Genomic DNA, 137,680 nt, shown 5'->3' on the forward strand with positions numbered 1-137,680 from the left:
TTTGTTTTTCTCATCTGAGGACTTTGGGGCATCTTGGCTTTTCTGGAGACTCGAATCATAACCAGATTCTTTTTTTTCTCTCTCTCTCTCTTCAACCCCCTCCTCCCCTTTTCTTTCATTTTGTTATTGGGAGTTTGTTTAATCTTGTGAAGAAAATTGGCTTAGCGTGGGAAAGGCAGAATTCTTTGGGGGATACATTTTGTTGTTTTAGAGTTGTGCACATTGTTTTGTTGGTTTTTTTTTTCTCTCAGTGCAGGAAGAAAAAGTGCCAGTTTGTGCCAAAACCTCATGAAGTACAGATAAAAAGGAGTTGAGTGAGAGGGAGGCCACAACACCACGACAAAGATATGGGCTGTCTAAGCAAAGAACTTTACAAATGACAATCTCCAGGGGGAAAAGGGGGAGTCAACATGAGGGAGGAAGGGAGTGGAAGAGGAGGAGGGAGGAAAAGAGGAGAAACAAATGTGGATGGATTGGTGGGACGAGGAGGAGGAGGAGGAGGAGGAGGAGGAGGAGGAGGAAGCAGGGTATTGGGGGGGAGGCGGGGGACTGGGGGAGATAATGCAGAGCAGTGAAGGGGGAGGGTGGAGATGAGAGGGGAAACATTCCCCCATGCCCACATTAAAGACATAAAAAAGAAAACAAACAGAAAAACATGTCTGACATAAAGAGGCTGGTTTCCGCGGCGACAGCACAATGGCTGCCTGTGGCTCTCGGGGCCCTCGCCGTCCCGTCTGGGGCCAGGCACCAGCGAAAGTCACCGCAGTCACAGGGCCCATCAGCATGCGTGTGTGTGTGTGTGAAACATGGTGAATGTCATCACAGGCCTGGTGCTGTGGGAACCTTCATGAAAGGGACCCCACTCAGCAACCACAAAAGCTCCTTTCTGCTTCTTCTTCTCGGCTCTTAGTCTCTTTATTTATCTTTGCGCAGGGGGGCCGTGCGAGGAGGGAGGACTCTCTCTCTCTCTCTCTCTCTCTTTCCATTCTCTCTCCATGTCTCTCGCCCCCTCTGTCAGGCAGGGTGACCCATCCCTGCAGCCCTCCTGCCCTCTCGACACCTCAAAGCAGCCAATATCTCAAACATATATACTGACTGTGTCTAAACCTGTTTCTCTGTGGGTTTGTTCACACCTCATATCAGCTCAGTCAGATCATAAAAACACAATGCAGCTCTTTAGGAACAGCCCTGGCCCTCCCAGGAATGCCTCATGGACACAGGTTTCTCTGCATATACCGTGGCGACGGCCAGACGGACAGGGCCACTGGTCCCAGGCATTCCTTATGTGTCTGCATGGGGACACATTTCCCTCATGGATCCAGCCCGGACAGTGCCAAGCTACTCCAGTGCCAGTTCCCATGCCAATCCAATCTTGACCCCAGTGGCTGAGCACTTTCTAACGGCACACTGTTAGAAAGGCCTCATACCAATAAGAAATCAGTGGAGGTTTTGGGTATATGTCAGTAGCACTTGCATACAGCAGGGCACCATGCAGAGTGCCTTTGACTGCATTTGGCCTTTCACAAATTCTGAGCAGGGGTTCGCAACAGTGAACAAAAGCTTCATCTGCTTATTTGATCACATTTGATTATTTTGTGGGACACTACATCTATAATTAGATGTTTTCATATTTTCCTGGAATTCAGCCATCCAGGATTTTGGTTTGTTGGACTTTCAATTATTATACATCATGATTTTAACTTGATGCTTTGTTAACACATTACATAACAGTTATTCATGTATTTTTTATATCAGTTCTCAAAATAGGAACAGGTGGTACTCTTTCACAGGCTCCATACGGCGCATCAGTGTCTCTTTTTTTGCTCACACATTGATGTATTTCAGTCATAGATTTCAGTCAGGGGGCTCCCTCGGAGCTACCATTAGTAGGCTAGTAGAAGTAAACATAGATTTGAGATTGAACAACTCTTTTAATCTCTAACATCTTTATTTCTGTATCAAGATGCAAGACCTTTATTATTTAATGACTTCACCTATGATACTGGCACCCCTGTCACTATGCACTTTTATGAGAAATAAAACTCTCCAATGTGTTTACAGTAATAGCTTACAACAAGTTCACTTATCTTTATTTATCTGATTAAATTCTTTGGGTGTCTTTTTAAACTTCAGCACTCACATTTAAAAAAAAAAAAAAAAAGTAGCTGAAAATTGATTTTCTGAGAAAAAAAAAGGACAACTAATTGAAGTCAACCATGCAGCGATACATATCTGACCAGTTATTCAGTCTGACGTGAATGCAGTGTAAAAGTCACAAATAAAATATCCTGTTGAGCCGGTTCCATCTCACAGACTTTCAAACAATAGCAATAGTCATGCATCAGAAACAATAATTGCCGCTGAGTGTTTGTGCCTTATAAATTGTGGGTATGCACTGTCCACATTCGTGTGAGGAGTTGTGTGAGTGTGTGTGTGTGTGCCTGTATGAATCAGCTCATGGCCATGTGTGTGTGCATGTGCCTGAGCATTCACACGTTCATATTTGAGCTGCATATGTGTGCGTGTGTGTGCAAATTGTAAAAGTATGAGCTTGTTAATTTCAATAAGGGACGTGGCCTTGTTGTGGTTTTGGAGGGATGGGAGGGAGAGGACTTGAAGTGGCCAACCAAGATCGCCAGAAATCTCCCAGAATTCCATCCCATCATGCAGTGCCAGCTTTCGCTCTCTTATGTTTCTCTCCATCAACCTCCCCTCACACACCCCCACCATGAAACCATTTTCATAATTAACTTATTTATTCATTTATTTATTTATTCATTCATCTTCTCAATTACTTTCCACTTCGTGTGTGTTTTTCACGCAACTTGCCTCGTCCTGGAACAGCTGCGAGGTGGCGCCAAAAACAATGAGTGAAACCAGAGTGATTTCATTTCACAAAAAGGAAGAAAAAAAACATTGGTGATACAGAGAACAAAGCTAATCTTTGAAGACAAGGGTGGGTGAGTTGGTGACAAAAAATACAACAGAGAAGAGACTGAAGTCTGTATACTTCATAGATGCCTCTTTCCTCTAAGACTCTTTCTTCTCTGTTTTTTTATGCTGAAATGAAATCCAGATCTGAATCAAGGAGCGACTGGTAATGAAAGGACTTATGCATGTGTTATAAGTTACTTTACTTACTTACTTGACATGTACGATATGATAAAATGCAGGCAAAAAAGACGCAGTTATAGCCTAATTAATGTATGTGAGGTTCATAGAAAAAAAAGGTATATAATGAAATAAATAGAACTTAAAGTAAACCAATTTATTCATAATAAAAAAAACCATACAAAGATCTTTCACTCATGTGCTGCAGCATGTTAAAACCTAAACTAACACACCCTTCCAGTCTGCCAGGCAGGAAGGGACACACTCAGCTGGGCATTGTGTAGAAGGGGGCATGCCACTTGGCCTCACTCCCTCTTTAACACACACATATGCACACACTAGTGGGTCAGGCAGGCATCGCTCTTGACAACCGGCATGTTTCCATGGCAATCTGTACCAGCAATCTTCCCACAGTGGCAGCGGAACCGAGCGCTAAGTGTTGCAAGCGAGCGCGTGTTTGTGTGTGTGAGTGAGTGAGTGAGTGAGTGAGTAAGAGAGAGAGAGAGAGCACAGAGAGTGCTATCTTGTCCAGTGAAGAGCCCAGATGTTCAGACACTCGCTGGGCTGAGTTCTCTCTTGACCTCTCAGAACCATCCCTCATCTCTGGATGCAGTGACCATGGGACTGATCCATACAAAACCAATTTAAAAGGTTTGAAGTTGGATCAAACAGTTTGGATCAAACAGTCCTGTCTGAGTTGATGCCAAGTCTGTGTAAAAAAAACAAAAAACTATATATGAACATGAACATTATATGAATAAATGATAATAAATGCAGGTGCACAGTTTATAAATCCTTATGATATAAATCTGTAAATAGTAGCCTAACTACCATAATCTCTCTTCCCTCAGGATCCCCTGGTACAGCCTTCTCTTCCACCACGCAGCCCTCTCTTCCTCCTTCTCTTCCTCCTATACCCCCGTAACATATAGGGCTGGATGTCCTTTATCATTTATTTTTTCTCTCTTTTCTCTTTCATGTCTGTCCCTTCTTCTTTGCGTGTATATCTTGTTTGCTGCTTTCTTGGCCAGGCCTTGCTTGGAAAAGATTTTTTTTTTTTTATCTCAAGCAATCTGCGTGCTAAAATAAAGGTAAAATAATAAATAAATAATAAACTATACATTTAGGCTACTGTCCAGTTAATTAGCTAGAAATTACGACTAAACAAAGCTAGTAAGAACAAACTGTGAATACACATTGCAGTAAACACACACACACATACAGTACACTTCCCGAGTGTTTTCATGGTCCATCATTCCTACACCTCACCCACTCTCCCTGCTGCCATTGTTTCATTGTTTTACAACAGAGTATAATTAAAGGAACAGAAAGAGAAAAAGAGAGAGAAAGTAAGGCCAGAAAGAAGAACGGATGGAGAGCAGGATGAGATTGGAGACTAATTGACTGAAGATGACTGAGCAAAGGGGTAAAAAGATGGGGCCGGGGGTGGTGAGGGAGGGAGGGAGGGAGGGAGGGAGGGTGACAAGACAGGGAGGGGCAGATTAAAGGGAGGGAGGAGGGACAGGCAGAGGAGGCGGGGGAGCCAAAACTGGCAACCCTGCACCAACTGCCAAAGTCCTATTTTGTCATTGGGTGGCTGTGACAGAGAGAGGGAGCTAAGGGAGAAATAACAGTGAGCGAGAAAGCGAGAGACTGCCAATGATAGAGTGAAAGATTAAAGCAGCTTTTGAATTTTCTTACTTGTCATGGGCCCTTTGGGGTCAATCAAGTGGTGCCGCTAACTCATAGAGGGAAGGCCAGAGGACACATGAATGAACAACAACAACAACAGCAAAAAACGAACTCAAGTGATAAGAACTACCTAAGGACGACAAAGCTTTTATGAGAAACTGCAAATGCAAGAGAGTAAGGGGCACACAGGGTGAGCAGAGGGAGACACAGTCTTTGGTGTGGTGCCTCCACACAGCACAGAGAGCGGCTGACAAGATCACCCAGATCCTTTGGTCCATCATCCATTCATCCGTCAGTTCATCCATCCAGGCAGGAAGGTGCAGAGACATGAAGAGACCTCACGACTACAGCTCCCCAGACTCGGACACAGACGAGTTTATCGACGTGGGACAAGAGGACAGCTACTGGTGAGCATCCACCAACCACACCTGAGTTTATAAGACATGCGCGGCAATCAGCGTTTAAACTGAAATTAGACGTTATCCAGTTGTAATTAGTAGCTCAATCTGCTCAGTGGCTTCACAGAGGCTCTGACATCTGTCAAACTGCAGACCAGCTGAGAGGCTGGAGGAAAACCTTCAAAGTCTCACAAGCTGATGTGGTTTATCAAGTAGTAATGACAAATGAGTGATCCTTGCTCTTAAAAAGTTTACTGCATTCAGATCAAATAGTTATCGGTAAATGTAGTTAAGTAATTGAACCCAACAAACCTGAGCTGCCAGTTTTAACCGAAGCTCAAACTTAAGGCCTGTGGCTGCGAATTTTCTGCAGCCACTCATTCGGAGAAATACAGTATATTCCTCATTTATCCCTCTTTTTGAAAGTGTGTCGTGTGTGCTCCGTCATTGCATGCATGGCATTTATTTATTAGTTTATTTGAAATGGGACTCCACATATTCATGAACATACAAAAACAATTATTTGATGTATGCCAGATTAGTTTACAACATTTTACAAGGCATATTTATGTCTGAAGCATGGCTGCACTCAAGCTGACTTTTATAACACTATTTGATAAATGTGTTTGGTATAGAAAATATCCTCTGATCAACCACATTAAAAAAGTCTTGCAAGTTATACTTTTTTTCCATCACATTCAGAAACTCTGATGCTGCAAAAAAGCAACAGAGAGCGACAACCCTGCATCAGAGATATTAAGAATTTATAACATATTTATTTGTAGCATGTATTTGTGCAACTGAATACTGAAATTAAATTTATTGGAGTATACAAACATTTTTTTCCTATTATTTAAGATTTAATTCACCGTCAAAAATATTTTGAAAGACTAAACTTTACCAAACCTCACTAACCTGTGGTCTTAAAGTATTAGTCATTCTTCTCTCTGATGTATGAAGTTTGTCAATTATTCATACACGTGTAGTTAAATATATGTGAATCCGCAAATCCGAAAAATGTAAAATTACAAATACAAAATATTTTTTACCTGAAAAAATTCAATAGTTGGAAATTGTTGGTTTGCAAACATGAGTAGGCTAACTTTGCCATGCAAGTCAAATGCATGAAAATGTGTTGGAGAAAATGTCTTATGAGCAATAAAATGACTGCACACACTCATTATGCAATTTAGTATTTTAGGTGCATTTGTCAAACTCTTTGTCAGGCAGCATGGGAACGTGAACTAAAAGGAATATTCATAAGAGTGTATTTCTAAGAGTGGATCTACAGCACATAAAAACTGACAGGAATACTGGTTACATCACAAGCTCTCAGCACGCCAGTAACGCTGAGTACGGTTTGGATAAATCAGATTGCCATGTGACATGCAAACAGAAGACAGTGCAGCTTTTTCAAGTCAGACCCATCAAACATAAACCTAAACAAAAACACACAGCTAAATTGGCAGCCTTCACATAAAACTATAATAGAAACACAAAAAAAATTCTCTGGTTGGCCAGGAAACTCCAAGCTGACAGGCCTCTATAAGATGAGAGCTCACAAACAAACACAATCCATATTGAGTGACTGTTCTAAGAGGAGCTCACATCCCATGCTGCTTGTTGGAGCCGCATGTGAGCAAAAGCATCGCCCCGAGGCTATGTAATCATCTTTCTAAAAGTGCGTTCTCTCAGATGGAAAGGAGAACAGCATGTCATTTCACTGAGACTAATGTCCAGAAATGCATTTAACCAAAAACAATCTCGTCTTCCCTCCTCTCCCGGGCACTCCTTTGCCTCTCTGTGCCCAAAAAACAAATTAGATTGAAGGGAGCTGATGTGCCATACCGACTCTGTGTCATATTAAGGAGGGTAATAATAACAATATGCAGGGGAATTAAAGTTACCATATTTTTCTCTGTGCCAATGCACCCTCCCTCTTTCAACCCTCCCCTCTCCCTCCCCTCTGTTTCTATGGTACAGCCCAGTCACTGGGTCCATGTCTCCTGGCAGCGCCTCGCAGATTCTGGCCCGAAAGAAGAGAAGAGGGGTGAGTGAATTATAATCTTGTTGTTTTATTTTGTTTTTTTGGTCAACCCTAAATGTCCCTAAATGCTCATATTTGTTTTGTAGATCATAGAGAAGAGGCGCAGAGACCGCATCAACCACAGCCTGTCAGAGCTCCGAAGACTTGTGCCCAGTGCTTTTGAGAAACAGGTGAGCGGCTACAAATCACACCTCTGTATTTATTCTAACTCAGTGATGGGAGTATTACTGTAATCCAGTTTAATGAAATCTTATGCAACTGGCTCATTTTCTCCCACAGGGTTCATCGAAGCTGGAGAAAGCAGAGATTCTGCAGATGACAGTCGACCACCTCAAACTGCTGCATGCCATGGGAGGAAAAGGTGAGTGATTTTTGCTCTCTTTTCTCATCTTGCCTTTTCACTCATTAACCAGACGATGCTGGAATCCATCAAATCGATCACCAATCCATCAAAAGGTTGCTCAGCATGTGACTAAACTCTTTTTCTCTCTCAGGATACTTTGATGCGAGGGCTCTGGCAGTCGACTACAGGACCCTGGGTTTTAGGGAGTGTGTTGGGGAGGTGGTGCGATACCTCAGCTCCCTCGAGGGTGAGTCCCCAGACCCAATAGGAGCCCGCCTGGTGTCCCACCTCTCCCACTGTGCAAGCGAGCTAGACCCTCTCCTCTTACAGTCCCCCCCGGCCTCCGCCTTGCCTTTTCCTCCTTGGCCCTGGGCATCCTTCTCTCAGATCTCCCCCAACTCACCAGCCTCCTCCTCACCTTCTTTCCCAAATGGGCGAAGAGATCTCGCCCTTCTGAGGAGCTACCCATCGCCCACTTCCCTCCGCCTTGCCCCTCTGGCTGGCTGCCAGCAGGGTGCACCGCCGCTCCTTGCGCCTACAGCCCTGGCCACAGTCCACAGGATGCCTGCCCTGGCAGCGTCCCCTGCCCTAGCCCCCTCCAGATCGACCCAGCCGTCCCCTCACTGCGCTACCAGGGCTTCGCCTCTTCCTCTCCCCACCTCTTCCTCTTCCTCTCCTTCCACCTCCTCTCCCTCCTCCTCTACTTCATCATCTTCTGCTCCAACACAAGTCTCTTTCAGGCCCTTTGCACCTCTGGGGTCTCCAACAGCCCAGCGCAGGGGCCTGAGTGGAACAGCTAAGTCAACCCAAGGATGGGGGACTGAGATCGGAGCTTTCTGAGGCTTAAGTCTGGTTTTGTTTCCCAAATTAACTCTGTATAGTGGACACGGAGTGCCCAGTGTTTACCAAGTAGCAAACACGATACCTTTGAAGAAAGAAGTATCGGACCTTTGATGACTGTGTCCACTATACTCTAAAGCCATATGAGACTGTGGGTGAAGTTTTAAGTAATCACAAACAATCATATGATGAAAGGATGGAGGAATGTGAAGAATAGATTCGAATGAATTCCTGCTCATGATCTGGCTTGACAAATACACACATAGAAGAGTTTCAGAGCCATATATATATATATATATATAAATATATAATGCACAACAGGGTGATATTGAGTTTTAACTGATCTTTGAACTGTGATATTTCATTTTTTTCCCATAACAATTATACATTTGAGTACCTTTTCCAAATCTGAAGAATGTTTGACAAAATCTCTATAAAGTGCTTTTACCTCTGTTCATGTTTTCCTCTGCTCTGTGTTTTCTCATTTCAATGCAAACACGCAATAGTAGTGACATAATCTGCCATACATACAAAGAACATGGTTGAAAACAATGTTTTACCCAGTTATGCATATTAGCTGTGTCTGCAGTCACAGCTTGCGTGTTCCCCAGCCTAAAGCCCCGACTGGAGCTGGCTCCAGTGAAGGCTGATGGGAGCCGCGGTCTTGTGGCTGCAAAGGATAAACATGGTGGGAGCTGGTGATGTTTTTGGGATGCTGTGGTGAGGCGAGCAGACCCATCACTTTGCCCTCTAATTGGCAGTCCCCTGTAATTAACTTTGCCCTCGTATCAGTCTATGTATCCTCCTCTCCCCTGCAAGTCTCTCTGCCATTCTTCCTCTCCAATCTTGTGGTACACCAGCGGATATCTTCTCCCCCTGTTTGTCTGCGCCTCTGTCTGCTCAACAATGGACATAGAGTAAAGACAAGGGCAAATGAGGGATGAAGAGAGATGGGGAGAGGGGAAAACAATGAAAAAGATCTGAAGGGCTGTGGTTAGGTGACTGATTCATCGTACAAGTTCAATAACAGGGTGGGAGGGAAGCAGGAGACAGGGTTACATAGGAGATGAGAGGAACTCTGAAGGTTTATGAGGGCAGGAAGGGAGATGGTGTGAATCATAGAGAGTCGGCCAGCAACAAGCCAATGATGAATGACAGTGGCAACAAGCTGTTTCTCAAGAGGCTGAGAATAATTGTGCCATGCATCACCAAAACAGCTCTGCAGGGATGAGACAGCAGAGAAGAAGCTTGTGTGTGTGTTTACTGCTGGAGAGCTCTTTGATCTACTTCAGGATGCAATGTCTGTGGTCTGTGGTCCGAAATGTGTGTGTTCCGCAAAGTGTATATTGTTTATTTGAGTGTGTGTGTGTGCTAGTGTGTGCTCCAGCCAGTCTCATGTGCTTGCTGCCCTCTTTGTGTGTCTGTGTGCCTCACTGAGACTTTTGTGTATGTGCTGTTGTGTGCGCACACACGTCTTGTGTGTCTGTATGTGTGTAATGTGAGTCTTCAGGGCTGGCGTCAGGACTGAGCTGCGGTGGCGGCGTGGCTCTCGTGCAAGGCTGGCCGGCGGTCGGACAGACGGTATGGTGGTGGAATGTTTGTGGAGGGTGCATATGCGCGCACGCACACACACACACACACACACACACACACACACACAGATTCACTGTCAACACACAAACATAGACACACACACACACACGGGCTGGTACTATTCTAGCCTCTGAGCAGAGGAGCCAGAGTCACCACCACAGCTTCCAGGAAGGACAACCACAGTCACACTACACTGGGTTTCCCACGGGGGAGGGGAGACGGATGGGAGCAGGGAGGAAGGAGGGAAGGGAATGGCAGAGAAAAAAGGAGGGAAGTGCAGTGTGTGTTTGTGCCTGTGTGTGAGGCAAGAGTGTATGGAGCAGAGCAGACTATGGTTCAGGCAGAGGAAAGGAGGAGGCTTCAAGAAGCAGGGAGGAAGGCAGAAGTGAGAGAAAAACAGGAAGTGAGAGAACCTTTCCTCCCAATGTGTAAATAAACTCATCTAAACTGTCTTTTATTGGATTACTGAATGTGCAACAGTTGGAGAAGGAACGCCTAGGCTACTATATTAAGAAATTGTGTATTATTGAACCGGGCCCAGTAGGCTACCACAACGTAGCTTGTTATTGTGCATTCAATACTCAGCTATTCAATTAATACAGGTTCACATATTCATATTTTTTCTAAACGTGTACAAGGTAGCCTACTGTAGGCTACAATGAGTAGGTTGGCTGTCCCTCTGCCATTTATAAACATACCTTATTCACTGATAGTACCAATGCCAATATCAGCAATGTCTGTCAACTGCATGATAATCATATAGACAAGCTTTCACACCTATCTCGTTTGGTCCGGACTTTCTGACTTTTCAGTTTGATCCAAACCTAAATTCCAAGTGTGAAAGGTGCTGCGGACAACGGTCCGCACCAAAGGACCAAAATTTGGTCCGACCAAAAGAGGTGGTCTCGATCGGGACCAAACAAACCAAGGTTCGGACCTTTTGCAGTGTGAAAACAATTTTTTGTATAGTTCAGACCTTCGTATCAATGACCAGAAGTTTTTTTCTTCTTCTGCTCTCGTATGCCTTCTGAGCAGTGCTACATCATCAGCGCAGATTTGAGCCTGTCAGAATGTGGGCTATATTAGCATGCTAAATAAAAGGTGTGATAGAAAAACTGATGTTTTTTTTTTGGAGACAGCTGTTGGTGAGTAAAATAATGGCTTTTGATGCTGAATGTGCAACATTTCCCCAGGACTAAATGCTGGCCATGTAGCAACAGCAAAACTTGTCACAGAAAACAGCTTACAGCCCGAGACAATCAATTCTCCTCCAGCAACATGTCTTTTTGTTTGTTGGTCAGTGCCATGTTAAGTTTCATTTGATTCAATTCGATTAGATTCAAGCAACTTTATTGATCCCAAAAGGCAATTCTGTTTTAGCAACCCACCAAGATACATAAAATTCCACCAGTGGACAACAGACAGGAGTAGGCTACTAGTCAGAAATCAGCTGAACAAAAACAAACAAACCTGAGGTCCTACAAGTTTTGTTTAAAGCTCCAGTGTGTAAAATGGGGGGAAAACCGTGACATTCAGCGTTCAGATTCCACGGCCGCTGTGCCATGCATTGCGATCTACGATCAGTGAGATCGTAGACGGGTGAGATTCCTGCTGGCTGCAGTTATGTGGGTTCTGACTTTTGAGTCGGTGTTCGTTTCTTGGGCGGTCATAGGCCTAATGTTCAACTGGGCTCTCTTTTCATCTGTAGAGGCATCTGATCTGCGTAAGGTTGACGCTTGCATCGTACGATTAGGTAGCCTACTAGGTCTGGTCTAAAAGTTGTTTGTCTAACACTTTGGCTTGGACTTTCAAGACTTTGGAGTGAATGATCGTGACAGTGGCATTAGGCTAGATAACAATTTAAAGTTAAAGTATTGTTTAGTGACACTAAACTCTTGTGTGGATGGTAGGCTATTTCAATGATGTCACATTTATTTCAATGACGTCACAGATTTGGTATTTCAATGGCGTCCACCCAGTAAAAAAAACAGGTTTGTCCCCCTTTCGGCTACCCTATTCAAAGATGGTGATGCAACATGGCAGCCTTGGTTGGGTGCACCGCCAGTCCGCCACCTATATTTGTAAACAACTCTAAGCTACGAGAAAGCTTTCATGATGATTAGACTTATGTAAATATGTATTTATAGGCGCGTTTCCACTGCAGGAAAAACAACAAGAGCAGAAAACAAAAACAAACCGCTGCACAACGGCCACGCGATGATCGAAACTGTTGCACGTCGCCATGTAAGAGCCCGGTGGGTCCTGTCTGCAGTGGAGAGCATGGTTCCTGTAAAGGTTCCTACCCCTCCCTTTACCAGGAACTCCTGCAGTGGAAACGCGCCTTATGAAAGCAATATTTGATTTTTGCTAATAATAAGCTAAATAGGTTACACAATAAGTTTAGCTTAAGTGTCACAACTCTCCCACAAGATACCATAAACACTGCGTGCACACCAGTCCGTTATCAGAAAACGTTTCGTTTAACCCGTTAGTCCATGAGCCAAGACCCCAAAATTGGCCTCCCGCAATCGAATGGGTGGGCAATTTCTAGTTTGTTTTTTTGACTTGGTAGACATCTCTAGTGAACAGTTTGGCATAATAACCATTGCAAACAGGTAGCTTAGTGGTGGTTTTCATGTGTTGAATAGGTAGACCGGTAGAGTGTAAACTTGAAAACTGTGTATAGTGCTTGTTCGGTATTATGCTGTTTGTTGACCACTCAGGGTATCTAAATCACTTCAAGGATGTTTTTCCCTTTTATCAAGACCCTACTGTAATAATAATAGACTCACCTCAGGAATATGTGAATGAAAATGTGATAAAAATTAGAACATGAAATAGCCTACATTTTTAGAGTGTTTTACTTTTCATGCAATAACAAGAACAAACAAATATTATTTTACACAATTAAAATCAACTAAAGAGCTTGCTCCTTCTGTCTCAAATAATGTGGAGCATACTGCCAGTACAGTATTTCAAGTGTCCCTCTGTCAACGACCTACACCTGGCCAACAGCCTGAACGAGTTCTACTGCTGCTTAGAAAGACAATGGGACAGACCTGATATCCCCCACACCTCCGACCACCAGCCATCGATCAGCAACAGCTCCTCCACACCTGGATCACCTACACAGCCCCACACCCCAGTGCCACCCTCCCCCACACCTCCCACACCTCTCTCCATCATAGAAATCAAATCAAAGAAGGTGAGGTGAAGAGACTGTTTAAACGGCTGAACCCCTGCAAAGCTGCAGGCCCAGACTCCAGCCGCTTTCAGCATTTGGCTCCTTTCCCATTGACCAAAATGAGCCGGGTCCATCTGTCTGACCCCCGCATAAACCGGTAGCCCCGCTTTCATCCACAGTGCGAGAAACACTGTGTCATGCCACAGCCACCTGCCGCGGAGGACAGCGAGTCTGCCGCAGCCGTATGACGGACGTTCTTTGATCTCGAATGCAAGCAGAGCTTTGTTTTGTTATGTGAGACGCGACTGGCGCGATGACGTGGCGGCACGTAACCCTCAACGTCATCACGTAAATTAGCACGTTGACCCGGGTCTGGCGTTCCCACTGCAAGCCGATCAGAGCCGAGCCGATTGAAGGCGATTTTAACCTGCGTCACTTGCCAAGTTGTTTGACGTGGGTCGGTGCGCCTTTCCCACTGCCACCAAAAGCCGATTGTTAGCAGGTTTAAACCATGGATCTATACATCCATGGTTTAAACTGTTTTTTTGGCCAGTGGGAAAGGGGTATATGTCTCCCCCTCCACCCTGAAGCACTGCGCCAATCAGCTGTCTCTGGTGTTCACACACATTTTTAACACCTCACTGGAGACCTGTCATGTGCCAGCTTGCTTCAAGGCCTCAACCATTGTTCCAGTTCCCAAAAAGACAAGGATCACAGGCCTTAATGACTACAGACCCGGTACCCATTTACATTAGGCTATAGTTCACCTACAGAGCCAACTCAACAGAGGAAACTCGTACTTTGTGTTTTTCCTTCCTGTGAAGTCATACCAGTTCGATCTGGTACGAGTTCACGGGTCGGAAGTTACGAGTGGCCGTTATAGGGAACTTTCACAGACAACAGGACGGTAAAAACACGAGCTACGGGTTACCTGGAACGCTACCAAGTCGTAGTTGTGACTTGAAGCTGTAATTTACGGTTTCAAAAGCCTGCCTTGAACACAGCATTAACCGAAACGGCCGTGCCGATGATATCTGCTTTAATGTAGCCGGGTGGGAAAATGTAGTGCAACTGCTTACTAACGCCACCAGAGGGCGCTTTCTCAGTTTGGTGAACTGGTTGTAGAGCAGGAAAAGAGATACCGGAGGTCGCCATCTTGCCCGCAGCGGTGCGACCACACTACGGTTTTCGGAGGTTAATAAGGGTAAATATGATATAAATGTGTCTGTTTGCATGAAATATCTAAGGGATATATTTAAGAATAATGCATGTTTACAGGCTGAAATGTTTATTGTTTATGTGGGCGTATGTGTTAGTGGTTGGCAGGCAAACGGACGACGAGAGAGACCCAACGGTTGTCGTGTAGCAGGCCGTCGTCAGTGCTGTTGGTGCTAGGCCTACGGAAAAAATGCACAAGTCAGTAACGTTATGTATTACAATACTGCACATTGGTTGTGATGTTTTGACCTGTGAATGTATGAGTGTTTAATGTGAATTTGTGGGCTCTTTGTGTTATAGGGTCGAGCCACTGTAGTTAATTCTTTGCACTCTATTGTTGCTTATAGGGACATTTTTGTACACTCTGATAGCAGTCTGTAGATTTATTATTTTTATTCTTTTGTACTGAACCTTAAGACACGTTTTGTACTCTTTGGTGCGAGTCTACATTGTTTACTTTTGTGCTCTTTTGTAATAGGATAATTACTTAAGGTTTACGGACATTGTCCAGTGATTATAGCAGACTAGACAGAGTTACAGTAAGCGTCCCGTGTGCCAGGCACAGTGTGGTGTCGCTGATTTTTGTTTCTACTAGTACTGTAGATATAGCTGAAGACTATCAGCCAGTTGAGTTTTAAACTTGCATCATTTATTTTATTTGTACACCATATTCTTCTGTTCAGAATTAAAGACCCCAGAAGATATTTTTGTGTCCTGTGCTGGTTCAATTTAGCCAGGCTACATTAATGTCATCTTTACTCACTACATCTTAGCCTTCTTAAACCATTAAAAATGTTACCTGTATAATGTGATTTCACAAAAGTTCTCTGCTACTTCCTGCTAACAGCAGTATTAAAGCCGATTTTCCCCCTCGCTCCCTCGTGCACCCAGTGGAATTAGCGCCAACTAGTGGTGCAAACAAATATTATCTGCAGGGCCTTTCTGGAACTGCAAAGGTTCTCTAAATCATCAGTAGTGGCACACAAATTATGAAATGTGCAACATCGGAGAATGGCCACTATTGGTGTATAGCGTTTTTATGGTCAAAATAGTGAATGCATGATAAATATTGTTAAGCTACTCTTGTGCAAAGGTTATCATACCAATTAATAATCTGGACATATATACAGTCCCTCCAGGAATTCGCGATGTTGCGATCGCAACAATTAACGCAAATTCAGCCAATCCCCGCGAATTTTTGCGATCTTGCAATTTTGTACAATCACCGCAACTTTTCCGCAAATTGGACCAATTGTCGGTGCTTTCCGCGAGTTACACAGCAGAGAGTAGCGAGTCTGGACGGAGCGGTGGTTGAAAGTGAGTCCACGGAGGAACGGCGTGGCTGGGCTGACGGCAAGAAACTTGATACAACGTGCACAAAGTGATAAGTAAAGGAACACAAGCTGAGTTGAACGTGTTGAGTGTGTGAGTTGTCCTGGTTGACCGCCCGAGGCTGTGTCAACCCCGCAGCACTCGCCGAGGGGGGATCCAGTGAGTGCGCCACTGCAGGGCCGGAGCGGAGCAGCCGGCGGCCAGGTGCCCCTTCCCCCATCCTAAAGCCCTGGCCCTGGACTTGAGTAGCCACCCTCCCCTTTTTATTCAAAAACTGGACTGTTTTAATAAAACAGTTCTTTTACCACGATTTTTAAACAGACATTTTAATTAAAAGTAAAACAACTTTCAACTCTATATAATTTTCCTGTGCCTTTCTTAACAAGTGGAAAATTGCTGGTATAACATGACATCACATTAATTTGTGACATTTCAAAATTTTCAATTTTCCTTTGATTTTTAATTATTCAGAACAAAACTGCAACTTTTTTTTTGCAACTTTCGCTGTCTCCCGCAATTTAATCGCAACAAAAGGGCTTAAAACATCGCAACATGCACCGCAATTTTTTCAAAATGTGGCCGCAAATTCAGGCATTTTAGGCCGCAACAATCACAAAAAAAGCCCGCGAAATCCTGGAGGGACTGTATATAGGAATAATAAAATAGCAACAAGAATTTGCCCACCCTTTCGATTGCGATTGGTGGTCTGGCTCATGGACTACGTCAAGAGCATGCCAAACCTGTAGGTGGCAGTGTAGCGAGAAGCTCAAGCCCACGTCAGCCAATCAGAATCCCGCACATGATCCCGCATAGCAACCTGATAGCAACAGCAACAACAACAACTACGTCACTTGCCCTCCTTGTGTGTAAAGTTTTAATATTTTTTCATGCGAGAAAGTAACTGTTTAGATGCCAAATATACGGCCAGTTTATCCAGATGACGGCTGTTTAGAAGTTTGCTCCGATGTTTCTCGGAGAGGTGAAGCTTTTTTTTTCTTCGGAGAAGTGAAGCTCCACCTGTGGAGCAACGACCGGGACATCACAGAGACAGTGTCCGCTCTGCAATGCTGCTCGGTCGGCCAACCTCCGTTGTCCACCCGGGGTACAAAACGATCGCTAATTAACTTACCCGCAGGTTTTTAGAGGTTTACCACCGGCTGGTTAAATTATTTCTAGGAGATAAATGTTGGTCTCATTGATGAAATCTAACAATTGTGGCAGTAGCAGTTTGTTTGAATGAAAAGTGAAGCTTCATGTGTCTAACGTTAACGTTATTGGACAGAAGAGCAGCTCAGCCTCGGGACTCTGTAGGCTACAGAAATCACCCCATTTAATGTTACAAATAAATGTTTTACAATGAACACATCAGTCTGCATTAAATTTTATCATTATTATTATTTATTTATTTTATTAAGTTATGTAATATGGTTACGGTTAGACGTCAGGGTCTGACGTCGGCTACCCAAATCTCTGTTTTTCTCCGTTTACTACAAACGTGAAAACGGAGTTTTCCAAAATCTCCACCCTGGCCGGAGTTTTTTAAAAAGCAGGGGCGTTTTCTCCGTTTGCGTGTAAACGGATGGTGCAAATGATGGTTAATGTCTCCGTTTTTAAAAATAACTGGGTAGGGTGAATTCGCCTAATGTGGGACATTTTTTGCAATTTAGACTTCTGGTGTATTTTGCGATATGAAGCAAACACTTTCAATCTACATCCTGTACCATTCTGAAATCCTTAGGTTGTGATCTAATGGAATCCAAAGAGAAAATTCTGATATCACACTCCTAAAAGAAATGTACCATACATATTTCAACTCTGATTGCAAAGTTTTTTGCGGCAATTTCTGTTCCCTAATGTGGGACAGTCATGCTCCTAATGTGGGACACTAAAAAGTCTGTTTAAAAGTCATCTTAATTTACATGATAAATGCTAGATTGCAAACCAGTGTTCAATAATATCACTTATTGTCCTAGTTCTGCTTCATCTTCTATAGTGTTAATGGTTTTCTACCAATTGTGTGGTGGATGTGACCTTTTACCCTTCGCTAGGGTCATTCCAAGCCGTGGTCAACAACCTCAATTGTGGGACACCACCATCCTCAGTGATCCCCCTATATTCAGTAATGTCTCCCCTCATCCTGTCTTTTTTCCACTGGTTGAGTTCACTTGCTTGATTATTTTCCTTTCTTTTCCCATGTTTTCTTTCCCTGGTTTTGTCTCATTGCCTTACTCTTTTTTGCCACTGTGATCTGAAATACATTCCATTTAATTAATCAGTAATGTGCTATCCTTTGATTACTTCTAAACACAACATTTTTCATGAACATTATCAAAAAAGACAAGATTTAGAAACAAGAAAGAAAAAAAATCAGAGCCATTTACCCCTTTAACAGTATTATGACCACTTCCAGTTAATAAATATAATTTTATTTTGTTGTAAAATATTCAAAACAATGCATTATAACAATAAAACCATGTAAACAATCATTGTTATTGTTCAACCTATTAGTTTTACCTGGAAAAGCACTGTCCCACATTAGGAAAAACCACCTGTCCCGCTTTAGGAAGGCATGTTTCCTAAAGTGGGACAGTAGAAATGTTGATCAAAATGCTAAATATTGAGAATGGTTACACCATATTAAGATATATTTTAATGCATCAGCATATTATAAACACATTTTGACAAAAAATTGCAATAATTTTGTTTTTTTTTAATAAATTATGGCCTTAACATTATTTTTGTCCAAACCCTAAGTAACTAGCATTTTGGTGGTCTTCACACAGGGTGCCTCCGGTTTGAAGGCTGTCCCTCCCAAATCTATGATTGGACATTTGAGATGTCATGTGATTTTGATAATGCAATATCACAGCTTGTGTGAGACCACATTTACATTAACTTTCTTTTGCTATAGGAAGACCTACACCCATTTAAGCTTAAGTGTCCCACATTAGGCGAATCCACCCTACATATAAACGGGGCCTAAATCAATACTCGGGTTCCCTGTTTTATCTGTGTATTGGTTTTGTCAGACCAGGAAAGAGCAAGTCTGTATTGAGTCAGTTTTGATTGGATTGGTGTGCACTGTGTTAGTGGAACAACTTGCTTTAGGTCCCAGAGGTCAGTTTTATCAAGGGGTGATCAAACTTTTACTGAGAAAAAAGCCTGAAAAAAGCATAAAATAGATAAATGTGAAAGCATGTCTTTTTGTTTTGTTTTGGCTTTTTTTTTAAATACTTTATTTGTTAAGTTTTTCCCATTTTAACATTTGAACAAACATATAGATCAAAGACAAATCATCCAATTAGGGCAGATATGTGAATTCACAGAGAAACATGAAATTCTAATGTAGTCTTCCAAAGACCTTGCAGAGATAAACAGACAACTGAAAATACCTTTACCTTCCAAAAGAATCATACATAGTTAAGTAGGGTGCAAAACAAACGAAAAATAATAAAACAAGACAAGACAAAACCACATAGGCTAATGAACTGGGAGAAGGCCAGAGTCATACACGCAGAAGAAAACAGATACCAACGATGGATTATGGAGGCGGAGGAGATCAGAAAACGTGCCCACAGGACTATGAACCGGGATGAGGGAGCCTACACGCTGTCACACACCTGGAGCACCGTCCTGCAGGAGCAAGGTCACGCCTCCGTAACACAAGCTGATAAGGCACGTCACCGTCTGTTGCCGTCTGACATCACGGTGACAGTTCTGAAGAAGGCGGAAGAACATGCCAAAACTGTTAACAAGGTATGAGAAACAACTTCTTGTCTTGGAAAAGAAAAAAGGAAAACTAAATAGCTACTACATTCGGACATAATGAACTTCCACAATATAAAAAATAAGTAAATAAAAATAAAATAAATACTGTATATAAAAAAAGAAAAGGAGGGAGGGATGAATCACGTTATTAACAAAGTGCCATACACAAAAGTTTAACCACACATCCCTAAAATAAGTCTAAATATTACCAAAACAACTGTCGCATCGTCCCATTGCCAATTTCAAAGCAAGAGATTTATAAATTACTGATTACCCTCCTAATACCTGTAATTCCGTCTCTGTGACACTTCACACACAGATGTTCAGGGAGAAACCAGACACAACATTGTCTACTTTCTGAATTTTTTCAGGAGCAGGCATGGTGATGGCACTCTTCAAATTGCAATCCTTTCTGAAAAATAAAATCAACATCAGTTCATAAATGCAGTTCTAATCATTCAACTACTCTAAATGGCTCAATGGCAGCTATGTTTTCAAGTTGGCATGCATGTATTAAGAATACTGTACTTCTGCCCAGCGACACTGAAGCTGTCTTTGACGTAGGTGTAGAACTGACAGTTACGGTCTGTATCACAGGCCTCCTGACACTCGTCAGCAGACTCCTTTGTAATCACTTTAAGGTCAAACCCGAAAAAGTCTACATCAGTATATTGAGGCTTCAACCAGCCTGTTGGCAGAGAGACACACAATTAATATGCTACAGAAACTCTCTATAGTGAAACAATGGATTGATAAATGTTCATAAATGATTTTGGTCTTTTTCTTAGTCTTTGTATGAATTATCTGGGGACTGTGAATATCTGTGTTCAACCAAAACACTTCTTAGATAGTCTGTGCTGCTCTACTGATGTTATGTCCTGGCTAACAGTTGATTAGTTAGATTAATAATTAATAGTTACATTAGTTAAATGTTGATTAGTGATACATACTGCTATTCATCAGACACTCGTACACTGGAAGCCCAGAATAGAATCCCGTTTTGGCTTGTGTAATCAGTTTATCTGTATTGTTCTTCATGTTACATGTGAAGGTAGCACTGCAAAAATAACAAAAAATGAAAATACCACAGATTTAGATATCGTTCCAATTTACAGTAATTTAGCACTTTGTCGTTTCAGTTTGTGCCGTCATTGTTTGACTCTCAGACCTACTTTTCATATGAGAAATAGGTACAGCATGGATGAGCAGAGCACAGTGCCTGACAGTTCTCAGCAGAGGCAGCAGGCAGGGACTGGAAGCTGTTTCCTTGGATCTCAGTGTCTGGAAAAAATGTGCTCTCACATGCTGGACAAAACACAGGCAACACATTAGGATGCGTGCACACAACAACCTGCAGGGTGTTTTATTGATGCTACAACACTGCGTACCGTTTGTAAAGTTTTTAAATATGTTCGATTTGTTGGAGTATCCAGAGACTACATCAGCCAGAGTGGCCACAATGGGAGCCCTTGGGATCGACATGCTGTATTTAAGATGACATTTGTATCTGAAACAGAAATGGCAGGGCATTGGATGGATTCATCAAAGTCCCAATTCCTGTTGAAAACTTGAGAGGCATGTCTGTGGTTCTGGAGAGGTTTTGTCACATCTGTGAAAATAACCCACATGATATCACTGTGACATCACCGGGGTTATCGCAGCTTGGACAAGAAGTTTTTGAACAGAAAACCAGCATTATAAGCTTAGGGGTGAGTGAGCGAACAATATTACTGTAACGAAACATGCTATCAAGCTAAACTGTGGGAAAATGTAGGTTCCAAATATTATGAAGCTTGACCACTGAGCCCTGTTCTCAAGATGTATCAGTGGTTTCTGTTAATGACCTTGGCTGCATAGCAGACCTCTCTCTCCACATCATATACATTGACATGCCCTACTTTATTTCAGCCATTGACTTCCCCTTTAACCTTATAAAGATGACAAACAACAAAGTAACATGATATCCAGTTTTACCTTTCTTCCGATTTTGTGAAGTTTTCATTTACATAAGTAAAGAACTGGCAAAAAGGGTCCCGTGTGCACACCCTCTGACATTCTTCAGAGGTGGCCGTGACCAAGGATGTGTAGTTTGTCCCCAGGAACTCAAGGCTGGGGTACACTTTAGACAGACAAAGGACTGGCAGAGAGACAGCAGACGGACAGACAGACAGACAGACAGACAGACAGACAGACAGACAGAAAGACAGAAAGACAGAAAGACAGACTTAGAGAGAACAAAATCACATCAACTATTAAACAATTTCCATAATGGTGTTGAAATGTTGGTGAACTTACGGTCCTCCGTTGAGCAGGGTTTGAGAGAATAACCAGAGGTGACACCAGTTAGGACATCTTTTCTGCCTGGCTCTCCATTCTCAGTGAACTTGAAGATGCACTGATAGTGCCTGCAGAGAGATACAGATTATCATATAGACAAAAGGAAAAACCAGTGGATTACATTGACATAAGTATTTAGATCCTTCTTAGCTTCCTCTTGAAAAAGAGATTACTCTTGGTCATGTTGGCGATGATGGACTGAATGTCACCTGTGGTCAACTACACTGAATAGCTATGTTTGGGAAAGACGCACCGGTCTACATAAGATCCCTCAGTTGGTGATGCAGATCAGAGCAAAAAACATAACACAAGGAGGAGGGAAGGGGACAAAAACTGTTATATTGTAGATATTGTAGCAACCAGGACTCTTCAAGGAGCTTTCTGCCCTGACAGAATGAGCAAATGGGGAGAAATGACCAAGAACCCGAAGGTCTCTACCTGAGCTCCAGAGATCCTGGAGAAACTACTAGTAGAACAAACATTAATGCAGCATTCTACCAATCTGGGCGTCATGGTAGACAGGAGGCTCTCAGTGAGCCAGCTTCGAAGCTGATTAGAATTAGTTGAAAAGAAAGAAAAAAGTGCAGATGACTTTCTCTGACTTTCTATCAGGACAATGACCTTAAGCACACAGCCAAGAGTGGCTTAGCAATAACTCTGTGAATGTCCTTGAGTGGCCCAGCTGGAGAATAAAAGCAGAAGATTCAACCGAGGAAAGGATCCTTAAGTCAACACTTGAGTTTCTCCCTTTTCTGAAACAAAATTTGTAAAAAAAAAAAAAAAAAATTCTGTTCTGTGTATGTCATCATGGGTTAGTGTCATACAGATCTGTCAAGGTCGACTCCTCCCGAATAAAGGTAAAGATGCGACATCTTCCGTCCTGGGTGCACAGCTTCTGACAATGCTCTGCATCAGGAGAGTAGCCGAATCCTGAGTTGAAATCTGGGAAATCTACGTCCTTCTGAATAGTTGTATTACATGCTGAAGAAAAGGAAAAGAGACTCAGGCATTTGACATGGGCATACACTGTAATAAACTGACTAACACATTGTAAGAGATAAATTAGGCAATTAATGAAATGACAATAATGTAGAGTTTCTTTTACCTAGTTGACTCAAGCCAAGAGAGAGAGAAGAGAGAAGACCCACCAAAATCAAATGGATCTGCATCTTCTTGGTATTGCAATTGCTCTGCAGAGAGGAATAAAGTCACTGGAGCACAGCTGCAGTTAGACTAAGTCTAGCAATAGGTGTTGTGTACACACAAGAAAACAACATGGATTAACAACATGGTATAAGGGGTTGTGCAGTGAAGAGGAGCTGATGAAGGCAGCTTCTATTGGGCAAGCTGGGTCATACAGGGAGGGCAGGCCAGTTTAGGAGCAGAGCGGTACAGGCGGTGGCTGATGCAGAGGCAAGGAGCTCTCAGAGCTCCAAGGTGACTCTGCAAGCCAAAGACCTGTTCTGTAACATTTTTACATTTAATCTATTAGTGAAATTGAAGTACAGAGTTGATGCTACAATGTTGTTACAAATTTCTTGCCTGTCTCTACAGCCATAAGCTTTGTAGCTCATCTTCAGATATAAAGTTAAACTTCATTCCCGGGTATTACTACACACTGCAGCTCTGATTAAAATGATTAAAGATGGCATTTGTACTTTTTGGCACCAACAGAACTTAAGTTTGATGACCACTTTTCATAACTCACTGAATCCTCTCACACAGTATCATTATAAGAGAAGCATTAACCCAGACATTGCCTCTTTGTAGTCTTGATGTAAAAACCTTTTAAATCCCAATTAAGAGTTTATGTTCAGTTTCTATATTGTGTTGACAATTCTTGGTCAACCAGGGGAAACGCAAGTCTGTAAACCAGCATATGGATGAGTCAAACCAGAGGACAGTGTGAGAAGCAACAGTTTACTTAAGTTACTGACCTCTGCTGTTGAAATGTAAAAGGTGCAGGACTTAAAGGAGGTTTGTTTTTCACCTCAACCCTATTGATATCCAAACATCAAAATGTGCTTTCAAAGATAAAGTATGACCGGGGGTTATGGTTTCATCTGAAAATGATTATGGATTGCTGTTGATAGTAAAAAAGACACGAAAATTGGCAGAGGTATGACAGCTCTAAAGCATGGCAGAAAATGAATGCCAGGTTATTTCATCAAACAATTACTGCAAACATGCTATCACACTTTGATTGTTATTCACTGATCCAGTCCAACACAACACATTGTAACTTGAACTGACTACAAGTAGCCTACACCAAATAAAGCATCACAGTCAGAAGTGCTGTTGTTACCTTGTGAAACGAGTGTAGAATAGAGAATTGCAGTTTTTGGTTGCAGCCCTGCAGGTTCTTCTCCTCCAGACTGATCCCAGATCCAGAGCCCCACAGCAGAGTGAAGTTTCTGGTGGTTTCAGAATGACCTGCTGCACCTGTCAGTGACTGAAGGCTGAATGATGGAGCCAGTGAAGAGTGAAGCAGAAGTATGACAGCAAAACCTCCACCCCCTTTACACCAGGATTGGTCGCATTAAGTCCCATCCCATTATTGTTGTGTGTTGTCAACAAAGATGTGACATAAGAGAGTTGAGACTGTTGCCAACGCGTCCAAACATGTTAACCCCCAACCCATCATCCTCTGTAACTCAGGGAAACACCATGTCTTATTTAAATACATAGTATATTTTTTATGAACTGCATCTCTAGCTATTTGTATCAACAGAGATTAGCAAAGCCAAATGCGTGGCTAATTGATACTTTGCATTAACTCTGGTCTCAATGTGCAGTTGATGAAATATGGGCAAGTGGGAACAAAAATAATGAGGTTTTGGGACGTAACAAAAATAACTCAGACACTGAGACTGCAACTAATTTTTCCACTGTGTCAGAGTTAATCTTTGAAATATATGTTTCTGTTTGTTTTTTTGTTTTTTAAAAAGGGAAACTAGAACACCTAAAAGAAAAAGGTAGTAGCTGTGTTTTGTTTGCTGTGTTCATACAGCGATTACAATTTACTGCGCACCCTATGTAATCAGGGTTGCAGATTTCCATTTAGGCTACAGTATGCCTCAGTATTAATTATGCTTGTATATTATTATTTCATTTTTTAAAGTACTTTGGAGGGCTTTTATGCCTAATTGATAGGATAGTCATAGAGAGACAGGAAATGGGGGAATGACATGCAGCAAAGGGGATTCAAACCGAGTGAGGACTATAGCCTCTGTATATGGGGCTCCTGCTCAACCCAGTGAGCTTTACCATGCCCCTGTATTATTATTATTTTTTAATCATTTGCAGTGATTTGCTATTATCCTTTTGAGCCTGAAGTTGAACACTTGTAAACAGTTTTTCCCCTCACAGACAAGCCTATCATCTCTCTCACAATGTGCTTAAACAAGCAGAGCCAATAGGATTCAAACAATGAGCCTGTGAGTGAGGCTAGTTCCATCCAGCTGCCCAGTATCTGCGATACAAAATTTGGAGCCCTTTTCCTAAGAAAAGCAGAAGTGCATTTTGTTTGAACTTTCATGGGCTTTCAAATTATTTATTATGGGAAACTAAAAACACATCAGCATGTTCAGTGACAGTCTGCTTCTTATTCTGATAGGAGCTACTGTTTTGTCATAATAAGCTCAAATGTGAGACCATCGCAGAGGCAGATGCACATTTTAAGTTGTTTTAGGTGTATGTCTGGGTTTAAGATGTGAATTTCAACTGAATCTCACTCAGTAAAGACTCGGCAGGTGAAATTACCATGGTAACCTCTGAGGGCAGGCTGACCCTCAGGTGTTTTACACAGACAGATGGGTAGACTGACATAACATTGCATAGCATAATGTCAGCAATTTTGTAATTTTGTTTTGGAAAAGTGCTACATAAATGACGTTATTATTATTTGTTGTTATGCTGGAAAGTCATAGCGGCAAAAAGGCTATGTGTACAGGTTGCACTACTGCAGCATGAAGGGTGTCACTAGTGTATGAAATGTTGCTGATTATCACTTTATAATTAGAAGTTTAACAGAAACCTGCCTCATAACAGGAAGCCATGTCCATCACACACTCAGCTGACACCATCAGATGACGTGAGTGTGTGGACATCTATACCGTCCTGTAAGTGTAGGTGTGTCTGGTATGTGACCTATAACCAAGTGAACAGACCTGCTCCATCACCCTGAGCAGGTATCATCCAAACAGGACACATACCACACACACCTACACTCAGGTAGAGATGTTTTCACTCACTTGATCTGTTCTAAAGAGATATATTATCATCACACATACACATCCTCTGGATATATGAAGATATTTATCTCAAATAATATTCATTGTAAAATATGTTTGTTAATGTTTCTTTATCTTGATGTTTATTTATTTGTTGTTATTTCTGTATTTCCACATTTCTGCCTCTGTATGTGTAAATAAATGTGTTCTGCATCTCTGATGTATGCCTACCTCATTCTTAAATTCCACCCTCCAGCAATTATACTGTCCGGTACCTGAGTGCATGGTGTGTCTGGTATGTGACCTATAATTAAGTTAAACTTGGAACAGACCTTTTCTCCACCACCCTGCAGTTATTTTCCAAGTTTCACTTAGTCATAGGTCACAGACGTTCCAGTACAGGACAGTATAGATGTCACAGGCACATTCTGTAAGGAGATAATATTCGGTGACATGCAAAAGTTTGGCCACCATTGGTCAAAATTTCTGTTAATGTGAACAGTTCAGCAAGTGGAAGATGAAATGATGTTAAACATGAAACACTCTTTTGCAATATTTTATTTTATCAGTGTGTTATTTTTGTTTTCTACAATTTTAGAGTGACAAAGGGAAACAAAGCAGCACCCTGCAAAAGAATGGGAAACTTGAGTTCTCAGATAACTTTGACCAATATATCAGACAGCTATTTACTATTTACATGCTGTGATAGTTGCCAAAGGTGGGGCTATAAAGGGGAATGTGTCATGTAACTCTATAACTTTTCGAGATCATTTCATCTTCCACTTGCTTAACTGTTCACATTAACAGAAATGTTGACCAATGGTACCCAAACTTTTGCATGCCATTGTATATACATACATCCTCTGGATATATGAATACTATATTTATCTCAAATACCCATTGTAAAATATTTTTATTGGTTATCTTAATATTTATGTATTTATTTCTTCATTTCTGCTTCTGGATGTGACACATTTAAATCTAAAATGATGCAGTAAACTCACTCTCCATGTGCCCCAGGCGTCACAGCGTGGACCTCATTTTCAAATTTCATCCTCCAGCAAATTCCACCTGACATTGTTGGTTCTATTCTGGGTATCAGATGGAGAACAAATTTCTTATTGGTTTGTCAACTTGAAGATTTTCACCAACTATATGTTTCTGATTGAGATGTTGGTCTGCGGTGCGATGTCACTGTTTCCTAAAACCTCTCTCTCTCACACACACACACACACACACACACACACACACACACACACACACACACACACACACACACACACGTACACAGACACACACGCAGACGGGTACTTTTACTGTATGTGATTACATTTAGGATATTTTACTATAAATCGTAAGCCGTAATCGTAATTGAATCTCTCTCAGTTAAATCTCAAATCACCATGGTAACCCGAGGGCAGGTTGACACACAGGTGCAACATTTCAGTAGTTTTAACAACTTTGTTTAGAATAGTGCCTTATGAATAAAGTTGTTATGATTTATTGTAATTATGTTGCACTGTAAAGTCCTACAAGCAAAAACGCGATGTGTACAGGTTGCACTACTGCAACATGAAGGGTTTTGCTGGTGTAGGAAATGTTGCTGATTATCAGTTTATAATTATATGTTTAACACTAAAAACCTGTTTCATGACAGGCAGCTATTATGCCTATAATTCTCCATCAGGTGACAACATCCGGTGACGTGAGTGAGGACATCTATACTGTCCTATACCTGCAGTGTAGGTGTGTCTGGCATGTGACCTTAAACTCGGAACAGACCTGCACCACCACCCTGAGTGGATATCTTCCAAGTTACATGTAGTCATAGGTCACATACCAGACACACCTACACTCAGATACAGGACAGTATAGTTGTCCTCGCTCACAGGATGGATCTGTTCTATCTATCTAGCCACATGTTCTAGCTACATTGTCCGCTTCATTTACATCAGTGAAGGTGATCTCTGGGCATCATGTAAAATTACACAACAAAGTACAACATAATAGCAGAATACATTTGATACAACTGGCAGCCTCAGTCAGTCCCTAATTTAAAATAGAAATAATTTGATGTCTAAATACAATTGGCAAAATTTTACAATGTTCTTGTGCTTCATCGATGCATCTAAAGCATTCGACCGTGTTCAAGGGATAGTTCACCCAAAATTCAAATTTCACTCATTATCTAACCCTCATGTCGAATAAGAGCTGTGAGAATTTTCAGAGTCCTCCGTGCCTTCTTGGAGTTACGGGGGGGGGGTCCGCGCAGCAGTATTTGTCCATATAATGGTTGTGAATGGATACCACTTTTCTTTGTCCAAAAAGACACACCAAAAAACATCCAAATACCTCCATACTGCTCGTCTGTAATGTCCCTCTTGTATTAAAGCCCCGACATGAGAAATTGTTCCGCCGGTCAGTGCAAATCACGTGAGATTTGCACTGACACAGGAAGAGCAGTGAACTGAGACACTGGGAGCTTCCGCTACAAACAAGCTTAAAATATATACTTATTTAATTTTTTTCGGAACAATTTCTCATGTCGGGGCTTCAATACAAGAGGGACATTACAGACGAGCAGTATGGAGGTATTTGGATGTTTTTTGGTGTGTCTTTTTGGACAAAGAAAAGTGGTATCCATTCACAACCATTATATGGACAAATACTGCTGCGCGGACCCCCCCCCCCGTAAGGCACGGAGGACTCTGGAAATTCTCACAGCTCTTAGTTGACATGAGGGTGAATAGATAATGAGGGAAATTTGAATTTTGGGTGAACTATCCCTTTAATCATGTGATGTTATTTTTTAAATTGTCTAAAGTTGGGGTCCCTATTGGTACTTGCATCAGACAATGCGAATGAGATGGGGGAATGTAACATCTGATCCCTTCCATGTGACCAATGGTGTCCGCCAGGGCCGAATCCTGTCTCCCATATGTACATGAATGATTTGTCTCTGATATTGAATGCATGTGGTGCAGGTTGTAGGGTTGTACACAGACGACCTGGTCCTCTTCAGCCCTGACAGTGCTGGTCTCCAACATTGAGAACTTGCACACAGTATGGTGCTGACTTTGACATAAAGTACAATGCTGTAAAGGGTAAAATCATGATTGTTAGAAGTAGAGAAGATAGACAGTCAACCAATTCCCTGACTTCCATCTGTCTGGCACTGCACTCACAGCGAGATTAAATATTTGCATATTATTGCTAATGACTTGTCGGACGATAAAGATACAGGCAGCGTCGCAAGCTCTATACACAAGCAAACACTGTGTCGTAAGTTTAGCATGTGCTCTGTATCTGTAAAGATCTCACTTTTTAAAGCATATTGCACACCCTTGTACACTGCCCATCTGCGGTGTCGCTATAAACAAGGTAGTATAAGAAAGCTCATGGTGGCTTACAGCATGAGGCTACTGCTGAGAGCCTCAAGAAGCTCCAAGCCATATGTTTGTCAGTGTCGGGGTACCCTGCTCTGCTGTTCTGCGCAATCTGATGCATAGATTTATGTGTAGGGCGTCTGAATCAGAGAATGACCTAAATGCTGTCTTGGTTAATCCTGTACGCAAGTAATAAATGTCTTGGGGAAACGTTTTTTTGTTTGTTTGTTTGTTTTTTGACACAAAATCAAAAGATCTATAAATGTCTCATGTACTGTAGCTATGTCTCACAGGTGAGGAAAGGATGTGTACAAAAAGCATACATAAAGAAATCAACATCTTTATGTGTCTCAGGAAGGTAGTTTTTATTATTATTATTATTATTATTTAATGAGTCTAAGAAAATCACCATACATTATTGTGTCAGCTCTAGTTCCATAACAGAATGTAAACCAGAAGTTCACACATTTTTTGTTTCACAAATACAAAAACAAGGAGCATTTCCTCTAAGACGAATGGGAAATAAAACAAACAAACAAAAACCAAACAGTAAAAGGGGGGGAATAATATTACTTGTCAAATAAATAAAAGTAAATATAGAAACATACACATATTATACGAACATTGTATGAACACACACATTGTACGAATTAGGAGGATATTTGCATCTATCATCGTGTTAGAGAGGGCCCTGGAGGAATATGACAGCATAAGGCTGATTCACAGGTCACAAAATGTTTTAGAAAAAAAAAAAAGTTTATAGCCTCTTTGACTTCCTGACATGTATTAGGCCTGTTTTACAGCTCCCCCTGTGCTCTGTCTTGGGGAAGATTAACAGTTCAGAATGACTGTTAAATGTCTGATTTGAAAGGAGAATGATTTGAACAGACTGCTTGGTGTCTTTACTTGATTTTATTGATTTTATGGTACATGTATGTGTGTATATATTTTGTGGTTACATGGGAAGCCAACACAAGTGTATGTGAAATCACCAAAATTCAAACCAAGAGATTTCTACATTATCACCCTAACAGACCAAATACAACATAAACACAAAAACAGGGAATATGTTCTAAAAGCAGGAGGGAAAACTATCATAACATTATGCGAAAACACTGGGGGAAGTGAGAAAAAGTGTTAACAGGCTAAAACATAGGAAAATATATAATAATGAAATAAGAAAGTAAAATAAAAGATTAAATTAAAAATGTGAGAATGAACTAAATGCAGGAATAAAAACATAGGTCTTAGTATGCTTTTATAACAGAACCTGAAGATGCTTGTATCAGCATCTTTATGCCTCCAATTCTGTTTCCGTCGCTTCACACACAGATGTTCTTGGAGAAACCAGACACGGCGTTTTGCAGCGCGCTAACTTTGAGAGGAGCAGGCAAGGTGATGACACGCTTAAGATAGCAGCTTTTCCTGGGAAAATACAACCAACATGAATACAGTTATAATTATACAACTCTAGATGACTCAATAGCAACAATGTTTTATTCAAGTTAGCATACATGCATTAAGAATACTGTACCTCTGAGCAGTGTCACTGAAGGTGTTTTTGATGTAGGTGTAGAACTGACAGTTACGGTCTACATTACAGGCCTCCTGACAGGCGTTAGCATCATTAGTGTTCTGCACAGTTCGAAAGCCACAACCTTTGAAGTCTACATCAGTATGTTGAGTCGTCACCCAGGCTGTTAGCAGAAAGGCACAGAATGAATATGTTACAGAAACTCTCCATTAACCATTGTGAAAATTGATACATGTTCATCTGCTCTAAATGATTTTGGCCTTTGTCTTAGTCTTTGTATTCATAATCTGGGGACTGTGAATATCTGTGTTCAACTAAAACACTTCTTAGATGGTCTGTGCTGATCTATTGACGTTATGTCCTGTCTAACAGTCTTAACGTTGATTAGTGATACATACTGATGTTCATCAGACACTCGTACACTGGAAGCCCAGATTTGGTGCCCGTGCTCGCCGCAGTGGTCACTTCTGTATTGCTTGTCAAGTTACATGTCTTGGTAGCGCTGCAAAAGTAACAAAAATGAAATTACCACAGAATTAGATATTGTTCCATTTTACAGTATAATCCAGGATATTTTGTGCTGTCTTTGTTTGACTCTGAATCAGTGTGTTTTGCACACACTACCTGGTAAATGAGAAGACGGTACAGCATGGATGCTCAGAGCACAGTGCCTGACAGTGCTCATCAGAGACAGCAGGCAGGGACTGCACGGTCGTTCCTTCCAATTCCAAATTGGACGTCATGAATTTGGGTGAACATGCTGAACAAAACACAGGCAACACAATTAGGATGTGCATACAACAACCTGCAGGGTGTTTTATTAATGCTACAACACTGCGTACCGTTTGTAAAGTTTGTAAACTTTTTGAATATGTTTGATTGGTTGGAGAATCCAGAGACTACATTAGACAGAGTCTTCACACTGGGAATCCTTGGTACCGACATGCTGTATTTAAGATGACATTTGTGTCTGAAACAGAAATGGCAGGGCATTGGATGGATTCATCAAAGTCCCAGTTCATGTCTCATTATGAAGCTTGACCACTGAGCCCTGTTTTCAAGATGTATCAGTGTTTTCTGGTTAATGATTTTGGCTACATCATAATCCATAATAAATCCATAATGGATACCCAGCTTTATTTCAGTAAATGACTTCCCCCTCATATCTCAAAAACATGACAAACCACAAAGTAACTTTTACCTTATTTTCAATATTGTGTAGTTTCCATGCATGAAAGTAAAGAACTGGCATGAAGGATCCCGTGTGCACACCCTCTGACACGCTTCATAGGAGGACGTGAACAAGAATTTGTAGTCTGTCCCCAAGAAGGCCACGTCGTTGTACACTTTAGACAGGCAATATTCTGGCAGAAAGACAGCCCAGCAGACAGACAGAAAGAGTTAGAGAGAACAAAACCATACCTCACAAGGTATTAAATAGTTTTCATTATGGATTAAAATGTTTGTGAACTTACGTTTCTCTGTGCTGCAGTTTCTGAGAGAAAAGCCCGAGGTGACACCATTTAGAGGTGTCTGGGCACTGGGCTCTCCAGAGGCAGAGAATTTGAGATAGCAGTAGAACTTCCTGCAGAAAGATACAGATTATTCTATAAACAATAGGAAAAACTGAAGGATTACATACTGTAGACATAAGTATTCAGATCCTTCTTAGTTTGTCTTGAAAAAGAGATTTTTCTTGATCATGCTGGAGAAGATGGACTGGAATCCATCTCTGGTCAATAAGACTCATTAGATGTTAGGTAAAGACACACCTGTCTATATAAGATTCCTCGGTAGGTGATGCAGATAGGAGCGAAAAACAAAACATGAACATTATTTATTTATCATTCTGGTGTCATAATGGGCTAGGGGGTGTCATACTTGTTGTCTCTGGTCCAGGTGTCTCGATAAAAGGTAAAGAAGAAACACTTTGGGTATTGGGTGCACAACTTCTGACAGAACTTTGCATCAGGGGCATAGTGAAATGTTATGTCTTGTCCTGGGAAATTCACATTCACCAAAAGATCTTCTCTACATGCTGAAGAAAAAAGAGAGGCACAGAGACATTTGACATGAGCACATTAAACTAACACATAGTAAGAGATAAATCAGGCAATTACTGGAATAACAAAGAGTATGTATTACCATGGCTGAAGGGGAGGCTGCAGAAAAAGAGCAGACCCACCAAAATCAAATGGATCTGCATCTTCTCGGTCTTCCAAGCGCTCTGCAAAGAAGAAAGAATGAACTGTCAAGGAGTTGATGCTGATATTTCTTGCCATTCTTTATAGCCAAGGCTGCAGCTCATCTTCAGATTTTCCAAATGTTCATCAGATGTCAAATTAAACTTGATTTTCAGGCATTACACATGAAAAATGTTTTTTTTAAGTAGTGCCATCCAAGTCTTTCAATGATCTTGTGTCCGCCATGCAAGCAAACAATAGCCGTGCAGCTTTATTGGCTTTCAGTGTCTAGAATAAAAATGACATTTGTATGTTTTGGCAGAAACAGAAGTGAAGTTGAAAACTTTTTTCATAACTCTCTAAACCAACTCACATTGCTTTTTGCAGAGGGCATTCATGTTGACCAGTATGAGTGTCACTACAAGTATAAAAATGATTTATTTTGCCTTGAGACAATTAGGGTATTAACCCAGACACTGCCTCTTTGTAGTTTTGATGTAAAAACATTTAAAACAGGGAACCAGGGGAAAGGCAAGTCTGAAAAGCAGAATATGGATCAGTCAAACCAAAGGACAGTATAAGAAGCAACACTAATGCAGACTGGTCTGGGCTTACCTGACTCCCGTGATCCATGCTCATGTCCTCTGCTCAAGTCAAGTTTCTGGTGGTTTCAGAATAACCTGCTGCACCTGTCAGTGACTGAAGGCTGAATGATGGAGCCAGTGAAGAGTGAAGCAGAAGTATGACAGAGGAGTGTTTTTTTTTAACCTCCACCCCCTTTACAACAGGATTGGTGGCATGAAGTCCCATCCCATTATTGTTGTGTGTTGTCAACAAAGATGTGACATAAGAGATTTGAGACTGTTCCAAACAGTCATCAGCAGATATCAGCTATCAGATATAAGGATAGTAACATCTGGAATAACGTACCCTGTACAATGCATGGTACCACTTACAACACTTTTAAGGCCCACCTCAAAAACTGGCTTAAAACAAACCAACTCTGTAATCATGACTAGGCGGGACTTTTGCAGAGCGCGACACACGTGCCGTGCTCTGCGTCCGTCCGTCTTGCTCTGTACTTTTGGCTGTCATAATTTTTGTTATTGTTGTGCAGTGCACGCCTACATATGCGTATGTATGCACGCACTGCACTTGTCTTATTTTCTTATACTGCACATTGTCCTTGTGTGACATGTGTGTGAATGGGACTTATACACCTGCTGCTACTGTAGTCTCCAATGTCTTGGTCCACCCCAAGCGGCAGGAGAGGGCCATCACATCTGGATCCATCCATTTAGACATCCACTTTATCTATTTAAACTTGCACTTGCACTTTAAAAATTGGCACTTTATACCCGGTTTTATAGAACTCATGCTGACATGCACTTTATGTATATGTATGAATGTTTATATGATGTGAATCACTGTATAATTCTTTGTGTATTTCTCTGTCTGTTTGTTTATTACCTGCCAAGAGACTGCGGATGCAAATTAGCAGACTGCTAACTCCGACGCATCTGTACACCCGTACTGATGTTCATTAATGTGTATTGTCCCTTTTAAATAAAAAAATAAGCACCATTTGGACATCTGGTCAAAGTCTCCCACAAGTCACTCTATTTTAGCAACTAGTGTCATTCTTGTCAAACTAGTACCAACATAAGCCCTAAAAGTGACACCAGCAGCTGTACTAGTAGCACCAAAACCAAAACTACTCACCTATTTGGCAGACTTGTTGCCCACTGTACTGAACTAGTAATGCACTAGTTAACTGGGATGTTTATGTTTAGCGACTGGGGTAATTGTGCTTTTTTCCAGCTCCTTGGCACCCTCTGTTGATTGATGAACATCTGAAATATGTAAAAGAAGGCATGGCCCAATTGTTCTGCACAGAAATAATGCAAACAGCCACAAATCAGGTCCAGCACTCTTTCTGACTTTGATCTATTTAAATGACTCTTCAGGTATATCAGGTATATCAGTTCTTGGTTAAACAGGGAAAAGTTTACTTAAGTTACTGACCTCTGCTGTTGAAATGTAAAAGGTGCAGGACTTAAAGGAGGTTTGTTTTTCACCGCAATGCTATTGATATCCAAACATCAAAATGTGCTTTCAAAGATAAGGTGTGACCAAGGGTTATGGTTTTAATCTGAAAATTATTATGGGTTGCTGTTGATAGTAAAAAAGCCACATTAATTACAGTATATGGTGATGAAAATGGGCAGAGGGATGACAGCTAAAAAGTGTGGCAGAAAACTCCATGCCAGTTTCTTTTTCTTTGGCGGGGGGTTCATGCCTTTATTTGATAGTACAGTCGAGAGAGACACGAGATGGGGAGGCTGAGAGAGGGGGAATGACACGCAGGAAAGGGCTGCACGATGCAGGATTCGAACCGGGCCCGCCTGCACGAGGACTGTAGCCTCAACACATGAGGTGCCTGCTCAACCTTTATTTAATCAAACATTAGTGTTTAGTTTAGTTTAGTTTAGTGTACAGGCACAACTTCCACTGCCAACAGCAGACAGGCGTCAGCCTGATGAATAAGAGATAAGAGCAGGAAACTCTACAGTACTCTCTATTATTCTTTATCATAAATATCATTTCAACTAAAACCCAACATACACTGAAAGAAATACTTAGATTAATCATTCTTTGCTGACAGATATTATTATTTTACTCGACAGGCATTGGAGGTGCTATTGTTACCTTGTGGAGCGAATGTAAAATTGTCAAAGATGGTAACGTGGGTGTCATCTGGTAATCAATAAAAGAAGAAAATTTGAAAGTCTTTTCTTTTTTTGAATTTTTATTATGTTTTGTTTACAGCATCAAATTGAAATATTTATTGTTAAAGTATCAAGTAGACGACAAAAAATTATCTCCTGAAAATGCAGCTGGGCAAAGTAGTGCACTACAAGGAGTGTTAACATGTTACACATAAGAAACAAACAGTTTTTTCTGTTTGTTTGGATTTCAGATGTCTTTCAGAAGTTCTTGTCCCTGTGGGCTCTCTAGCCAGGTAGGAGGCCAGCTGGCCTTGATGCTGGGTCTATCCTTCAGAGAGTTGTAGTACGCTGCCACCTTAGGGTAACGCTCCTCACATAGTCTACACAGATTGGAGAGAAGTTATGCATGCATTGCTTCTTAGTATCCTTTCACTGATTCTGTGGTGCAGCTTAGAGTAATTTACAGTCATGAAGGCCACTCACCCAAAACGGAAGAGATAAGCGATGGCTGGGAAAACAGTCACATCAGCCAGTGAGAAGCTCTTTCCTGCTATGAAAGAGCCAGAAGCCTTGAAAGAAGCACAAGGGAGAGAGAACCAGTGAACCTATGTACCTATAGTGATGTCTATAACCTGACTAGTTGAAAATTACTTAAAGGGATAGTTCACCCTAGAATGATATTTCGCTCATTATCTACTCACCCTCATATTGACTAAGGGCTGGAAGAAGTTTCAGAGTCCACCGTCCCTTCTCTGAGTTACAAGGGGTCTTGGCGTAGCAGTGCATGTCCATATAACGGTTGCAAAGGGACACCAGAGCTCTTCGTAAAAAAACACACACAAAAAAACATCCAAATACCTCCATGATGCTCGTATGTAATGTCCGTCTTGTGCTGAAGCCCCAAATTGCGTAATTGTCCCGAAAAAAATTAAATAAGTCTATATTTTAAGCTTGTTTGTAGCGGAAGCTTCTCGAAGCTTCTCTTCCTGGTCCGTCCAAATCTCGCGTGATTTGCGCCGGCGTCAGTGCGGTTACTGCGAATCACGCGAGATTTGGACGGACCAGGAAGAGAAGCTTCGAGAAGCTTCCGCTACAAACAAGCTTAAAATATAGACTTATTTAATTTTTTTCGGGACAATTACGCAATTTGGGGCTTCAGCACAAGACGGACATTACATACGAGCATCATGGAGGTATTTGGATGTTTTTTGGTGTGTGTTTTTTTACGAAGAGCTCTGGTGTCCCTTTGCAACCGTTATATGGACATGCACTGCTACGCCAAGACCCCCTGTAACTCAGAGAAGGGACGGTGGACTCTGAAACTTCTTCCAGCCCTTAGTCAACATGAGGGTGAGTAGATAATGAGCGAAATATCATTCTAGGGTGAACTATCCCTTTAACATTGCACACACATACACACATTTTAGGTGAGTGTGCATTTAAAGAGGTTTGATATCAACTTGCTCACACTCCTCCCAAGAGTTTTAATAAAAGAAGGAGCAGCCAGCCAGTTAAGCTTATCCTAGGATAAAGAGTGGGAATGGGAGAAACAACTGCCTCTGTCTGAAGGAAGCAAGACCTGCCTATTAACACTGTTAATATTATTTATCTTAAAAATGACAATTTGCAAGAATTTCAGATTATTTCTTGGCTGGGAGCAGAACCAACACTTTTTTTCCCCCGAATGTTTTTACATTTGATTTTATGTACAGCTGAGACCAACTGCTCCTCTGTGTTTCTACTCATAATGCAATGCTGGGTGAATTACCCCCTTGATCCTGCTATATTCAATCTAAAAGGTGTCAACTCTAGCAACAATTTCAAGAAGCCCAAATAACCATTAAAAGGATTGTCTTTTTTTAAAGTGACAAAAAACAAATCAAATGGGTTTGACACTATCTTGAAGATTAAGATTATTTTTTGTGCCAAGTCTTAACTGAACTTGTAGGCTAGTTCACTCCATTCAAAGCCAAAATTAAAAAAAAAAAAATGTAGGAAGTGCTGCTGCTGTTGCTAGACTGTAAGCTTATCAAAGAAGAATCTATTCATCCACCAGATGTCGCTGAAGAGTCAATTAAATGCACAATGAGCTTGTGTCACTCAAGTTGCCAGCCTGCCTCTGCAGCTCTCTGTTGTCTTTTACATGCATGTGGATTTACCTTCTGCAGGTATCCCTCCCACAGCTTGATCTCAGCAGCCAGAGCCTCTCTGTTTCTCTTCACTGCAGAGTCGTGTCTCTCTCCCTCTGGGACCTTCCAGTTGTAGTAGATAACACTCGCTGAAAAAAGTCAAACAGGAATTCAGCTGAGACAGTGGAGGCATGTCAAGTATGAGACTTATTGATAAAAATCTGTCAACAAATTATAAAAACAACCACTCCCACACTGCTGAACATGGTTGCTTCCATTTCCTTTTTAGCAACTGTGGCAGGAGTCTGGTTATTATGCAACAGGAGTCTTAAGTTGAAGAGAGTGTAAAATAACAGAAGGAAAAAAGACACTCACATTCTTCACAAGCTAAATGTGCATTCAGAATTTTTCAGGTTTTTTTTTCAGTAACACTTTACAATAAGGGTCCCTTAATTAACGTTAGTTAGTACATTATTAAGCATTAATTAACTGTTTACAGATTAATAATCATTATGTATTACTTAGGGTTAGGAAACACATTCATTAATGTAGCCTATTAGTAAGCAGTTAATTAATGTTTACTACTCAAAGTTAGTTAATGAATTAAAAGTTGAATAATGTAATTAGTTATCATTATATATGCATTACTCAGCATTAATTAACACATTAGTTTATATATTAACGTTAATTAAGGGACCCTTATTGTAAAGTGTTACCTTTTTTTCTTGCACCCTTAGGTGCTCTGTCTCATGACATCAGCTTTGCAATAGAGCTACTCTGAGCATGTGATCCTTTGTGTGATTAACATGTGACCTCTCAACATCACTACCTGTTTTAAGGGGTGCACCACTGTAGCCTTTCCCAGCTTAATTATGTGCAGCCCAGTTGTTGTTGTCTCAACAGAGTCTCAGTGGTTTAACGGTAGCAGAATGGTGCACTATGTTGCCAAGTGCAATGTAGGACAAAGTCCCAAAAGGAAGACCTCTGAATGGCAACAACAACTTCAGTCATAAAGCTATATTGTTCAGGAAAGCTTTGGCTGTCTGGTCAGTAATGAGTCACTAGATCCAAGCGGTTGTTTGGAGGAACTGACATCCGGTTCATTCTTATTAAGATGCAGGATTTTACAGAGATGCAAGAGTGATCGTACCCATTTTCTCGTTGAGTGCGAAAGCCTCGAACATGCGCTGGTACATCAGTGCTTGCTCAGCAGGGCAGTCAGGGATCAGCTTGTTTCCCTGGGACTTGAACTGGCTCTGTTGTTAGAGATGAATGAAAAGAGCAATGATTATGAACAGCTGCACAGAGCTCCGGTTTCTTCTTCTCTGCAGTGTTAGGTTTCTGTCTGTCTGTAGGGCATTGTTGGAAAATCAACAGTGCAAGGGTTACAGCTACTTATTAACTCCTTGGTGTAGTCTGGCTTCATCGAATTTCAAGTAGGGTCAAGTTCAGCAATTTGGAACAAGTTCAACTTCTCACCTCCAGGTACATGCAGGCGGCGTAGGACTCGTTCAGGATCTTGTTCCCATGCTTGAAGGCAGGAAGCTTTAAGAAAGAGTAGAATTAAAACTACTTGAACTTGAGGCATTGCTATTTGTTTTACTGCATGGACATGTACAGTATCTGTGAATGACTAGGAAAATGCAGACTGCTTTGAACTTACCTGACCCCTGGGATTCATGCTCATGACTTCTGCTGACTTGTGCTCCATTTTCTCAAAGGAGAGCAGTTTTTGGTTGTAGCCCTGCAGGTTCTTCTCCTCCAGCACGATCATCACCCTCCAGCAGGGAGGAGAGCCGGAGCCCCACAGCAGAGTCATGTCTTTGGCCATGGTTTCAGAGTGAACAGCTGTACCTGTGAGTGGCTGAAATGCTGAATGGTGGAGGGCGTGGAGAGTGGAGCGGGAGTGTGACAGAAGAGTGGTTTTATAACAACCCCCACTCCCTCTACACCAGGATTGGTGGGATTAAGTCCCATCCCATTTTTGTGTTATCAACAAAGATGTGACATAGCAAAATTGAGATTGTTCCCACCCTGTCCAAACATGTTAACCTCCAGCCCACCCCCCTCTGTAACTCAGGGCAACACGACGTCCTACTGAAATACATGCTTATTTTTATTAATTGCACAGCTCAGCTGAGTGGATGCCTAAATGTGAGTAGCCTACATCTCTAGCTGTTTGTATCAACAGGCATTAGCAAAGCCAAATGTGTGGAGGAGTGACTGCTCTTGCTTTGCATTTACTCTTTGTTAATCTGCGAAAATAATGACAATGATAAAACGGAAGCCAGAATAAAGAAATCCAAGTTTTTTGGGGCACCATTTAGCGGGTTGAGCAGGCGCCCCATGTGCAGAGGCTGCAGTCCTCTCCGCGGCCGGTACCGGTTCGAATCCCGCATCGGCCCTTTGCTGCGTGTTGTTCTGCCTCCCCATTTCCTGTCTCTTTCTTTCAACCTGTCAATTAAAGGCAAACAGCCCCAAAAATATACTTTTTGACTAGATTCTGGGTACTGATAGGAAGTTACAAAAATTGAGACTGCAACCTACTTTTCGCACTATTTCAGAGTTAATCCTTTTATATTTCTGTTTAAACAGGGGGGGGGGGGGGGGATAATTTCAAACAACTAAAAAGACAGTAGTGTTTTGTTTACTGCGTTCATACAGTGATTTTATATACGTATATATTTTATAGTATACATGTAATACTACGGTTGCAGTTTTTTCACATAGCCTACAGTATATGCTTCAGTATGAATATTGCTTTGTATTGTTATTATTATTTCAAATGTCTATTTTGAACTATTTCTGCAGTGATTTGCTGACTTCCTTTTCAGCCTGTGCCACAGGCATAAGTTGGATACTTGTAAACTCACAGTGACTCAGCACTTTCCATTCACCTCTGCACACACACACAACCAGTTCTAGCCTCAGTCATGCAAACAAGACAATCAAATGTAATCGACACCATCTACCTAAATCGTCCATTGTGACAGAATAGAAAAACTTGAGCGCACACTTTTGAGCTTGACCCTGCTTGTGAACAGTGTGCATCTTCTTCTCTGTGTCAGTCCTTAAACCCTGGACCGTGTGCTTCAGAGCCACTGCCAACATCAACACCACAGCGAGTGATGTAATCTGTGTGGAAATGATCCACAGCTCTGCCATGTATTTGACACAATGATCTCTTTGCTCTTTTGGTCTGCAGCTGACATCCTGTTGAATACAATGAATGCTCCTCCTTCCATCAACACATCACATTCACACCTCTGATCAGTTGTATTTATGTGTCTTTGTGATTTCCCTCATGAAAAAAATATTCATGTGTCAACGAGTATGAAGACAGTATCATTGTTTGTATCTTTCTGGGAGTGTGCATGAGTGTCATTCTGCTTGACTAGCATGATGCAGATATTTTTAGTTGGCAAAGCATTCACCAACACAAAAGCCATGGTGACTTATGTCAAGTCATACAAGTAGTTTTCCTAGGGCTAATCAGATGCATTACTTGGGACATTTAGTAAATGCCTTAACAAATATCTTTTTAATTGTTAGATTTTTATCTCATGCTTTTGTTGTCCTGTGTGCACAGGTCATCCGCACAGGAGTGACTGTGAGCCGCTGTCTTCAGGCCACCTTGTGTAAAAATGGTCATGGTTTAATAAATAGAGGAAAAAATTACACAAATTGTAGCTGTGTTTTTTAGAGACTACTTTTGTTCAGGACTGGCAGCCTACTTTTATTTTGTAATATATTAAATTTGATTTGGTTGGTCAGCATTGTCAAGTGACAAATGATAGTTCAACATCCAGATCAGTACAGTTGCAGTGAATGTCTCCAAGAGGCCGTGTGTTCTGCATAAAATGCAAAGTCATGCAGAGGATGCCATGGAATACTATCTCATCTACTGCATGCATCGTCACGGTAACGCAGGGTGTTTCAGTTACCTTTGTGCGGAGGAAAAAAAACAGGTTGAGCACAGCCAATCAGCCACTAAAAAGCAAGGGTCATGTCCTAAAAGGCGCCGCCCATTTTCTACTGTGATCTAATCTACCATGACTAGTTTTGAATATAGGGGTGTAAGAGACTACATGCAATGTTTTGTTCACCTCTTTTATGGTCATGTAATCATGAGCTAAACTGGTACAATGGTACATCCAAACTACAGTAGTTTATTCAGCCTGTGCTCTAATTGCAGACTCACTCTACTGGTGTACAGTGCAGCCAACACAAAGGTTAAAACCAATAGGAGGAACCAATATGCATTAGAAAATTCAGCTCTAGCAGCTCTTGGTTGACTTGGAGTTAGATATGAAGTTAGATATGATGACTGATGGGACAAACATTTGATTGAAAGACGACTCCAAAAGAAATACTCAAAAAAATATAGGAAATATGTTTGACAAAAAAAAAATAGAAGAGCTACATTTTTATAACATCATATTTGACAAATTATAAGCTGTGCACAAAAATTTGAACCAATGGAAACACTGAAAATGCGTCATGACAAAGTGCTGCTCTTGGAAGCCAAACTACAACACAACAGGTAGGCGTAACATGAATATCAGATGTCTTTGAGTGTGTCTTGTCCCTTGGGGTTCTCCAGCCAATGAGGAGGCCAGCTGGCTTTGACACTCGGTCTCTCCTTCACCAGAGCGTAATAGGCTCCCAGCTGAGGGTAATGCTCTGCAGACAACCTGCAGAACAGAAAGACGGGAGACACTTGTAGTGCAGGGTCGGACCAAAAACACCTACTGGGCCGGTCTGACTCCAGAACAGTGAACCAGTCAATTCCCACTCACCCAAATCTGAAAAGAGTAGCAACAGTTGGAAAAACAGTCACATCTGCCAGAGAGAAGGTTGCTCCTGCCAGGTGAGACCCTGAGCCCAGCTGAAAAAAAGAAAAGAACAAAAATCAGTGTGTTTAAATACATCAGTGCTTTCTAAGTTAGTTTATGCTGTGTGTGTGTGTGTGTGTGTGTGTGTACTGTACACACACTACCTTCTGCAGGTAACCCTCCCAAAGTCTGAGCTCAGTGGTCAGAGCCTCCTTGTTCCTCTGCAGAGCTGAGTCATGCCTCTCTTCCTCTGGGATGAACCAGTTGTAGTAGATAACTGCATCTTTAAAAAAAAAAGAAAGACAACAGGAACACACACACACACACATGAACATATTGAACAGACAGCAGCTTCAGTAAACTGTGTTAATCCTCCATAAAACATAATAAGCAGTTATATGATTTTGTTGGACTCATAGCTTATTTAATTCTGGCAGCGGATTGATATTAATAAGGTGCTTTAGTTTTTACAGGAGCAGGACAGTGTTTTATTTATCTTGAGTCAAACCCCTATGTGCTGTGGGATTAACTACAATAAACCTGCAGTGCTCACAGTTATCATAATAAAGGAACAGGTCACAGAGTGCAACCATGCGGCTCATCTGTGTGTTTTAACAGCTCTGGACAAAAATAAAGGTCCCTGGACTAAAGCAAACTGCATGCTAATGATTGGTGCTCTCCCTCTGGCAGATGTACCAACTTGGAAACACTTTCTGTAGCAAGCTGAGTCTTTCTATTCTTGACGTAATGAATTTTCAACCTCTTTTTCAAAGAGATGAGAAGTTCCGGCTGGCTTAACCCTTAGATGCACAAGTGACTGGACCCTACACTCTTCGACCAGTATTAGACTCAGTGTGTTGTATTATATAGTGTATTATATTTTGGTCCACACAAGAAATATTACATGTTTTAAATATTTAATATTTTTCACTTTTACTTTAAAAAAAAAAAAGGCAACCTAGCTGTATGTAGCCTACTGTGTGTGTGTGTGTGTGTGTGTGTGTGTAGCTAATGTAGCAGCCCTGACACCTTCAATATATCATGACATATCTTCTGAGGTAAAAAAGTGAAGATAATACTTAGATATACAGTCACAGTTGATAAGAATCACAGGTTTCAATGAAATTCCATAGGAAATGAATGTGGGGGCGCTTGGGGTAGTAATACAAAAACTAAAATTTCTTAAAATGTATAAAAGGTAAGATAAATATTTAAATGGTATAATATCAATAGCATGTATTTTGAGGAATACCTGGGATATGAAATGATAACAACTTTTTGTTGCGAAGATATTACAAGAAAACAACCTCACCGGGTCATTTTTGACCCACTTGTGCATCTAAGGGTTAAGGATACAGCATGTTTTCAGATCCAACAGTTTGAGCTAATTGCTAATTTGAAGAGGAAGCTCAGGGTGGAGTTGAAGTTCTGCTTCAGATGAGTGTCCTGTTAGAAACCAGTCTATTCAGTCCTTGACTGGCTGCAGGAAATTAACATCCAGGATTTGCTGATATGTGGTGGTATACACATATCATTTCTCCAATCACAAGTCCTAACAAATAAACAAACATTTTGCACGCAACTGAACCGCAGCAGAACTATGTGGATCCTTCTCTACGGGAAAAGAGAAACTAGTGTGCGTGTTAGTGCGGCATCAAATTAATATAATTAAATAAATAAATATTTTTTGTATGGATGGCAGAGTGGAACATTTGCAGCTCAAACGGTGACTTCCTGCCTGGTGACTCTAATGTAGAAAGAAGTTGATTTGAGTTGCATGTAGACTGTAGTGTTGCTCTGCAGTCCCAAGGTGTGCCCTATCACCTGACCACTCAGGGATCATGTTCATTTGTCTTACTGAGTTTTTCGTAGAATGTGAGACCCTCAAACATGCGCTGGTACATCAGTGCTTGTTCTGCCGGGCTCTCTGGGATCAGCTGGGCTCCCTGGGCCTTAAACTGATTCTGACATCGGGAGAGAAGAGACACACGCATCTGAACGTCACACACTCGACGTGAGGTTGCATTTGGTGCTTGTGTGTATTCGCTGCCACACTCACCTCCAGGTAGAAACAGGCTGCGTAGGATTCGTTCACAGCAACGTCTCCATGCTTGAAAGAGGGAAGCTAGAAAACAAACAGGTTGCAAGACAGGTTGTCAAGGGTTACCTGCTGTTATGAGTTTAATGCTGTGGGGAGCTAATTAACACAAACTGCTGTGCTGGTAGTGCTGGGGAACACTTACAGTAAGTGCTTTTAACACAACAGTATGGCTGTATCATGTAACATGATGACTCACTGAACTAACCTACATTAAAAATCCTGTTAATCCAAATAACGTTATCTCGCCTGGTAAACAACGTGCCTGGTGAATAATGAATGGAGACTTAAGTTACACATGACTCCTGAAAACTTGTGCATATTGTACTGCCAGAAGTCATGTAGAAGGCATGTAATCATGAAATTATAATTTCTAACACTATTGTTTGTTTTTTCCTAAACAGTTGTTAACTATAAATTATTAGTGGAGTTGAAAGGTTGGGCTTGACGATGTCAATCTCACAACAAAAACAATGAAATATATGTAAGAAATCATGCTAACACATTCTTAGTAGCCTACGTTCTTCTAAAAACTTCAGTAAAAGACTTAAATGCTGAGGATGTCAAACTGTAAACAGGGGAATTGGTATGGTGTTACGAGGTTGAACAAAACTGGGGAACATGATAAAATATTGCTATTAAATAAATAAATATATTTTTCAGATGTTTGCTGTTTTGGTTACAAAAAATGGGTTAACTGCAATTTTTGTATTTATTTATTTGAAATGTGGCTGTAATCTAGCCTAGCAACCCATAAAAAAATAAAATAAAAATAAAAGATTTTTTTTATATATATAGTTTTTTGTGTTTTATAATCCAAAGACGAGTGGATCTATCAATTTATGGCTTTAAAATGCACCGAAGAATCAGCCAATGCGTTGCGTTTGTGTGAACTGTGCATCTGGGTTTGCTTCTGAAGTTAGAGCTGCTGGTTAACTCAACATCAGCCCAACAAGAATGAGACATGAAAGACCCACTCTCTGTTGAGTCTAACAGGTTTTTTGTTTTTGTTTGTTTGTTTTTTTTACCAAGGAGCTGAAAAATATTAATTACTTGGATTTTCAACGGAGTTTGACGTCAGCTTACAAGACGCACGTTTTTCTTCTGTTGGGGTGTCTAGGTTACTCATTTTTCGGGGATAACTTGTCTATTTCAGTTAGACTACTGGTTAGTAGGTGGGGTTTCCTGCAGGCTGCTCCTACCTGACCTCTGGGATTTATATCTAACACTTCTTGAGACTTGTGCTCCATTTTCTCAAAGGAGAGCAGTTTGTGGTTGTAGCCCTGCAGGTTCTTCTCCTCCAGAGCGATCATCACCCTCCAGCAGGGAGGAGAGCCGGAGCCCCACAGCAGAGTCATGTCCTGGGCCATGGTTTCAGAGGTTCACCGCCTGGAGCTGGGCCTCGGAGACGCTGAAGAGACAGAGCCAACTGCGCAGTGCGATCACCAGAGAGAGAGGGGGGATTTGTTGTTGTGACGATCATGTGACTCTCAAACTGTGATCAATGATCGCATCGCCCCCTGGTGGCTTGGAGCGTAAACACAACTCTTTCTCTCTCCCTTTCAAATAAAAAAAAACAATAATGCCACACGTTTTTCAACAAATTCACTCTGAAATTGTTTCAGAATATTAGTTTCATTATCTTGACTATTAAACATAGCCTACACGAATCCAAAACAGGGCAACCAATGTGAACATGAGCAGACAACAACATGCCTACAGTTGTTCTCCCAGTAGGGCAGCTCAACCTCCTCTTCTATTGGGAGATGTGAGCTAAATACTCACAATATCAGCAATAAAATTTTGATATTCGGCACCCCAAGAGTTGTAGACCTGTGTGTAGGCTATCTTACTGAGTTTACTGAGTGTGAGGCCTTCTGTCACATCAGTGTCAGTGTGTTGCATTGTGATTTAAACTGATTCTATAACAACAAAGACACAAAATAAATAATGATTAGGCCTATGTATGATGTTCAAGCATGAAGCTATAATATTCAACATGTTCCATTTGACAATTAACCTCTGGAATAAAACAACAAATGAGCATAAGAAGTCATGTGCAGCTTGTTCACACTTTACTGTTACTTTATTACAGATACATAATGGGTAGCACTACATAATACGGCCCGCGACTTACAGCGTACCTACCGCTCTCTTGCCGCGTAGGTTGCCGCTTATTTCACACAAGTACTGAGTAACTGCAGCTCACTTTCCCCCCTGTTTCCCCCGTGCATTTACAGTGTAACTAGGCTGCGTCTTAGCGCGTAACTTACATCCTGCTTCACACCAACTTCCACAGAAGTACAGGGTAACTGCTGTTTTACAGTTTAACTAGGCTGCGTCTTGGCACGTAACTCCTGTCCTACTTTACACCAAATTACACAGTAACTCTCGCTCACTCCGCCACTAATTACCCCGCATTTTACAGTATAACTAGGCTGTGTCTTAGAGCGTAACTCCCGTACAATTACGTCCTACTTTCCCCGGACTTACAGTGTAACTCCTGCCAGGTACATTAGAAATTAAATAGTCTACTGTACAATATGAGCACAGTTGCAATCCATGTTTTCCAAAAGTGTCAGCAGCGACATTTCACCTCTATTTCAGAGATTTATTATTCATTATTTAATTGTATGGTTTGGAATAGGTGAGAAATGGGTATAGAGTGTGGACATTTTCCAATACAGTAACAGGCTGGCTGGTAGCAAACTTACCTCTCTAAAATGCACATCTATGAAAGTCTAGTTCTGTCATCCAAGGGCAAAACACAAACTATACAGTAATACATCCACAATAATGAGTCATTCGGAGAGTTAGAAAATGTTTTTATTATTTATTAACCAGAAAACACATGACACATCCACATCCATGATCATTCATAAACTTTAAGTACAGTAAGTACCCTACTGTAAGTGAGCACTGTTACCCCTCCTTAGTCTGCACCTATACAGTAGCTGTCATGCACCTACACACTACTTGTCTTAGAGTTACCCAGTAAGTAGAGGGTAACGGGCTGTATTATAAAGTAATGGCTGTTACTCCCTCCTTAGTCTGCACCTACACAGTAGCTGTCATGCACCTACACACTACTTGTCTTAGAGTTACCCAGTAAGTAGAGGGTAACGGGCTGTATTATAAAGTAATGGCTGTTACTCCCTCCTTAGTCTGCACCTATACAGTAGCTGTCATGCACCTACACACTACTTGTCTTAGAGTTACCCAGTAAGTAGAGGGTAACGGGCTGTATTATAAAGTAATGGCTGTTACTCCCTCCTTAGTCTGCACCTATACAGTAGCTGTCATGCACCTACACACTACTTGTCTTAGAGTTACCCAGTAAGTAGAGGGTAACGGGCTGTATTATAAAGTAATGGCTGTTACTCCCTCCTTAGTCTGCACCTATACAGTAGCTGTCATGCACCTACACACTACTTGTCTTAGAGTTACCCAGTAAGTAGAGGGTAACGGGCTGTATTATAAAGTAATGGCTGTTACTCCCTCCTTAGTCTGCACCTATACAGTAGCTGTCATGCACCTACACACTACTTGTCTTAGAGTTACCCAGTAAGTAGAGGGTAACGGGCTGTATTATAAAGTAATGGCTGTTACTCCCTCCTTAGTCTGCACCTATACAGTAGCTGTCATGCACCTACACACTACTTGTCTTAGAGTTACCCAGTAAGTAGAGGGTAACGGGCTGTATTATAAAGTAATGGCTGTTACTCCCTCCTTAGTCTGCACCTATACAGTAGCTGTCATGCACCTACACTGTACTTGTCTTAGAGTTACCCAGTAAGTAGAGGGTAACGGGCTGTATTATAAAGTAATGGCTGTTACTCCCTCCTTAGTCTGCACCTACACAGTAGCTGTCATGCACCTACACACTACTTGTCTTAGAGTTACCCAGTAAGTAGAGGGTAACGGGCTGTATTATAAAGTAATGGCTGTTACTCCCTCCTTAGTCTGCACCTATACAGTAGCTGTCATGCACCTACACTGTACTTGTCTTAGAGTTACCCAGTAAGTAGAGGGTAACGGGCTGTATTATAAAGTAATGGCTGTTACTCCCTCCTTAGTCTGCACCTACACAGTAGCTGTCATGCACCTACACACTACTTGTCTTAGAGTTACCCAGTAAGTAGAGGGTAACGGGCTGTATTATAAAGTAATGGCTGTTACTCCCTCCTTAGTCTGCACCTATACAGTAGCTGTCATGCACCTACACTGTACTTGTCTTAGAGTTACCCAGTAACTAGAGGGTAACGGGCTGTATTATAAAGTATTCTTCCCTCCTTAGAGTGCAAATACACTGTAATTGTCCTGCAACTACAATGTAGTTGTCCCGGAGTTACCCAGTACCTACAAAGTAGCGGGCTGTATTATAAAGTATTCTTTGTTATTCCCTCCTTAGTGTGCAAATACACTGTAATTGTCCTGCAACTACACTGTAGTTGTCCTGGAGTTACCCAGTACCTTCTACTGCAGCTGTAACTACTGTCTAAGTAGAACCAGTAAGTTAGAACACAGTTTGTTTCACGAGATAACATCATCTGAAAGTACAGTAATACAAAGACAAAACTAACTGAAGTGTCCCTGACATCATAAAATAACAGATTTCTACTGGCTTTTGTTATTTACATTAAAGTTCAGTTTTGTTCCTTCTGTTATAAACTGTTTCATTTAGTTTTGATCCATCTGTCTGGTCCTTCTAGGTCTAAAATAGTCAGTCAAGTCAGTTTCATTTGACAAAATGTACTTTCTAAGTTAGAAGAGTCAAGTTGAAAAGATTGTTGTGATACTACTATCACACCAGAGTGTGACACTCAGTAATGGAGAATGGATGGGCTCCTCCATGAAAGGTGATCTTGATCTTGATCCAGCTCCTTGGGCCAAAGCAGAGATCAGGGTCATGGGTGGCGTGCCATCTCCCTCGTCAGGTACCATTTTCATGGCATCTCAAAAACCTCACCTGTGTAGAAACATAATTATATATTGTATCATCAACTTCATCACATAAATGCATCACTGTAAAACAAAGTGAGAAAATTAATAACTTTGAACGGTACAGTTTTTCTCATCATGGAATACTTAATCCCGGTTTTACCTTTCACATCATAAATCATTAGCCTTTTAAACCATAACTTGTGATTTTTAAGCATATTAATCAATTACAAATTATACATATTTTTTTCTTTAACTATTGAGTAAATATTTTAACCATTTAAAAATCTTCAATTTTACAAAATCAATGCTATGACCATACTGTTTCGCAACTGTAGGCTGCACCAGTACATTATTGTTACTCTTGACTGTATTCATCATACCAGTCATTACCAACAGTAACGTTAGCTAATGGAGCTAATGTGTACAGTACTAACACAAATACAGTTCCCGGTTAGCGTGGTTCAGGGGAAAACACACACTATTATCTTTAGCACAAGCTAACATTGCTAGCTGCGTTAGCATAGCTACTTAACTCACCAAGAGGTTGATAACGCGGTCAAACTGCCGTCGCACAGGTCCTCGGTTCATCCCTCTCGTCTCCCGGGGTGTTTGCTCTGTGTTTATATCAACATATCACATCGTAGACATTGCATAATTTCCCTCATTTCTCCACTTCGTCTCCTCCTGTCGTCCCTGCGGCGGTGTCAACAAGCTCCGTCCTCGCTGTGAGGTGGGACTTTCTACCTTCTCAACAGGCAACCAATGACAGGTGAGCAGCTTCTGGTCTGACCAATGACAGATGGTCAAAGGTGAGTGACTGTGATTGACAACTTATTTCATCCTATTTGATTCTAACCTGTCTAATTACGCTGCTCATCATTGATCACATAAGTTGTCAATCACAGTCACTCACCTTTGACCATCTGTCATTGGTCAGACCAGAAGCTGCTCACCTGTCATTGGTTGCCTGTTGAGAAGGTAGAAAGTCCCACCTCACAGCGAGGACGGAGCTTGTTGACACCGCCGCAGGGACGACAGGAGGAGACGAAGTGGAGAAATGAGGGAAATTATGCAATGTCTACGATGTGATATGTTGATATAAACACAGAGCAAACACCCCGGGAGACGAGAGGGATGAACCGAGGACCTGTGCGACGGCAGTTTGACCGCGTTATCAACCTCTTGGTGAGTTAAGTAGCTATGCTAACGCAGCTAGCAATGTTAGCTTGTGCTAAAGATAATAGTGTGTGTTTTCCCCTGAACCACGCTAACCGGGAACTGTATTTGTGTTAGTACTGTCCACATTAGCTCCATTAGCTAACGTTACTGTTGGTAATGACTGGTATGATGAATACAGTCAAGAGTAACAATAATGTACTGGTGCAGCCTACAGTTGTGAAACAGTATGGTCATAGCATTGATTTTGTAAAATTGAAGATTTTTAAATGGTTAAAATATTTACTCAATAGTTAAAGAAAAAAATATGTATAATTTGTAATTGATTAATATGCTTAAAAATCACAAGTTATGGTTTAAAAGGCTAATGATTTATGATGTGAAAGGTAAAACCGGGATTAAGTATTCCATGATGAGAAAAACTGTACCGTTCAAAGTTATTAATTTTCTCACTTTGTTTTACAGTGATGCATTTATGTGATGAAGTTAATGATACAATATATAATTATGTTTCTACACAGGTGAGGTTTTTGAGATGCCATGAAAATGGTACCTGACGAGGGAGATGGCACGCCACCCATGACCCTGATCTCTGCTTTGGCCCAAGGAGCTGGATCAAGATCAAGATCACCTTTTATGGAGGAGCCCATCCATTCTCCATTACTGAGTGTCACACTCTGGTGTGATAGTAGTATCACAACAATCTTTTCAACTTGACTCTTCTAACTTAGAAAGTACATTTTGTCAAATGAAACTGACTTGACTGACTATTTTAGACCTAGAAGGACCAGACAGATGGATCAAAACTAAATGAAACAGTTTATAACAGAAGGAACAAAACTGAACTTTAATGTAAATAACAAAAGCCAGTAGAAATCTGTTATTTTATGATGTCAGGGACACTTCAGTTAGTTTTGTCTTTGTATTACTGTACTTTCAGATGATGTTATCTCGTGAAACAAACTGTGTTCTAACTTACTGGTTCTACTTAGACAGTAGTTACAGCTGCAGTAGAAGGTACTGGGTAGCTCCAGGACAACTACAGTGTAGTTGCAGGACAATTACAGTGTATTTGCACACTAAGGAGGGAATAACAAAGAATACTTTATAATACAGCCCGCTACTTTGTAGGTACTGGGTAACTCCGGGACAACTACATTGTAGTTGCAGGACAATTACAGTGTATTTGCACTCTAAGGAGGGAATAACAAAGAATACTTTATAATACAGCCCGTTACCCTCTAGTTACTGGGTAACTCTAAGACAAGTACAGTGTAGGTGCATGACAGCTACTGTATAGGTGCAGACTAAGGAGGGAGTAACAGCCATTACTTTATAATACAGCCCGTTACCCTCTACTTACTGGGTAACTCTAAGACAAGTAGTGTGTAGGTGCATGACAGCTACTGTATAGGTGCAGACTAAGGAGGGGTAACAGTGCTCACTTACAGTAGGGTACTTACTGTACTTAAAGTTTATGAATGATCATGGATGTGGATGTGTCATGTGTTTTCTGGTTAATAAATAATAAAAACATTTTCTAACTCTCCGAATGACTCATTATTGTGGATGTATTACTGTATAGTTTGTGTTTTGCCCTTGGATGACAGAACTAGACTTTCATAGATGTGCATTTTAGAGAGGTAAGTTTGCTACCAGCCAGCCTGTTACTGTATTGGAAAATGTCCACACTCTATACCCATTTCTCACCTATTCCAAACCATACAATTAAATAATGAATAATAAATCTCTGAAATAGAGGTGAAATGTCGCTGCTGACACTTTTGGAAAACATGGATTGCAACTGTGCTCATATTGTACAGTAGACTATTTAATTTCTAATGTACCTGGCAGGAGTTACACTGTAAGTCCGGGGAAAGTAGGACGTAATTGTACGGGAGTTACGCTCTAAGACACAGCCTAGTTATACTGTAAAATGCGGGGTAATTAGTGGCGGAGTGAGCGAGAGTTACTGTGTAATTTGGTGTAAAGTAGGACAGGAGTTACGTGCCAAGACGCAGCCTAGTTAAACTGTAAAACAGCGAGAGTTACCCTGTACTTCTGTGGAAGTTGGTGTGAAGCAGGATGTAAGTTACGCGCTAAGACGCAGCCTAGTTACACTGTAAATGCACGGGGGAAACAGGGGGGAAAGTGAGCTGCAGTTACTCAGTACTTGTGTGAAATAAGCGGCAACCTACGCGGCAAGAGAGCGGTAGGTACGCTGTAAGTCGCGGGCCGTATTATGTAGTGCTACCACATAATGTCCATGGAACAAATGAGGAAAAAAGGTGTCTAATATTGGACGTAGGTGTGTGACTGAAACGTATCTGTGTGCTGTCAATGGATGTGCACAGTGGGGGTGGGGGAGGGCAGATTGATACTAAGTCAACGATACAACTTATTCATTTTCAGAGGTAAAAGTAATGACGAAGAACGACACGCACATCCCACATTTTCACTCAGTGGTTTTATTGCAGAATGTGTATACACAGCATTTCAAGTGAAAGTGTCTGTAACCATGGTTTCATGATTAGCTCACTACATGATATTTATGCAGCGATGATTCCCAGTTTTGTTTTGTTTGTTCTGGACTGTGAGAGGAGCGCACACTTCTGCTGGGACTGCTCCACAATCTGTTTCAAGTTCATACAAAGTACACCGTGACCACAACGTTCAAAGCAAATGTCCAAAGACTTCTCCTCTCTCACCCTCTCTGCACGGAACATCATTTTAAAAACACATATTTCAGCTCTGACCATCATCTTTCACTTCTTTCATCTTTAATTACAATTCACAGAATAGCTTCTTTTTTAGCCTTTCTCTCAGACTATATAATACAAATGACTACAGAAAATTACAAAAATAATACAGAATATGAACTGCACTAAACATGCACACTGTATCTGGCAGCAGACAAGGGCATTTACACATCTTCTGCAGGATTCTCTGCATGTCCTTCAAATAGATTATTATTATTATTTTTTAAGTCCTTATCTTTTTATCTTTTTACACTTTACAAACAGTTCCTCTGAGATAAAAACTTCCTTTTCTGTGTTTTAAATCAGTCGTTCATTTCAGCTCGACGGACTATTAACGCGAGTAAGGTGCAAGATCTGAGCTTTTGCAAATAAATACTGAGGAGGAGAATTCTTTTGAAATGAAAAAAGCTAAACGTCATCACCACTCACGCCATATAACTACACCTGTCAAACTGTGAGTCATCTGGAAAGCAGGAAGCGACTAACACAATAGCACGAGATGGCGAAAAAGGTACAGCACTGTCCCTTTTCAATGAAAGGCACACATCAGATTGAAAACCGTTCACATGCCCACTGATCCACAGCCACACCCGCCACTTGTCAAATGTGCAGCTGCAAAAACAATCTGATTCTCATTGTTTTCCTGGCGTTCTTTGAAATTGGATAAGAGAACAAATCGAGCTTCCTCTTCAGCCCATTCATCTTTACAACCAAAATTCACAGCTTAAATAAATGAAACATAGTGAAGTCACAGCTGCAGAGTTTAAAGCAAAAAAAATATCCCTTTGAACTAATACAATGTTTGAAATATTTTTACATAAATAAAAAAAAATGTTTCAGCTGAATGTAGAGGCAGAATCATCGATTTTTAGATTCTCTTTTCCTTCTTTTCTTCTTCTTCACCTCCATTGTCTATTCTGGAGGATTATTTACTCTGTAGTTTCATCACTCAGACACAACAGGCAAGATTAGCAGCAAAAAACCTAAAGGGGCGTGTTACTGCTGGAGTACAAGTGTGGCGAAGGCAGGTAGCTGACGGAGGCGTCGAATCATGGTTTGTTGCTCCGTTTCCACGGCAAAGATGACAGTCAGGGGGCGGCGCATCACATTTATGTGTCTGGAGAATCAGTTAGTCCCAAAGCAAGAGCTTCCTCTGGTGTCAGACCGTTCTTCAGAGTCCGCCTCACTGCCAGAAGAGAAGAGAAGAGATTACTGTATGTGATCATATATAACGCCTAGTGTTGGGTATAGTAACTAATAACATTACAATATTATTGTTAAAGTAATTTGTTATTTATCTGCGTTACCTGTGAATAAATGTAATGTGTTACAATACTCATCTGTTACTAAAAATGCCTCACACATGCTGCAGCTTAATTGACCACAGAACACACACACCCTCCTTTAAATGCACCGAGAAGTCTCATCACTGAATGACAGCGTGTGGTACCTGGTGTACCTGGTGTGACATTCAGCACCCCCCATTTTCATTTAGGATTTTCCATTGTTTTATTTCATTAATTTGTTTGTCTAATTTCTGACTATTCATCACAACTGTAATATTTTGCTAAGTGGATGTGGGTTACAACGCAAAGAGGTCACACGGGCACTTTTGCGGCAGTTACTGTAGGTGCCCTAAGACAGTGTTTTTCAACCTTGGGGTCGGGACCCAACATGGGGTCGCCTGGAATTCGAATGGGGTCACTGGAAATGTCTAGTAATTGATAAAAAAAAAAAGAATTACTGATGAAAATATATTTTTAACTGATTATTATTCTTTTTAAAATTATGATTAAAAACACCACACACAATCTTAAACAGCTGTATTCTATACTTTCACTTTCTCAAATATAAATCTAGTTCAAATAAAATGCAGCATATAAAAATATCTGAGCTGGCGCATCTTGATTGACGACCGCCATCACATGACTGCACGTGATCGGGGGTCGCCAGAAATTTGTGATGTCAAAATGGGGTCACGGGCCAAAAAAGGTTGGGAACCACTGCCCTAAGGGGTCCTCGGGTGAAGGCTGGTTTCTCGCCTGAATTATCAGGTGAACAAAAGTGATAAAAACATGACGAGAAGCAACACAGATATATATGGAATCAATGCAAAAGTGTTATGTGCTGTTGATAACACAAATAGGAGATTTATGTTGCTGTTTGTAAGTTACAGTAATAAATGTCCGTGACATCAGAGACGGTGCTTGACCTCATGTTAGTGAACCGCTCAGAGGTGATTCCTGTGACTCCAACCGTGACTAGTTCAAAATATGAGTTGTGTGAATGGCAGAATGTGATGAGTGTTTGATTTGAGTATTATTACAATAAGATAACAGGCGTTAAAGTTGAGTAGTGAATGTGAACGTATGTGTGTCAGTAAACAGATCGCCTGCAGTGAGCAACAGAGTGACTGTGTGTTTCTGAATGATCAGATTAAAAGAGTGAAAAAACTCATGCACGCCTTGAAACCCCTCTGTATGTCCGAGTGTGCAACATACAAACCCTGACTGCAGGCTTATGATAACAGGAATGAAGGACAGCATCTGAGAGAGGGGACGCAGCTCTTTGCAGCCGATATAAACGTATCACCCACGCATAGTTTGCATTTCACTGGGCTGTTCTTCTCCTTTTCACCAGCAAATTCAAAATAATGCTAGAAGCTACTTCCTAGAGCTTGTTTCCTTTAAGAGTTCACAGCCGGATTACATCATCGGTGGTTATTTTCAGACTTTTCAGAGCATGTATTTTGGACACAGGTTATGTGTTGAGGTCGTACATGACTTGCGGTTCGCCCTGGACCTCCTCCTCTCTCTGGGCTGAGCTCTGGTTCCTGGACCCTGAGTGGCCGACCTCACGATGCGCTCCATGATCTCGTCGGCGGCGTCGTCTCCACCAGTCTGAGAATCCTCCACAGGTGGCGTCCAGGCCTGCATAGTGCGACCTGAACAAACAGAGCAAAGTGATAAATGCTTGTCTTTTGTTTGTTTTACTGTGTATTTATCTGTCACCCGGTGAAGAACTCCCTGTCCCCCTCACCTCCTCGTCCAGGCCGAGACCTTGTCCGTGTGCGAAGTCCGGGTACACCGCTGCTCTCCTTGTCCCCGCCGCTGAGGCTGGTTCTCAGCACCGCTTTCATGTTCTCGTGCTCTACAGCGTCCTCAGCATGGCCCAGGCCCTGAGGCTGCTTGCTCTCCTGGCTCCCACTAGGGGCAGTGTTGTTACTGCTGGAGCCATATCGACCACACTGATGGGGAGAAACAGAAAGAAACAGGATGAGAATCTCACAGCTTTTATTTGAAGTATTTGGGCCTTTGACCATGGGGCAAGCCTGAAACATCCAGGAAAACATACAACCTGTAACAACGGCATTCCCACTCCCTACTATGTTTTACTGACTAATTCACTCAGACATTTAGTGAAAAGGAAACTTTGAAGCAGTTAGTTAGTGGATTCATGCGCGCGCACACACACACACACACACACACACACACACACACACACACACACACACATGCAGAAAGGCAGCACACGTGTTGATACCTCACTCTCCTCTTCATCATCCGACTACAGGAGAAAGAAAGAGTGAAATTTAAAGAACAGATAAAAGAAAATGGAGGTGAAAATAGAAAACGGAGGTAAAAGGCAGTGTGTCTGTGTGTGAAGGTTTCTCTGTCTGTGTGATACTCACAGGAGCGTTGACGTCTATGATCATCTTTCCTCTGGTCTTGTTGCGTTCGCGGTGGTCGGCCCTTTTCTGTTTCTGCTGCAGCACGCGGTCTCTGGTGGTTCTGTACTCCAGCGCAAACTCACTGATGATCTTACTAAACCTGTGGACACTGATCTCCCTCACTCTGTAGGCCGGGTGACCGAGGAACAACAGGAATGAATGGAACCTGAGAGAAAGAGGCAAAGGACAGAGGGATGCTTCATACAGAAAAATAGGGATTGCAATAATACGTAGGTAAAAATCAAGTGATTTAGCACTTTAATACATAATGCACTAATCAAGCTAAACAAACTGTGAGAATCAGAATCAGAATCAGAATTTATTTGTCATTGCACAACAGCACAACGAGGTTAAAAGCGAAACCTTAAAGTGTAACCACACATAGAAACAAGACAGACAATAAACAGTAACACAATCAGTGCAGACATTCAGTTATTCAATAATCAACAATTATGATTATGTGTATGGATAAAGTGACAGTGCAAGTGCATTGATGACTAGCAGGGTAAAATATGAGAGTATACTGTATGTATAAAAATAAAAAAAGTAAATAAATATGTAAATAAATATGTACGTATATGAATATAGCCATAGGCTGTCAGTTCATGTTTGCATTCAGTATTGTGATGGCTTTGGGGTAAAAGCTGTTTTTCAGTATGTTTGTCTTGCTACCTGTTGATGATCCTGCGGTGAACTATCTTGAGGATGATGATCCTCTCAGCGCAGTCTTTGAGGAAGTCAGACATCTTCTGCTTCAGCTGTGGCTTCATCTCATGCTTGGCGATGACCTTCAGGTGATCCCATGAGGCTTTGCAGCGACGCTCCATCTGACACAAGTTTTCCTGCAGCTGGTCAAAATCCACCTGATAGAAGAGATGATGTGAGTGAATAAGCAACACGTGGTGAAACGCATGTGGTGGAAAGTCCTCTCGTTCAAAACAGAATCTAGTCCAACCTCATGTTTTATCGAGTTTTTTAAATTCCAAGTTATTTCTAGTTTTGAATTCAAGATATTTTTAAAGCTTGAGTTTTGACCTGTAATGATTCTAATGAATGTATCACAATCAGACTTCCCAGCATGCTTTGTTTGCGAGTCAGATCTCTCCAGACATCTTTCTTTTTGTAGTTTTTGAGAAAACAAATATGGCAAAAACTTGCTGTGTCTTTATTGCTTGTTAAACAGCAGTTGTTTCCTCTGTTAGTAGTGAAAACAATCCTTGTATTGACACTAGTGGCTCAAACAGCAGCCGACACAGCTGGATGATCTTTGCAGGAAAAATGATTCTTCAAACGGACAAAAAGTAGCTTGAAAGCCATTGTTGAATGTGCCTGGTATCTTCAATTTATTCATTCTAACTTTCCCAAATTCAGTGAACTGCTTTTGCACGACAGTGACTTGTGAGCCGAGCTTGAGAAAAGTTTTCAAGCTACGCTCACTTCCTGCAACCCACATGTTTGAGGCAACAGGAGAACTCACGTTTCGAGTTGGACCAGTTGGACCAACTTGAAATGTTTTGGACTGGCGCAGATTCAAACCAGTGCGGAGCGTACCTTTGCAGAACGTGTGATGGCTCCGATCTCTGAGTACAGGTCGGTGCTCTGAGGGAAGTTCTCCACCACGGCAGAGCAGGCGTGATGCAGTAGAGACTGTTTATGAACCGTGTCCTTCACCTCCGGAACCTTCTCCAGATATGTAAACTCGAAGCCTTTAGCCTGGACACATGGACACACTAGTTACTAACAAAGGTCAGGGGTGCCAAACTAATTTTAGTTCAGGGGCCACATACAGCACAATTTCATCTCCCGTGGGCTGGACCAGTAAAACAACAGCATATTACCCTTTAAATAAAGAGAACTTTTCATTTTTCCCTTTGTTTTAGTGCAAAGAAGTTCAAGTACATCATTCAGATGTTTACATATCCTTTACAAAACATTAGGAACAACCTGAAATTTCTTGAGAAAACTGTGTGGAATTTCAACAATATTATGTCTCTTCTGTCTTCTATGTAATTTTCATACTTGGAAAATTCATCCTGGTGGGACGGTTTTGGCCCATGGGCCCGCGCTTTTGACACCCCTGCTCTAAATTATAGTTGCAGATATGTGATGTAATTTTTAAAATACAAATTTGGGAGATTCACACTCTAATAAAATCCCTGGTAATGTCTATAATAATTGCAATAGGAAACATTCCATCTCTGTCAGATGAAGTTAACCTGTGATGGTCGTGACTCACATTCGTGCCATTTAGGAAGTTTCCCATTGAGAGCAGTGTGGACAGGATGTAACGTAGAGTTTTATTCTTCTCCAGCTGCTCCATACCCTCCTTCAGATCCTGCAGCGGCTCTGCTACTTCCTGGAAGGAGGAAGACACACACAAACACACACACATCATTTGTTGAGTCAATTAAGACTCCTGAAAACATGTGTTTCATTAGTCTACAGTTACAAGTGGTGAGTAAACAGGTGCACCTCCCCTCCTGCCACAACTCATCTGCTTTTGTTTTAGGTCAGGAGAGGTCGTGTAAAGGTTGCAGCCGCGATATCAAACGCCCTTCTGACGACATGAAAACTTTGTTTTCTTGCGAGCCTTTGTTTGTATGCCTGCGCGCTATGCTGCCCTCCATTAAGCCTCCCACTACCACACCGTCCCACAGAGTTGAGTTGGGAAAGCAGCTCTGCCGAATATGCGGTTGGGCATCGTGCCTTTCATGGAGAGATTAAAGGCAACTGCATCCTGTGGAAAGCTGTAAAATTTACAGGACAGCAACGGAGGGTCGGCATGTTTTTCATTCTCTGGGTCTGACTTTGAACTCCTTCTCCTGGATGCATTCTTTGCTTGAGTAAAACATGGTGTGCCAGAGGAAGAAGACGAGGTGCTGCTAATAAGCCTGCATATTTAGTTCTGATGTTATTATGTAACTATGTAACCATGTCTGTTTTGCGGATGTTGTTTGTGCTAGAATGGATATTGATACTTACTGACTTGGGCATTGGACACACGAACGCACACGTGCTCTGTCTGTTTCTTCTTTAACAAAACCATAATCACGTATGACTGTATGTTTTTAGATGTGCACTTGGAAAGGGTTTTTGTTTGGACATTCTCATGATGCATCAACCATTTTTCTTCAATTTAGTGCAGTTTTATTTTATTTTATTTTTTAAGAAACAGAAAGAAAAAGAAGCAGTGCCTCTGGTTTAAACAGACCTTTTCTGTGGCCTCGTAGTCCATCTTGAAGGCCCAGAGCTGGAGTCTGGCAGACAGCTCACTAATGGAGGACAGAGTGAGGAGGAACTGCTCTGCTGAGCCCAGTGGGACGTCGGGGTTGGCCAGCTGAGCCTCCTGGATCTTCTGCTTCTCTTCCTCTGTGGGGATCATGGTTAGGATTTTCTGAGGGCAAAGAACAACAGACAATAGGCGTCAAATTATGAAATAAAAGTTGCAGCGACAAGTTTCGATCGCCACTTGCTTCCTTTTCACTGTCGCATGTATCTCTCACCTCTATGCCTTCCTTGTTGAGCGCATACTCATCAAAGTTAAGGATGGCCGTCTTTATGGTGCGAGGAGGAGGCAGCACCGTCAAGCCGATATTGATGGCGTTGCTCCTCTTGGAATCCAACACGATGATCTCCTGCCGCTTGCCGTCTGCTGCTGTTTTCTAGGGCACAAAAATACAGAGGGTCAGCGCTGGGTCTCTGTCTGCCCCCCCCCCCCCCCCTCTCCTCAGTGTGGCCTGCTTTATGGGGTTGGATTAGAGTGATCACCACTCAGGTTACACTGACTGACAACAAGAGCTAGATGGTTAGCGGGAGCAGGAAATACCATTACAGGTTAGCTCTATACTTACACAGTATGTGTAGCCTACATGTGTTTTAGTGGCCATGTGGATAAGTCTGCAGACATATTGTGACTATATAAATGGCTATGACATCATAAGCACTATTATAGGCTATTATGGAAAGGAAGTGTGTCATCACATTAAAGTGTAACAGAGTAGGTGCTAAGACTTGGTTACTGCCCCTGGGAATTTTTTTTAGCATAATATGAGAGTGGTAGATTTACATTCCAGTACAACTACCACTAATGAGCTGCTTCATGTTATAGTTTATGCTGTTGTGACGCAGATGTATTTACTTGAAACACATTTCTCAAAGTTGTTCATTCATTTTTTAAAAACATATTATTAATTAATATTTTTATTTTACCATTGTGTAATGTTAAAAGATGATTATGTTTCTAATAAAGCTGACCAAATGAATTGGTCAGACCAGCGGTTAAAGGGGAACTATGCAAGTCTGGCTGCTTTTCCATTGTGTTGCTAACCCTCCTCCCGGCCATGTGCAATTACTCAGAAAGTTTTTAATTAAGGTAAAAATGTAGCAATGTTCCTCTTTAAATAACCTCACCTGTTCCCAGAACGTGTGAAGATTTGAGGTTGGTAAAAGGTAAAACCAGCCACAACATACAGTACTTCATGGTTGTCTGCCAGTCAGACTGGTGGTACACCCCTGTTTATCCAGAGGCATGTAAAAATGTGAAACCACCAGTCTGACATTGTGTCATAGTCGCAATGTGTTTTCTGATTTCTCCCTGACCTTGACCTTGTTTGTCCCTGAATCCAAGCGGACATTAGTGCAAACTAAGGGATTCCCTAGAGGTAGGATATATGCAATATTGTTCTCACAAGGTTCAAATCATGCTTTCTGATGTCACTATGACTTTAAAGCAGAAGTAAGCGATCCGGTCGCTTTGGCTAAGTTCTTGTCAGCCGATGGAGTTAGCAGTCCCCGCCCTCGTCCCTACGTCACCACATTCACGCGCATCCCTTGGCTGCACACACAGAGAGGACCGTCCCTTTATGCCGTTCTCTCTCCTCATTGGATAAAGGTTGTAGGATACAAGGAAAGTTTTCTCCTCGGCTTACAGCAGAGCAGAGTGACTGACAGACCCGTGTTTCAGACCAAACACTCTATAAGTGATTGCCGTCGGAAGATATAACTATTTAAGACTTATATTAACACAAATATTCCGCTTACTTCTGCTTTAACCTTTGACCATTTACTGCCACCAAAATCTAGTCAGTGCTTCTTTGAGTCCTAATGAATGTGAATGCCAAATTTGAAGGAATTCTGTCTATGCAAAATAAAAGGACGAAAAGAACAGACAGCCTGAAAACAATATTGGGTTTGAGTTTTAGATAAGGAGTCCATATAAGCACTGGTAAAGTTTCCTCAGACCTTTGCAGGCTTTGGCTTCTAAAAGTCCTTTTAAAACTTGCTTTCTCTCATTATCTGTCAGCTTTGCTTGAGTTATTTCGATCTGGAGACCACCATCACTGTGTCACATTATGTGTGGGCCTGACGTGAGTTACTAACTGGTTTGGCTCTAACAGGAGTTGGGGTTTGAAGCAGTGGCTCAGAAGTTCAAAGCGTGAGGTGTCTGCGTTCAGCTCCCGTGTCTTAGTAGACCATACTATTCTCATTTAAAAGCTTTGTGAGAAGTATGTAGGATTCAACGTTCCCCCGTTTGATCCAGATCAAAACACACATGACCTTGCTTAACCCTTAAAACATTGAGTATTGGAAACGACGGCCACCAAACCTACAGACAGGAGGAGCTAGTGATGAAGCACCGGAGCACTTGATATATCATGAGAGGACAGGACTCCTGATGAAGTTTTGCAGTTTTTTGAAGAGGTACTGTAGTACTGTAGCTGAAGACAAATCTGCCAGCATTCACCAGAATCCCAAAACATTCTGCGCCCCCGACCAGGCACTGGTTATTTACCTTTGTCACTGGCATTTCCTTCGACTTCGACTCAAACAGATGCTCCAGTTTAGCTGTGTCCAACTTTATTGGCTCCAGTTTGGACCAGAATAAGTCTCCACTCCGCTTGTAGTCCCTGTACTGAGAGTCTGTCGGACGCACCTGATCACAAAGACAAGAATGGACTACGTTAAGTGGAGACATGTGTTAAACTCCCATTTCCTTTAATAAAACAGGTAAATGAGAGAGAAAGAACCACAAATAATAGCAGCAACAGGAACATGTTGAGTGAGTCATTGTTTTTGATGACCCCTTAATCTTAACAGGGGAAACATGTAGGCGTAGTCTTTAAAGAACTCTCCATCTTGATCTGTAGCATCTTCTGGCCAACCAGCACTGTTTGTTAAACCTAAAACAGTAACAGGACCTAATGTCTGAAACTGAAGTCATTACTGTAATTAAATTGTAAATCTACCTCCAGTTTTCAGCCCCTAGATAAATTTGGGTATAAAAGTGGTGACACATCTTTTCAAAAATCTACCCAATGAAAAAAAAGTTGCTGTTTGTGTTGACTCACCTCGCTCCAGAAAAGCCTGATTGTCTTCCTCTTCTTGTTGAATAAAGGCGGTTCTGGAGGAGGAGGCGCTGGCATCGGAGCACTAAAGCATGGAGGAGGAGGAGGCCTCATAATCCCTATCAGGGGAGGAGGTGGGGGGCAGATGCCTAACATAGGTGGCGGTGGGGGGAAGCAAGGTGGAAGAGGAGGTGGGGGCGGGAGGTCGCCGCACCCTCCCATCAAAACGGGGTCCAGAATGTCCTTGTCGTCGTCCTCCGTCAGGTCGGTGAAGTTGATATCTCCGATGCGCAGCTCTCGAGGGCTGGCCAGGAGCTGGTCCCAGATGGTGTCTGATTCCTTTTTGGGGGGCGGGGTCGGGGGCGGGGGCTCGATGGCTGGGGCGTCCAGGTGAGGGTGGGGTGAAGTGAGGTCCTTGATCAAGTTTCCAAATCGTTCGGCGAGCGGACGGATGCTCCTGTGCTGCTCTGATTTGTCATCCCTGTTGTCACCCTCCTTATCGCCGTCCAGCTGCCCCTCTGCGTCCTCCTTGGTTTCTTTGTCCTCCCCATCTCCTCGCTCTTTCTCCTTCTCTGCATCCTCCTCTTCCTCCTCTTCATCACTGGGCTTCTTGTTCTGGGAGTACAGCATGTCCAGCATGAAGAGCTTACTGTTGAGGAGTTTACTGCACGGCTCGTTCACCTCTCCCTCCTTAAAGCCTGAGAAAGAGAGTAACACATTAGTAGGTCTTATATGAGTTATTTTAGAGTATAATGAGGATGGAACAGGGTTAAGGTTAGAATATTCTTACCAAAAATCATGTATTTTCCTATTAACAGTTTTCCACAACTACCTTTCATTTCCACTGGTGAAGTAATGATACATTCTCTCTACGTGCTGCATTAAGACCTCATCTCTGTGTATCAGTACAAACACTGATGTTATTGCTACTGTGTTTGTGGTTGATGTTGCTGCTTTTTTTTAAAATTATTTTTGTCCTTCTATATGGTTTGGTTTTACTGTTGATTGTGTTTATTTGTTTGTAATTGTGGATTTGTGGCAATGCAGAAATTCTTCTTGTCATATAACACAGGCATGTTCAAAATGTCATGTCTGATATCCTCATATAATGCTCAGACAAAAACCCTTATCACTCTGACAACTGATTTGTTGCAGAGGTGTTTTGACCTTAATCGACCTTGACTTGCGTAATGCAGTGCAAATCCATGTTTGTCTGTTTCTGTTGATGTTCTGTTTGTCATTCAACTGCACTGGTGAAAGTGAATATGAACATATTTAAAAAAAAAAAAAAAAAAAAAAGTACAAACACTGACCAGGAGTCAGGTATCAGTCAGCTGTGAACGATGAACATTACACAAAGACCCAGTGTTTTAGCTTTCAGCTACATTACCTCACTGACAGTAAACTGTGTCCCAGTGGGAGCTTTCATTGAAAAAATCATAATTTTTCACATTTGTCTAGGCGCTGGGGAAAAAACACTGAGAAAGTGCATCTCTTATAATATTAGGGAATGCCCTGAATGATGATTTTTGTCTTAAGTCTTAAGTATGTCAACATTCTTGTTAAAGGTCTATTGTACTTGAAACAAGTTGGCAAAATTGCATAAACTGATCACATTTTTTTCAAAAAGGTTCTTTAACCTAAATGCTCTGATAATCTTTCAAGTGTTTTTACCTAGGGAAGTAATTTGGTTGCACTGTTCAGTAACTATAATAGTCAAACAATCAATAGTTTAAAATTATTTTTAAAAAGAAAGAATTGTGATAAATCATGATCATGATGTTACTATAAATAAAAAAAAAATGAAATGATATTTTTGCCGTATCGTCCACCTCTACAGTAACTTCTACAGTTCTACAGGGAGGTAAACAGATTTTCAATTTGGTGGAAATGGTGCACTGCTACCACATCAGAAAAAGTCAGCTCATCCCTGCATCCTCAGACATCTCACCTGTTTCCAGGGCAACAGGCCATAATACAGCAGATCAGTAACCTTGTGTTAAAAAAACTGCTATTGAATGAAGCACTCTTCAGATGAAAAACTGCCCACCATTCTCCGCGCTCCCCCGCTCCTCTCTCTCCAGAGTGCTGCTGGCAGAGGAGATGCTGGAGGCCGAGCAGTTGTCCTTCTCGTTCACTTCCTCATTCTGCCGTTCCTTGTCGCTCAAGATGCCGCTGTCCTCCTCTGCCTCCTCTCTCTCTCTCTCCGATTCCTGCTCCTTGACTTCCTCCTCCTCCTTTTCTGTGGTTGTTTCCTCCTGCACTTCCTCTCCTTCCTCTTCTTTCTGTTCTTCCTCCTCTTCGGCGGTGGCTTCTGCCTCTTTCTCCTCTGTGTCTACGCTGGCACTGGAGTCATCAGCCTCGCCTGTAACAAAGAGTCAACTGTAAGACTCTGATTACGAGCTTTATCTCTCAAACTGATAGACTCTTTTACAGTAATTCCTGAATTTTACAATCCTGTGGGATAGTGTAAGAATTATTTACAGTGAAATACTGTTTGAAACGGCTCTCTTTGATTTTAAAGGTTGCACATGGGACACGCCTGTATCAATACACTTTCACCCACACCCACACCCACACACACACACTCAGACAAACAAGAAAAACAAAAACACACACTCATACTCTAATGTAAACAATATGGCGTGTAAACAAAACTGGGTTGTTGCAGCACCAGGATATGAAGAGGAAATGAAGAATTAAGTTCCTGTTTAGGTCAAAACACACTCACGTATGGCACACACGCGTACCTCAACAGTAACAGTCCATGCAGTGATGCAGGCGAGGTTAGAATAACATGGCACTCAGAGGCCTCAGACACTCGCCTGTGTGAGCTACAGAACCTCATCTCATGGCCGAGCATGCACTCCAACACAAGGCTGTTTTCTTACACAAGATGTTTTGGCATCACACTTTCAAAAAGCTCTTTCAAAAGCCCATTTGACCCTTTCACCCATATCCTCTCTGTATTTTCTTCTTTCTACCCCAATGATGCTGTCCCCTCCTCTCCCTCCCTTTTTTTTCCACAGTCTGTCTCTTCTCTCCCTCTCTTGCTCACACCTGCATGTAAAGAGCAGGCTGCAAACTGAAACAATTTAAGGTTAAGAAGTATTGCTCTGAGGTGCACTGCACTGTGAACTAGTGAGCTTCTGGTTCTAACTCCCTGAAATATCAACCCAAACTATGAAACCTCTGACACACTGATTTTAAGCTATTTATGATAATGTATTTATGGCCAACATATTTCTTTCAATAGCCATTCAATGCTCATGCATTCAGAAATAGTATACAGTCAGTTTCAATTGTATCATCCATTCACACTTGCCTTCATACACACTTTTCTGACCAACTAGCTGTTCAAATGTCTCCAAATCAACCAAATTAAATTCAATGTGTTTCCATTTCTCATTATAATATCATGTTGTAGATTATTCCGCAGTGTCATAAAGCCTAAGCTTAACCCCTTTAAAATTATATGTTTAGCAGTATCAATACTAACAGGACTAACAGGAGAAACAGCAACCCAAACAGTAATAGTACAGTAGCTATGTAGTATATCATATATCACTTTGTGTTATTAGTCAACAGTAATAAGTATTTATTGCCCTACCAGTCTCAGAGGCGGTATAAGGGGTGGCAGGGGCTTCTGCTTCAAGGTCAGCCTCTGTGTCCTCTTGAGAGGCGAAGGAAGACGGGGTGCTGCTGCGCGATGATGAGGGCCAGGCCTCTGAGGGTGTAAAGGTCAGGTTGAGGTCAGGGCGAGTCCTCGAGACCCGGACACGCTCCTTCTCGAACTCCTCTGCTGCCAGACGCTCCACGTTCTTATACCTGAGAGAGAAGGTTAAAAAAAAGGAAGGTAAAAACAGAGTCTGAGGCAAAGTCTGGCCTTTCTCTGCAATGCTGCTCTGTGTCGCTCATTTGCAAAACTGTCTAAGACTAAACCAACAATTACCAATAATCTTTAGCCAGTTCAGATGAATTCATCACAAACTTCACCACTTCCCAAAAAACACTGCGCATTCTTCACCTGTGTAGCTGCGATGCCACCTCAACACCCTACTACAGTATGAGCCCACCTCACGCCTCTACTTTGTCCAAATGATTGGTCCACAAAGAATTCAATGCATTCACTTCGAATTTCCTGCAGAGGTTCACCATCCTGGTCCTCTCTCCTGGTCTATCTAGGGCAAACGCTTCACTATCAGACTGAGTCCAATATATGCAACAAGAGGGAGTTCAGAGAAGAAGCAACGGTGTTAGGGAGGAGGGTGTAGAGCAGAGGAGAACGACGGGAGAGAAGAATGAAAGAGATGGGGAGAAGTTAATGTTAGTTTGGCTGCTGAAAGGCCAAACATCAGAAGTGAATCAGAGTAAACCTGTTCAAGATGTGCTTCGGTCAGGTCTGTTGGCTTGTCCTTTGCATTTCTCTTCCTACCTCCCTTGTCTTCCTCCTTTTCTTCCTCTATCAAACTTTACAATTCAACCTGCCGGCCAGAACAGAGATTTAGGGCACTGAATCAACCCTCTCTCTCTCTCTCCCTCTCTCTCTTTCTTTCTCTAACCCCTCCTCTTTCCCACCGTACCATGAATGTGTGGAGCCTCTGTTCAGAGTTCATTAGCATCAGGCCACTTCAGAGGGTCGAGGAAACTAGATACCAATATATGTGTGTGTTTGTGTGCATGCGCATGTGATCAGGAGTGAAATGTGGTGAGTGAGCCAACTGTGTATTGTGTGACTGAACTAAAACCAAATATGTTGTTATGTCCTTACACACCTTAGTAAAATGTTAAGTGATATATATACCGATATATAAAAAAAACTTGTGTAAGACTACTGTAAGTACAGTAGTGTCTGATTAGCTACACTCTGCCAATGCATCTCGGTATTATTGTGTGTTGAACTGCTATTGCCATCATATACAGTAGCCTAAACACTTCATGGAAGCAGTGCGGGTCTGAAACCAACTGGATTTAATCATGTACTGTGATAATTAGGGGTGGGAATCTTTTACTATCTCACGATTCGATTCTGATTTTTGGGGCTACGATTTGATTCAAAATCGATTTTCGATTCAAAACGATTTGATTCATAATGATTACTGCTTCAGTCTATCGGTGTGCAAAGGATCCTCATGATCTACTCCAGCCTGCTTTGCAAGGCAGAATGACTAAAGTGTCTTTTTCACATTTATTGAGTTTTAAACCTTTATCCATGCTTAGATGGATTTGTTGAAACTGTTGCATAAAAGCAACATCACATATTACTTAAGTAACAACATTAAAAGTGCCTCTTTATTTTAAAAACAATAGTGCAGTTAAACAGCTGCCTTTTAAATTCTAAGGAAATGGATTTTCCTTAGAATTTGTTTCTTTGTTTTATTTTTTTAAATCGATTTTGGGACATTTTATATCGATTCTGAATCGTATTAAATGGGAATTGCGATTCTGAAAAATGAATGAAAAATGATATTTTTTACTCCACTACATACATTTGACTAATTCATTACAAACTATGTAAGCATCACTCAAATTACAATCTATTACAACACCCCAAGAGCATTTTGCTGATAATAATAGTTGTTTTACTCAGGTGACATTACTAGTAATGAGATATTTATTTGATATAGCTACATTTGGAAAGTTCTGTACACTGACACACCTGGATAACAGTGTCATGTTTTTTTTTTTTTTTTTTTTTTTAGGTAAAATGAATTTCTCTGAGCTTTCATAGACATAGTGGTATTTTGAGCTAAATGCTACTATATCTCCCTGCTAACTTGCAAAGGCTAATGCTTTCTAATGCTAATGACAATAAAAAACTTAGCAGGTGTAATGTTCACCAAGTTCACCATCTTAATTTAGCATGTAATCATGCTTACATTAGCAACACACCCTCTATAAAAATATTTCAGTCCTGCCCTGTAAATACACTATCCGTGAACAGCAAGTGCTTTTTGTCCAGGTGTTATTCTGCTAGTAGCTTTTCAAGCACATGTGTCCTTCAAGGAGGTAAGCCAAGGTAAAAACTCATGTTGTCCTGACAACCATGACATCCCAATGACCTTAAATACATCAACATTATTCTTTGGACACATCTCCCTCAGGCTCACTCAGCAGCTTTCTGGATTTCTGTCTGTCTCGTGCTTCTTTCCTCCATCTGCTATTCGTGTGTCTTTCTTTCTCTCTGTCTCTCACCATTCAATTGTATTATATCAACTGTTCTGAAACTTGAGGATGAGACTCGGCACTTGGCACAGCACAACCGCACAACCGAAAAAAAGAAGCAGAATGAGAAAAGAAATGAATAAAGGGAAGCAACAAAAGGACGAAGAAAGAAGTTTATCCCTCATATTTTTTTAACTATTGTGTTGATCAGAATGATTTTTTTCACAGTTGTCCTAGTTTATATATGGATGCATCGAGTATGATCAGTCCTAAATCTGATTGTGACCTCACATACCCAGTAAATCTCTTGCTTCCCTTGATTTCCATCTGCACACAAACATCGATTTATTAGCCCCATGAAAATTCTTCTTGTGTGTGTGTCTGTTTAAAAGTATACGTGTCTGATAAAATGTGTGTCTGTGTGTGCATGTGGATTCAGAACGAAAAGCTTGATAAATCCTGGAATCTGATTTTCTCACAACATGCAGCCAAAGCAATCAGGCCCCTGGCAGAACGTTAAAATACAGCGCCTTAAGAGAGAAGAAAACAGGCAGTGGGAGCAAAGAAAATCAGTTCAGCAACCCCCCCACCCCCCACCCCCCACGCCTCTGGCAGCAAAGGGCACCTTTTTAACCTGAAAACAATTATTCTTTTACTGAGCTTCCCAAACCACAAGCTCAAACATATTCCCCCCTGGGTTCAGCTGTTCTGAGTGTGTGTTGTTTTGATTTAGCAAACACACTTACCTCTCCTCCCGTGCAAGCCTGGCCTCCTCCATTTTATCCACATAGTCGCGACTGAGAATGACACATAAACAGATTAATTTAAAGCATAATAATCATTCTCTACCCCTGTATAGTCCTCTGTAGAGCTGCCAGTGTAAATACAACATGTTTGCACATCAAGCACACAAGCAGGAGAGGCTACTAGTGTCGGCCTAACCCATAATGTTTCTTTTGACTATGCACAAAATTAAATTAATCAATTTCAATCAGTTTTACTTCTGCATTTAATTTACATTCAAATTCTTCTAAAATATTTACTTTCACATCTTTCCTTAGTCTACATTGATTGTTATTTACATTCTCATTATTCCCTGATTCAACTGTATTCTTCTTCTTAGTTCTATTACATCCGTTTACTATATGCACACACTGTATTTTACTGCTGACACAACAGATTTGGGATATACTATTTTATTTATTTATTTATTTATTTAGAGGACCGTGCACATTAATGGACATTGCTGTAAATGTGCCAGTGTTAGCCTAAGGCTAATTTACAACTGTAGTCCTCCGGCATGATGTCAAAAAGACCTCAGGACATTAAAAAACACAAAGACGAGAACACAAAAGTCATAATATATAAAACAAATAATTATAACAAGTGGACAATAATACACAGAGAAAACCAATAGGTACAGTGCAATATGATTTATCGAGAGGCTATGGATAGTAAGTAGGCTAAATGAAACAATGCAAGTCCATGATCATTGGCATAATGTATAATATGATGTATGAAGTCATAAAGTGCTACAGTGCTCAAAGCAGTTGTCACAGTAAAAGTCAAAGTTTTAATTAAATTAGATAAGTTAAATTGGGATGGATGAAACTGTCAGGGGTGGATAAATGGGATGGAGGTGCAGCAATGCAAAGACTAGAACAGGATTTATTGTTGGAGTTATGCTAAGATGGATTGAGAAACACAACAAAACCAATAGTGCAATATAATACAGTACAAGATGATTGAATGAAAGGCTATGGATAGTACTGTATGTAGGTGAAACAATGCAAATCCATGATCATTGAAGATGAATATGACGAGTGAAGTAATAAAGTGCTGCAGTGCTCACAACAGTTTTCACTGTAAAACTGGTTAAGTTTTAATTAAATTAGAGTAAATCAGAATGGGAGAGATGAGCTGTCAAAGGTGGATAAATACAGTACTGCATAGTGGCCGGTTAGCTTAGCTAGAATTATGGCAGGAAAAAAATGGCTGGCCTGGCCCTGTAGAAGGTAAAACTGCCTTCTAGCACCTCGAAAGCTCACTAACTAGGATGTCTTAATGTGTTTAATGCTGTCCCTTTTTGGGGATATTTCAAACTCAAAGCAAGCAATGCCTCACCTGTGCTTGTTCCGCTCTTCTCTCTCTATTCTCTGCAGTCTCTCCTCTCTCTCCACACGGCGGCGCTCTCGCTCAGCTGCCAGAGATTCTTGGTGTTGCCTGTAGGAAGAGGACAGGAGACCCCCAAGAGCAGGCCTGAAGAGGAGGGAGAAAAGAAATAAAAAAGTTTGGATCACACCACTGCACAGTCAGAATAATTCAGTAACCCTCGAGCAACAGATGGTTCTGTAAAACACTGCAGTTCAGCACAGCGATTAAAATTTTCATCAGATATCGTACCACATCACTGTTTGTTCTTTAATCTGCTGCACCAATGTGACGCAATATGACAACATAAACATATAAATCTGTTGATGAATACACACATCTGTTCTTAGTATATGCAGACCCTCTATACATGTATGTACGTAACACATCATAAATTACGTTTGGGCGTCTGCACTCCCCATGGAGGAAATAGGAGCAGCCTATTAATTAGGGAACCAGGAGGCTGAGATCACGCTTATTACAGTACGTCATCACTATGACGGCACGACAGGGCTGCACACCGTTCACATTTGTAACACATTTACATGTAGCATGTGCGTTTTTGTTCACGCTAACACACTGATATACTTGTCAGTGCAGGAGTGTGTATTTTGGGCACGTTTCATGAGCAGAGTCCTCTCACCTGGAGCTGGTGGGCGTACTCGGACTGCTGTAGGATGTGAAACCTCCATTCCTAAGAGAGAGAAGGGGTGTGCAGTTACCGGACACCACACCAACTGAGTGGTCTGTGAAAAACTGCTAGCGAGAAACGAATGTGATATTTTGTTACATAACGGGGAAAGCTGTTGGTGCAACACTAGAGTGACCCTAGTTAGTGACTGCTGTGGTGTTTATTTACATAGGATTCTGGGGAAACTCCAGACAAGATGTCTTCTCACTCACAGTCCACTGCAAAAATATGTTTACCTTACAGTAATAACTCATTTAGCCAGCATTAGCAGGCTACAACTTCCTTTTAAGCTACTGGTATAAACTAATATTGGTATATAGCAAAGGCGTTATCAAAGCAGAAATGTGTGTATAGGCCTACTGCCGTTGAGTTTGTTTTCAACACTGAAAGATCAATGGCTAACAGAGCTATAAATCTATCTGAGCATCTAAAAATAGGATTATCATAACAAACTACGTGGGTGACAAATTAAAAGAAACACCAATATAAGGTTTAGTGGGAGACCACGAGCTTCCACAACACCTTCGATAGCAAAGACTTGAGTTGGTTCAAAGTCTCCCCAAGATGTTCACCTGAGTTGATCTCCAATGACTACAAAGCCCAAAGCAAAGCATGATTCACATCATGAGCATACTAAAACCATTTACCACCCGTTGTGCTGTGTCTGAAAACATCTGTATTCATCGGGTTTCTCCTCTCATTTACTCAGGTTTTTCCCTTTAATTTGTCAACTTCCTGTACATAGGTACATACTGGTCATGTGGCTATAAAGTCTTATCCAGGAAGAGACACCCTTACTATACACTTACAGTATAAGAGGACAGTGTGTGCAGAAAGCAGGGATGAGAAAGTGCAATGTTCTGTAAAACATAATTGTGCTGATAAGCAAGGAGAGAAAATGGAGATGTGCAATAGAAGAATTTGAAAAGGCATCTGGTGCTGTTCTTGAAGAGAGTGAAAACTCAGTGGCACTGGAAAACAAAGTGCAAAGAATTGTGACAGAGTGACGCAGTGACGGAAGTGAAATAAACAGATTGGAAAGTGAGAAGTGATAAGCGACAGTCTGAAGGTGAGAAGCTGTGCAGTCAAAGACGTGAAAAGAAGTGGTGAAAACGGAGGTGATGAATAACAAAAGTGGTGCAAAGAAATCCAAGCTGGTGCCAGGAGAAAAAGCCAGAAACAGAAGTGAAAAGTGCGAAAAAGGAAAAGTGGAACATTGAAGGGAAACTTGTGGTGCTCCTCGTGGGAGATTGAATATTGTTGTCCCTCTGACCTGGGAGACGTCGTTTTTGGGGACTCCTCCGCAGGTTTGGTCGGAGCCGGGGGCAGCAGCTCCTCATCGAGGTCATAGGAGAAGAGGTGAAAGGGCGAGTGTGGCAGGTAGGGCAGGCGGTCAGGGGAGGGACGAGAGCTGCCACGTAGTGGTGGGCTGACCTCTTTAGTGGCTGGGACGGTGACGGTGGATCTCTTCCTGGCCAGAAGGCTGGCCAGAAGCGAAGGCTGAGCTGGGGGGCTGACAGGGGAGGAGACGGGAGTAGAAGGGGAGTGGAGGGTGGGTGCTGAAGGTGGGTCAGTCCGATTCCTCTGCTCGTCCTCTTTTATGTTCTCCTTCCTGGAAGTGATGGTGATGGACTGAAGTGTTGTTCTATGAACAATTGATGGAAGATGTCGAGCCGGGCTAGGAACAGGGGGATGGGTTGAGATTAATAAATGGATGAAAGAGAAGCCCTGAGAGAGGTTTAAGGGCAACACAGAACTGCACTGAGAGTCATAACCGCTATATATACAGTAGGCCACAAGGATCAAACCAACCCAATATACAACAGAAAGCAGTTGCAAGAGAGACATTTAAAAATGTTGTGACTTCACAACAAAAGCCCCTTTTTGCTATGTTTATGTTACCACCATGTCCTAAAGTACCTGGGGGTGGTCTGATTAGACACTGTAAGAGCCCCCTCCTGCTCATCTGAGTCAGACTCAGTCACTGGAGCCTCCTCTTCATCCTCCTCCTCCTCCTCCTGCACCTCTACACCATCCTCACACTGCTCCTCTCTGGTGAGGCAGGGGGCGGGGGGGATGGATGAGTGGACAATGTATACAAAGTATTGAGGGAGAGATGACAAGATACATACGAATTTTACGTAAATACTGTACAAATGACTACACTAGTGAAGAAATAAAGAGGTGGAACAAAGGAAAGAAAGATGGTGGGTTAGATGAGATTGATGTGTGGAAATAATGTTTATAGCTCCGCTGGTGCTCAAGAGACAACAAACAAGGACAGGACATCTATCAGATGGAGATGGAGTGATAGAGAAACAAAGGGTGGGTGAATGATTCACATTACTCACTCACTCCATGTCTTGAGTTAGTTAAGTTTACATGCACATGAGGACAAAATATAATGACAGGGACTGGGAGGGAACACTAAGAGGAAAGTATACCGTGGCTGACTTGAGACCAGAGCTGTTTTGTCAAGTGAAACCAGAGGAGTCCTGTTGCAGCGGAGTCGGCGTGCGCTGCCAGGTGGTGTTCCGCAAGACCAGAGCCATGTGTGTGACGAATGGGATGCCCAATAAAAGTTGTGTTTGTTTTTCTGTGTGTGCATGCATAATGTGAAGCAGGGTGTAGGCTCTGACATGGAACAACTTTCACCCATCACCCCATTCAAAGAGCCACAAGAAAACAGATTCTCACAGTCATACACATTTTTAGATAAACAGGTGCCCTGGTATGTGTACATTTAGACGTGGAACACACACACACACACACACACACACACACACACACACACACACACACACACACACACAAATTAGCATTAGCTGAAGCATGGTACATAATCTGCTTTGGGTTTGTTACACACTGCCAGGGGATGAAGAGACTCATAATAGAAGTGAAATAGGAACAAGGGATGATTTACCTGAAGTAAACAGCTACAGATGGCTCAAAATCCCCCTTTTTTGTGTATCCACACACAGCACTGAAGTAAGTCTGTGCTGGTTTAATAATGTGTACGCTTGTTTTAGACTTACAAGCAAACCCTGGCCTGAAGGCTTGCGCAGCTGTTTTATTTCTTTTAGTGGAGCGCAAGTCTGTACCAGTGTTTCAGTGAAGTACGGGAAAACCATCACAAAGTGCTTCATGTCACATGAGACACATTAATATTTGTTACAGCAGGTAGGTGAGGAGCAGCAGTAGTTAAAACTTAGACAGAAGGTCACACAGGTCAACAGGTGACCATTTTTAGTGCGACCTTTGGACTTACATGGATGGAAGAAAACCTGAAAGTGCCCTGGAGCAGAATGTGGTAGTATATGGCAGTCAGAGCTTAACACATGTGTAATGGTAAAGAGATGAATATTTCACACCAGCCTTTAAAACCACCCCCTCTGTCCCTTCTATCATGACACTTAAAAAAAAAATCAAATATATGTATAAATCTGTCATTCCTCCATCTTCTCCGCCTCTCACCTCTCACTCATGTCCTCAGCTCTCTGTCCGCTGAAAGGCTGGAAGCCGGCTCTCTGTGGGGACGCGGGGCTGCAGGGGGAGGCATGACCAGATCGACCGAGAGAGGCCCTGCGGCTCCGCCTCCTTTCCAGGCCACGCTTTTTGTCTCCGCCCCCGAGGCTTGCTCGTCGCCGGTCCCGCCGTCCCATCGGTGGAGGCTGGCTGTCATCATCACCATCTTCATGCCGTAGGGTCATCTGGAGTAAAAAGGTGGTTGGGTGTCAAGTTGGAGAGGTGGCGGGGCGGTGTTTAGCTCACTTGGTAGAGCTGTCGCCCCGGTTCGAATCCCACATCGGGTAGCCCTTTCCTGCATGTCATTCCCCCTCTCTGCCACCCCATTTGCTGTCTCTCTCTCCACTGTGCTATCAATTAAAGGCATTAAAAGCCCCAAAAAATATACTTAAAAAAAAAAAAAAGTTGGAGATGTGGCAGGTGCTTCCCTCAGAGAGTTTTAGTGTTAAAGGGATAGTTCAACATTTTGGCAAATTGGCCCATTGCCATAATTGCTATAGTCATAGCAGTAGGTTCGTTACCTTTAATTGTAGGTGTAAGCTATTTTTAGTACAGCGGAGCGCAGCAGCTGGCTGCTCAGAGCTACGCTATGGACGCTAAGGGAATTTCTTGGTTTCCCTCATTAAACTCATCAAATTCAACATCCCAAAACTCCACAGCGCTTTTGTAGACAAGTTGTGACCTGCACAACCACCACGCTATGAGATAATGACGGAACGATACGAAACGGAGCCGTTTTCGAGGTAAATACAGGATAAATACGGAGACTGCTTGCTGAAAAACTGTCCCTGAACGCAACGCGCATCAGCGGTTTTGTATGAATTTACCTCGAAAACGGCTCCGTTTCGTATCGTTCCGTCATTATCTCATAGCGTGGTGGTTGTGCAGGTCACAACTTGTCTACAAAAGCGCTGTGGAGTTTTGGGATTTTGTATTTGATGAGTTTAATGAGGGAAACCAAGAAATTCCCTTAGCCTCCATAGCGTAGCTCTGAGCAGCCTGCTGCTGCGCTCCGCTGTACTAAAAATAGCTTACACCTACAATTAAAGGTAATGAACCTACTGCTATGACTATAGCAATTATGGCAATGGGCCAATTTGCCAAAATGTTGAACTATCCCTTTAAGCAACTGTTCTATAAATAGGCTACTGTACACGATCAGATCACATCAGATTCGTTGGCGGAGAACAGCTGAAATCTGATCTTTAAGGCAATAGTCTATGTTTGTGCAAGTGTCAAACCTCATAGATGTTAAGTTGCTCAACCAAGTCCAGATCAGTGCCTTTCCGCCCCAGGTGTCTTTGGGACACGGTCTCCATGCCCTGTTCCTCCAAACCGTCCACCATGTCATAGAATGAATCCTGGTCTGGCAGTGCTGAAAGTGTCTGCAAAAAGACAGAAGATCAAGGTGTAACTGAGGCTTAGAAGTTGTGAGATGTGCCATAAACGGCTGGAAGAATTTACTAACATCATAAATTACTAAAAAAAATAAGTATAAGGAAATCAAAAGTTACATCAGATGTTTAGTTCCTGTATCTAATGCTTTAAAAAATAATATTCAGTATGTGAAACTATAGACATAGATACTGTACCTTGTTGATGAGGGTCATGGCATAGACCAGCAGCTCTGTGTCCACTCCATCCTTCTCGTGTAAGATCTCCATGGCATTGGACCATGGCTTGGAGCCTGGAGATCAGTCCATATCCACGAGTCAGTTCATCATTGAAAACAAAAGTTGTGTTGTGTTTCTACTCAACCAAACGCCCTTTTCTCTGTGACCGTAGCATTCAACCAAGACATTACATTGACAATGAATGTCAACAAGTCCCCCATCAGTTTGTGGTGTGTGAAATCTTCTGTACCTGTCTTGGTGTCCACAGAGGTGATGGCTTCTATCAGCAGCGGGGCGTTGGACTCAGAGTACTCCACAAACACCAGCAACAGCTTCAGAGTTGTTTTCACAACCAGACGGAACTAGGAGGAAACAAAGAAATGTACACAAGTAATTGATATGATTGGGTCCTCTGGAATAATTCTGATAATCTTTAATTGGTGTATTATTGCTGCATGTGCATCATATTGTACAACAAATATGGCCTGCGAGACACCTACATTGGCAGGTGGCTCTGTGGAAAAATGTTATTACCAATATGCAAGATACTGTATAGTCATGAAACCTCACAGGTGGGCAGTTCATATCAAAATGAAGACTGGGTTACAATATGGTTGTGGTTCTCTCCACAAGCATTGAGTGTTCATGTAACTAGAGATGAACAGAATGAAAGCAATGACAGCAATGGCAAATATCCACCAAACAATGGATGGGTGGCTCGTACAGCGTGGTGGTAATGAACATGGGGGTGATTTAATATTCATGTACGTATAATCATACCTTTGAGCCAACAAGAGTGTACAGCCACTGGATTGTTTCAGCGTGACCAATGACGCCGTTCATCCCGTCTACATACAGCATAATCTGCCCCAGAGCTGAGAGAGAGGGAGGAAAGAGAGAAACAAAAACTTAGAGAGCCAGAACAAATAGAGAGATGATTCAATACTTTCTCCAAACAAACCAACTGTGTGCAGCTATATGGTTCCTTCTACAACAGCCAAAATAAGTCATCAGGGAGAAGGGTTTTGCTTTATAAACTTTAGGTCTTTATGACAGACAAATCATATAATAGAGCATAACATTTAAATGATTTATAAATATTACTCTCTTCAAGCTTCAGTGGTTATGGTACTGTATTTTCCGGTTGCAGAATAACTTATGTTATTGGTTTTATATCTGAGAACAGTGTTTCTCAACCAGGGGCACTCGGACCCCTAGTGTAATTGCAGGTACTTAAGTGGTGGTACTTAATCATTTTATTGAGTTACCTTTACAGACATTTATCGTTTTACTAAAATAGTGACTGGAGTTATCATTATTGCCTAAACTGCAAAAGCTAAGGCTTTTTCCAATCTGGCATATCTTGGGAAATTAGTCATATTTTGATGGTTTTAATTCACTCTCGTCTTTACTGCATTGTTGAGTTTGCTGTAATAGAATAGAATAGAAAGCCTTTATTAATGACAATAAAGGCTTTCTATTCTATTCTATTACAGCAAACTCACTCCCCCCTTTTCAACTTGGCAAAGATGGAGAAATGGCTCAAATTGATTTTGGGTCCTGATTAAAAAAAGAGGTGTAGTCTCACACACGCCTGGCACTATGGTTTTAGACTGATTTTGAGCCAATAGGTTACATGAACTGGAAGCTATTGAGAAAACAATGCTATTTTTTCCCCATATAATTATTTATATAAAATAAAGGGAGCACTAAAATACCATACAAAGTGGTGTGTCTGATTCATCATCAAAGAGAAATATTTCTAGAATATATTATAAATAACACTGGTTGTATGTTATTTCAATGGTAACTTGTTGATGGTCCCTAAATGAGATCGTGGTAGTTGACAGCGAGGTGTCGGAGATGAAGCAGACCGTGAACGAACAGCCAAACACCGGTTGAAACAGAAGAAGTTGTCGCCGCCAGATCTAATTTCACCGCGGATGGTGAATCAGCTGCACCACAGTGCCTGTGCGCCATCCCGCGACGTTAACCACACAACAACACTCCCTGACCGAAATGAGATTTGGTACACGCCACCTCCCCTGAAGTATCCCCCTCCACTCGCAGGAGGGAGGCGCGCCTTCCACGAAAGTGAAAGTGAAAGTTAAGATTTTGTGAAGAGACGGCTCTCGCATATCGCCAACAAGATCTATATCTCAATATCGATTCAAAACTCCTCCTCAACCATGCATTTGGACTCAAATTTGCGAATTGAAGTTTTATCTACACTTCTCGGACAAAACCTTCGACCCTATGACAAGAAGAGATACAGGAGAACAGCTGACATTTTGTCTGTTGACGACTTTCACCTCAACACCATCACTGGGAAAAGGAAGGGTTGTGCGAAGGAACGTTTCATTGACGAGGAAGATTTTTTTGACCCACAGTTTGACTGTGACTTCAGTGACTTCTCTGACTCTGCTGAGTGCAAGAGAGGTGATGAGATTTATGAGCGACCTAAAGGCTGGTACCGCATGGCCTTAAAGGTCAGAGGTAAATATCCAGATGGAGACACCTGGCTGGGCACCAATGGATGGAGGAGTCGGTCCGTACCTGGAGAATGGCCTGTTTCTTATCATGGAACAAGCTTAGCTGGAGTCAAAGGCATCATCTGGAGTCACTACAAAGCAGGAGACAGAACTCTGTATGGAAGAGGAATCTACTCTACCCCAGATATACACATTGCTGAGGAGGAGGACTATGCCAAGACCTTCACATCGAAGACAACAGGGAAAAGTTACAAAGTGATTCTGCAGAATCGCATCAATCCTGAAAGGAGAGAGATTTGCCAAAGATCAGACCATTGGCTGGTTCGTGTTCATAAACAAGCATCTGCCAAGGAAGAGAAGCAGACAGTGGAGAGCTCTATTCGACCTTATGGCATCCTGATTAAGGAAATAAGTGTTGATGATGACAGTGGTGATGATACTGGTCATGAGGATTATACCACTGATTATACCACTGATGAGGACAGAAGTGATGATGGCACCTCTGTGGACGGAGGTGAGGACGACCAGTTAGATGATGACAGTGCTGATGATGAGGACAGAGATTCTGAGGATTCTGAGGATGAAGACAGAAGTGATGATGGCACCGTGGTGGACGGAGGTGAGGACGACCAGTTTGATGAGGACAGAGATTATGAGGATTCTGGGGATGAAGACAGAAGTGATGATGGTAGTGTTGAAGATGACAGCCGTGATGATGATACGGTTGACGACGACAACGACAGAGGTGAGGATGATCGATCTGATGGTGGCAGCATTGATGTTGACACCGGTGATGATTATTCTAGTGACAACTATAACGCTGATGAGAGAGATGATGATGATGACGACGACGGCGGCTATGGTGATGATGATACCGGTGACAATGGCAGATATGATGATGACAGTGGTGACGATGGTAATCCTTATTATCATGACAGCAGTGATTATGATTGAGGTGATGATGATGACGATGATGATGACAGCAGTCATTCAGGTATGTTGGGATATGTTTGCTGTTATTACAGTACATGTCATTTAAGCCTCTTCTAATTGCTAAGTGAATATTTTATAGGTTTATGAGGGTTATGATAAGAAATTATTGACTTAACATAAAAAAACATTTTTAAGGGCCCGGAGATGCTTTTGAGAAAATTTACTTATGATTACTAGAACTGTACATTTACACAAAGGCTTTTGTTAGAGTTATATCAATTAGACCGGACCTAAAGAGAAAAGTTATAAAAATGTTCATTCATTACTTGTTTGTTACTCTATATAAATTAGGAGTTGTAAATTCTCAGTGTTTTACTGGTGCTGGCATGTTAGGGGATTTCCTGTTGGAACTCTTCACCAACTTAAACGTGGACAGAGAGGTTTTCCAGTGTAACATTTGGGCTGCATGTTAATACGAAACTTTATGTTTACTTACTTGTTATCTTGTGTTTTAAATTGTTGGGGTTTTTTTGTTAAGAACTTGTGTTAAATGTCAGCAGTTACCAGCACTGACTTTTCAACAGATGAATGCATCAGCAGCAGCCATGGTTCTTACACTTGACAAACATGCTTGTTAAACTTTCATATTGTATAAATAAAGAACAGTAAATGCAGTTCACTACAGTGTGTTTTTACTGGTGTGGGGGGTGGCAACTTTCAGTAAGAGGTTTTGCTCAGGGACGACGGATCCTCTGCTCAGAGCTGCCTCAGTAAGATTTATCACATGGCTGTAAATAGCTCACGATTAGACAATTAACAGAAAAAAAACCACCTCTGTGATTATCTGTGACACATGTTTGAAGTAGAGAAATTATAGAAAAGACAGATGATGAGGAATGTGTGCATGTGTATATTTAATGTAAAAATAGGAAGAAAAAAGAAAGAAAGCAAGGACTTCTCTGGGGAAGTGTATTTACTTCTGGTGGAAATTATGGAAAACGTGTGTAGCTCCAGGTGGAGAAGTGAGTGACATGCTAGAACTAAACACTATATGAAAGCATGACATCAGCTTAGAGAAGCCTACACTGATGTGGACTCTTTTCATTTCATTCATTCATCTCTATTATGTTTTTATTATAATTTCTTCTTTATTACAGTGTTTCACCATCTTTTGCTCTATACCAAGTGAACTATGAAATGCAGTGCACTTTACAAAGGTCTGACCTCAGTGACTGACCTTAACTGCTGCTGGATCTACATCAGGGGTCCTTTTACAGAATCTTAAACTACTCATCTGCACTATCTTTTTGTACAATTTAGAGCATCTGCAAGTTAGGAAATGAATGTATTATTTTTTATTTGCATTGATGACTCTGATTATGGTGAATCAGAAAAAACAAGAGTGAGAGGCTGTACCTCTTAATATGTAGTTCTGGTAGTTCTGGTCAGCTTCTGCTCCCACCTTGATGAGACATGTCAGCCCCTCGGCCATCACAAACTCATGGACCAGATCTTTGTCATCCTGAAGCACAGAATAATTCAGTAAAAAATAAATATCAACACGTATTGGATCATAATGACTTCTTATTACCTCTTACCTGCCCTTCCCACATGGTGGCAGTAATGTGCAGAAATTCAGAACTTCACCCACTCAATGACAACAACCATTGCTTTCACTATTTGTTGATTTTTACAGAACATCTCTTCTGACATGAACAAATCTAAAATGATGATGCAAATATTTTAAGGAACATCCCAGGTGCACTGTCAAAGCTCCAAGTTCAGACATCTTATTTGTGGCTTTCCTTTCTTTTCATGTTTCATTGGTACAGTGGCTGTTATGTATTTTGGAGAAGAAGGGTCATAATAGGTGGAAGCTGTCAAAAGTCACTGCGTTTGCTCTCAGGCAAAGACAGGGCTTTTGGGGGCACTTTGACGCTGCTGTAGTAAAAATGACTCTCACATTACTTTTTTACTTCCTGAAATGTGTGTTATTATATCTGAGTTGTATGTCTATGTGCTCCTAAAAAAGGCCCTCTCATCTTACTGCAAAAATCTGATTCACACAAAAAAATGCAAAGACTCCCATTCACATACACACACATATACATACATAACAAATATACAGTATGTGTCATCACACAGATATACACAGAGAAAAATGCCACGTTGATGGCGATCCCCGTCTGTCATCATGGAAGCGCACAGTAGCCACAATAACCAACTCTAGCCTGCAACAACAAACTGACTGTAATTGCATATGACATATATGTGTGTGTGTGTGTGTGTGTGTGAGTGTGTGTGTGTGTGTTACCTGAAAAATTTGCTTCAGAGAGAACAGAGCCCTTCTTAAGTCACGTCCATTGGAGTTATACAGCCTTTCTGTAGAGACAGAGAATGACATAGAAATGATTATGTTTCTACAATTTACCAAAATGGCAACAAGACATAGTAACACATATGAAAAGTGACAGAATGCACCTGGTGTTAGAAAACCTTTTGGGCATGTGGATATTTTGTCCAATTGACTGATATGCATTGGGAGTGATACAAGTCATTAGAACCACTCATACCACTCAGCTTTGATCACCTGAGGCAGGCACTTCATCACACACTTTCACTGCGTCCTCACTTGTACAGCAACACGTGCATGGTCTCTCTCACATGCACAAATACACACACATTGCAGCAGTGATTAGAGTTGTATTGGAATGTTAATGAGCTGTTGGCCGGACCTCAGCAATGAGGTATTCAGGTCACGACACGGAAAACACTCAAACCAACAGCTCTTATACCGTCACACTGATATTTAGCGTAATAATTTCTGTCCTTGAACACAAAGATAATATTAATCTATTCCTACAGTGTCTTGAAAAGTGTATTTTTTACCATTTGGTGCAGCATTGTCTTCTGCACTGTAAGAGATGATCCCTTTTTATGTGGCTATGGCATTAAATCATATTCTGTGACCTCCTATATATTTATACTGTAATTTCCTCTTTCATTTATCTCTTAAGGTGTATTTAAATTATACCTATAATACCTTTATAAATCTAGTAAACCGAATATTGAGTGGTTGAAAAATTCAGTTATATTTTACCTTCCAGTGTCCTTTTCATTTTGTCTACTTCCTGTACAAACAAATATTTTATCTGCAGATTATACAGTCCTGTAATGATCAAACAACAGAAATAATTTTCCTAAGTGCTGTATGCATTAAGCTCAAAGTCGGTTTCATTGGGTGCCCATATTGTCCATTTGTGTGTAACTGTGTGTCAGCTGTGTGTCAGCAGGGGGTTTGGGAACCTGTGTGTTTAAATCCCCAGTTTGCATGTTAATGATAAATCCTTCAGTTCATCAGGAGGGAGGCAGCTGGTTAAAAGAGTAAAGAGGTAAGGGTGGGACAGGACAGCAAACACACCCCCTGATGTGTGTCCTGACATGGGCTAGCCTGGCTACACAGCCGGCCAGTCGATCCAGCTGTCTTGAGTAACTGTCACTAAGCAAGGCGTTGCAAGGCTAACCCAGGGTCAAAATCATTACCATACATCAGTGATAGTGCACAGTGAGATAATGATCAACATCATCAAAAACCATCAAATCAGCCAAGTCATTATTGCAGAGTAGAGGAGAGGATAGGAGAGGACAGTCCTTATGGGTAAACAGATGGAACACTGGAGAACGTTGGAAATTACTTTAAAGTAATACAGTTAATTGGAAATGTTATTTTACAGTAAGAGATTTGCAACCAAATGTATATTTACTGTCACACTACTCTAAAAGCATGACATTATTTCCTTTTGTTGTGAAAGTGATCATTTGGGCATAATCACTTCCTGGGAATAGATCAGGGCCTGCTCATTTCACTCTGTTCATCTGAGATCAGCCTTCAACAAAATGCAAAATGTCAATTTCAGTAATCACCCATCTCAATGGATGACCATATACAGTAGTATGTATATGTAGTACATATACCTACATACATACGGTACATGTATATAAAATTGTGGAGTCTTTTATGTTACTGTAGGTCTCAAATGCTAATATTTCTGTGCTGGTTGTGATGTATTCTGTTTGATGATCGTCTGTGTTGGAATATATTTTATGTGTTAAGGAGAAGTGTAAGGTGCTTTTATTGTGAAGGTCCTGGAAAGGATGTTTAGGGATTTAGCTGGGCGCTACAGCTATTGAAGTTGTTGTTGTTGGGGATGGCCGCCATCATTAAAGTTGTTGCTGGCTAACCACACAAAGTTGTCGTCTTTTCATGTAACACACTCTTCTCTTCAAATAGCGAGTTTGGATTTCCTTGCTTTGATTTGATTTCCTTGTCTTTGCCCCTCTAGGTCTCCCTGGAAATCAAGTGGCCTCTTCATGGGGCATGGAGCACTCCGCCAGGCCCTTGAGTGTCAATGGTTTCATTCAGGCGATCCGGCTGTGAGTGGCTCTGTCAGGGTAACCTTTACCAAATCATCTGCTGTGCATCAGGAGCATGTCAGCAGCAGTGATAAGCATTAAACTTGGCTTGATTCTTTATGGTGCACCAATGGTTTAGTCCAAGAAGGCTCTCATTCTTGAAGCTACTCCTCCTGTTTAAACAAGTGAAATATTTTAATACTGAATTCTGGTCAATGTGGTACCTCCCAAGGTCAGTGCACCGCCCAAGCCAATCACATTATACAGGCCCGACACTGTATGTAAGTGTAATCATCACAAATCCCTGTGAATCCCATGGTTCAACTCACAATGAAAGTGTTTAGAACTTCCAAGGTGTCCCTGTAAGTTGCCCCTTTTACACAACCTGTTTAAGGCGGATATGTTGTGCCTTTATTTCACTTCATTGCCCTGTATAAAAGGAGCTTTGTTGTTCCCTTAAGCCAGTGGCAGGTGTAGCCACCATGATACAATACCTGTGTGAAAGGGAGGAAGCTGGCATAGGGACACAGATGATGACACTTAGATTTGATTCAGTGTAAACAATCAAAGGTTGTATAATGAGGGGTCTTCTTAACAGCAATATAAAGGGATCTCTGTTAAACAGCTCACTGTCGTACTCAGAGCAATGAGCAATTGGCAGGCTCTGTATGTAACATTAGTATGATATTTACACAGAAAATTACTTTTTCTATATATTTAGTTAATCTATTTGTGCTTAAACAGCAAGAGAATCTCTTGCTAGTTTTTTTTTTCATACTTAGATTCAGTATTAAATTCCTGGGATGTTTTTGAAGTGCACAGTTGAACCAACAACCTCACAGACATGCCAAAATTAACATTATCATGGCAATATCCTCTGATCACCTTATCGTTGCTAATAAAGTCTTGTCAAAATAAGTACCCTTCTGCTCCAGAGTAAACAGAGTTTGACATGCTAAATAATCAATCGGGCATTTTCCCATCGGCACAAAGGTCTACAGCTGTCCTAACACGGCATGTCTAGAATTACGGTGCGTTCAAGCTGGAAATAATTCAAACAAGTCCCTCTCTCCTTCAACCTCTGGACCAAACAGCTTGGCCTAGCAAATCTGCCTTAGTGCCTGCATCTCTCAGGAGGGAAACTGAAATCACAGCAAAACACAAAATAGGAAGATAATGCATCTTAATTAGATGTCAGCCACTGCTCCACAGAGAATAAGTGAAGAGGAAGAAGAGAAAAAGATCAAAGGATGGTTTTTGAAGCAAGGTTTTGTCTGTCCACGTGTCTTTTGCTGGTCATTCTCCTTTTTTTCCTGGCACTAGGTTTTATTATTGTCACAAGAAAAGCTCAAACTCTCACTGGGATGTGTCATTGTGGCTTATGTGTGTCTGTGTGCTTGCATTACAGTGTGCATGTGTGTGTGTGCATGCATGCATGTGTGTGACCGTGTGCATGCACCCATGTGTAACCCAGAGCCTGTGTTTGCTGAGTGCAGACAGACAGATGAAGGAAAGGCACTTTTCATTTATAGGTTCGCTTGGAGTTTTACTGTTTTGTTTTGGAGGACTCACAGTTCTTGTCCACACTGTTTCACCATGACCTCACATGCACTGCAATGTGTCAGGCTTAACGAGTCATTTAGCCTCATATTCCATCTTAAAAACCTAATTTTCTTGAAGCAGGGGGGAAAATTTGCTTGAAAAAAAAGACTTATTTCCATTTGTTTCTGATGTTGTCACTTCTCCGTACAACTTTCTCCTTTAATTTAATATGATTGAAACAAAACTCTTACACACAAAGCCTATAAACTCTAGAAAAAAGTTTAGTTTTACACTCTTGAGCTTTTATAACATCCTCGACACCACAAGCGAGGAGGACTCAACAAAATGTGTAACACATCCACATGTGATCAATATCCAAAATCCCTCCAGAAATAATTAGAACTGTAATAATGACTGAAACACCTTTAACACAGCTTTTGCAATGGTGGTAACTGTATGTGCTTTCGGGCATGTGTGTGCGGGAGTGTCCTCTGTAGTGAAACAGGGATTCCCCCGGTGCCAAGGCTGTCTGCTAAGTCGTTCAGGAGTGGTCAGATCCCTCTTCTCCTTCTGCCATAATGAGATTAGTGCTGTGACCCTTCAGCTCTGACTAATCCCTTAACATTTACTGCATCATCTACACATCTCCAAACAGAAAAACACACAGGTCAGCTCAGGCTACACTAGGAATAATCCACAACAAATAAACTCAGAACCACACTGTATTGTGCTTTACTACTAAGTCCCAGGTTGAGTATGGTTTAATTCTGCTTAGTTGGCCTTTACAAAGAGCAGCAACAATCTACTACTACGATGCTTAATCCACAGCCAGCCAGCTCAGCAGATGTTGAACTAGTTAGAGAAACATTGTCGTGAAGGGTCAGGAAAACGCTGAGAATCACTAATTTCTTTCGCAATTAAAGCAGATGATCATTTGAAATGGTATTAAATCATTTAGGAATGATCAAACTCTACTTGACTTGTCTTGCAGTTACTCATACCAGTGAAGCCACAGGGAAATATCAGCAGCCGTACACAGCCTTTTAGTGCCTTTTAGCTCTTTGTATTGGTATACCCACAACTTGTACTGCTCTCATCCACCTTCACCACCGACCAGCCACCAAAGCTTTATGTAGACGTTATACAGAGAAAGATGAAGGGGAAGGGCTGAGCGGGGTGTAACTGAACAGAAAGAGGGAGAGGTGGGAGGTGATTTGATACGAGTCTCATGCACAAGCATGATTTCCAAAAAGTTCATATCATATCTTTGGAAATCAAATTAAAACAAATTTAAATCAAAAAGTAACATAGGTAATAACAACAATCATATAATCAAATGTACATATATAATTAGACTTGATGTGCACCCACTGCGGTTTATACAATTATTGTGACTTACAGTAGGACAGTTGCCTTATCAGACTCCGACTATCTCTGGAGACCAGAAGACTGAAAAAAGGCTGCATCTGAGCTGTGTTTGTGTTTGTTCAGCAGATATTATCTATAAGATGTGATGCTGTGGAAGTGGACTGAACAGTGTGTGGATTCTACTTGATTGATACTTGATAATTCATTGCCTAGATGTGAGCTAAGAGCTAAGAGCCACCTGCAAATATCATGGTGATGTCAACACAGTGCCAATTACAGCTACAAGAGAAATACATAAAGACAAACAAAACACAAACTTTCCACCCATGGTGTAACCCTGTTGTATTCCACGTATTTTGATTAGCGGGAATTATTTTAGTGTGATACATCTTTATTAGGTCACAGGATATTTGCAGATAAGCACACACTGAGGTCAACGAAGGGAAATATTTATCAGGATAGCACAACTGTGTGTGGGTCAGGCCCGAGAGAGGGGCTTGTCACAGCTGGTGGGCCTGTACTTAAGCCCAGTTATAACCGCTGACTCGTGTTTCTGGAGGATTTCATTGCACCCTCCTAAAAAAGCCCCCACGCGGCTGTCTGGGCCAATCAGTCAGTTGGCTTTCAAACTGGGTCTTCAGTGGGTCTGAAATAAAGAAGTGAGGGGAGCAGGGAGGTGTAATGGCACGCTGTAGAGCTTGGTTTAATCCCAGGAAGTCTTTCCCTCCACGTACTGGTATCGCACTAAATATAGGTGGGTTGGGTATCAAGCGTACTGTAACAACCTGAGATACTGGGTTCAATCGTTGTTCAGGTCATGCAGTGCACTGTGAGTGTACAGACCTGTCAACTCTACATTCGGCCAAAGAAAAATGAGTCAACTGGGTGAGACTATTTCAGTCATTTCCGTTGCATTTTTACCTGTTTTAGGAATTTCTTTGAGGGAATTCCTTTTGTTTCCTGTTTACTGCTGAAAACAACACCAGTATTCTTCAGTTAGCTCTCGTATTTTGTGTCAGTACGCATGTGCAAAGGTACTGTTGGGTGGTATTCCATTCTTGTGTGCACACATCTGTGGATGTGCATCAATCTGTAGTTAAAAGGATAAACGCTACCATCAATCTATCAAGCGCTGCCTTAGTTTGGACAATAATGCACAATTTCAAACTCATGTCAAGTGGAGTGAAGAGGGAAAACTGGCAGGCAGCAAAAGGCCAGACTGCTGAGGACAACTTGGTTATTTTGCGACTGTCTATTTTTTGTCTGTTGGTCTTGGCCTGTAGTGTGAGTACTGGAGGCTGCTGATGGTACAGCTGACGATTGAGGCCCCATGAGCTCAGTGTGTGTGTGTGTGTGTGTGTGTGTGTGTGTGTGTGTGTGTGTTTGTGTGATAGAGAGAATAGAGAGAATAGAGAGAAACACAGAACGAAAGGGAGAGTGAGACCTCCATGCGTTCTCTGTGGGATTCATGAGATTTAAAGAATGGCGACAGACCTAGACAGAGATTACACTAAGCTGAGCACTGACACACACAAGCATGTACACACATCCCCCAGGCAGATAGAGTACAACTCCAGGCCTGAAGGCAAACCCACTGTGGACAGAAACACTTGGGAGTAAATGAAAACAAACTTTTATATGATTCCCATAAATCTGCTGCTGTAAAAGCAAATGCTTTATTCTATATACATGACATACCTACACGCACAGACACACACACCCAAACATCACGAGACTGCACCCTTGAATCCTGAAGGACATCAAGTGTGGAAGAAGCTCAGAAGCAAATGTCATCAGGAAGGGAACTCACTGCCACATAAACACAAGCAAACGCATAAAAATACACACACAAACATAGACCCACACACTAACAAAAACAACATGCCTTACTCTCATACACACTGAGACCGAAGCACCCTATGCCCTTCACATGCCCCTGGCACCTCTGAATTAGTCCATAGTACACACACACACACACACACACACACACACACACACACACACACACACACAGGAATAGTTACCCACAACACAAGCACAAATATACCCAGCTAGTCTTCTTAAAGACACAGTGATGACAGGGCTGAGTCCATTGCTACTACAGTGCTGTTCTATATTCTCACACTCATAAACACATGCAGACTGTTTTGTACTACACTGTATCCACGGTGATAGTGACATTGTATCATCCACTTGTATCAATATTTCAGTACATCTAACAATGTTTGAGCAGTCGAACACAGACTCTACTCAGTAGCACTAAGCTCATTTTCAGTAATGTATTTTATTCATGTTTCCACTGTCTTTAGTCTTCAACTTGTCAGTATTGACACAGTTGACTCCCATTACAACCATAATGAGTCATGTTTACACTTGTCTCAGTGCTATGCTATGCTATGCTAAGATAAGATAAGCTAAGAAGCCACTCTTGATGTTCATCTTCCAATAAATTTTTTTTTTTAAAAATCAGGAAAAAAGTGGATTTCCAAAAATGTCAAATAATTTCCTAACTGAATCAAAATAACTACTAACTATTACATAATAACTACTCAACACTTTTAAATTCTTATCATTGAACTTTTGTCCACAATTGGATGGTGCTAATATTGTGCTCTGTACATCACAGTTGCTCTGTCACTGTATTTTGTCTGTGATATAAAGTGACCTGATTTTCTGCACCATCCAGCTTGACTGGGGGAAATATTGTGTTGGTCCAACATTCAACTGTGCACGTGTGAAACAAGCACTCAGTGTTTTCCCTCGCTATTCCCTCAACCCTTTGTCTTTCACTCACTTCTCACGCTCAATCATGCTTCTGCCATTGTTAATTGACCAGACTCACAGGGCATGTGCAGCGACAGAGCCTGGTTAAAGTGAGACTGAAAAGTGAAAGAGAAGTAAAAAGATGTGAGTGAAATGAGCGAGAAAGTTATATGCAAAAGCTTTACATAGCCTACCTATTCAGATTAGCTAACTCAGCGCTGTCCATTACAGTGAGCAGGGCCCACAGCTGTAATACAATGTGATAATATAAATAATCATCTGTATCAGAAATCAATGTCTTTTTTTTCTTTTTCACAGGAAGAGTGAAGAAGACAAACACAGTAGAAACAGAGGGAGAAACCAGAGCAAGACCAACAGCAGTCAGCCTGAACAAACAGAGAGGATCTTGGGAGGATACGTGCAGCTTGCTCCTGAGTGGATTAGCTGAGTGAAATCTTGCTCTGACTCATACAACCCTTGTCTGATATTATACTCCTCGCTTGTGTGTGTGTGTGTGTCTGACTGTCTGCATGTGTCCCTAATATAGCACACGCAAAGACAATGTGACATAAGCTACTGTATAAAGAGGGTTATGGAATAGTTAAGCGTGTTTACAAAAAGAGGAGACACCACAACAAGCAAAGTTAAGTTTTTGACATTGCCCCCAAATTATTTTCTATATCAAGCAGCCAAAGCAATACATTTAGGAAGCACCAAATGTAGGAGTAATGTAGTACAGAACGATCGAATTATGTTATTGTGCATAGAAGACAGTCGCTGTAACAGCTGCACCACCTTCCTTTCTTTCTTTCTTTCTTTCTTTCTTTCTTTCTTTCTTTCTTTCTTTCTTTCTTTCTTTCTTTCTTTCTTTCTTTCTTTCTTTCTTTCTTTCCTCACCTGTAAGTCAGCAGACCACAGAGCTATGACATAACTTGTGGAGCTACCTTCCAGCTGCTGTTGCTCTGTCTGGCAGGTGCATTTCCTCTTTGCTTTGTTTTTCCCTTGTGTTTCCAATCCTTACCTAAGTGATTTACCATTTCCCTGGAAATCATCCCTCTCCCCATCTCGCTCCACACATTCTCTAAACCCATCATCTCTAAAACCCCATGACTGGACAAGACGCCAAGCCCACAGATTCTCCAGTGTGTGTTCTGGATGTTTAGCTTGTGGTACTTGTAATGTTTTATTGCATTATGTAACAGTTACAAAATGATTAAAACAGACCAGCCAGAGGTTTGTGCAGGCGCATTCTGGTGCAGATATGAACGAGCCCAGACATAACACTCAGACATGTACACAGCCCCCCTCCCCCCCCCACCCCCACCCACACACACACACACACACACACACAGTGATATATACCCTGGTGCTTGGGAGAAAAAAACCCAAACAGCAGTACGCTGTGCCACAGCACCAGACATGGGCTGCTCATGTTGGTCAGCATAACTAGAGCCCAGGGAAAACCCTGCCACATCCACAGAAAGCAGGAAGGCTGTAACATATGGAGCCGCCACACCACAGCAACAGATGACAGTCACAACAGACACACATCAGCAACATACAACCGGATTACACAGCAAAACCATAAAAGTCAGAAATAATCACATTGTATAGTTTTAGTGCATGAAAATAGAGTCTGACAGCATGAAGTGCGTAGTTGCTATTGCTATCAGATGATGGCATTCAGCAACAGAAACCAGGCCAGGTTTACTTTAGTCAAAGATCCCACTGCCCAACATCATCTACTCCTACACTGTTTAAGCTAGATGGCAAGTTATAATTCAAAGAACACTATGCAGTGGTAATGGAGAACAGCTGCAGCACAGACACATGTTACGGGCATGTTATTCCACCACTTCTACTTCTACACTTCCATCCCTAATGCCTCATCAGCCCATCTCTCCATCTCCCACAGCAGTAAGTAAGGCATGACTCATGTGGGTGCAATGCTGTAAGTTGCTCCTCAGGGTCTCAGCTGCTGGTAAGGGTAGAGGGAAAACCATTTGAATGATTTTGCATTCCTTCTTTCTCTCTGTGAAACAAATAAAAATAGAGGGAGTTGTCCTCTTCTCTGCATCTATAACTGCTGACTTTAGGTTGTGCTCAAAACAAAATGCAGAAACATAAACACACACACACACACACATACAGAGAGAGAAGATATGATGGCTCTGCACAGGGGAAAAATAGGCTGAGTGACAGGTTGAGAAGTTGTTGTTAACCTTGTTGACTGCAAGCAGAGGCACCGTGAAGCACAATTCCAAGCCAAAGCCACAGGTGGTTATGAGAACAAAGAGTCATGAACAGTGAGTAGCTGAGTGGAGTAAATATAGATTTAGAGAGTGAAGCATGCAGGCCAGGAAAAAAAAAAAGTAATGCAGGGGTTTAACAACAGGAGCAGAGCGTGTTTGAATATACCCTGTTAGAAATGGGAGCAAATGGACAATATGGAGCAAAGTAAAATAAAAGAGGATGAAGGGGAAATGATGCCAGATTGAAAAGTCATTACAGCACGTTGGCTAAAGGTACTGTAGCACATGCAGCTACCAGAAAAGTCATATAATGTGCCTGTAGTTTTACAACTACACAGCCACAGATGTCCCACTGTATACCACTGCCCCCCCTAAGCTTACCCATTACACATTATCCCGCTGTCACACCATGCCATTACCAGGCCTTATCTCCCTCAGCAGGGGGAGGACCAAGCACTGTAAATCGCTGTTATAACCAGCTGTAGTCATCTTTTACTGTAGAGTCTTAAGGCCAGACTGCTGTCACTGCCACTGCACCCCCGCTGGTAAAGCAACATCGGGTAGTGACTACTGCTTTGTCAATGGAGACCACCATGTCAGTAAGATCATATTTACAGAGATTTTGATTTGTGCGACTCTCATTGATTCCATATGATCCTCAAAACATCTCTTTACAGTGTGTAAATACAGTTAGTATAAAGCCTGCTTTGAAGTGAAGTGAATAAAGAACAAAAGTGTGGACAGGCGTATTTTGGGAACTATGAACCCTGTGCTGGAAGGGAAAGTTGAGCATAAACAGGCAAGACAAGCAAGAACAGACGTATGCAGCAACTTTTTTGACAAGATGCTAATTTGTTATATAACAACACAACTAGAGAAAATCAAAGAAAGTCAACCTTTACTCCCCCTCTACCTCCAGCCCCCGCCCCACCTTCACAATACTGCAGGGGGTGATTAGAGACGGATAATTGGAGCACAGAAATCCAGCAGTATAGATGCCAATTTTTTTTTTTTTTTTTTGAAACAAGGCGAAATTCCAGAGCTCAGTGCCGAGGGATTGAACAGGCTCCAAAACACATGCAAGGTCTTTTGTTCTGCACTCGGGTTCTTTTGTTTCACCTGCTGTACCACTCATTACAGGGAGCTTTACCTGTCAGATGGGATACCCTCTCTAGATTTGATCACTTAAACTGTATTTAATTACTGTATATCCCTTCACTTCAGGAGAGGCTGGGAAATGAGGCCACATGGGAAGCGAAAGCTTTGGGATTCTGAAAGCATTCTGGTAAGTAATGTGCCTTCAACAGGGTACAAATGAGAAGATTACAGTTTGTAAGCCAGTGCAGCTTGATATGTGGTTAAATAATTTATCCTTAACGTTTTTCTAACTCAGGTTTTGAATTTATGATTCATTCATGATTCATCTCGTCTTGTATATTGTTTTTTTATGGTTATGTGCAGAAATGATAAATCATGTGATGAAGCTCACAAAAAACAAAAAAACAAAACATTACATATAACTGCTATGTGCGTAAAATATTCCTCCATCAACTTTTGCTTCACTCTCACTACTTAAAGGGATAGTTCAACATTTTGCCAAATTGGCCCATTGCCATAATCCTTATAGTTTTAGGAGTAGGCTTGTTACCTTTAATTGTTGGCAGAGCAGAGCTGCAAGCTGCTCAGGGCTACAGGCTAATGGGATTTCTTGGTTTCCCTCATCAAACTCATCAAATACACAATCCAACAACTCCAAAACACTCTCGTGGACAAGACCTGTAAATTCACCACGCTATGAGATAATAATGGAACGTGGAGTTGTTTTCGAGGTAAATTCATGCAAAAAAAAAGGACCAACGTGGAATTTCCTTCGGGATCAATAAAGTTGCATCTAATCTAAAACCGCTGATGCGCGTTTCTGTCGGGGGCAGTTTTTTGGCAAGCATGCCTCTGTATTTGCCTTGAGAACAACACTGTCTCGTAACGTTCCATTATTATCTCATAGCGTGGTGAATGTGCAGGTCACAACTTGTCCACCAGAGCGTTTTGGAGTTGTTGGATCGTGTATTTGATGAGTTTGATGAGGGAAACCAAGAAATTCCATCAGCCTCCGTAGCATAGCTCAGTTGCTCGGGGTTCTGTTCCGCCGTTCTAAAAATAGCTTGCACCGACAATTAAAGGTAACGAACCTACTCCTAAAACTATAGGGATTATGGCAATGGGCCAATTTACCAAAATGTTTAACTATCCCTTTAAAATAAAACAACTCTAAAAACTGACAATAATTTATCAGCTATGGCAGCAGGATATTTCTCAGATTTCTTCAAATTTTAACATATACAATCAGTATGTTAAAGTTTTTAATCACAATTCCTTTTAAAAATCAATTAAAGGTAGAGTATGTCTGTCTTTGTTAATGTTGATTTTTTTTTTTTATAAACTGTAACAAGCAACATTAGTATCCATCTTACAAAATTCAGTACTGTAGTGTCTCAAATTAATCCTGCTGTTTTAGACGACCCTATGACTTTTCCTCTATATGTAGCTATTGGCAACAGCTGAGGTCCACTTTCATGCTCCCATGAGGATGAACACTACAGCTTGGGACACTAATATGTAGCTTTGCCAATTTTGCACACAATCCCTGGAGTACAATAATTGCTGAATGGCCGACAAATATGCAGAACACAGCTCTTTTACTATCATGTAAGAAGCACTGATGGCTCAAGGTGCCACTGATGCATCCAGCAGGACTCTAGACGTCTAGACCTTAAACCTCTGCTTAGTGTATAGTTTTTAGAAAACAACTAAATCTGTCAGTGGTATAACAAAAGGTAACACTACGTAATTCCTTCCAGTTTTCCTTTGGCTTCCTCAGTCAGCTCTTTCGCACCTCTCGCTTCATAACTGTCACATAGTGAGTAGAGTTTCAGCACTGTGCTGCCTTCCCCGCATGTTTCTGTGCTGTCAACACTTTCTAAAGATAACACCTGCACTTCACCCCCGCCCCCCCACCCCCGAACCACCTCTCTGCACCCCCGTCAGCCATGGTCCACAACAACTCTGCTGCGACAGAGGCGGCTAAAATTAAACCTTAAACAAGAGGTTTTGATTGGCAGTCTGACAGGACTGCAGATCACGGGATGGACTGAGAGAAGGCATATAGGAGAGAGGACACATGAGTACATTTTGAGAGACAAAATAGGAATTTTATTCAACCTAAAGGTATGGACACTTAGGGCACCAGCCTTGCATATTATTTTTTTTTAATCAGGTAAAACTGACCCCAATCTCCCCGTGGGCTTCATGAGTGCTAAGAGGAGCTGGATCAGTAAAGTGGGCCTCTCCGGTGCAAACACATTGCCTGCAGTGTAGTGCTTAGACCAGCAGACAAAGTAACTGCTTTGCTGAGCATGCTAATCTGACTTTCTTTCATATATAACCCAAAACTCACCCCCTCATTCACACACACACACACACACACACACACACACACACATCGACACACACATCACAGAGCATCCTTAATCCCAGGTTGGCAAGCTTGCATGTAATATGAGTTTCCCGTTAGCAGTGGTGCCAAGGAAAGCGGTTTTCCTCATACAGTTATACTCATTTTCTCAACCTTGTGGCCTAGAGAGAAGATCAATGGAAGTCTGCAGAAGGTCGAAGACCCTGTGAGCTCCCTAATATTTGACCTTAATACAATAGAATCCTGACCATCACCGATCAAAGCTGACAGCTGATGAAGCCTTCAAGATTAAGAAAATCGGCAAGGAATTGATCCTTTCCTGCATTTTAATCACGAGAGTGAACCACGAAGCATCATTTGCCACGATCAGTAATCCATACTCTTAATTCAAACACGCAATCTGACTACACTAACCAACTACTTGTGAGCCACATGATTCTACAAGCCATCTGTATCCTTGATTGTGGCAGATTTTTCATTTAGTGGGTAGTATGCTGACCACTACTCAGGCGATTTGAAGGTCAAGGCCCAGAAGGATTATGGAGCGTTTAACGGTTAGATGAGTGGACAGCTGAACGATGCAGCACTGAGAGGGGGTTGGAAAGTGGTCAGTAGATCTCTGAAGTGAATGGATGCCTGACTTACTCAAGCTTCCTGATTATATGTCTGTTTAATTCAGTCGAATGACAACCTGCCACTCCAGGAATATGCAGTCCAGTCTGCTGCCCTAAAATTTGTGCCATGCTGATTGAAATCTGTATAGTGCTGAATAAAGTGAGCAAGCTCTACCATTAACCTCTTGCACTGGGCAAAATTCACTCATGCTGTTTAAAAGGACATGCACCGCATACGGCAATGACACAGGTTTCTCTCCAACAGAAAGACATGCTTGACTAAAAAGCTGTTTTTCAAAATATCCTGAAAGAGAAATACAAATATAGCCCAGAACTGGGTTTTCCTCAAACCAAGATGAGCCATGGGAAGATCCCTCATAACGGCTTATGTGTGTGAGTGGGTGTGTTTTAGATTTAGCTTCCACCAGTCAGGCTGTGTAAAGCAAAGAAATGATACAAATGCTTTGGCTTGTGTATTTGTGTCTAAAGTAACCAAAGTGTTGAAACCAAAAGTCTGATACCCCTTTCCACAATATTGAGATTGAGTATGATAAAATTGCAGTGAGATAATATAATAGTGGGTAAGATCAGCTAAAAGATGAACTGTCATTTACAGGAAGTTGAGTAAACTCCAAATGAAAAAACTACATTTATCCTACTCTATTTCTTCATATGCAATACAATCTACTAGTGGAATGAGATCCTTTAGATTTATACCAGAGCAAATCAACATGTTTGATAATAGTATAGAATGATTAATTATTTTCTTTGTCATGTTATCAATGCACTGTGAACATGACACCTCCTATGTATACAGTATATAGTAAAAAAGAAGATTATTTTTCTGTATTGGCACTCAAGCACACCTATCCCCTCTCTGTGTGACCTTTCACCTCATCATGTTCTCATCCAATCAGAGTCACTGACTCTAGGATCCAGAATTAGCACCCCTATCACTAGCATGGAGAATGTTGACTGTGCAGGAAAGACATAGAGGAAAGGATTGAGGAACATAGACCCAGAGGAAAGACAGTCAGACAGAGTGGGGTGATTTGAATGAATCTGAAGAGACTGAGATAAAGACAGAGAAAGGCATATTACAACCCTCATGAGACCACATGATCAGAAAGAAGTCAAAGGAATGCATTGCTTGTTATAGCACTGGGTTTTTGGCCAACAGTTTAAAGTAATAAGACCAGAGAAGCCAAGACCATCCATGTGTTCTCAGTAGATTGTTTTTTTAAGATCATTAATATAGACCTTGTACATTATGTCAACAGCCAAGTTGGTGAGTTTATAAACCAAAATTAAACTTGGACTTGGTGAGAGTGTGATATAAAAAGTTAAGGTACTGCAAAGGTGTTACAATCAATCATGAGGAAGGTGTTGTTTGGATTTTCAATTTTCAATTTCAATCCATCCAATAGTTGTTGAGATATTTGAGTCTGGACCTGGATGTTTCCATCTCTAGAACTCAGTTCACTCTGTTCAGTATATAAGTTTGAAAACTGTAAAAGTCCACTGGTTTCTTTTTATCTGGGACCGCATGATCTGCATACATCTTCATACATCATGAATGATTTTGTTGTATGCTTGTTGTTAAACTAAAATGGCTCTGTGTGCATCACAACAAGTACAAACACTCCTATTATTCCCTATCTCAATTATCCCTTATTTAAGTTTTCCCCTTTATTAAGATGCATCTTATCTTATCCCCTCCTTTGCTTCACTATTTTAAACCGTGGTCCAGCCCAAGCACATACCACATGTAAACGCCAGGGTGAATGTGTTGTACTGTATGCCCTCATTGCTGATGTATCTAACTGTGCGTGTGTGTCCAGGGAGAAACACGTGTTAAGCACATACACAAACATGTCACACAGCACTCACCGATGCAGGCATGTACACGGACAGTCAGTTGGGTCCGTAAGATAACACTGTGCTTCTTCCCTCTGGACCTAGGAGAGAAAGTGGAGTGAGAAAAGCAAACAGGTGACTTACGGCTGAGGTTAATGTTTCATTTCAGCTATCATGTGTAATTTTCTTGGCTGTAGCAAAAATTATCTGTCATTTTTTTGTCGTATTTCAGGTGTTCATGTCCAGAGAAATCAGATTTTCAGACACAATACGAGGCAAGGGTTTGTTATGATGGACAATTCTTATGGTGCAAACCTGTTGGGATGATGGGAATGACGAAGACAAATAGTGGCCTGCGTTAGATTAGTACCCCTATACTGATAAACATCTGAGCCTTGAGGAGAGACAGCAGAACTGCAGGAGCAGACACAACACACACATACACATCTATAGACTGCAACACACTAGTGTGCCAATGAACACACATTCATACACAGCATATTTCCAGTGGGAAAACAAAATATGTACACACAAGTATGATGGTATTTTGAGAACACGTCAAACTCTCTCTCCAAACCCTAGCCCTTATCGTCCAAGCTGTAGGAGCTAATCACTGACATCCATCACTAACACACTGATAGAATCTAACCCAAGCCACTCTAAAAACACACACAGCTGGAAGACACTCGTTATGCATTACATGCAGTATACAGATAGCATACACCCAAACAAGGCAGCAGCTGGCTTCCCATCCTGCTGTTAAGCTCTGTTATCAGCTTTGCTCGGAAATAGAGCAAAATGTTAACACAATCTGTTGAGATGCTGATAGAACAAATTCATCTTTCATACCTCTCTGGTAATCTATTGTGTGAGAATGACACTTGAAGCAGTGACTCAGAGAGGCTGACAGCCAACACAACAAAGGGAGGAAAAATTTGATACCGGTAAACACTGGGCGTGAGGGTGTTTAAGAGGATTTAGCTTTTTATACTGACATCCGTGGGGATAAATGAGGTATGTCTGACTTCCCAAAGTCTATTAGGTTGGCATTAGTGTCCAATCATGTCTCCTTAAATACCAACCTTTCAATCCAGTTTTCTCTTAAACCTTCCTTCAGGGGAAGCACAGTCTCAGCTATCCTGTCGCCAGAGGACTTTGTTTACTGTCAACTGCGGTGAGCGGAGTCCCACCACAACTGGAATCTCAACACATTTTTGATGCGTGGGAACATAAATTCACTGATGTGCTCTGCATAAACCTCTGCCCATTTGTCAGTGAAAAGCAAGTTTCACTTTGTCAGTAAAAAATAGAAAAAGTAGACCTTATTTGTATTCCTTGAAATATATCTCTATACATATAATTCACGTGACAAATGACGATAAACACCATGATACCATGACGCACACATGACAAATGCATAGTTAATATTGTGAGACCGGAGAAGCTTTAGTTTAGTTTAGTTTTATTATGGATCCCCATTAGTCCTCACCTTGGTATAGGACTAATCTTCTTTTAGACTGTAATGTGCCTGAATGGCAGATATTATCCACACAGACAATAACAACTAATTCTGTCAAAATTCACCCACTAATGTTTTGTTTCTGATGTCCAGCTTGCCTTTAATGTGTAACAGCAACTGTAAAAATGTGATCTGATTTTAAAGCACTAAGAGATTAGGCTGATATTGAGTATGAATGGTTTATTCATTTTTTAAACTATTTAAAAAGTGTTCATCCAACAGAGGGAGGACAGAGCATGTTTAGAAGAAGATGCGTCCATCCACAGTCTTCTTGTTTTGTTGCCAGGAGAGGGTCAAACCTAGTGTGTGATTCATTTCCTATTGTCAGTAAAGTGTGACCTTGGTAAAAGCCTCAGTTTGATAGGAAGACAGACAGGCCCATCCAAACCAACCAGTTCCCCAAGATCACAGCCACTGCAGAAACACACACACACACACACACACACACACACACACACACAGCCTTCATTCATCCATCCATCCATCATGTGTCAAAATGGCTACACACCCACATCCAGCCAAACAAACAGATGTACATATGGAAACAAGACACACACAAACAGACACAGAACAACCAGGCTCTATGGGGTCTGCCATCACTTATCATGCTGCCCCCAACGGATCAACATACCATGCACACTGTCACACACACAAATGTGCAACCACTTAAGTTAACAGCTGCCTTCATAGTGTATTTCCCACAGCTCCACATGACAATGTATTGTATTAATAAAGAGATTTTAGGTGACAAAATAGTGTTGGAGGCAACAAGGTTGTGATTTAGCTTCTTACATGATTTAGTCTTACATGATTTATTAAGCAACTCCAGCACTCATGATGTCAAATGAATGTGCATGATGTGCACCTGTTTGTTATACAGCTAATTAGCTTAAGTTATAACACCTGGCCAACTAAGCAGCAACTGCTCAACCACAGGATGTAAACAACAGTTAGTTACCAAACTTGATGCTAAGATAGCTAATAAATGTACCAACAATAGGCAAAACAAAACCTTGTACTAACAAAATAAAAAAATAACTTGCTTACATCAAAAGTAAAAAATAACGTACGGTAAGATGCTGCTGTGCTGCCAGGTGCAGAAAATCAAACTTATTTGATTGATAGTGTTTGGTTCCTTCATGCCAGACCCAGAGTCAGTTTAATGTAGGTAGGTACGGTACTATTAACATGGCTACAGTATAAAACAAATCAAGCTGAAACATGCTGTAATTATTATTCATTTAAAGGTTTGCACATATAATCTGTGAATAATCATATACCTGCCAATACTGAGGTGGTATTCCACAATGAAAATGCCAAATATTTAATAGTGTTGCTATTGTTCATTAAATTGATCTTATTTGGGGGAAAATTTTGAGCCAGAGTATCAGATCAGCCATTTTCCATTTCTCCCGTTTCCCCAAAGAGAGATAGCTGGGATATGTGAGAGTAAGAAAATGATTCACAGCAGTACTCTAACAAAGTGGTAATGTGGTTTCCTCCAGCAGCCAGAGTTGACAGGTTTGTGAACTGTGAAGTCTTGTCACAAAGAAGACCACAATAACGATTTTTATGGAAGTACAGTGAGAGAGGAGCTGTTGCCGTGAAAGTGAGGGCACATCTGTCTCACTTTCCAGAGTGCTTCATACTTTCCGTGAACTTGTGCTTCCAAGAAATCCATATCCAGCAGCTTGTGATTTCTACCATTTTATAAGAATGGAGAAACTCAGAAAAATGTGTGTGCATGAGTGCGTATGTATGTATGTGTGTGTGCGCGTGTGAGGGAGAAAAAGGGCAAGGGAACTCATCACTTTGTCTTAGATGATTGCAGATGATATTTTGATATGGAAGAGTGAAAGTGTGTGTGATTTAGAGTGAGTGGATGTTGTGGCAAATGGAATAAATGTGAGTCAGTCTCACCCTGTGTCGTCCTGCTGAAAGCCCTCCAGCTCATCCCTTTGCTCAGCCAGTGAGGACTCCAGATCCAGATAGGTGCCATTGTGGGAGAGCTGTAGCGCACAGTCATCGAGCTGTGGTGGTAGGGAAGAAAGAGAAAAACCTTTTTTAAGACAGAACGGTTTAATGAATGAAATGAACCTGAGCTAAGATACTGGGTTAGATTTAGAAATCCTATAGCTAAAGTGGTCCCTACTTAAACTTCACATTTTTACCTTTTGGAAAAATGGAAAATATGATTGAGAACTTGGACATACATGGTGGCATGTGAAATTTCCCTGGCAGTGATGTACATACATATGAACTACCCACAGGAATGACATTGGTCTCTAGGCTCACTTTTTTTAATGTTCCCTCAATATGTCTCTCCACATTTCACACCCTTTTTTAAAACAATTTAAGCCAATAAAACAAATCCAGTTTACAGGACAGGGGTTTGAACACGAGTGTGTACTGAGGTCCATGAAAAGGGGGGGAGCAGAGCCATATGCAGTGTGGCTCTGCTTCCACTATTACAAAGCTGTTAAGGGAATTAAGTAGTAGAGACATAGCCATAAAGGCTGCAGAACATGAAACTAAAACCAGACGAGAAAGCAAGGACGGATAGAGAGATTTTAGAGCTTTTGAATGCCACGTGAGGAATATGACACCTAATTGTGTACAATATGAATCTATAGCACAGTCATCCCCACGTAAATGATTTACATGTATATTTATGCACAGATTGTGCGATGTTCCCGTTCTTCATTTCAAGAACAGACCAATCTTGCACCCAGGCCATCTGTGCTAGCCTGATCTAAGGTAACACAGCAGAGTGGCATACGTATATCAGAATTGACCCACTCTGCTGTGTAATGAGAAACCCTGCTGAGTTTGAGACCAGGTGCACAGTAATATATCTGCACACCACTATGATGTTTATGAGTACAGTCACAAGTTGATAGCAGGTGCAAGCTGCCATCCCAGCGACTAGAGAGCCAATAAAAAATAACATACATCATAATGTTGCAACAACCATCTGAGCTTCACAACACAGTGGTAAAGCTGCTGATGTATGAATAGGTGAGTGAGATCAGTGTCATGAGTTGAACTAGCATTTAGCACCTCAGTGGTATTGGTGGGTTTGACCTAGCCCAGCGTATGGTAGACTGCCAAACGCCGTCCAGCCGGGCTTCATGACGACACTCACTGACCAGCAGAGACTGCAGATCACAAGACCAGCTGCCGCTCTCTGTCTGTCCCTCCCTTTCACTCGGAAACAGAGAGACGGACTGTCGGATGGACTCACAGCATAAATATAACCTTGCTATATTTACTCTGCTCTGAGGCAGCATGCACACAGGAGCTCAACAGTGGGTGTGTCTGCGAGGCTGAAAGTTTGTGGTGGGGGCGGGGGGGCACCGGCCAAAGTGTTACAATGAACTTGAAGTGCTACTTTAACCTATTTTTCATGCTTTCAATCCCATGAGCACACTCTGTTAGCAAAGGAAGTGACTTTGGGATATGCTTCAGTTTCCCCTTCCCCAGACCACATCATTTCCCCTGTGACAAATTCCTAATCCGCAAAGCAAAACACACACCTAATGGATACATCCTCACTGAAATTTGAGACAGTTAAAGCGCTGTCAAAACATTTCCCCTGGCAGTCCAAATCTAAGAACCCAGATAGCAAAATGAAACTGCTGGCCCCACACACACCTGGATCATTGGCCCATAGCTGGCCCACTTACGTCCACATCTGGGGAGATTCGGACAGTTATACTCGACTATTTGACTGACAGCTGGTAGGAACTGGTCCAGATGTGGAACTCACATCTGACAACTGGACATACAGTATGGGCCAGAATGTAAACAAGCTGCGGCCCAAGTATGGGCTGGATTCATTTTATTATCTACAACCTACAACATAACATGCACAGGGAAAATTCAGAGGAAAGGAGTAGAAGGAGTCTTCATGAAGCTGGCAGTATATTTAGTTGACCTCAAGTAATGATTTTTGTTGTTAGTTTAGCATGTTTGCATGCTAACATCCTATGATTTGCAGTAAAGATGAAGTACAGCTGAGCAACCAAGCAAACAGAGAAGCTGACATTTTGAAGTGATGATAGTGTGAAATTAAAAAAGTATCAATTCATCCTGAAGAGGGGGTCATTTATGTATTCACCACATCTTATAGCATCCCATTAAACAATTGCTGAGATACTTCACTCAAAGGCAAAAACGCAGACCTCATGGTGGTGCCACAGGAGGAAAAGTGGGAATCATCAAAGGGAATGATGAATAAGGATTTTTTTTTTTGCCTGTCCATCTAATGCATGAAGGCACATCTCCATCCTGAGTGAATTAATCACAAGGGACAAATAACATAAGCAATCAGATGTGAGCGCTCTACAGCCTGAACCCACTTTCACCAGATGCTGAACCCCAAAACAATGCCTGGTGGTGTTCACACATCTCGTGTAAATAAGGCATGTAAGAATGTTGTTAAACCTCAGATTGAGGTTTGTCTGAATAGAGGCGGGGCGGAGACAGTGGGTGGGGTTAATCATGCCTTGTCCCACTGCCCCAAATTTTATGTAGGAATAAGATGAATCATTTGTTGTGCACATCCAATCTGTCAACGTTATTCAGCATTTTCAGTGATATTCCACCCAACTGACCTGTGTCTCTTTCCCCTTCCTCTCTCAGTGAGGTTTTCCTTGTCTTTTTGAAAACATCTAACTTTCACCTCCTCTTTTGCTGCTCCTCTTTATCTCAAAACATTAGTCAATCATATAAATACTTCTTGGGCAGCAAGAAGTGACCCTGGAGTGGACCACTTTGTAACATTATGTTAACAGCTCCCTCTCCAAAGGCTGACTCTTGCCTAAAACAGTCTGTTTGGGTAATAGGAGTAATAACATAACAAAACACATCATGCTGGATGAAGCCGGGACAGAGGCGGCTCCAGAAGGAACTGCTAACTCTTCACACTCAAGGCTGTAGGACGGGCCACGGAAACACTTAGTGGCTAGTATACTTTACACTCATTTAATCAAATTCTCCCAGAAGAGCAAAAGCAAAGGGAAAAAGTTGAGGGGGGGGGGGGGTAATTACCTCCACGTTAAAACAACACTGAGCCTGCTGGCGATCACAGTGGGCCGACAGTTAACGATGCCCTTACGTAACTTAGACGATGAGTTTTTAAGAACTTTTTTTGTGTGTCAGAATCAGAGCTGCAGAGGATCGGGCTCTTTGAAGAGCGTGGGGGAGGGCGTGTTCTACACAGCTATTAAAACCCCCAATGTTTCTTTAATGGAAACCCTTTGGTAATGACATAAAAGTTACGCTGTGAAGTCTGGGCTTTGTTGTTCTTTGATGGGAACGGGAGTTTTTCTTTACAAAACTGGAGCTGCTTGACTGATGGTGAAGCTTCTGCACTGAGCTTAACATGTGATGCATCATTTTGTGAGGGTACCTTATCTTGATGCTTAACTATACTCACTTATGTCTACATTTTGGGATAAATGTTTCAAACTTTTTATTGTTTTAGGTTATTTATTTAAAGTTAGAAGTGCCTGTCTCTCCTCTGTGAGAATCAAAAGGAAACTTCTTTGTTCAGCAGTTGGGACAAAATGACACATCTCATGCATCCTCATGTGTGTGTTTATGAGTGTTTGTGTTTGAGTGTGCAAATGGGTGCTTGGTCAGAGAGGTGGAAAAGGAGATGGAGGAAGAGGTCAGGAAAACCACAGCAGCCAAAGTGAGGAGAACAAAGTGTCGCAGGGATCCAGGCCCCGGCCGCAGGAATTCTGGGACAAGTGACCTATACTTACATACATGCAGCCCAGCCAGCCATACACAGAGCTCTACCATCACAACATAATAATACAGTGGACCTTTTCTGAGAGAGGAGCAGAGGAGGCTAAGACAAAAAAGGGAGGAAGAGTGTTTTAGCATATAAAGACTAAGAAATAGCTCAAGATATTCAAAGAAAAGACAAAGCTGAGCACATTTTCCTGCAGGAGAACGCTCAAGCCTTTCTCTAAGCACCACCTTTTAGATCTTGCTGGGCAAATTTGCAGCACTTCAGTTTCATCCCTATAATCTAAGTGCAATATGCAGTTGCCACTGCTCACAGCCGTCCTCCTGATGTGAGTAAAATTGCAAACACAGACGCAAGCTGTGCCATCTGTACTTGTATAGGTTGTAATCATAAGCATTTCTGTGCTGTGGGCCATTTTTCATTTGTTTTGTGGCTTTTAAAGATGGGGCAGCAAAAGATCGACCCGGTCTGGAAAACCACTCTGCCGTTGAACACACTGATTTGCTGTCATTGAGTGGTGTGCCAGCAGTCCAACTCCCTCCCCTTCCTCCTGTCTCGCTTTTATTTTCAACTGTTCAATCCACGTTTCCTACTTGAATTGTGGACCATCTCATTTCAAATAAAGAATAAAAAATACGGTCACAGTATCTGTTTGACATGTCAGGCTTCTTTAGGTGTGCCTGTGTTTCTGAGTCAACCTTGTCAGTAAGGAATGTGTTGTTGTTTTTTTTTTGCTTTATCACTAACAGTGGACTCTCTCCATCACACGTTTTCTCTGATTCACACACTTATCTTAATCTGACACTTCCCACCGAATTGCTTATTGACCCCCATGACAGTCACCTGTGGATGAATTAGCTAGTTATACCTTTCCAACCACCTGTAAGTGTAACATGCTAAGCGGAGTGTAAAATAACCCAGTTGTAAAAAATTGTTGATTCACTTCACTTGCAACAACTTCTGGCATCTCTTAACTGGGTAGCTAATGGTGGTATCCAGTGGGATAACATGATGGATTATTTACAGTTGAAGTGTTTTGTGTTGCTGGGGGCTGTGAGGCAAATATTTGCAACCTTGTTTCAGTCCACAGCCTGGAGAGCCAATCACTCCTATTTGCATGTGTTCTCAAAATAGCCTGTGAATGGTGAGTATGGAAGTTTATTTGCAGTTGGCTTGAAGTGAAAAACAGCAGCCCTAAAGGTTGCAAAACAACCTCAGGATGTGTTCCCAAGAATCAATGTGTGTGTTTGAATCCAAACATGAGATTTCTCTTCAAGCCTTTGATTTTCTATTGTTTTTAAATACAGTTTGTTCTGATAATTTACTATAACTTTAATACAGCCTAGTAAACCTCTATATAGGCAATCAAATGTTTTCATAAAGTCACTTCTAGGACGGGATTTATGATCCTACCTTGTGAGGGGCTTTGAGGAGCCTGTGGACGCCTGCTAACTGGTTGATGAGTGGGATATCCTCCCTGAAGGTGTACAGTGGTGGTCTCGTCGGCTCTGGGAAATTAGTACTGTTGAACGGATCGGTGTCATCTAAAAACTGAACCCTGCAGACAAACGTGGCCATGGTGCATCCATGCAAGTGTCTCCTCTGAGGGGCAGCCCGGTGTGCACAGACTCTCTGCTCGCTGAGCGTCCCTCTCCTGGTAACGACAACAAACCCGGGTCGCTAAGTGCGCCCTGTGCGCAGCCTGTCCTCTGCAGGACGGGTGGTTGTTGGTCGGGCTTGGATGCCGAAAATGATGGCACAGGGAGCCGGTCAGTATCTTGCCTCGCCTCCTTGCTTTGGTTTGTGCGCGCCACGGAGCTTTTTGGTGCCGCTGTGTTATTCTCGGAGAGGCAGGTGGCCGGTGATAAGGGGGGGAGGCAGCGGGCGGGCGGACTCCAGCTTGGTGCCGGAGAGTGAAGGATCAGCGCAGCTTGGGACAGCCGGTCTGCTGTCTGTCTGAGTCCTGGTAAATCCACCCCCCACCCCCCACCATATCTATTTTCCCCTCTGCTTCACATCCCTCCTCCCCCCTCCCTTCAGATCTCTGTCCCCGGCTTAGCAGTGGCTTCCTATAAGAATGAACTGAGCCTTCTTATTTATTTCAAATAATATTTTGAGGCCTACACATGTTAAAAAAAAAAAAAAAAAAAAGTTTGCCTCAGTAGGCTAGTATTCCAACATGACTAGACAAATAAAAAATCACACGTTAAATTTGCCATGAACAAGAGGACAATAAGGTGAATATATTCTTAAGCTGCTTTATAACTTAGGCAGTATTAAGCTACCTCATAAACAAACTGCCTACTACAATAAGGAGGTGAAATACAAGCAACTATAGTAAGACAGATGTTTTATAAGTTCACTATCCAGTAGAAGAGACATGCAGCCTCAATTTACTTTTACTGGGAAGAGTAGGCCGGTACAAGAAGCTATATTTGGTAAGCGTTTTAGAGCACAATTTTGCCCAATGCTGACATCTTGTGGCCAGAAATGTGACATGCAAAGACTTTCCTGTCCAGTTTATACTAACTTAGATTATTTCTCTACAACATATCAAATAATTACATAATAATAATAGGTGGATAAACTTCCAGTTCCTATGTGGCAATACAGGAATAATACAGTGAAGTGGCCCAGGCTGCTGTAGGCGATGATAATCAGTAAACTATGCAGTGATTATGGAAAAATATTAAAAGGACAACAAATGTAACTAGACAATTTCCTCTCGGGAAATTTTGAATGGGCCACGGGAGCTACTGCCGGTTGTGCCATCTCTGTCAACATGGGAATCAAACCCACGATCTTAAGGTCAAGACAGAGCTGATCAGACAGACACATGATCATCTTTCTATAAGCACTGATGTAACCAAATTAGGTTAACTGTGTGTGTGTGTGTGTGTGTGTGTGTGTGTGTGTCTTGTGTAATAGGGCCAGGACTCAATTAAAACAATTAATCTAATTAATTAGAGGCTTTGTAATTAATTAATCGCAATTAATTGCATTTTAATCGCATATAAATATTTGACCTGAGAACAGTGAGAAGCATTTTTTTCACATGGATTTTAGTATACCATTGAATGACTGAATAGCTTAAGCAACAAAACATTGTTTTTTTTTTCAAGGTGGTACTTAACCAAGACCAACATGATATGTGATACAGATTTAAATGGTCTTTCCTGCCAATACACTATGATGATTACTGTAGTATTTAACTAGGCTACATAAATCACAGTAGCATAAACTGATTTGTTGAACGGACCAGGTGATGGGCTGACTGGTCCTGTCTAACTTCTGTGTAGGCTACTGGGTGCCATTGTGCAGGGTGTTAAGGCAGCCTTCCTCCACTGCAGTCCCTATGGTCCTGGACCCTCTGGCTGGTGGGGTGGGCTGCTTTCAGCTGGGGGGGACTCTATCAGCTGCTCCCACGAGAGGCATTTGACGCATTTGACACCAACAAGGTTTAACTTTAAAACCAGATTAAATCATGGTTTAAGTTTAAATTCTGTTGCACGTTAACTGTGTTTTAATCACATGAAGGTGTGTGTGTGTTTGTGTGTGTGTGTGTGTGACTGTAATCACATGAAGCTGGCTCTAGAGTCTGTGTGTGTGTGTGTGACTGACTTGACACATAGTTAGTTAGTAGCTGCATCCTGTGTCAGTCTGATTTAGCTGTGTCGGTGTTTATAAACATTTAAACGAGCGCCAGGTGGATTGTTTATGAAGTTAACGAGCTCTGGCCTGAGGATCAAAGAGGTTACCACGGCGATAGGGGCCCCCGCAGGCTGAGACAGACAGAAACGTGGAGAAAAAGAGCCATTTTCTGCCTCTGCACCGGTCTCACATTTAGGCTTAGGGTGAGAAAACGGTAACTCCTATCAGAACAAAACACAGATCAACGTTGCTCTAAGGACTTACTGAAAATTTCGGTACGATTTGGTGTTTCTAGAGTAAATATTTTGGCGACGCTGGCAGTTTTAAAACATCAGGCCGTTCTGCTTCTCTCAGAAAATATTTGTATTGGACTCAATGAGGAGCAGTGACAGACGTGGCCGCACTTAGAGGCTCAGAGTTTAAATTCTGTAAGTCTCTCTGATATTTTGAGCAGATTAAGAGATCAAGGATGAGCTCGTCTACAACCGTGGCCGAAATTATGTGTGTAGAGTGTAAATTGTGGCCGTATGGAGTTTGGATAGAGAAAAAATCTGGAGTTTTTCTGGCATCTCTCCCACTCTAACCGATGATGTCACCCACTCTGACACGAACATTCCGTGCAATACACACCCATTATAATCTCATAATTTCTCCAAAAATGATCATGGTCATTGATCATGGATTGATCAAAAACTATATGACCTATCAAAACGTGGAGTAAAACAACAATACACAAGACTTGTGTCTACTGTTTAAAGTTTAAATGGAGTCTCTAGGTGAAAGTATGCCTGAGCAGTAGACATTTGTGTGGTGGCCTGGGAAAACCCTTCACATGGTGGGATTTTGACATTTTCATTTTTTGATATTTCCATAAACTAGACGTTTTCAGCCATTCATAACTGTTTGAATGACTGAGATAGCCCTTTCAGATCAAAAGTTATGGGCATTTTAATCTATTATGACCAAAAAACTGAAAAGTGAGAAAAATGGCTTTAACTAGAACGTTGCTGTTTTAACCCTCTAAAGACGAGTGTTTTACAAAACATTAAACAACTTCTGAACCGTTTATGATAGAGATTAGCTGTAAACTGTATCTGAATCGTGTGATTTTCTGCTTTCCGAGGGTCCTTGAATGGTGCCTGTATGACAAGAAGGGACCGCATAGGGTGCGTGTAATCACGTGGTACGGGAACAGACGCTAACCTAGCGTAGCATCGATGCTAATCCGAACGTAGCATCAATGCTAAACAGAACGTAGCATCGGCGCTAAAACGAACTCATCATCGGCACTTGCACAAGTTTTACAAAACACCAACAGCCGTTTATGATAAAGACGAGCTGTAAAAAAGCATCTGAATCGCGGGATTCTCTGCTTTCCGAGGGTCCTTGAATGTTACCTCAACAACAACAACGGACCTGTCTCCTCTAGCGCTGCTGCTGCAGCTCAGCTGTTCTGTGTCTCAGGTGAAAATGAAACGCTTCACTCGCCACAAAAACATAAAAATAAGTACTTTCCGTTTTGTTTTCTTAAAATATTTATTCACCACGATGTAGTAGAGAGTTCAAAGTACCAGAATCACACAAAATATCAAAATCATGGAAATAGTACTTTTCCACCTATTTTGGCTATTTGCCACAATCGAACGTCCGCGACATCCGACGGGTTTTCCCAGGCCGCCACACATTTGTTAAACTCCAATGATTGGTCTTTTTCGCTCTTTTTTTTCCGCCCGTCCCATTGACGTCCCAATTTTGCGCAGTTTTTGCACAGTTTTTTTTTTGCGCGACTTACATCGCGAAAAATTCGTACACTGTTGAGAAAAGTAATAGCACACCGATCCCGATCAAGACGCACGTTCGAGTTGCAGGACTAGTAGCGGACCGAAAAAGCGTCCGGAAGATGAAGGAGAAGAACTAGAAAAAACATTTCCAAGAATGGAAATGGTGTGAATGCTGAAAGCAATGCTGAATGAGCTGAAGAAATTGTTGAAACAATGCTGAATGAGCTGAAGAAAGAAAGAAAGAAAGAAGAAAAGGACAGAAGGAAAGAAAGAAAATGGGAAGGGTAGATGGAGAAAGAAAGAACAAAAGGACAGAAAGAAAGAAGACACAGAGAGAAGGGTAGAAAGAAAAAGGTAAGAAAAACAGAATAATAGAACATAAAGAGAATAGAGAATGAATGAAAGAGACAGAGGAGTAGTAAGAAAGAAGGAAAGATATTGGGGTGGATAAATGAAAGAGAGAGATATACAGAGGGCAGTAGAAAGAAAGAAAGAAATGGGGTAGAAACATAGAAAGAGAAAAGGAGTAGAAAGAAAAACAGAAAGAAACAAAGAAGTAAAAAGAAATGGGGTGAAAGAAAGAAAGAAAGAAAGAAAGAAAGAAGAAAAAGAGAGAGGGGGATGATAGATAGAAAGAGGTAGATGGATGGATAGGGAGGGAAAGATAGAAAGAAGTTATGTAAAATACAAATGAAGGAGTAAAAGAAAGTAAGAAAAAGAGAGAAAAAAGAGACAAAGGGTTTATAGATAGATAGATAGATAGATAGATAGATAGATAGATAGATAGATAGATAGATAGATAGATAGATAGATAGATAGATAGATAGATAGATAGATAGATAGATAGATAGATGTTAAAAGCTGCGTCCTATGTCCCAGGCTCCACCTGTAATTGTACTACTATTAATAGAGTTGGAAAGACTAAACGTCTGAACTTAAATTCATGAGAAAAATATAAATTGTGGGAGATGTTTACATAAAAAGTATAAAATAATTGAGAGGTTGATGAATGTGAGCTGAAAACCTATGTGTGTGTGTGTGTGTGTGTGTGTGTGTCTGACGGTCTCTCTGTCTGCGTGTACATGTGCAGAAAGCCACAAAACTCCTCTCTCCCTAATGATCTGATTGATTGGTAGCCTGCCCTCAGAAGTTACCATGGCGACTCAACTAACTGCTTACATTTTACTGTGTGGAACAGTGTTGTGTTTGTGTGTTTGTTTGTTTGTGTATGTGTGCATGTGTGACTGTGTGTGAGTGTCTGTGTGTGTCTGTCTGTGTGAGTGTGATGCCTGTGTTTGTGCGTGGACATCCTCTGTCAGTCTGGTTTATCGTGTGTGTGTGTGGGGCTGTGTTTAAAAACATCTTAAAAAGACGACAGGCGCACGGCTTACGTTTTTTGTTTTTTTTTGACCAAAAATTAAAATTTCTTCAAATTTCTCCAAACTCGGATATATCATCTGGGGGTCCGAGGGGAGTCCAACGCAGAAGGTTTGGTTGAAATCGGGCCGGTGGTTTTGGAGAAAATGACCAAAAACCAAACAGGCGATTTTAAAAAGACGACAGGCGCGCGGCTTACGTTTTTTTTTTTTTTGACCAAAAATTAAAATTTCTTCAAATTTCTCCAAACTCGGATATATCATCTGGGGGTCCGAGGGGAGTCCAACGCAGAAGGTTTGGTTGAAATCGGGCCGGTGGTTTTGGAGAAAATGACCAAAAACCAAACAGGCGATTTTAAAAAGACGACAGGCGCGCGGCTTACGTTTTTTTTTTTTTGACCAAAAATTAAAATTTCTTCAAATTTCTCCAAACTCGGACATATCATCTGGGGGTCCGAGGGGAGTCCAACGCAGAAGGTTTGGTTGAAATCGGGCCGGTGGTTTTGGAGGAAATGACCAAAAACCAAACAGGCGATTTTAAAAAGACGACAGGCGCGCGGCTTACGGTTTGTTTTTTTTGACCAAAAATTTAAATTTCTTCAAATTTTTCCAAACTCGGATATATCATCTGGGGGTCTGAGGGGAGTCCAACGCAGAAGGTTTGGTTGAAATCGGGCTGGTGGTTTTGGAGAAAATGACCAAAAACCAAACAGGCGATTTTTAAAAGAAGACAGGCGCGCGGCTTACGTTTTTTTTTTTTGACCAAAAATTAAAATTTCTTCAAACTCGGATATATCATCTGGGGGTCTGAGGGGAGTCCAACGCAGAAGGTTTGGTTGAAATCGGGCTGGTGGTTTTGGAGAAAATGACCAAAAACCAAACAGGCGATTTTAAAAAGACGACAGGCGCGCGGCTTACGTTTTTTTTTTTTGACCAAAAATTTAAATTTCTTCAAACTCGGATATATCATCTGGGGGTCTGAGGGGAGTCCAACGCAGAAGGTTTGGTTGAAATCGGGCCGGTGGTTTTGGAGAAAATGACCAAAAACCAAACAGGCGATTTTAAAAAGACGACAGGCGCGCGGCTTACGTTTTTTGTTTTTTTTTACCAAAAATTAAAATTTCTCCAAACTCGGATATATCATCTGGGGGTCCGAGGGGAGTCCAACGCAGAAGGTTTGGTTGAAATCGGGCCGGTGGTTTTGGAGAAAATGACCAAAAACCAAACAGGCGATTTTAAAAAGACGACAGGCGCGCGGCTTACGTTTTTTTTTTTTTTGACCAAAAATTAAAATTTCTTCAAATTTCTCCAAACTCGGATATATCATCTGGGGGTCCGAGGGGAGTCCAACGCAGAAGGTTTGGTTGAAATCGGGCCGGTGGTTTTGGAGAAAATGACCAAAAACCAAACAGGCGATTTTAAAAAGACGACAGGCGCGCGGCTTACGGTTTTTTTTTTTGACCAAAAATTTAAATTTCTTCAAATTTCTCCAAACTCGGATATATCATCTGGGGGTCTGAGGGGAGTCCAACGCAGAAGGTTTGGTTGAAATCGGTCTGGTGGTTTTGGAGAAAATGACCAAAAACCAAACAGGCGATTTTAAAAAGACGACAGGCGCGCGGCTTACGGTTTTTTTTTTTTGACCAAAAATTTTAATTTCTTCAAATTTTTCCAAACTCGGATATATCATCTGGGGGTCTGAGGGGAGTCCAACGCAGAAGGTTTGGTTGAAATCGGTCTGGTGGTTTTGGAGAAAATGACCAAAAACCAAACAGGCGATTTTAAAAAGACGACAGGCGCGCGGCTTACGTTTTTTTTTTTTGACCAAAAATTTAAATTTCTCCAAACTCGGATATATCATCTGGGGGTCTGAGGGGAGTCCAACGCAGAAGGTTTGGTTGAAATCGGGCCGGTGGTTTTGGAGAAAATGACCAAAAACCAAACAGGCGATTTTAAAAAGACGACAGGCGCGCGGCTTACGTTTTTTTTTTTTTGACCAAAAATTTAAATTTTTTTCCAAACTCGGATATATCATCTGGGGGTCTGAGGGGAGTCCAACGCAGAAGGTTTGGTTGAAATCGGTCTGGTGGTTTTGGAGAAAATGACCAAAAACCAAACAGGCGATTTTAAAAAGACGACAGGCGTGCGGCTTACGTTTTTTTTTTTGACCAAAAATTTAAATTTCTCCAAACTCGGATATATCATCTGGGGGTCTGAGGGGAGTCCAACGCAGAAGGTTTGGTTGAAATCGGGCCGGTGGTTTTGGAGAAAATGACCAAAAACCAAACAGGCGATTTTAAAAAGACGACAGGCGCGCGGCTTACGTTTTTTTTTTTTTGACCAAAAATTAAAATTTCTTCAAATTTCTCCAAACTCGGATATATCATCTGGGGGTCCGAGGGGAGTCCAACGCAGAAGGTTTGGTTGAAATCGGGCTGGTGGTTTTGGAGAAAATGACCAAAAACCAAACAGGCGATTTTAAAAAGACGACAGGCGCGCGGCTTACGTTTGTTTTTTTTGACCAAAAATTTAAATTTCTCCAAACTCGGATATATCATCTGGGGGTCGGAGGGGAGTCCAACGCAGAAGGTTTGGTTGAAATCGGGCCGGTGGTTTTGGAGAAAATGACCAAAAACCAAACAGGCGATTTTAAAAAGACGACAGGCGCGCGGCTTACTTTTTTTTTTTTTGACCAAAAATTAAAATTTCTTCAAATTTCTCCAAACTCGGATATATCATCTGGGGGTCCGAGGGGAGTCCAACGCAGAAGGTTTGGTTGAAATCGGGCCGGTGGTTTTGGAGAAAATGACCAAAAACCAAACAGGCGATTTTAAAAAGACGACAGGCGCGCGGCTTACGTTTTTTTTTTTTGACCAAAAATTTAATTTCTTCAAATTTTTCCAAACTCGGATATATCATCTGGGGGTCTGAGGGGAGTCCAACGCAGAAGGTTTGGTTGAAATCGGGCCGGTGGTTTTGGAGAAAATGACCAAAAACCAAACAGGCGATTTTAAAAAGACGACAGGCGCGCGGCTTACGTTTTTTTTTTTTGACCAAAAATTTAAATTTCTCCAAACTCGGATATATCATCTGGGGGTCTGAGGGGAGTCCAACGCAGAAGGTTTGGTTGAAATCGGGCCGGTGGTTTTGGAGAAAATGACCAAAAACCAAACAGGCGATTTTAAAAAGACGATAGGCGCGCGGCTTACGGTTTTTTTTTTTTGACCAAAAATTTAAATTTCTTCAAATTTCTCCAAACTCGGATATATCATCTGGGGGTCGGAGGGGAGTCCAACGCAGAAGGTTTGGTTGAAATCGGGCCGGTGGTTTTGGAGAAAATGACCAAAAACCAAACAGGCGATTTTAAAAAGACGACAGGCGCGCGGCTTACGTTTTTTTTTTTTTGACCAAAAATTAAAATTTCTTCAAATTTCTCCAAACTCGGATATATCATCTGGGGGTCCGAGGGGAGTCCAACGCAGAAGGTTTGGTTGAAATCGGGCTGGTGGTTTTGGAGAAAATGACCAAAAACCAAACAGGCGATTTTAAAAAGACGACAGGCGCGCGGCTTACGTTTGTTTTTTTTGACCTAAAATTTAAATTTCTCCAAACTCGGATATATCATCTGGGGGTCGGAGGGGAGTCCAACGCAGAAGGTTTGGTTGAAATCGGGCCGGTGGTTTTGGAGAAAATGACCAAAAACCAAACAGGCGATTTTAAAAAGACGACAGGCGCGCGGCTTACTTTTTTTTTTTTTGACCAAAAATTAAAATTTCTTCAAATTTCTCCAAACTCGGATATATCATCTGGGGGTCCGAGGGGAGTCCAACGCAGAAGGTTTGGTTGAAATCGGGCCGGTGGTTTTGGAGAAAATGACCAAAAACCAAACAGGCGATTTTAAAAAGACGACAGGTGCGCGGCTTACGTTTTTTTTTTTTTTACCAAAAATTTAAATTTCTCCAAACTCGGATATATCATCTGGGGGTCCGAGGGGAGTCCAACGCAGAAGGTTTGGTTGAAATCGGGCCAGTGGTTTTGGAGAAAATGACCAAAAACCAAACAGGCGATTTTAAAAAGACGACAGGCGCGCGGCTTACGTTTGTTTTTTTTGAACAAAAATTTAAATTTCTCCAAACTCGGATATATCATCTGGGGGTCTGAGGGGAGTCCAACGCAGAAGGTTTGGTTGAAATCGGGCCGGTGGTTTTGGAGAAAATGACCAAAAACCAAACAGGCGATTTTAAAAAGACGACAGGCGCGCGGCTTACGTTTTTTTTTTTTGACCAAAAATTTAAATTTCTTCAAATTTCTCCAAACTCGGATATATCATCTGGGGGTCTGAGGGGAGTCCAACGCAGAAGGTTTGGTTGAAATCGGTCTGGTGGTTTTGGAGAAAATGACCAAAAACCAAAAAGGCGATTTTAAAAAGACGACAGGCGCGCGGCTTACGTTTTTTTTTTTGACCAAAAATTTAAATTTCTCCAAACTCGGATATATCATCTGGGGGTCTGAGGGGAGTCCAACGCAGAAGGTTTGGTTGAAATCGGGCCGGTGGTTTTGGAGAAAATGACCAAAAACCAAACAGGCGATTTTAAAAAGACGACAGGCGCGCGGCTTACGTTTTTTTTTTTTTGACCTAAAATTTAAATTTCTCCAAACTCGGATATATCATCTGGGGGTCCGAGGGGAGTCCAACGCAGAAGGTTTGGTTGAAATCGGGCCGGTGGTTTTGGAGAAAATGACCAAAAACCAAACAGGCGATTTTAAAAAGACGACAGGCGCGCGGCTTACGTTTTTTTTTTTTTTACCAAAAATTAAAATTTCTCCAAACTCGGATATATCATCTGGGGGTCCGAGGGGAGTCCAACGCAGAAGGTTTGGTTGAAATCGGGCCGGTGGTTTTGGAGAAAATGACCAAAAACCAAACAGGCGATTTTAAAAAGACGACAGGCGCGCGGCTTACGTTTTTTTTTTTTTGACCAAAAATTAAAATTTCTTCAAATTTCTCCAAACTCGGATATATCATCTGGGGGTCTGAGGGGAGTCCAACGCAGAAGGTTTGGTTGAAATCGGGCCGGTGGTTTTGGAGAAAATGACCAAAAACCAAACAGGCGATTTTAAAAAGACGACAGGCGCGCGGCTTACGTTTGTTTTTTTTGACCAAAAATTTAAATTTCTCCAAACTCGGATATATCATCTGGGGGTCTGAGGGGAGTCCAACGCAGAAGGTTTGGTTGAAATCGGGCCGGTGGTTTTGGAGAAAATGACCAAAAACCAAACAGGCGATTTTAAAAAGACGACAGGCGCGCGGCTTACGGTTTTTTTTTTTTGACCAAAAATTTAAATTTCTTCAAATTTTTCCAAACTCGGATATATCATCTGGGGGTCTGAGGGGAGTCCAACGCAGAAGGTTTGGTTGAAATCGGGCCGGTGGTTTTGGAGAAAATGACCAAAAACCAAACAGGCGATTTTAAAAAGACGACAGGTGCGCGGCTTACGCTTTTTTTTTTTTGACCTAAAATTTAAATTTCTCCAAACTCGGATATATCATCTGGGGGTCCGAGGGGAGTCCAACGCAGAAGGTTTGGTTGAAATCGGGCCGGTGGTTTTGGAGAAAATGACCAAAAACCAAACAGGCGATTTTAAAAAGACGACAGGCGCGCGGCTTACGTTTTTTTTTTTTTTACCAAAAATTAAAATTTCTCCAAACTCGGATATATCATCTGGGGGTCCGAGGGGAGTCCAACGCAGAAGGTTTGGTTGAAATCGGGCCGGTGGTTTTGGAGAAAATGACTAAAAACCAAACAAGCGATTTTAAAAAGACGACAGGCGCGCGGCTTACGTTTTTTTTTTTTTTGAACAAAAAATTAAATTTCTCCAAACTCGGATATATCATCTGGGGGTCCGAGGGGAGTCCAACGCAGAAGGTTTGGTTGAAATCGGGCCGGTGGTTTTGGAGAAAATGACCAAAAACCAAACAGGCGATTTTAAAAAGACGACAGGCGCGCGGCTTACGTTTTTTTTTTTTTGACCAAAAATTAAAATTTCTTCAAATTTCTCCAAACTCGGACATATCATCTGGGGGTCCGAGGGGAGTCCAACGCAGAAGGTTTGGTTGAAATCGGGCCGGTGGTTTTGGAGGAAATGACCAAAAACCAAACAGGCGATTTTAAAAAGACGACAGGCGCGCGGCTTACGGTTTGTTTTTTTTGACCAAAAATTTAAATTTCTTCAAATTTTTCCAAACTCGGATATATCATCTGGGGGTCTGAGGGGAGTCCAACGCAGAAGGTTTGGTTGAAATCGGGCTGGTGGTTTTGGAGAAAATGACCAAAAACCAAACAGGCGATTTTTAAAAGAAGACAGGCGCGCGGCTTACGTTTTTTTTTTTGGACCAAAAATTTAAATTTCTTCAAACTCGGATATATCATCTGGGGGTCTGAGGGGAGTCCAACGCAGAAGGTTTGGTTGAAATCGGGCTGGTGGTTTTGGAGAAAATGACCAAAAACCAAACAGGCGATTTTAAAAAGACGACAGGCGCGCGGCTTACGTTTTTTTTTTTTTGACCAAAAATTTAAATTTCTTCAAACTCGGATATATCATCTGGGGGTCTGAGGGGAGTCCAACGCAGAAGGTTTGGTTGAAATCGGGCCGGTGGTTTTGGAGAAAATGACCAAAAACCAAACAGGCGATTTTAAAAAGACGACAGGCGCGCGGCTTACGTTTGTTTTTTTTTACCTAAAATTTAAATTTCTCCAAACTCGGATATATCATCTGGGGGTCGGAGGGGAGTCCAACGCAGAAGGTTTGGTTGAAATCGGGCCGGTGGTTTTGGAGAAAATGACCAAAAACCAAACAGGCGATTTTAAAAAGACGACAGGCGCGCGGCTTACTTTTTTTTTTTTTGACCAAAAATTAAAATTTCTTCAAATTTCTCCAAACTCGGATATATCATCTGGGGGTCCGAGGGGAGTCCAACGCAGAAGGTTTGGTTGAAATCGGGCCGGTGGTTTTGGAGAAAATGACCAAAAACCAAACAGGCGATTTTAAAAAGACGACAGGTGCGCGGCTTACGTTTTTTTTTTTTTTACCAAAAATTTAAATTTCTCCAAACTCGGATATATCATCTGGGGGTCCGAGGGGAGTCCAACGCAGAAGGTTTGGTTGAAATCGGGCCAGTGGTTTTGGAGAAAATGACCAAAAACCAAACAGGCGATTTTAAAAAGACGACAGGCGCGCGGCTTACGTTTGTTTTTTTTGAACAAAAATTTAAATTTCTCCAAACTCGGATATATCATCTGGGGGTCTGAGGGGAGTCCAACGCAGAAGGTTTGGTTGAAATCGGGCCGGTGGTTTTGGAGAAAATGACCAAAAACCAAACAGGCGATTTTAAAAAGACGACAGGCGCGCGGCTTACGGTTTTTTTTTTTTGACCAAAAATTTAAATTTCTTCAAATTTTTCCAAACTCGGATATATCATCTGGGGGTCTGAGGGGAGTCCAACGCAGAAGGTTTGGTTGAAATCGGTCTGGTGGTTTTGGAGAAAATGACCAAAAACCAAAAAGGCGATTTTAAAAAGACGACAGGCGCGCGGCTTACGTTTTTTTTTTTGACCAAAAATTTAAATTTCTCCAAACTCGGATATATCATCTGGGGGTCTGAGGGGAGTCCAACGCAGAAGGTTTGGTTGAAATCGGGCCGGTGGTTTTGGAGAAAATGACCAAAAACCAAACAGGCGATTTTAAAAAGACGACAGGCGCGCGGCTTACGTTTTTTTTTTTTTGACCTAAAATTTAAATTTCTCCAAACTCGGATATATCATCTGGGGTCCGAGGGGAGTCCAACGCAGAAGGTTTGGTTGAAATCGGGCCGGTGGTTTTGGAGAAAATGACCAAAAACCAAACAGGCGATTTTAAAAAGACGACAGGCGCGCGGCTTACGTTTTTTTTTTTTTTTACCAAAAATTAAAATTTCTCCAAACTCGGATATATCATCTGGGGGTCCGAGGGGAGTCCAACGCAGAAGGTTTGGTTGAAATCGGGCCGGTGGTTTTGGAGAAAATGACCAAAAACCAAACAGGCGATTTTAAAAAGACGACAGGCGCGCGGCTTACGTTTTTTTTTTTTTGACCAAAAATTAAAATTTCTTCAAATTTCTCCAAACTCGGATATATCATCTGGGGGTCTGAGGGGAGTCCAACGCAGAAGGTTTGGTTGAAATCGGGCCGGTGGTTTTGGAGAAAATGACCAAAAACCAAACAGGCGATTTTAAAAAGACGACAGGCGCGCGGCTTACGTTTGTTTTTTTTGACCAAAAATTTAAATTTCTCCAAACTCGGATATATCATCTGGGGGTCTGAGGGGAGTCCAACGCAGAAGGTTTGGTTGAAATCGGGCCGGTGGTTTTGGAGAAAATGACCAAAAACCAAACAGGCGATTTTAAAAAGACGACAGGCGCGCGGCTTACGGTTTTTTTTTTTTGACCAAAAATTTAAATTTCTTCAAATTTTTCCAAACTCGGATATATCATCTGGGGGTCTGAGGGGAGTCCAACGCAGAAGGTTTGGTTGAAATCGGGCCGGTGGTTTTGGAGAAAATGACCAAAAACCAAACAGGCGATTTTAAAAAGACGACAGGTGCGCGGCTTACGTTTTTTTTTTTTTGACCTAAAATTTAAATTTCTCCAAACTCGGATATATCATCTGGGGGTCCGAGGGGAGTCCAACGCAGAAGGTTTGGTTGAAATCGGGCCGGTGGTTTTGGAGAAAATGACCAAAAACCAAACAGGCGATTTTAAAAAGACGACAGGCGCGCAGCTTACGTTTTTTTTTTTTTTTACCAAAAATTAAAATTTCTCCAAACTCGGATATATCATCTGGGGGTCCGAGGGGAGTCCAACGCAGAAGGTTTGGTTGAAATCGGGCCGGTGGTTTTGGAGAAAATGACTAAAAACCAAACAAGCGATTTTAAAAAGACGACAGGCGCGCGGCTTACGTTTTTTTTTTTTTTGAACAAAAAATTAAATTTCTCCAAACTCGGATATATCATCTGGGGGTCCGAGGGGAGTCCAACGCAGAAGGTTTGGTTGAAATCGGGCCGGTGGTTTTGGAGAAAATGACCAAAAACCAAACAGGCGATTTTAAAAAGACGACAGGCGCGCGGCTTACGTTTTTTTTTTTTTGACCAAAAATTTAAATTTCTCCAAACTCGGATATATCATCTGGGGGTCCGAGGGGAGTCCAACGCAGAAGATTTGGTTGAAATCGGGCCGGTGGTTTTGGAGAAAATGACCAAAAACCAAACAGGCGATTTTAAAAAGACGACAGGTGCGCGGCTTACGTTTTTTTTTTTTGACCAAAAATTAAAATTTCTCCAAACTCGGATATATCATTTGGGAGTCCGAGGGGAGTCCAACGCAGAAGGTTTGGTTGAAATCGGGCCGGTGGTTTTGGAGAAAATGACCAAAAACCAAACAGGCGATTTTAAAAAGACGACAGGCGCGCGGCTTACGGTTTGTTTTTTTTGACCAAAAATTAAAATTTCTTCAAATTTCTCCAAACTCGGATATATCATCTGGGGGTCCGAGGGGAGTCCAACGCAGAAGGTTTGGTTGAAATCGGGCCGGTGGTTTTGGAGAAACTATATGTTTGTCACCAATATTCCCCCTAACACAACGGCTTACGTTTTTTTTTTTTGACCAAAAATTTAAATTTCTCCAAACTCGGATATATCATCTGGGGGTCCGAGGGGAGTCCAACGCAGAAGGTTTGGTTGAAATCGGGCCGGTGGTTTTGGAGAAAATGACCAAAAACCAAACAGGCGATTTTAAAAAGACGACAGGCGCGCGGCTTACGTTTTTTTTTTTTTTACCAAAAGTTTAAATTTCTCCAAACTCGGATATATCATCTGGGGGTCCGAGGGGAGTCCAACGCAGAAGGTTTGGTTGAAATCGTGCCGGTGGTTTTGGAGAAAATGACCAAAAACCAAACAAGCGATTTTAAAAAGACGACAGGCGCGCGGCTTACGGTTTTTTTTTTTTGACCAAAAATTTAAATTTCTTCAAATTTTTCCAAACTCGGATATATCATCTGGGGGTCCGAGGGGAGTCCAACGCAGAAGGTTTGGTTGAAATCGGGCCGGTGGTTTTGGAGAAAATGACCAAAAACCAAACAGGCGATTTTAAAAAGACGACAGGTGCGCGGCTTACGTTTTTTTTTTTTGACCAAAAATTTAAATTTCTCCAAACTCGGATATATCATCTGGGGGTCCGAGGGGAGTCCAACGCAGAAGGTTTGGTTGAAATCGGGCCGGTGGTTTTGGAGAAAATGACCAAAAACCAAACAGGCGATTTTAAAAAGACGACAGGTGCGCGGCTTACGTTTTTTTTTTTTTGACCAAAAATTAAAATTTCTCCAAACTCGGATATATCATTTGGGAGTCCGAGGGGAGTCCAACGCAGAAGGTTTGGTTGAAATCGGGCCGGTGGTTTTGGAGAAAATGACCAAAAACCAAACAGGCGATTTTAAAAAGACGACAGGCGCGCGGCTTACGGTTTTTTTTTTTTGACCAAAAATTAAAATTTCTTCAAATTTCTCCAAACTCGGATATATCATCTGGGGGTCCGAGGGGAGTCCAACGCAGAAGGTTTGGTTGAAATCGGGCCGGTGGTTTTGGAGAAACTATATGTTTGTCACCAATATTCCCCCTAACACAACGGCTTACGTTTTTTTTTTTTGACCAAAAATTTAAATTTCTCCAAACTCGGATATATCATCTGGGGGTCCGAGGGGAGTCCAACGCAGAAGGTTTGGTTGAAATCGGGCCGGTGGTTTTGGAGAAAATGACCAAAAACCAAACAGGCGATTTTAAAAAGACGACAGGCGCGCGGCTTACGTTTTTTTTTTTTTTACCAAAAGTTTAAATTTCTCCAAACTCGGATATATCATCTGGGGGTCCGAGGGGAGTCCAACGCAGAAGGTTTGGTTGAAATCGTGCCGGTGGTTTTGGAGAAAATGACCAAAAACCAAACAAGCGATTTTAAAAAGACGACAGGCGCGCGGCTTACGGTTTTTTTTTTTTGACCAAAAATTTAAATTTCTTCAAATTTTTCCAAACTCGGATATATCATCTGGGGGTCCGAGGGGAGTCCAACGCAGAAGGTGTGGTTGAAATCGGGCCAGTGGTTTTGGAGAAAATGACCAAAAACCAAACAGGCGATTTTAAAAAGACGACAGGCGCGCGGCTTACGTTTTTTTTTTTTTCACCAAAAGTTTAAATTTCTCCAAACTCGGATATATCATCTGGGGGTCCGAGGGGAGTCCAACGCAGAAGGTTTGGTTGAAATCGTGCCGGTGGTTTTGGAGAAAATGACCAAAAACCAAACAGGCGATTTTAAAAAGACGACAGGCGCGCGGCTTACGTTTTTTTTTTTTTACCAAAAGTTTAAATTTCTCCAAACTCGGATATATCATCTGGGGGTCCGAGGGGAGTCCAACGCAGAAGGTTTGGTTGAAATCGTGCCGGTGGTTTTGGAGAAAATGACCAAAAACCAAACAAGCGATTTTAAAAAGACGACAGGCGCGCGGCTTACGGTTTTTTTTTTTGACCAAAAATTTAAATTTCTTCAAATTTTTCCAAACTCGGATATATCATCTGGGGGTCCGAGGGGAGTCCAACGCAGAAGGTTTGGTTGAAATCGGGCCGGTGGTTTTGGAGAAAATGACCAAAAACCAAACAGGCGATTTTAAAAAGACGACAGGCGCGCGGCTTACGTTTTTTTTTTTTTTACCAAAAATTTAAATTTCTCCAAACTCGGATATATCATCTGGGGGTCCGAGGGGAGTCCAACGCAGAAGGTTTGGTTGAAATCGTGCCGGTGGTTTTGGAGAAAATGACCAAAAACCAAACAAGCGATTTTAAAAAGACGACAGGCGCGCGGCTTACGTTTTTTTTTTTTGACCAAAAATTTAAATTTCTTCAAATTTTTCCAAACTCGGATATATCATCTGGGGGTCCGAGGGGAGTCCAACGCAGAAGGTTTGGTTGAAATCGGGCCGGTGGTTTTGGAGAAAATGACCAAAAACCAAACAGGCGATTTTAAAAAGACGACAGGCGCGCGGCTTACGTTTTTTTTTTTTTGACCAAAAATTTAAATTTCTCCAAACTCGGATATATCATCTGGGGGTCCGAGGGGAGTCCAACGCAGAAGGTTTGGTTGAAATCGGGCCGGTGGTTTTGGAGAAAATGACCAAAAACCAAACAGGCGATTTTAAAAAGACGACAGGCGCGCGGCTTATGGTTTTTTTTTTTGACCAAAAATTTAAATTTCTTCAAATTTTTCCAAACTCGGATATATCATCTGGGGGTCCGAGGGGAGTCCAACGCAGAAGGTTTGGTTGAAATCGGGCCGGTGGTTTTGGAGAAAATGACTAAAAACCAAACAAGCGATTTTAAAAAGACGACAGGCGCGCGGCTTACGTTTTTTTTTTTTTGACCAAAAATTTAAATTTCTCCAAACTCGGATATATCATCTGGGGGTCCGAGGGGAGTCCAACGCAGAAGGTTTGGTTGAAATCGGGCCGGTGGTTTTGGAGAAAATGACCAAAAACCAAACAGGCGATTTTAAAAAGACGACAGGTGCGCGGCTTACGTTTTTTTTTTTTGACCAAAAATTAAAATTTCTCCAAACTCGGATATATCATTTGGGAGTCCGAGGGGAGTCCAACGCAGAAGGTTTGGTTGAAATCGGGCTGGTGGTTTTGGAGAAAATGACCAAAAACCAAACAGGCGATTTTAAAAAGACGACAGGCGCGCGGCTTACGTTTTTTTTTTTTTGACCAAAAATTAAAATTTCTTCAAATTTCTCCAAACTCGGATATATCATCTGGGGGTCCGAGGGGAGTCCAACGCAGAAGGTTTGGTTGAAATCGGGCCGGTGGTTTTGGAGAAAATGACCAAAAACCAAACAGGCGATTTTAAAAAGACGACAGGCGCGCGGCTTACGTTTTTTTTTTTTTGACCAAAAATTTAAATTTCTCCAAACTCGGATATATCATCTGGGGGTCCGAGGGGAGTCCAACGCAGAAGGTTTGGTTGAAATCGGGCCGGTGGTTTTGGAGAAAATGACCAAAAACCAAACAGGCGATTTTAAAAAGACGACAGGCGCGCGGCTTACGTTTTTTTTTTTTTGACCAAAAATTTAAATTTCTTCAAATTTCTCCAAACTCGGATATATCATCTGGGGGTCCGAGGGGAGTCCAACGCAGAAGGTTTGGTTGAAATCGGGCCGGTGGTTTTGGAGAAAATGACCAAAAACCAAACAGGCGATTTTAACGCGCGGCCAGGCTGCACCTGCACTGTTCTATTTATAGACTTTGATAACGAGCTGGCCCCAACAGCTGGCCACTGCACACAGAGCAGAGCAGAGCAGAGAGATTTGTGCTCTGAGCAGCTTCCGAAAACAGCCCAGAAAAAGAGAACCGTACCTCTTATCAGAATGTGGCCATGACTACTGGGGCAAGGAGACCTTCCTGAGCACATTGATGTGGATTAAATGTTTGTAGGGCAAAAACTTTTCTCAGGGTCGCAAGGTAGAAAAGGGGGGCATTTCTGTTTTTCTAAAAAAATCAGCTCCTACTTTTATATTGAAGTGGATGTGCCACTGGAGCGGGTCTAGCTGCACAATTAGGCTCATAGAGACAATTCTGTAAGTCTGTCTGCTGTTTTGAACACATCAAATGAGACACGACAAGTGTGGCTACAAACCAGTGAGGAAATCATGTGTCTAGAGTTTAATTTATGGCCGTGCTGGCAATTTATCCAGAAAAAATCCTGAATGTTTTTTCGATCCCTCTCACTCTAGCGATGATGTCACTCACTCTAAGCCCTGCTCGTTAGATGCAACACACATACCCAGGGGGCAAAGCAAAAAAACGGACACGGAGCGTTGTAAAAGCTTTGACACCAGAAATGATATCTAGGAACTTCAAGGATTAAAACCTGGGTGGACAACCCGGTCAACTAGCTGCTGGAAAGCTACAGGGGGCCAAAACCCCTTTCTGGGGTCATTTTGCTGGCGAAATGATGTAAATGCAAATATTTAGGTACTACAATGGCATAAATAGTCATACAACTATAAAATTTGGCAGAGAGTATCTTGACACATAGGGGGAGGCATGAAAAAAACATTCTGGGGTTTGTTGCAACTCAATTTTAAGATATCACCCTCAACATCCCAAAAAAGACCAAAAAAAGTACTGTTTGCCTGACAAATTCTCATGAAAATTATTATTTTTCAGCACTTTATGGAGAATATCTATGCTTAACATGTATATAGAAAAATTCCTTAATTCATAAGCTTCCATTTGAGTCCAAGATAGCCTTTCTATCTCAAAAGCTCCACTTGCTGTGGCCAATGGTCTTCTCTATCTATCTGTTCACTTTGGGGAGACCAGAAATAGAATGGTTTCTGATCAGGCCAGTTAACTGTAGTTTTTCACAATAGGTGTTGCATTGTTTGGAGACAGCCTGTAGCTTTCCAGTAGCTAGTAGAAAGGCTATCTGGGACTCAAATGGAAGCTTATGAATTAAGGAATTTTTCTATATACATGTTAAGCATAGATATTCTCCATAAAGTGCTGAAAAATAATAATTTTCATGAGAATTTGTCAGGCGAACAGTACTTTTTTTGGTCTTTTTTGGGATGTTGAGGGTGATATCTTAAAATTGAGTTGCAACAAACCCCAGAATGTTTTTTTCATGCCTCCCCCTATGTGTCAAGATACTCTCTGCCAAATTTTATAGTTGTATGACTATTTATGCCATTGTAGTACCTAAATATTTGCATTTACATCATTTCGCCAGCAAAAAGGCCCCAGAAAGGGGTTTTGGCCCCCTGTAGCTTTCCAGCAGCTATTTGACCGGGTTGTCCACCCAGGTTTTAGTCCTTGAAGTTCCTAGATATCATTTCTGGTGTCAAACCTTTTACAACGCTCCGTGTCCGTTTTTCAAAAAACTGGGATTTTGCCCCCTGGGTAACACCCATTATAAAGCTGGATTTTGTCAAAAAACTTAATGATTTTAAAGCGGCCAAATATCAGAAACTGTTGAAGATATCAATAAGCTGAGTCATAGAGGAATACTTAAAAAGTTTGTCTACAGCTCAGAATTTGAATGAAGTCTCTAGCTGAAAGTATGTGGACACTTAAAAGGCTGAAAGAAGTAAGAAGATTTGAAGAGTTTCAAGACTGTTCCAATGCATTCTCTATGGGGAAAAAAAAATCAGAAATAGTTGAATATTGCAAAAAGTATGAATAGTTGAAAAGAGAAAAGACATAGCACACCTGTCCCGAAAAGGCTGAACATTTTGATATTTGAATTGTTGAAATAGCACAAAGTATGAAGGACTAGTTACATGACGAAGAAAGGCAGAAAATGGCCGAACCGAATAACATTAGTGTGAATGCTTCCAGCATTCACACTAATAACTAGAAAAAGCATTTCCAAAAATGGAAATGGTGTGAATGCTGAAAGCCATTGCTGAATCATGCTGAATTAGCAGAATAAACTGACAAAGACATGCGGAATGGCAAACAAGAAACATGCCCATGGAAGGAATTGAACCCACAACTTCATGAGTGGAAACCTAACACACTAACCATATGGCCACAGAGAACTTGAGTTACAGTGAGCTTTATACTATGAGGAATCAAAGACTGTCCAATGACAGCTGAATAATTGGAATCAAAAGTCAAGCAATGATGTGAAATGACTGAGGCAGGAATCGAACCCATGACCTTATGATCATTAAGCCTTTACTCTGCCACTCGGCTACAGAGAGCACACTGCTTTCAAGACTGTTGTCATTCATTGTAATGTGATGATGTGCTGCAAACTGGTATGAGTAATCAAGGAGATAACAAACACCTGTAACCAATTGAAGGCGGTGGAGGAGAGCAGAATTCAACATAACATAACAAGAGTTCTTCCCTTGGATTCAAACCAGTGACCTTGGGGTTGGCAAGTGGCCACCCTACCCCCTACACTACAGTGGAGTTGTGGAGAAGAGAGGTTGAGACTTTGATGAATGTGAGATTTTTCAATGATGCTTAAAAAACAAAGTAAGGAAAGTACAGAAATTAGCCACACCAAGCAAGAAGCCAGATGCTTTAAAAAAAGAGAAATGAGCCACAACAAGTAAGTAGAGGACTTTTTTGTGAAAATAGTGCAAGCAGTGATCACCATACAAATGGTTGACCAAGGTAGGAATCAAACCCACAATCTCATGGTCACTAGACTTTGACTTTGCCTCTAGGCCACAGTGTACACACAGTTGTAAAGACTGTTGTCTGTTAATGAGCTGCACTCTGTCTCACTCTGAAGTTAACAAGCCCAAAGCTGCACCTGTTGGATACACACTGTGTCAACACCAAGAAAGCTTGAGAGTCAAGCTTGAATGACTTACAATTAAAATTTCTGTGAATTTCAGGCTGAGAGCAGCAGTTTCAACATGAAGCAAGTTATCAGAAGTCAAAATAATTCACTATAATTGTTGTTGAGGCAAGATTTGAACCAGCAACCTTCAGGTCTCCAGACGCAACACACACCCATTATAAAGCTGAAAAAAATCAGAAAAAGTTAAATATTTTAAAAAGTATAAATAGTTAAAAAGAGAAAAGTAATGCCGATAAAGTTCAAAAAAAGCTGCACGTTTTGATATAAAGAGACAGGCTGAGAGCAGCAGTTTCAACATGAAGCAAGTTATCAGAAGTCAACAGAGGACGACTGGGAAAATAATTCACTATAATTGTTGTTGAGGCAAGATTTGAACCAGGAATCGAACCCACATGTAATGTGATGATGTGCTGCAAACTGTGGCACTAGGAATTAATGCGTCTCTTAATGAACACCTGTAACCAATTGAGGGTGGGGGAGGGGAGCAGAATTCAACATAACATAAAAAGAGTGCTCCCCTTGGATTTGAACCAGTGACCTTGGGGTTGGCAAGCAGCCACCTTATCAACTGGACTACAGACAGAGTTGTGGAGAAGAGAGGTTGAGACTTTGATGAATGTGAGATTTTTCAATGCAGAAAAAAAGCAGAAAATAGTATAAATGACCCACAACAAGTAAGTAGAGGACCTTTTTGTGACTTGTGACTATTTTTTGATGAAATCAAACAAAAGCAAAAGTTGAGCTCCTGCTACTCTGCTGTGAAAAAAAATGCATTGGGCTGAATGGCAGAGAGAGAGCACCCAGGCTGCATTTAAAAAATATTTTAAATTATTCTCTGAGTCTCTGTGCATTTTTGACGGCATTGTGAGACAGAAGACAAGCGTGGCTACAAACTGTTTCCAAAATCATGAGTGTAGAGTGTCATTTGTAGCTTTGCTGGCAATTTCAGAAGAAAAGTTCCAGTCGCTTTTTTGGATCTCCTGCACTCTACGATGACGTCACCCACTCTGACCCAACCCCATACACACTCATTGAAAAGTGTGAAATTTGTCAGAAATCCTCATGTGCTTTTAAAGGATTTATCTCAAAAACGGTACAAGCTATGAAAAAGTTGTAAATACAGGATGAATACATTAGAAGTTTGTCTACAGCTCAGAATTTGAATGAAGTCTCTAGCTGAAAGTATGTGGACGCTTTAAAGGCTGAAAGAAGTAAGAAGATTTGAAGAGTTTCAAGACTGTTCCAATGCATTCTCTATGGGGAAAAAAAAATCAGAAATAGTTGAATATTGCAAAAAGTATGAATAGTTGAAAAGAGAAAAGACATAGCACACCTGTCCCGAAAAGGCTGAACATTTTGATATTTGAATTGTTGAAATAGCACAAAGTATGAAGGACTAGTTACATGACGAAGAAAGGCAGAAAATGGCCGAACCGAATAACAATAGTGTGAATGCTGGAAGCATTCACACTAATAAGAAAAAATCCACACAATAACAGTAGTGCCCGGGCTTTGCCCGGGCACTGGTCCCTGCAGCTATTTCATAGCTGTTGGGAGCAGTGCCCTGTGCGATTGCCCGTGGCCCTAATTAATCACACCACAGAGCTCTGCGATAAGCTCTTTAATCTTTATCATGCAAATCATGGTTTGATCCCCACATCAAAATGTCTCACTAAAGCCCCAAATGGTAAGGGCATCTTACACTACATCTGCCCGTCCTGGGTGAGGGATCCCTCCTCTGTTGCTCACCCTGAGGTTTCTCCCATTTTTCCCTGTTAAAAGGGTTTCCAGGAGTTTTTCCTCAGTGGAGGTGAGGGTCTAGGGGCAGAGGATGTTGTTATGATGCCACGTAAAGCCCTTTGAGACAAACTGTTTGTAAAAACGGGCTACACAAATAAAATTGCCTTGCCTTGCCTTGCTGCTGATAGTGTCAGTGAGAGGTAAATAATAAAGCCCTTTGGATAGAAGAATAAAATAAAATAGATTCAAATAGAATAGAATAAAATAAAAGCATGTCACCTGGCCTACGCTGCACCTGAAAGTGAGTACAAAATATTGTGTAAAATGTAATTGCCTGTGGGGAAAAAATCAGTGGAGAGCTGCTCTGTTACCACTGGAGGGCAGAAAGCCACTGATTTTTACCACTCATCAGCCAAGACATAAAAATAGAGGCAGAACAACATATATCATAAGCCAGTGAATGATATGAAACAAGGCTGAGTGTGCAAAGATTTCCTCACACACCCTGACAGCCACATAGAGCATGTTGTCTTATCTGTAGCTCAGCAGCAGGGTTGGAGATGATCGGCCCATGCCTAAACTCGGTTTGATAATCCTCAGACACACCTTTGTACTCAGAAAATGAATAAAACAATTTGGTATCTGTTTTATATACATGTGTGTAGGTTTAGGTTATGATGACTACATCTCTGGAAAAAAGTAAACTGCTATTGTTAACAGACAATTAGGATATTGTCGAGTTATTTGGACTTCATCTGCCTGAACTCAACCACTTGGCACAGAGGACGCAGGAGTCAACTCAATTCAACTTATTCCTTTTATTTGATTTTTCTTGTTGTTGAATTAATCAGGTTGATAACCTCAAAAAGAGAAAAACAGAAATTAGTTTCAACATTGTAAATCATAATCAGGGTCATACACACCATCAGTTCTTTTTTAACTAAACATATCTTCAATCAAATTAACCTTACAATTTCATATCTTAAGAAGGACATAAATGAAATGACTGAAATGAATGACGTGATTGCTGAAGTTCATTGTATTCATTGTACTGATAAAGCTGCTAGTACTTTCTATTTTAAGCATTACCAGAGTCAGTTTTGAGGAGCTGAGACTTAGATTAAGATGTATTTTTTTGTGTTGTTCCCTGTTTCTTATTTGAAGTCACAGTGGCTTCACTGCTAGTAAACTGCATCCTGAAAATGTTGCAGTAGTCAGCTTCCCTGCACTGCTGCAATGATGTACAGATTAATTTTGGTCTGCAGCTTCTATAGCAACCTTTAGACATTTCAAACGATCTCCCCCAGCACTGCGGGGAAAACCAGAAGTGCACCTTACCCTGCATTACTCCCTCTTATCAGTGGGGCTGCAGACATCCAATGTTCTCTGGTTGGTCAGGTGTGGCTGTGTTGTTGCTAAATGAAATAAACACATGGCATGACAGAAAGTACAAGATCAGATCGATAAGTCACTTTGGTTTCCTTCCTTAGTCTCAGGGGTCATTTTGGTTCCCATAAAATTTATTGACGGGGCAAACTGTCATGCTTCTCCTTTCCTGTCTATAGTCACACATTTACAGTAGTCTCAGTAGATTGTTTATTAACTGTGTGAAATGCACAGTCACTCTTAAGTTGGTCATTTTGGATAAAATCCATAAAATGTTGTAAGACTGGTTAAAGTCTGAACTTTCAATATAAATCCACAACTACAACTTGGAGAATTCAAGATGTATGCTGGTTTATGCAAGAAGATTGATACACGACATTAAACATATATTTAGTGTAATTTTTTTTTAAAAAGAACACGTTGCAAATAAAATTCTATTTTGTTAACTGGTAGGAATATTTTATGATGGAGATACTCCTGTCCAAGATGGTTGGTGAGATTAAGATGTAAACACAGTCTCACAGGCCATCGGTACATGTGCTTTATAGCCAGGGCCGTTGTATAGGGGAGAAAGGTGATGATAATGTTTGGGGCCCAGCGCCCAGTAGGGCCCACAAAAAACCCAGAAGTCTAATCTCTGTATGACTGAATTATTCTGCATATGACCCTGACTGATACTCATATGTAATAAATAAATAAAAAATGATAATACATACGTAGTCTAAGAAAGAAGGGGAAAAGTCAGGGGGCAGGGGCCCACTTTAGTATTCTTTCAGGGGGACCAGAATTCCCAGCAACGGCCCTGTTTATAGCAACAATAAATCATGGCAATGTGGAAGATGCAGAAAGAAGCTGGAGACAGAATAAATGTGACAGTAAAGCCCAGTACTTGCTCACCTGTATTGGGCTTCAATGGGAGAGACTTGGTAACATCTAATGGCTCCCGCGTCATGGTGGACCTAAGCTCTTCTGCCAAGATGCAAAATGAACATATTTCAATGTTACTGAGTGGAAATTTAAATAGATTAAGAGACATTCAAAGTATATGAATGCTTAATACAATGCTCAATATGAAATGATCCATATAAAAATATAATATCTAAGTATTAAAAGCTGGCTAACTTGCGCTGATATTGTATGTGAATACACTGTAAGAAATTTTGTGAGCATGACATTAACATTCAGGATTGGATATAAAAGATAATTATCTATTGAGTCAACACACTAAGTACCATACCATAAAACCATTATGCATCACTAGCGCCGAATATCTGCAATTAAAGTGATTCAGGTAAAATATTAACTCCTACACGTGTGGATGTGCGTGAAGCTTAAATGTCCATTTGACAACAAAGCACCACTCATGCATTAAACCACTGTGCAGTGGTGTGCACAGACTTTTTGAAGGGCAGGGGCGAAAAGAAAAAAAAAGGGCACATACAGCGTGTCCTCGCCACTGAAGAGGGCACTTCAGCACGCGTTTTTCAAGACTTGGACCACGGGGTGGTGTTTAGCTAAAGCAGCCGCCCCATGTGTTGAGGCTACAGTCTTCACTGCAGGTGGCCCCAGTTCGAATCCCACATTGAGCGGCCCTTTCCTGCATGTCATTCCCCCCTCTCTGCCTCCCCATTTCCTGTCTCTTTGTGTGCTTTCCATTCAAGGCAAAAGCTGACTGTAACAAAGGTCATAACAGTCAGTGTTGTTCTGCCTTCATGGTCAGAGCGTTTCCAGTCAACCTAGTTTTCACCAAGCAGAACACCTAGAAACTATATAGCTTCCTGTCATTTTAGCTTACTACCAGCACGATGACAAGGCGGCGAACATACAAATGGCCAGCTGATACAGTTTATGATATCAGCCTCTGTCGCACAAGTGTTAAAGGTAACGCACCAGCTGCCATTCACATGAGTCTGTAGTCCAATGTGGTTGACATTTAGCTCATGTTATTACTGAAAGGTTCAGTGACGTAGAGAGTAACAAGTTAAATATGACTTCCACCTCTCTGTGAAGGCCAATGTCATTCTATCTCCTCCTACTTTAAGATGATTATTCATAAAGATAATAATTAATTTCATGTGTGCTTCCAGCTTTTTGTATCAGCTAATTTAGACATGTGCTATCTGTCCTGACACCAGAGTGAACTTTTCAGCCTTGAGTCGACTCCACCTGCATCTTGATAATGAAGATAATAAAGGCTTCTTTTACTGCTTTTTTTTTGGCTGCACTTCTTGTTTCCGTAGACGTTTCACGTGACTCTTAAGTTTTGTATGTGAATAAGTACATAAGACAAACTGGGGGGATGATTCAATAATTGGATACAGAAGGAATAATGAAGAGAGTAATAAAATTGGAAAGGCCTCTTAGACCGTACTGTGAGACAGAAATCGCAAGTTGTTTCAGTGTTGAGGTGCTGTAAAAACTAAACATCTATTGTTCCAAAGATCACATAAGATTGTATCTACTTTAACATGCATACTGTATGTCTTCTATCTTTCTGGTTATCTGAGGTTACCTTGGTGTGTCCTCAGCTACTTTTATGCTCCAGGTCCTTATCTTGCCTGTTCAGGACGGTATTCCACTGTTGAACTTTTACCAGTGCCTCAGAAAGGGCAGTGTAGGGGACTGGGCTGTTGTTTTGAGTTATTATGTTATTTTAAAGTGAAACAAATTTGCCCTTTTAAATGTATCTTTCCTTTCCTTCATGCTGTAATAATAAAGATACATTTTATTAATACGCACATTCATGGTACTCGGGAAAACCTAGGCACAATAAACCACAAGTACAAGGGTTAAAATAAAAAATAAGTATAATTGCATACAAATTGATATGATTGAGTGCTGGTGCTGAAATTAAAGAGAGTAGGCAGGCTTGCTTCGATGTGAGATTTGAAAAAAAGAAGAGGATCAGTAGTACAGATGTCTTGTGAAAAAGAGTTACCATCTTCACTCAACTGTTCTTCTCTCTCTCTCTCCTTTATGGGGTTACAACCCTATTTATTAAGTGCACACTATTCTGAATTTGATGATTATGCTCACAGGAATTGCAATATTAATGCGTCTTTTTTATTTTTAGCACACTCTCTAAGAAATAAATTTTGCTTTGGATAAAAAGAGATACAACTACTACTACTACTTTTTTATTCCCAATGTTAATAAAAGTAGTCCCAGTTTAGTTACTGACTTCTGTCTGTTTCCACTTCAGGTCCATCTGCTTCCACATATCTTTCTGTTTGCCGTCAGGAGAGGCTTTCTGTGATACCCGTTCCCATGCCTGCCTGTTCAACTCCAAGCCTTGTTAGCTGTTTTTTGTTTCTGCAACATCTGTTTGTGTCTGTTTAAGACCTCTTTTGTCTCTGAGTCAGAGTTTTGCATTTTGGAGTCCAGAATCTGTGACTAAATGTAACATCCACATTTGAAACATTCATATTTCTATCTACATTTAACAATAAGATAATTGCTTCAAAATGGTAGTAATTGTAAAAAAAAATATATATATATATTTTTGCTCCATACTGACCATTTTTCACCATTTTGTGAAAAAAAGCACGTCTTCCTCTCTTAATTTCACCCCAGGAGATTGATGTTCAATACAGGGCATGAATATGTTATGAAGTCTGTATTTATATTTTGATAGTGTATCAACATTTATCCACAGGCAACGTGACAAATAACAACAATAACAAACTTATATATTTGATTATGATGAAACATAAACATACCCATGTTTTGTAGTGTAAGCCCCTCACTTGCAAATGTTAAAATAAACCCAGAGAGAAACACTCTTTTTCCACCACCCTACTTGCGAACATACACCTCCAACTTTTTACTGAGACAGTTTTTTGTAAGATTAAGAAAGTATTTTTTGGGCCAAGTGGTGCACATGCTGTACATACACACAGCTCAGTAGGTCTATAGACATCCTTATAATAACCCTTGATATGCCTGCTGACAACTACCAGTCACTATATACCTTTGTAAATGCCGACACTTATCTTTTTTTGGTAAATCATTGCATTACAAAGGAACACTGATAAGATTGTCAGCTGCTTTACAATTACACAGCAAAAAGAAAATATAATAACAAAAGAAACATCAGTTCCACAACTCTGTGACATTTCCACAATCTTCACAATTTATTAATATTTTTTCTAAAAACAATTAAGAAATTGAAGTAAGTTTGAGAGAAATTGGGCTGAATGTACTGAATTCCCCATGCCATAAA

At 41.4% G+C, this 137,680-nt stretch overlaps 7 protein-coding genes across 17 annotated transcripts; 2 read left to right on the top strand and 5 right to left on the bottom strand.

Moving 5' to 3' along the window:
• The first annotated feature begins 4,643 nt into the window (after positions 1-4,643).
• On the top strand, positions 4,644-8,886 carry heyl (hes related family bHLH transcription factor with YRPW motif like). The gene is made up of 5 exons (XM_085791877.1): positions 4,644-5,210; positions 7,185-7,251; positions 7,335-7,418; positions 7,528-7,609; positions 7,743-8,886. The coding sequence occupies exons 1-5, from the start codon at positions 4,954-4,956 to the stop codon at positions 8,429-8,431; spliced, it is 1,179 nt and encodes a 392-aa protein (XP_085648003.1). The 5' UTR covers positions 4,644-4,953; the 3' UTR covers positions 8,432-8,886.
• A 10,949-nt stretch (positions 8,887-19,835) lies between these two features.
• Positions 19,836-27,106, bottom strand: LOC146978848 (coagulation factor XI-like). Its single transcript, XM_085790235.1, has 9 exons — positions 27,100-27,106; positions 22,688-22,844; positions 21,822-21,931; positions 21,501-21,663; positions 20,915-21,033; positions 20,699-20,831; positions 20,477-20,583; positions 20,055-20,214; positions 19,836-19,938 (listed from the first exon to the last, which is right to left on the bottom strand). The coding sequence occupies exons 1-9, from the start codon at positions 27,104-27,106 to the stop codon at positions 19,836-19,838; spliced, it is 1,059 nt and encodes a 352-aa protein (XP_085646361.1).
• Positions 27,107-30,575: 3,469 nt separating this feature from the next.
• Positions 30,576-33,279, bottom strand: LOC146978849 (coagulation factor XI-like). The gene is made up of 9 exons (XM_085790236.1): positions 33,161-33,279; positions 32,897-33,053; positions 32,491-32,600; positions 32,217-32,379; positions 31,858-31,985; positions 31,640-31,775; positions 31,414-31,517; positions 31,016-31,178; positions 30,576-30,906 (listed from the first exon to the last, which is right to left on the bottom strand). The coding sequence occupies exons 1-9, from the start codon at positions 33,219-33,221 to the stop codon at positions 30,804-30,806; spliced, it is 1,125 nt and encodes a 374-aa protein (XP_085646362.1). The 5' UTR covers positions 33,222-33,279; the 3' UTR covers positions 30,576-30,803.
• A 2,708-nt stretch (positions 33,280-35,987) lies between these two features.
• On the bottom strand, positions 35,988-39,953 carry LOC146978850 (glutathione S-transferase A). Its single transcript, XM_085791879.1, has 6 exons — positions 39,720-39,953; positions 39,536-39,601; positions 39,207-39,312; positions 38,087-38,205; positions 36,411-36,496; positions 35,988-36,307 (listed from the first exon to the last, which is right to left on the bottom strand). The coding sequence occupies exons 1-6, from the start codon at positions 39,885-39,887 to the stop codon at positions 36,175-36,177; spliced, it is 678 nt and encodes a 225-aa protein (XP_085648005.1). The 5' UTR covers positions 39,888-39,953; the 3' UTR covers positions 35,988-36,174.
• A 2,244-nt stretch (positions 39,954-42,197) lies between these two features.
• Positions 42,198-46,449, bottom strand: LOC146978851 (glutathione S-transferase A-like). Its single transcript, XM_085791878.1, has 6 exons — positions 46,192-46,449; positions 44,951-45,016; positions 44,750-44,855; positions 43,056-43,174; positions 42,856-42,944; positions 42,198-42,750 (listed from the first exon to the last, which is right to left on the bottom strand). The coding sequence occupies exons 1-6, from the start codon at positions 46,357-46,359 to the stop codon at positions 42,618-42,620; spliced, it is 681 nt and encodes a 226-aa protein (XP_085648004.1). The 5' UTR covers positions 46,360-46,449; the 3' UTR covers positions 42,198-42,617.
• Positions 46,450-53,575: 7,126 nt separating this feature from the next.
• fhod3a (formin homology 2 domain containing 3a) lies at positions 53,576-109,037 on the bottom strand. 11 transcript variants are annotated; one of them, XM_085791881.1, is made up of 30 exons: positions 108,487-109,037; positions 103,233-103,342; positions 99,827-99,894; positions 83,827-83,894; positions 82,929-83,034; positions 78,868-78,962; positions 78,338-78,449; positions 78,067-78,161; positions 77,716-77,859; positions 76,424-76,659; positions 76,218-76,244; positions 74,870-75,001; positions 74,223-74,627; positions 72,902-72,928; positions 72,232-72,366; positions 70,854-70,904; positions 67,553-67,770; positions 65,993-66,307; positions 63,946-64,640; positions 63,390-63,530; positions 61,102-61,260; positions 60,810-60,992; positions 59,835-59,954; positions 59,150-59,311; positions 58,271-58,461; positions 57,560-57,764; positions 57,412-57,435; positions 56,908-57,115; positions 56,648-56,812; positions 53,576-55,054 (listed from the first exon to the last, which is right to left on the bottom strand). In XM_085791881.1, exons 1-30 carry the CDS (start codon positions 108,649-108,651, stop codon positions 54,978-54,980), a joined length of 4,839 nt encoding a protein of 1,612 aa, XP_085648007.1. In that variant the 5' UTR covers positions 108,652-109,037; the 3' UTR covers positions 53,576-54,977. The 11 variants fall into 11 exon arrangements, with proteins under 11 accessions (XP_085648007.1, XP_085648006.1, XP_085648009.1 ...); XM_085791880.1 differs by having other exon boundaries at positions 72,902-72,952; XM_085791883.1 differs by lacking the exon at positions 76,218-76,244 and having other exon boundaries at positions 72,902-72,952.
• LOC146978853 (uncharacterized) lies at positions 80,167-81,985 on the top strand. Its single transcript, XM_085790501.1, is given in 2 exon segments — positions 80,167-81,573; positions 81,906-81,985. Coding segments are annotated over 2 exon segments (1,377 nt in total). The 5' UTR covers positions 80,167-80,276.
• Positions 109,038-137,680: the final 28,643 nt, after the last annotated feature.

The sequence above is a fragment of the Trachurus japonicus genome, chromosome 11 (assembly GCF_045865225.1).
Source record: "Trachurus japonicus isolate A0001 chromosome 11, Traja_1.0".
NCBI classification, from domain to species: domain Eukaryota; kingdom Metazoa; phylum Chordata; class Actinopteri; order Carangiformes; family Carangidae; genus Trachurus; species Trachurus japonicus.

What these genes read in the sequence shown, in the direction of transcription:
- LOC146978851 (XM_085791878.1), bottom strand. Translation starts at nt 46,359, where the DNA reads ATGGCCCAGGACATGACTCTGCTGTGGGGCTCCGGCTCTCCTCCCTGC. An exon ending in CACATTCTACGAAAAACTCA is followed by an intron (nt 43,175 to 44,749) that starts GTAAGACAAATG and finishes TTTTTTTTAAAG; the next exon opens with ATGCAGTTATCTACTACAAC. An exon ending in GGGAGGGTTACCTGCAGAAG is followed by an intron (nt 42,945 to 43,055) that starts GTAGTGTGTGTA and finishes TCTTTTTTTCAG; the next exon opens with CTGGGCTCAGGGTCTCACCT.
- LOC146978848 (XM_085790235.1), bottom strand. An exon ending in TTCACAAAATCGGAAGAAAG is followed by an intron (nt 21,034 to 21,500) that starts GTAAAACTGGAT and finishes TTTCTGTTTCAG; the next exon opens with ATACAAATGTCATCTTAAAT. An exon ending in CGAGTGTCTGATGAATAGCA is followed by an intron (nt 20,215 to 20,476) that starts GTATGTATCACT and finishes CTCTGCCAACAG; the next exon opens with GCTGGTTGAAGCCTCAATAT.
- LOC146978849 (XM_085790236.1), bottom strand. Translation starts at nt 33,221, where the DNA reads ATGCAGATCCATTTGATTTTGGTGGGTCTGCTCTTTTTCTGCAGCCTC. An exon ending in ACCGTCTTCTCATTTACCAG is followed by an intron (nt 31,518 to 31,639) that starts GTAGTGTGTGCA and finishes TTACTTTTGCAG; the next exon opens with CGCTACCAAGACATGTAACT. An exon ending in TTCAGTGACACTGCTCAGAG is followed by an intron (nt 30,907 to 31,015) that starts GTACAGTATTCT and finishes GTATTTTCCCAG; the next exon opens with GAAAAGCTGCTATCTTAAGC.
- heyl (XM_085791877.1), top strand. Translation starts at nt 4,954, where the DNA reads ATGAGAAACTGCAAATGCAAGAGAGTAAGGGGCACACAGGGTGAGCAG. An exon ending in CCCGAAAGAAGAGAAGAGGG is followed by an intron (nt 7,252 to 7,334) that starts GTGAGTGAATTA and finishes TTTGTTTTGTAG; the next exon opens with ATCATAGAGAAGAGGCGCAG. An exon ending in GCATGCCATGGGAGGAAAAG is followed by an intron (nt 7,610 to 7,742) that starts GTGAGTGATTTT and finishes TTTCTCTCTCAG; the next exon opens with GATACTTTGATGCGAGGGCT.
- fhod3a (XM_085791880.1), bottom strand. Translation starts at nt 108,651, where the DNA reads ATGGCCACGTTTGTCTGCAGGGTTCAGTTTTTAGATGACACCGATCCG. An exon ending in GCGGGGGAGCGCGGAGAATG is followed by an intron (nt 64,641 to 65,992) that starts GTGGGCAGTTTT and finishes TCTCTTTCTCAG; the next exon opens with GCTTTAAGGAGGGAGAGGTG. An exon ending in GTCTCGGCCTGGACGAGGAG is followed by an intron (nt 56,813 to 56,907) that starts GTGAGGGGGACA and finishes CTGTTTGTTCAG; the next exon opens with GTCGCACTATGCAGGCCTGG.
- LOC146978850 (XM_085791879.1), bottom strand. Translation starts at nt 39,887, where the DNA reads ATGGCCAAAGACATGACTCTGCTGTGGGGCTCCGGCTCTCCTCCCTGC. An exon ending in CGCACTCAACGAGAAAATGG is followed by an intron (nt 38,206 to 39,206) that starts GTACGATCACTC and finishes GACTTTTTTCAG; the next exon opens with CGAGTGTTATCTACTACAAC. An exon ending in GCTTATCTCTTCCGTTTTGG is followed by an intron (nt 36,308 to 36,410) that starts GTGAGTGGCCTT and finishes CAATCTGTGTAG; the next exon opens with ACTATGTGAGGAGCGTTACC.